The sequence below is a fragment of the Amblyraja radiata genome, chromosome 1, assembly GCF_010909765.2.
Source record: "Amblyraja radiata isolate CabotCenter1 chromosome 1, sAmbRad1.1.pri, whole genome shotgun sequence".
Taxonomy (NCBI): domain Eukaryota; kingdom Metazoa; phylum Chordata; class Chondrichthyes; order Rajiformes; family Rajidae; genus Amblyraja; species Amblyraja radiata.
The window spans coordinates 20,772,360-20,906,462 of record NC_045956.1 but is presented as its reverse complement, the minus strand read 5'-3'; the positions used below and the strand labels follow the sequence as shown (position 1 = coordinate 20,906,462).

Here is a 134,103-nt window from a genome sequence, read left to right as displayed (position 1 = left end):
GAGCTCCAAACCGGCGCGGCCTTGTCGGCTTTGGAAGCCGCGGTCTCCAGCTAGGAAGCGGCCGTTCCAGGTGGCCCAGCCGCTGAGAGGACTCTCCCGACGCCGGGGCAAGACCACCCGGTGAGAACGGCCAGGGACATCGGGCCTCCGTAGAGGCAATTGCGGTGGCCTCAATAGGCCTGACTTTGGGGTGAACATGGGGTGGGGACTGGACATTGTGCCTTCCCCCACAGTGCTATCCACTGTGGGGGGATGATTTTTTTTTGTCTAACTAGTCCTGTAGGTCTGTGTCCAAGATGGCTGCCGTGAAGAGAGAGTGGACGCTGGCGCGCTTTGGCTGCCGCTGCTCTCTCTTCACACTGTGTTTTTGATTTTCTGTTTTTGGATTGAATTCTGTTTTTAATTTGTGTCTCTGTGATGTCTTTATTATTTGTTATATTCCGATTATATGTTATTCCGATTAAATGTCTATTATTGTTATGTCTGTATTCTTTCTTTATGTGCTGCACGGAGTGGACGCTGGCGCTGTTTGTTCGCCGCTTCTCCGTTTGCTATTGTCTGTTACTATTGTAAAGCGACTTTGAGTCTTAGAAAAGCGCTATAAAAATAAAATTTATTATTATTATTATTATAAAAGAATATCATCAGCATATAATGACATTTTATTCTTTGAGTCCTTAGTATTATATCCGTGAATATTCGGATGATTTCTAATCTTTTCAGCCAGCAGTTCTATCATAAGGGCAAATAGCAATGGTGATGAGGCACAACCCTGCCTATTACCCCTTGTTAAATAAAATTTTGGAGATAACATATTATTAGTTAATATTCTTGCCGTAGGTTTATCATAAAGTGGTTTAACCCATCTAATAAAATTCTCTCCCATATTAAATTTTTGGAGTACCTTATATAAATACTGCCATTCTACCTGGTCAAATGCCTTCTCTGCATCAAGCGTAACGACTGAAATATCTTCAATGTCCTCTTTGTGAGAGTACATTATATTGAAAAGCCATCTCAAATTATTAAATTATTATCTTTTGGGTATAAATCCCATTTGATCCGGGTTTACCAATTTGTTAATATAATTATTCAGTCTTCTAGCTAGAATCTTTGCTAAGATTTTCTGATCCGTATTTAGAAGTGATATAGCTCTGTAAGAACCCGGTTCATCTAAATCTTTATCTTTTTTTGGTATAAGCGTTATTGTTGCTTCTGCTAAAGTTTCTGGTAGTTTATTTTTGGTATAAGCCTGCGTGTATAAGTTGAGTAATCTTGGTACAATTGACTCCTGAAATCGTTTATAAAATTCATTACTAAAACCATCTGGTCCTGGGGTCTTCCCATTTTTCAATGAGTTTATTATTTGTTTTATTTCTTCACTAGTAATCCGTGCTCCTAATTCCTCTTGTTCTAAACTATCCAATTTAGGAAGGTTGCAATTATCTAAAAAAATTGAAATTTTACTGTCATCTGTATTTATTTTAGTTGTGTATAAATTATGATAAAATTGGGCAAACCTTTTATTAATATCCTTTGGTAGTGTTAGAAGCTCACCCTTATCAGATTTAATTTTAGTGATAGTATTTTCCTTTTCTTGTTGCTTCAGTTGCCTCGCTAATAATTTATGTGGCTTATCCCCAAATTCGAAGTGTGCCTGTTTTGTAATTTGGAATAGTCTTATTACTCTTGCCGATAATATTCTATTGAGATTATATTTCAATAATGTTATTTTATTATATTTATCTATGATTGGGTCAGTTGCATTGCCCAGTTCTAGTGATTTTATTTCCTGTTCTATCCGCTGAAGTTCTCTTTTATTTTCTTTATTTTGAAAACTTTTGTGAGAGATTATAGCACCGCGAATGTATGCCTTAAAGGTTTCCCATAATAGCGATACATTAACGATAGAAATACCCAGCGTCACATTTATCTCGAAAAAATGTTTTGTTTGTTCTGTTATATACTCATAACCCTGTGGGTTATTTAATATTTGTGCGTTGAATCTCCAAAAAGGTTTTATACCCGGCATTCCCTCAATTTTAAGTATAAAAGTCAGTGGTGAATGATCGGAAATAATACTATTATGTTTAGTTGTGTACGGGATTAATTTTGTATCCAATAAGAAATAGCCAATTAGTGAATAAGTTTTATGAGCCGATGAGTAAAACGAATATTCCCTTCCACTTGGGTTTGCTATTCTCCAAACATCAGTTATGTTATTATTTTTTATATAAGTATTTAAAAATTCACAGGTCTTAGTTTTAACAAGACGCTTCCCTACCTTTATGGATTTATCTAAATATGGGTCTATAACACAATTAAAATCTCCCCCCATTATTATATTTTGATAATTATGCTCTGCAATTATATCTACTATTTTCTTAAAAAATTGTGGGTTATCAAAATTAGACGCATAAATATTTATCATAGTTAATGGTGTATTATAAATTTCTCCTGTGACTATAACGTATCTTCCCTCTTTATCAGATATGGACTTCTATAATTTAAAAGGTATACCTTTCCGAATTATAATGGCCGTGCCTCTTGCTTTAGAAGTAAATGCGGAGTAGTAGGTTTGACCTATCCAGTTTGCCCTTAATCTGATCTGAGTTTGTTGTTTCAAATGCGTTTCTTGTAGGAAAGCAATATCCGTGTTTAATGATTTTAATTGTGCCAGAATTTTTCCCCTCTTAATTGGCTCATTCGCACCTCTAATGTTCCAACTACAGAAAGTGAGACCTCCGGTGTTTATTCGACTATTATCTTGCATTGGCTATTATTACCAGAATGTATGATTCATGTGATGCAGCCAAGTACCTCGAAATCCCGAGTCCAGGGTTGTCCTTCATAATTTCTGCACTAGTTTTACATCTCCTGGCCGTAGTAAACATAATTAAGGGAAAGATAAAAACATAAAATGAAGTGTTCACAAAGATTGTTAAATCATACAACTCATAATAGTGAATAAACAAAGAAAGTGAGTGTAAGTTATCAAAAAAGTGATACCTTACAAAAAAGCCACCTATGGTGGCTAAGATTAATTTTAAATTGACCTCCGTCGATGGAATTATGCACTGGGCTTTGCCCCCCTAGTAAAGTATCATCCAACGTTAGTCGGTTTCCTCCAGTTAAAACCAAAATTATCATGTCAGGTCCATTAATAGCTAAAAAATTTAAAATAAAATAAAAGAAAAGCTCGAAGATTTAAAATAAAATAAGAGTTATTATGGGTTAAAGTACCTCGTCATTAATCACACTTTTCATTAGACTGTATGTTGGTTAATTCATAATTAGTATTTAGAGTATCTGTCTAACCTCCCCCATCCTTCCTACTATATAGTTAGTCATGTTAGTAATATCTAACAGTATAATACATCAAACCTTTAGCGTTAATTAAATTTATTGCGTATATCTAGTTAATTAGTTAGTTAGTTATATGCTGTATATGTAAATAATAGATCATATAGTACTGAGACAAAGGGAGACCATCACGACTGTTTTAAATTAAAAAAAGAACAGTCTAATAATTATCAGGGCTGAAAAATTTGGCGCCAAGCCTGCGACCTTGAACATTCCATCTGTTGAGCTTCAGTTTTTCAGTTCAAAATGAAGTTAGGACTCTGTTATTGAAAAACACATTCTTGCCAGATAAGTCTGTCTGAGAACCGTCTGAACAATTCTAGTGTCTTGTTTGAAACAGAAAAACAAGTTCAGCAGGCGTAATGTCTTATTCCGTTATTCCTTGAATTTTATTTAAAATCTCCTGGGCATATTTGCAAGCTGAATCCGGATCCGTGAATGAACGTTGCTTAGCATTATACATAATTAACATTTTGGCAGGATTGATAACGCCGTAACGAACTTCAGAATGTCCTTGTAAAATACTGCTTGCACTTTTAAACTGGCGTCTTTTTGCCAGAATTTCCCGCGGGTAGTCTCTGTAAAATCTAACAATATTATCAGCAAATGTAAGCTTTTCTCCCTTTCTTTTAACTCTTTTGTTTCAGCTCTTGCTGCCATTTCGACTGTTGGTTGTTGAGACTCCAGCTCCTCTTCCAAACTTTCAAAAGTGGATTCAGGAGTGGTTTCAAGCTCATCCAGAGCTTTTTGGAGCTGGAGACTGATTGTAGTCTTCTTGGGTCTTCTCTGACCTCTTCCCTTTTTCATCCGATTTTTACCGGTAAAATCGTTTTAAATCCTTCAGTTCCTCTGTCACCCCAGATCCTCTGGCTACTACTATATCAGGAAGACTGTTTGTGTCCTCCTTAGTGAAGACGGATCCAAAGTACCTGTTCAACTCATCTGCCATTTCCTTGTTCCCCATAATAAATTCACCCTTTTCAGTCTTCAAGGGTCCACCTTTGGTCGTAACTAATTTTCTCCTCTTCACATACCTAAAGAAACTTTTACTCTCCTCCTTTATATTCTTGGCTAGCTTACCTTCGTACCTCATGTCAGTAACTCAGTGAGTCAGGCAGCATTTCTGGCGAGAGGGAATGGGTGACGTTTTGGGTCGAGACCCTTCTTCAGATTGATGTCAGGGAGATGGAGTTACATAGATAAGAAAGTGTAAGGTGTGAAAACAGGACAAAGGGAATTAAGCTCAAGGAAAATGTAGAATAGATCATTGTCAGCTAGGAGAAGGTTCCTTCCAACAAAAAATGGAATAATTACATTCTTATTGATTAAAACGATTCTCTTTTTAACCTCTGTACTATGCAGAATGCACTAATTTTTATCTGCTCCGTTAATGGCACCTAAGATTATATTTCAACTATGGGCATTATGTCATGTTGGTGTCCTCAGTTTATCACCTTTATTTCCAGACCTTGCACTGAACAATTAGTATCAGCAAAATGCTTTGTTTTCTTTTTCTCACTCTTTCTCTGCCCTCCAAATTCATCTCTCTGCCATCAAAAAGCAAAGTGCTGGAGGAACTCAACAGGCCAGGTAGCAACTGTGGAGGGAAATGGACAGATGACGTTTTGGTTTGGGACCCTCTTTCATACTCACCGTCTCTTGCGCCTTCCTTTCTCTGTCTTACTGGTTTGTTTACTGCACCCTAGCTTTCCAAATCCAGATATGCCTCATATCCTTCTGACCAGGTTCCCAAACTAGTTTACAACAGCAATAGCAAGGACCTTTGCCAAGAAAAGCCACGAGCGCACAGATCGATTTGTTGATGTATGATATCTTGGCTTTCACAGAGATACATCATTTACAGATATTACTTCCAAGCCAAAATAGTTGTAATCCCTACATTGAATGCTTTGGTATTTTCAAACTTCTCCAAATAAAATTAATTACATACTAATTTTTCTATTTGCCTGCGACTAAAAAATATTTTTGAGATTGTTCTGTATAATTCAACCTCATAGCCCAGTTGTCATTCTTGCAGGCATATTATCCTTTCTCAAGGATTATCCTTTCTCATTGTATTTTTCCTCAACTGCAGGTCCATCTCTTCCTAATTGTTTGGTGCCTTCCTAGTCTGAACACTCGATAGTCAGTGTTCAGTAAGAGCCAAGATATCATATAGCATAGATATCTAGGATATTTATATCATAATCCCATACATTCACCTGTTCCCTCGTGACCTGTATTGTTAAGAGATCTAATATTTAAATTGCTCACAATTAAACGCAAAGTGAAAAGCAACAGATGCTGCAAATCTGAAATAAAACAAATGTACTATAAATGTTTAACAGATCAGGCAGCCTTTGTGAAAACTAATACGGGAGTAATTAACATTTCAGGTCAATGACCATTAATTGATCGGAAATGTCAACTCTGTTTTTCTCTCCACATATATGCCGCATGACTTGCTTCACAAGCATTTCCACGATTTTTTGTTTCATGGGACCGTTCTATTTCTTTTTTTCCCAAACCTTTATTTTCACTGCTTTCCACTCTACACTCCACTTCCAATGTTGCCTCTCTCTCCAGAATCTGCTATCGGTTTCCCAAGGTTGGTTAAACGTTCCACAGTTGCTTGACTAATCCAGGGCTGCCAACATTGGGTGAGAGTTGAGAGTGAGAAATTGCGAGGGAGCGTAGCGACCGAGGGGGGGAGGGTGTGGGAGGGGGTGTTCCCCCTCCCATAGTAGGCTCCGGAGGCGGCACCAACCTGGTCCGCTCCGGGCCGGGGTTAAAACTCCATGGGGTGTGGACAGAGCGTTCGACGGACATAGAGCCGCCGGAGGTGAGGGTGGGAGGTGTGTGCCCTGCCTCAGGGAGGAAGGAGGAGGGGGGTTGGTGCTGGTAGTTTGATAGCCCTGCTTTAAATTTGATAGCCCTGCTTGAATCACATATCCTGGGAAAAAGAGTATGCATTCACCTGATATTCCCCTCATGGTTTTTACTCACCTCTAAAACAATTTTTGCTTTATTTTGAACTTTCAGCACCCGCAGATATTTGAGCGTGAGAAATTTTGTGATCAGCGTGAGAGCATGAGAATTTAGTGAAATGCGTGAGTCTCACGCTCAATGCATGAGAGTTGGCAGTCCTGCTAATAATGCAAACATTTTATGCAAGTTCCAATTGTTTGGACAAAAAATACTTATTACTGCTTTATAACAGTTAAGTTACTTTAAGACCATTTCAGAAATGATGGCACTCAACAAACTCAACTAACAAATTAAAGCAAACTAAAAAGAAATAACATGTTCCCTTTCCTGACTCGACTTCATAAGTACTTTAACGCTGTTAACAGAGCAAAGGGATATTAATCTCAAGAATCAAAATGGGGAAAGTGGGGGCAATTTTGCTTAAATGGTCATTCTAAGCCCATTCAGATCTTCATAGAGTCAGAGTTATACAACATGTACGTGGCTGGCCCAATTTGTCCATAATGATCAAGTTGGCATTCTGCGTGCCCAGGGACTGGCTGCCATTCCCAGATCAGCTCGCGTCCCAGGAACTGGCTACAGTTCTCAGGTCGGCTCGCCTGCCCCGACCCTGCGAAAACGAATTGAAAAAAAAAGTGGTTTTTCGGGTTACGGGCCGGATTCAGCCCGTGTGCCGTAGGTTGTCGAACCCTGTCCTAGATGTTTGGCCTCATTGTGGTCCTCCCCATGTTTTACAACCGATTCACCTGTCCGTCGACCGCTCTGTCCACACACCATGGAGTTTTATCTCCGGCTGCTTCATGTTGTCGGCGGCTGCACATCCAACCAAGAAAGAAGAGAAGAGAAGAGATGTGACGTCACTCACAGCCGCCAACTGACGAGCTTCTCCAGACTGCACAGATCGTTGTGATATGGTGCAAAAAGACAAACTGTGCAGAACAGCGCGAGAATTCTGTCATCAGCGTGAGAATTGGCTGAATTGTGTGACTCGCGCTCAAAGCATGAGAGTTGGCAGCCCTGTCTAAGGCCAGGATGTGACAACAGACGCACAGGGAGACACGCACACACACACACACACACACACACAGGGAGACAGACAGACACACACAGGGAGACAGACAGACACACAGACACACACACACACACACACACACACACACACACACACACACACACACACACACACACACACACACACACACACACACACACACACACACACACACACACACACACACACAGGGAGGCAGAGACACACACACACAGGGAGACAGACAGACACACACACGGGGAGACACACACACAGGGATATACACACACACACACACACACAGGGATACACACACACACAGGCACACACACACACACACACACACACAGGGATACACACACACACATAGAAACATAGAAACATAGAAATTAGGTGCAGGAGTAGGCCATTCGGCCCTTCGAGCCTGCACCGCCATTCAATATGATCATGGCTGATCATCCAACTCAGTATCCCGTACCTGCCTTCTCTCCATACCCTCTGATCCCCTTAGCCACAAGGGCCACATCTAACTCCCTCTTAAATATAGCCAATGAACTGGCCTCGACTACCCTCTGTGGCAGGGAGTTCCAGAGATTCATCACTCTCTGTGTGAAAAAAGTTCTTCTCATCTCGGTTTTAAAGGATTTCCCCCTTATCCTTAAGCTGTGACCCCTTGTCCTGGACTTCCCCAACATCGGGAGCAATCTTCCTGCATCTAGCCTGTCCAACCCCTTAAGAATTTTGTAAGTTTCTATAAGATCCCCTCTCAATCTCCTAAATTCTAGAGAGTATAAACCAAGTCTATCCAGTCTTTCTTCATAAGACAGTCCTGACATCCCAGGAATCAGTCTGGTGAACCTTCTCTGCACTCCCTCTATGGCAATAATGTCCTTCCTCAGATTTGGAGACCAAAACTGTACGCAATACTCCAGGTGTGGTCTCACCAAGACCCTGTACAACTGCAGTAGAACCTCCCTGCTCCTATACTCAAATCCTTTTGCTATGAAAGCTAACATACCATTCGCTTTCTTCACTGCCTGCTGCACCTGCATGCCCACTTTCAATGACTGGTGTACCATGACACCCAGGCCTCGCTGCATCTCCCCTTTTCCTAGTCGGCCACCATTTAGATAATAGTCTGCTTTCCTGTTTTTGCCACCAAAATGGATAACCTCACATTTATCCACATTATACTGCATCTGCCAAACATTTGCCCACTCACCCAGCCTATCCAAGTCACCTTGCAGTCTCCTAGCATCCTCCTCACAGCTAACACTGCCCCCCAGCTTCGTGTCATCCGCAAACTTGGAGATATTGCCTTCAATTCCCTCATCCAGATCATTAATATATATTGTAAATAGCTGGGGTCCCAGCACTGAGCCTTGCGGTACCCCACTAGTCACTGCCTGCCATTGTGAAAAGGACCCGTTTACTCCTACTCTTTGCTTCCTGTTTGCCAGCCAGTTCTCTATCCACATCAATACTGAACCCCCAATGCCGTGTGCTTTAAGTTTGTAAACTAATCTCTTATGTGGGACCTTGTCGAAAGCCTTCTGGAAGTCCAGATACACCACATCCACTGGTTCTCCCCTATCCACGCTACTAGTTACATCCTCGAACAGGGAGACACAGACACACACAGGGAGACACACACACACGGGGAGCCACACACACACACACAGGGAGACACACACAGGGAAACAGACACACACACGCACAGGGAGACACACACAGGGAAACAGACACACACACACACACACACACCTTTCCTTCTCTCTCCCTCCCTCTTTCCTCCCCTTCCTCCCTTTCCTCCCCTTCCTCCCTCTTTCCTCCCCCAACCCTCCCTTTCCTCCCCCTCCCTCTCTTTCCTCCCCTCCCTCACTTTCCTCCCCTCCCTCTCTTTCCTCCCCTCCCTCACTTTCCTCACCCTCCCTCTTTTTCCTCACGCTTCCTCTTTCTCCCCTTTCTCCTTCCCTTCCTTCACCCCTTTACTACATTCCCTCCCCCTGTCTCTCTTTGCCTCCATCCCTTTTTTTCTTTCTCTCTCTCTCTCTTTCTCCCCTCCCTCTCTTTCCCGGGCCGCCCAATGGGGAGTCTGGCGGGCACGGTGTAGCGTGGATTGGCGGCGCTGGCGCTGCCGTGTGAGTTGAAGGGCAGGAGGGAGGAAGGGAGCGAGGTTGCCGCGGCAGCCGGAAGCGCAGCGCTCGCATACGGCGCACAATTGCGCTGACACCCGCTGCCCGGGACCGCCGCGCTTCCCCAATCCGTGCAGATCGCTGTCATGTGGCGCAAAGAGACAAACTGTGCAGCAAAGATCCTATAGCTCTGCTATAGGATCTTTGCTGTGCAGGGACTGAAGTCAGCGTGAGAATTCTGTCTTTAGCGTGAGGGCGTGAGAATTGGCTGAAATGCGTGAGTGTCATGCTCAAAGCGTGAGAGTTGGCAGCCCTGCTAATTCTTCTTATAAGGATATTGGTCCTCGCCCTGTGGAGATGTCCTTCTTGCCCCATTTCTTCAAAGACATGTTTAGGCTACAGCTTTGTGTGAAGCTTTTCAACAATCTTTGACAATTTGCACTTTTTGCTTACTCCTTGTTTAATTTCTGCCACAGGCATTTGCTCATATTTTCTAATCTTTCTCTTCACACTTTGATTTGATTTTCCCCAAGACCTTTCCCATCACACTCAGTCCCTTTTCACTCCCCTCCTATAAAGTAGAAGATACAAATGCTTGAAAGTGCACACCACCAGATTGAAGAACAGCTTCTGCCCTTCTGTTATCACACTCTTGAATGAACCTCTCATACTGTAAACTAAGAACATATTCCTATTCCATCAATCTACCTTGTTCTGGGCCTTGCACATTTTTTACCTGTACTTTATTTGTAGCTGTAACAATATATTCTGCACTCTGTTTCCTTTCTCTTTTTGCACTACCTGTTGCAAAATGCAAAACAAATATTTTCACCGTACTTTAGAACAAGTGGCATTGATAATAATAATAATAATAAATTAATACTAATACCAGTTTGCATTTTGCTCCTGATTACAGCATCTGCTTGTGTCACTATAAAAATATATCACTGGGTTTTGATTCATGGTAGTTGAAGATCTAACTTTCAAAAACTTGATTGTCAGATTTTGTTTGGATACCTCTTTGTAAAAGATTGTATTAGTTGAAAAAAACAGTGGTTTTCTCCAATGTTCTGGCCAATATTTATCCATTGGTTTATTTATTCACATGACACAGTGCCAACTATAATGTTTGTTGCCCATGTAGAATTGATTTGAGAACAAGATGATGAAATACATTCCCTAGCACACTGTGGTTTGCTATGCCCTTTCAGAGGGCAGTTAAGTAATGGGCCTGTCCCACTTAGACGATTTATTGGGCGACTACAGGCGATTGCCGCAAAATTTGCAACATTTTGGAAGATTTTTGTTGAAAGTGGCACGAATTTTCGCTGTCGTAGGTTGTCGCCAGGTGTCGTGGGTGAATTCCATTTAAAGTAGTCCCTGGCAGTCGCCTAAGTGGGACAGGCCCATAACCAGTGATAGATATAAAAAGCTGGAGTAACTCAGCAGGCCAGGCAGCATCTCTGGAGAGAAGGAATTATTTCGGGGCTTCCGCAACGGCGACTTCTCCCGCCCGAGTTGCGGGGTTGAAGAGCTCCTGGAGTGGGGCCTTACAGCACCGCCCCGCGCGGCTTGGAATGGCCGCGGGACTGCGAGCGCCCGCCGGGGGCTCTAACACCAAGACCCGGTGCGCGGCCTTGCATCACCCGGCGTGGCTTTAATGGCCGCGGGACAATTCATCATCGCCCGCCGGGGGCTTTGACTTTGACTTTGACTCTGACATCGGGGGGGAGAGTGCAGTGGAGAGATAAGTTTTTTTGGCCTTCCATCACAGCAATGTGATGGATGTTTATGTAAATTATGTTGTGTCTTGGGTTTATTTGTTTGTAATGTATGGCTGCAGAAACGACATTTCGTTTGGACCTCAAGGGGTCCAAATGACAATAAATTGAATTGAATTGAATTGAATTGAATTGAATTGAATTGAATTGAATTGAATTGAATGGGTGACGTTTCTGGTCCAGCCTTCTTCAGACTGGTTAGGGGTAAGGGAATTGAGAGATATACATAGAAGATGATGCGGAGAGATAAAGAACAATGAATAAAAGATATGCAAAAAAGTTATGATGATAGAGGAAACAAGCCATTGAAACCGAGAAGCTTGTGCGACTTGGGTGAGGGAGGGATAGAGTGAAAGGGAATGGCGGGGCTACCTGAAGTGAGAGAAATCAAAATTCATACCACTTGGTTGTAAGCTGCCTCAACAAAATATGAGATGCTGTTCCTCCAATTTGTGTTTAGCCTCACTCTGTCTTCTGTAAATCTATAGTCCAGTGTACTAATGTCAATAAACATTAAATATAAATGCTGGAAATTTGCAATAAAGCACAACATGCATGTTTTTTTTCACTAATGCTGCCTGGCATGCCGAGTATTTCCAAGATTTTCTGTTTTATTGCCTCTTTGGAAATGCATCAACCCTTCTCTGCCGTAGTGCTGTAATAGTATTTGGCTGAGTGCATAGGCTGTTCCCCACAAAACTACATTTCAAAAGTACTTTTGGACATGAAAAACACAAAATACACAAAATGTTTTTTTTAACTTGATGCTACTTGCAATGACTTAGTTTTGCGTTTTAGAGATACAGTGTGGAACCAGGTCCTTCTGCCCACCAAGCCTACGCTGACCAACAATCACCGATTCCAAAATATCTGAATAAATGTATTAATTGGTTTGGGCATATGCTTAATTTTTCAGTAGCAATAGATATGGTAAAAAATATTTGTGAAGTTATTATTAATCCACAAGTCTCTAGCAGAGTTCTATGTAAAGTTCCTTTTGCGCCCTCAAAGATGGTTGCGGGAGGCTCCCCTCGGGGAATAAGGGCTAAAGAGAGCCGTGCAGGGAGAGGAATGGTTCGTGGGATGACCGGGATGGAAGCAATGGCTGCAAAGGGCCTTCGTGGCCAGCTGCAAGGATGGGGTTGTAAAATGGCGCCAACATGGTGCCTCTTGCAGATAGACTCAGTCAGTCTCTAACTTCGAGCAACCCTTTGCTTTCCATCTCTCTCCATCCCTTCCCCTTCTTTGTTCTCCGACCAGTCTGGCTGTCCGCCTGATTACATTTCTATCTCTGTTTCCTTTGTTGTCACCTTCTCCTGGCTAACAATGATCTATTCTACATTTTCCTTTACCTTCATCACTTCATCTTGTTTTCACATGACATTTCCTTTCCTTATCTCTGTGTCTTCCTGTCCCCTGACACTCAGTCTGACGCAGGGTCTCAACCTGAAACGTCACCCATTCCTTCTCTCCAGAGGTTCTGCCGGTCCCGCTGAGTTACTCCAGCAATGTGTGTCTATCTTCAGTGTAAACCAGCATCTGCAGTTCCTTTCTGCATGACTCAGTGAGGTGTTCTGTATATTCTGGACTAGCTGGGCATTGTGCTCAGGTATGGCGATAGTCTTGCTGAGCTGTATACAATGAAAGTATTTCACTGTACCTGGGTACACGTGATAATACAGAAAACATTGAACCATTAAAATTCAGTTGAAGTCATTGCTCATTTTTAGAATAAAGGATAATTCTTGGACTGTTACAAGACAACCAGCTGGGGGCATTGTTCTACTTATTTGGGATTACTGTACGTGATTCCCTTTCATTTTATGTAATATTTATTTCTATTATTTTAGCCTGACATCAAATCATCTCATTCTCAATAAAGTACGGTGAACGTTATAATCATATAAGAAATTTTTGAAACAACAATTAAAAAAATACATCCACTGGTTATTTGACATTATGGCATGACCAGAGTCAGTAAAGAAAGGGTGTGTGCAAAAGGATCTGTCAATAATTAGACTTACGATCACTGCACGATGACTGAAGTTTGTTTAATTTATTTTTCTTAATATTTGCATAGTAAAATTGATCTCCCAACACAAATCAAAGTTCCACTCTTGATTGATCGGGACAGATAAGGGGACTCCCTTTAAAAGGAAAACAGGTGATTGTTTGCATCAAGTTCGTAGGAAAAACTCAACAAAACCTAAAGGAATCATCGTGTCCAGGGAGAAGGAGCAGGATCATGAGTGGCTGTCCCTTCCGAGAAAGGTAAATTCCTTCTAATTTAAGGGGAAAAAACACAATTGTAATCCAAGAATGTGAAGATCGGCTCGCTGGATTATAAAAATGTTATGTTTTTTGCGAGTTGTGCATCTTTGGACTCCAATAATGCTATTGTTGAAAATGAAAATAAAATGTAAAACTGGTCTGTTTGACTCGGTCGGTGCCCATGTTGTTTTCAAGTTAATGTGGAAGTTTCGGGCAGCTGTAATTGTCAGATAGAAATGTTCAGATTACGTGAATATTTATATAACAATCACTACAATCACTACAGTTCAAAAGTAACTCAAATGGAACAATTTGAGACCGTCGATGTGATAAGGACATGTATAATTATAAAGACTGATTATTTTATGATTCGGCGATGCCTTGGCTTAATTTTCATCAATACTTTTAAACGTTTAAACGATTAAAGATGTAATAACTAGCGTTACCCGAAGTGTTAAGATATAAAAGTTTACTGGAAATGCTTGTTCTTGGCCTTAATCGGAAACCGGATGAACTTTCAATTCATTCTTTGATATCAAGTTCAAATGGAAATACAAAAAAAGAAACATAATGAGCATGGAAAGCTGTTTTGACACTTTTGTCAAGGTTTATGCATTAGAACAAATGTGGAATATGCTACCTGAAAGTGTGATGGATGTAGATTCACTTGAGGGTTTCAAGATGATGAATGTGTGAAGGTTGCAATATGCACAACTGAGAGAAAGATCAGGGCAAAGGATTGAACTTACAAGTGCAGGCATAGACAAATATTAATTTTGTGTTCTAATGAACGTGATATGATTCTAAGTATAAGATGGGAATAGATAGCTCATTTCCTTGTGACGACTCCATCTTTCCATGAGATCACAACTTAATTGAACCCCAATTGCACTTTCCTGCCCTCGCACCATATTCCTTGGGCTGCTACCAAAGATGTTTATTACTTATACATATGTAATTATCAGTGAGACCGCAAGGATAATGGTGACATGAAACATGCCTCGACATGGCTTACCAGTAATAATTATCATTGTACCTGTACTTCACATTACTTGTGCATATGATAATAAACTCGACGACTTGAATTATACACACAAACTCCAATGGAGCATTAGAATTATGCATATTGTAATCTTCAAACATTTATCATCTTGAAAGCCTCAATGAGAATTAGAATCCCAGCAACCTGTTTGGTTTTCAACTCAACCAACTCTCTGAACTTCAGATTTATTGTGTCATAGAGTCATTGAGTGATACAGACCCTTCGGCCCAACTTGCCCACACCGGCCAACATGTCCCAGCTACACTAGTCCCACCTGCCCGCTTTTGGTCCATATCCATCCAAACCAGTCCTATCCATGTACCCCCACTCCAAAGACATACAGGTTTGTAGGTTAGTCGTCCTGAACCTACCTGAGCTCCCGTTTGCTAAACACTTTAATTCTCCTTCCCATTCCCACACTGCCTTAGTCTCCTCCATTGTTGGAGTGAGGCAAGACACAAATTGGAGGAACAACATCTCATATTTTGTTTGGGCAGCTTACAGCCCAGTGGTATGAATATTGATTTCACTAACTTCAAGTAACCCCAGCATTCGCTCTCTCTCTGTTCCTCTCATAGCCAAATCACACCAGCTTCTCCTTTTCACCCAACAGCTAACAATGGCCAGTTTCCTTTATCATTATTACTTTTTTGCATATCTTTCATTCATTGTTCTATATCTCTCTACAAGATTGTCTATCTTTCTCATTTCCTTTATCCCTGACTAGTCTGAAGAAGGGTCTCGACCTGAAACATCACCCATTCCTTCTCTCCAGCCTGGCCCACTGAGTTACTCCAGCTTTTTGTGTCTATCTTACGTTTGTATCTTAATAGGCTTGGTCTAGATATAAAGATTGTCCCTAGTGAGTGTAGCATAGTGTTAATGTGCAGGGATTGCTGGTCGGGGCAGACTTGGTGGGCCGAAGGGCCTGTTTCTGCTCTGTATCTCTAAAGTAAACTAAACTAAACTAAACTATCTGTCTAACTGTTTCTTAAATGTTGGGGTAGACCTGCCTCAAGTACCTCCTCTGGCAGCTTGTTCCTTACACCCACCACCCTTTATGCTTGAGTAAGAAAGTGTCAGTCATGTCAGAAAGTGTCAGTCACTTGGCCTCATAATATTATTGTCTCAACATTGTCACCTCCACCCCTGCCTGAGCCACCTTGGGGTCACTGGAGTCCCTGTACATCATCACCTCTCTGGCCCGAGTCACCTTAAACTCCTCCTCCAGGGACTTCAGGGGCAGCTGGAGCTTGGTGTTATTTCCGTAAAGGGCGATGCTGCTAAGACTCCTGGGCAGTCAACATAAGGAGCCTCATAACATTATTGTCTCCTGGGCATCAACACAATAAATACATGTGCGATAATCAATAATACAATAGATTATCAGTAATGCCAGGTAACCAGACCTGAATAGTGCAGACTGAAGTATATAGTGGAATCTGAATAAATTGTCCGAATATTTCCATCCAGACGTTTTGTATTTTTATACAGGATACAAAAGAATGAGTTAGGGTGGCTTCTTGAAAGTGACATTTATCACAATGAGAAATAAATTTAGAGCATGCAGGAAGATCTCAATGAAGTAGTCAGATGGACAGAAAAATGGCTAATGGATTTCACCCTGGAAAGGTATGAGGTAATATAGTGTGGAAGTTACATAATAGGTAGTAGCTTGTCAGAATGTGTTAGAAATACACAAGACTAATATTGCATAGCCATAGACACTAAAGATAGCACAGCCGGTAGCTAAGGCTTATTTTACATATTGCAAACTTTTTTTCCTTTATTGACTGATCGGGAAGATAATTGTGGAACTGTGGGAAAAAAAAACCTTAATTTGGCGAGAGAGATGGTTACATGTTTCAGAAAGGATGTGATATTACTGAAGTGGCTGCAGAAAATGGTTACAAGGATAATGCTCGGCCTGGAGAAGTTTGACGATTAATTGATTGGATGGGGCAGATTCATTTTGAAAACAAGAGGCTTTGAAAAAGTTTAATTAAAAGTGCATGAAATTATGTGATGCCTGAATAGGATAAATACGAAGAGCCTTTATTGATAGGTATTGGTTCATTATTGTCATGCATACCAAGAAACAGTGAAAAACTTTGTTTTGAGTACTATCTGGGCAAAACATACCACATGTGAGTATACCAGGTATTGCACAAGAGAAAATAGAGTGCAGAATAAAGTGTTACAGCTATGGAGAAAATGTAGATTAAAAAAAAAGCAAGGTCCTCAACAAGGTAAATTGGACAATTAAGAATTCATCTTTAGCATATGAGAGATCCTTTCAAGATTCTAATCATAGTCATATTTTATTAGCCACATACGAGGGACTTCATTTGCCATACACTCATACCAATATAAAACAACAAAACACACAAACGCATTTTAATATAAACATCCACCATAGTGACTCCTTCGCATTCCTCACTGTGATGTGTGATGGAAGGCGAAAAAAAATGTCAATCTCTTCCCTCCTTTGTCCTCCTGCGGTCGGGGGCCTCGAGCCTTCTGTTAACGGGACGATTTTGGCTCCGTAGCCGGCAGTCGAGCCCTCCACATTCGGGGCGATCAAGCTCCTGCATCGGGGGGGAATCTCAGCTCCCCCATGCCGGGTGATCGGACCCCGGGTCGGGGCTGGTCAAAACCTTCTGTGTCGTTTGGAGCTTCCCGACATTGTTCTCTACCCGAGACTGCGAGCTCCTCGATGGTGACATCCGCAGGCTGCGGTTGGAGCATCAATCCCAGGCAAGGGGTCGGCTCCGATGGTAAGTCCATGACCCCGCGGTGGGGCTCAAAGTCAGTCCCGAGCAAGGTCTCCAGCTCCATGATGTTAGGCCGCAGAGCGACCGGAGATACGATCCGGAAAACAATCGCATCTCCGGCAAGGTAAAAGATTGAAAAAAGTTTCCCACAACCCCTCCCCCCACTCCCCCACATAAAACATTAACACAAACTTTTAAAACACATTAAAAATAACAAAAACAATACGAGAAGACAGACAAACTGTTGGCGAGGCTGCCATCGTGCGGCGCCCCCTGGTAATAACACCAGAGTACACGTTGTTATTGAATCTGGCAGTACAGCTTTCAAGTTTTTGTATCATCTGCCTGATGGGAGAGGGGAGAAGAGAAAATGAATGGAGAGTGAGTGGTCCTTGATTATATTGGCGGATATTCAGCGGCAGCACACAGCATGATGCAATTGATGGGTAGGAGGCTAGTTTGTGTGATGGACTGGGCTAAATTTCTTACAATTATATCAAGCTGTAATGCATCGAGTGAAAATGCTTTCCATGGTGCATCTGTAGAAATTGAGCAAAACTGAGGATGTCAGTAGCATCAAAATTGTTGGTCCAGAACATATTGTGGATGATTAGAAGAAATTAACAATTTAGGAATATAGATTTAAGTTAACAAGTACAAATCAGAGGTGAGTTTTCATTTTCACTCACAAAGGTGGAATTCAATATTGGGTGGTCTAGGCGGAAACCTTCATCACATTTAAAAAGTACTTGGGGGACCACTTGTGGTTGACACCACAATGATACAGACTGATAGTTGGAAGAGGGGTTCAGCCTCATTATCAAACTGCCACCTTTTAGATTCAGATTCAGATTCAATTCAGATTCAATCTTTATTGTCATTGTGCAGTGTACAGTACAGAGACAACAAAATGCAGTTAGCATCTCACCCAGAAGAGCGAACATTGAATAATGAGCAATAAATATATATACGTACATACAGTCGTAGTAGTGCATTTTTTTCTGGGGGAAGGAGTGTCCGGGGGGGGTGACTGGCAATCACCAAGGTGCAGAGTTAAGTAATGTAACAGCTGCAGGGAAGAAGGTGTTCCTGGACCTGCTGGTCCAGCAACGGAGAGACCTGTAGTGCCACCCGGATGGGAGGAGGGTAAACAGACTGTGACTGGGGTGAGAGCAGTCCTTGACGATGCTTTTATTCTATAGGTTCCTGTATTTTTATAAAGTAGAATGCCATATTATGCAACAAATTATCCTATTTTACTTCGGAGTCACGTGAGTGACTACGTGAAGAACCCCGCCAGGACGCATGCGTGTCATATCGCTACACGCATTGCGAAAGAGTCATACAGGTGGAACGACGTTCCCCCTCAGCGGCAGAATTTAAAAGCCGGGAGCGGCAGAATTTAAAAGCCGGGAACTGCAGGTAAGGAGACTCTGCGTTCTTTTTCCACTCACTGTGTTACAGGTGGAGCCAATGGACAGAACAAAGAAGAATAAGAAGGCTGCGCAAAGCTGGCGGGGGAGAACCGCGGAGTTGCGGGCAGCCAGCAGCGGCCAACGGCACACGAATCGCCCGTAATGGGAACAGCTGTGCCCGACTTCGCCCCCGCACCGGCCAGATCTACACCGCGGCCGGGCGGTAAGGCAAAGCAAAAGTCTGACAGAGTCGTTGACTCCGATGAGTCCGACTTTGAGCAGCCGCGAGCGGCCAGTGCCCGAGAGCATTGGGGCCGGTTGGAGCGGCTTGAGGAGCAGCCACGAGCGGCCAGTGACCGAGAGCATTGGAGCCGGTTTGAGCGGCTGATGGAGCAAATGCTCCAACGTGACAGGCTCCGGGAGATGGAGGCTAGTCACTGTGGGCAATTTGTAAGTCCTACAGCAGTACCTCTTGTAGGGCTGCACAGTGCTTCTCCCTCGTCAGAGGGGAGTACTGGGGGTCACTTCTGGGCTGACCCTGAAGAGGGGTTTGCAGAACAATCACCAAGTGTGCGAGGGGTGCAAGAAAACGATAATTTACTGGACATGGTGTCCCAATTCATACGACCAGACCTAACTGGCCAAAACCTGGAACCAAAACTAGCTGCCAGTATTGACTATATGTCATTTAAGCAGCTACAAGGACAGGCATTAATGGACACCATGGCAAGACACTTACCACCAGGGAACTGTACATCACTGAATGTTCCCATTATAAACCAGTGCATATGGAAACACGTCGGAGTAGCAATTAGAGCCAGGGACTTGAAACTCCAAAAAGTACTGAAGGTCCTAACAGCGGGAATTACAGCTTTCGCCCGCACAATAGATGAAAAAGACATGTCACAGGATCAACAGGATGCACTTGCTTTATTCTGTAACACTCAATACGAAATAAACAGTATTAGGAAGAGTGCCATCCAACCCGCTTTAGACCCTACATTTGCAGGTCTGTGCAAACCTTGAACCCCTAAACCACCAATTCTACTATTTGGAGGTAATCTAGCCAAACAAGTGAAAGAACTCGATGAGGAGGCAAAAACCCTGGGGCTCATCAAAGCAACATCAGCTAAAACCTACTTCAGCCACAAACAGCACCTTTACGCACCCACCAGTCGAACAAAACAAACTGGTGAAAGCTCGAAGGCCAGGTACACTGAACATCGGTCTTTTTTAGGCCATGGCCCAGACCGGCCTTCCTGGAAATTGCGCAAACCCCCAACACCAACCCAACCACAGACCCAGACACCGGCGCCTCAACGTCCACGAAGGATACCGAGAAAGAAGTAAACCTACCACTGGTAACCATGGAGGTAGGTGGGTCTGGTTCCTTACGAATTAAAGGAAGCATGGAGGTTGGTGGGAGATTACACTTCTATCTGGACGCATGGAATAAGTTAACTTCCGACACTTATATTTTAAGCAGTATCCAGGGATATACCATAGAATTTATACATAAACATAACCCTCCAGTTCAGCATGTACCGAACCGAAAGTTCGTGCTTTCAGGCAAAGAAAAATCAAAAGCACACGCTGAACTGGAGCGGCTTTATGAAAAAGGGGTAATTGAAAAAACCCAACACGAATCAATAGAATTCGTGTCCAATATCTTTATCAAAAACAAAAAAGATGGTGGTTGTCGCATCATCATAGATTTGACTAATTTGAATACTTTCATACAACATATTCATTTCAAGATGGAAACCTTTGTTACTGCTAAGCAATTGATTTCCAAAGGTTACTACATGGCAAGCATCGATCTAAAAGATGCTTACTATTCAGTACCTATACGAGGTGACCACATATGTTATTTAAAATTCAACTGGATGGGTCAGCGCTGGCAGTACAGAGCACTACCTAATGGTCTAACATCAACCCCCAGGCTGTTCACAAAAATTTTGAAACCAGCCCTAGCGTTTCTGCGGAAACAAAAACACATGGTGATGGCATATCTAGACGACATACTTATTGTGGGCAAAACTTTGGAATTGGCTAAACAAATGGTAACAGCCACAAAACAATTATTTGAAAAACTGGGTTTTATCATCCATCCAGTAAAATCTAAATTAACGCCTTCTACCACAATGGATTATCTAGGGTTCACCATTAACTCAGTTCACATGTCAGTGACTTTGCCTAAGGAAAAGGTTACAGCCTTAACAGAGGCTTGCAGTAACCTCTTTGACATTAGTAAACCATCCATCAGATTGGTAACAAGAATAATTGGCAAAATAGTGGCTGCCTTTCCAGCCACACAATTCGGACCTTTACATTATCAAAATTTACAGAGGGCAAAAATACGAGCACTCAAAATTAATGGTGGTCATTTTGACAGACCAATGAAGCTACCAACCGAGGCCATAATGGAACTAAAATGGTGGAAAGATAACATTCGGCATTGTTCCAACCCAATCATTATCAGCAGCCCATCTATGGTACTACAAACTGATGCCAGTGCACTTGGTTGGGGTGCTACCAATTCCATCTCCAGCTGTGGAGGTAGATGGAATGCACAGGAGGCATCATTATTACAAACGCTGGGCATAAACTACCTGGAAATGTTGGGTGCATTCCATGGCCTTAAGTCATATTGTTCTGGGTTATATCACCAGCATGTTAGACTACAAATTGACAATACCACCGTGGTAGCATATATCAACCACATGGGTGGAAACAAATCGACATCATGTGACAATCTGGCCAACACAATTTGGCAATGGTGTATCCAGAAAAATATTTGGATATCAGCTACCTACCTACCAGGTAAACTAAATTTAGTGGCAGTCACCAGGTCACGCAAATTTAATGAAAACACCGAATGGATGTTGGGTAAAAAAGTATTTGCTGATATTGCAGCATGGTATGGAACACCAGATATCGATCTATTCGCATCCAGGCTTAATCACCAGTTATCAAACTATGTTTCATGGGAACCAGACCCTGGAGCAGCGGCGACAGATGCATTTTCGCTGCATTGGAGGAGATTGTTTATTTATGCATTCCCTCCTTTCTGCCTCATCAGTCGGGTATTAAGGAAAATACAGCAAGACTCTGCGTCTGGTATTTTGGTAGTACCCGATTGGCCTACTCAACCATGGTTCCCTGTGATACTCGATATGGTATTAGAACCATGCATCACCATCCGGCATAGACCAAATTTACTGGTTCATCCCGTAACAAGGGAAAGCCACCCATGTCATAACCATATGAACTTATTAATTTGTAGAGTTTAAAAGCCCCTCTACTGCATCTGGGACTGACGGACCGAACAGTGGACATGATTTCAGCGGCCCACAGACAGTCCACCAAAAAACAGTACCTGGTGTACATCAGGAAATGGGAAATGTACTGTCACAACAACAACATCAACCACAGATTAATGAACATCCCGTCTGTTCTGGAATTCCTGGCAGGCCTCCATTACGATGAGGGGCTCAGTTATAGTGCCATCAACTGCGCCAGAAGTGCTCTGTCAACATACCTATGGCAAGCAACAGAGCAGCATTCTGTTGGGACACACCCCCTGGTAACTAAACTCATGAGGGGAATTTTTAATGTCAATCCCCCGAGAACCAAGTACTCCCAAATATGGGATGTGAGCATTGTACTGACCATGCTAAGGAACTGGTCTCCAGCTACAGCTCTGTCCCTACAGAAACTGACACTGAAAACAGTCATGCTGATGGCCTTGGTCACGGCACAAAGGGTACAGTCGCTACATAAATTAAGACTGGACAACATGACTTCTTCATCTGGGAACCTAACTTTTCACATCAATGAATTAGTCAAGCAGAACAGACAGGGGTCAGCAGACCTAAAAATAGAATTTAGGGCCTACCCGACAGATGATCGTCTCTGTATAGTAAGACACTTACTATTATATATGGAGTATACAAAAATCATCAGATGCAAAGAAATGGCACTTTTAATCAGCCACAAACAACCACACAAAAAAGTGACAGTGCAGACCATCTCGAGATGGCTGAAACAGGTTCTAATAAAGGCTGGAGTGGATACTAACATTTTTAAATCTCACTCCACCAGGGCTGCAGCTACATCGGCAGCTATGCAGTTGGATGTTCCGATGGACCAAATCCTCAAGACAGCAGGATGGTCAACGGAGAAAACTTTCCAACGATTTTATCACAAACCAGTAATTAAACCTGGAACGTTTGCAGAAACAATTTTAAGTTCTGTAATATAATTTTACCCCATGAATAGGGGCTATAATTTGGTGTTAATAAATTTTTCGTTGATTTCAACGTCGAATTCATGTCTAATAATATTAACGCTATTCTTCCCATAATCATCAAGGCAGATGTGATGCATGGACTCGTTTCCACGGCATTGAATCACAGAGCTTTAAAATCTTCACGTAGTCACTCACGTGACTCCGAAGTAAAATAGTAAGATTAAACGAGAACTTACCAGTTCGAAGTTTGATCGTTATTTTATGAGGAGTAACGTTGAGGGAATACGTGCCCTCCGCTCCCACCCTTGATCATATACTCAACTGGTATCTTCTTCTCTAATCTTACTATGTTTAGTCATTACAGTTATCTGTGATTTCACACCGCTGCTTTGAAGAATGACACGCATGTGTCCTGGCGGGGTTCTTCACGTATTCCCTCAACGTTACTCCTCATAAAATAACGATCAAACTTCGAACTGGTAAGTTCTCGTTTAATCTTACTATTACCCTACAGAACTTCATATAATACAATAACATTACAGGCAGCACGGTGGTGCAGTGGTAAAACTGCTGCGTTAAAGCGCCAGAGACCAGGGTTCGGTTCTGACTACAGGTACTGTTAGTACGGAGTTTGTACGTTCTCCCCGTGACCTGTGTGGGGTTTCTCCAGGTGCTACAGTTTCCTCCCACTTTCTAAAGATGTACAGGTTTGTAGGCTAATTGGCTTGGTTAAAATTGTAAATTATCCCTCGTGTGCGTAGGGATCGCTAGTTGGTATGGACTCGGGGGCTAAAGGACCTGTGCCTCTAAACTGAACTAAACTAAACTAATTACTATTTCATATTAGAATACTCTAGCACATAACACAATGCACTGGAGAATATGCCACTATACTTTAGAAGTGCAACACCTCAGCTTTAGAATAGTGAAACACCCTAAGGTACATCAAATGAATAAACATATTGACATTGAATCTTCAGATATTATAGCTTGGGCACCAAAAAGTTACAATTTGAAAGTATCTTAAACCATTCAGTTTTTCCACATTATTTAAGGAAAGAATTTCCACAGCTTGGTGTTTCGACAGCTGAAGGTGTGACAGAGTGCTGGAACTCATGGGTATGCAAGACTCATAGGGTCATAGATTTGGATGAGGGTACATAAACAGGCAGAGGATGAACTACTGAACAGATATAAAAAACATGGTGATCATTTAAAATGAAGGCATCAGCACAGACCAGGAAGCACCCGAGTAATCTAAACGAGAATTTAGATTGCAGGAGTTTTTTGGATGTGTTCCTGTTTGTAAAATGTGCAGTGAGAGCATTGGAATAGATGACACCAGAAGTAACATAGCCATGAGAGTTAGCATCTTATGAGCTGAGGCAGAGGTGGCGATGGGCAATTTTGCACGTGATGAGGTCAGAAGATCCAGGATCTTTCTTATCAAAGGTTTAATGAATTACAATCCCTTATTTTAGCAGGATGTGAAATAGTGCAGGTAAAACACTACATTAATTAACTTGTGGTATAATTTTTCAGATATGCATTTCCTTCAGAAGCGCAGGAAAGCTATGACGCATCACAAGATGGAACAAACAAAGCAAGTAAAGGTGGATTGATATATGGGGACTACCTCCAGGTACATTTAAGGAGTCTACTATAGTGTTATTCCTTATAGAATTTTCTCTTTTTACTTTGTTTGAATATATCCTACTTATCTAACTTTGTGTATACATTTTTATGAAACCTATCCGATAAAAAAAAAATCTCAATGTTAGAAACGATTCCAGCTTTAATGCAAAAGTGGGTAACTCTTTTTTCTGTTCACACTTCATAAGCACACACACTAGCTTTGCCCAACATGTACTATTGCTAAAATAAATAGCACTTACTGTGTATCCTGCACACAATCCATAAACCTGCATAGAAGGTGGTTGTGGCATTTCATGAAATGTTTTTTCAATACATGCTCTTGACTTTATGAACTTGTTTAAACTATGGGCACGGCCTAAGCAGCAGGGAAAACCCACATCCTGTGCAGGAAAGTGAATGTGTGCATCTTGGATAAGAAATAGAAGCAGGAAATGCGGGTTTTACAATAAAGTATAACACACGACCTGGGTTAATTAGAATCATAGAACAGTTACATCTCTGAAGGAACCATTGGGCCCATCATGTATATTTTGCCTTTCTACCAAGAACTCACCCATGGTCGTCTTGCATGTTTTTCTTCACTATCTATTTATCCAAAGTCCCTCTTGCAGGCCACTATCTAACCTACAGTACCTTCACCACATCTGCAGGTGGTGCATTCCAGATCCCAATCATACAGTTGGGCCACCAAAAAAAAGCTTTCCTCTGCTCCCTTCCCCTTTATTTTATTCCAGTATTTTATAGCCTTCTTGGCAATTTTTTTCAGCAATTTCCGATGTCTTTGACTGACGTATCAGGGCCGCCAAAAGATTTTGAGCATTTCAAATTACAGCGGCGACAACAAAAATGTTGCAACATTTGAGGAGACACCGTGCATCAATATGTCATCACGCCGCATCACGCCGCCTGATACCAGTGATCTGATACGTCAGTCAATGATGCCGACAGTCGCTGAAAAAATTGCCAAGTGGGACAGGCCCTTAAAACACCACTATGGTATCTGCCTCTGCCACCATTCCTCACATTGTGTTCCTGGCACTGTCAGTATAAAAAAAGTATATAGTATACAGGTTCACAGTTGGGGAAATGGCTTCTACAGTAGGAGTGTGTGTGTGTATCTGGTGTGTGGGTGTGCTGCAGTACAGCAACTGTGTCTATTTCTGACATGGAGCCCAAGTGTCAGAAAGGTAATCTTGTCAAATCAAGTGAGTTCATCGAATTTCTCCCTGCACTGTTTCAGGTGATCAATTATTTCAATATTCACATTATTTCAAGTCACCTTTTCATGCCTGGTCTGGCATAACCACCAGATGGAAGAGGGAACGTCCTTTCTCTCAACCTTGTATATTTAAAACCAGGGGCACACTCTCTCCTCATTGCCTCTCTTGCTGCTATTTCTATTCAGTCAGCATAAAAACCCACTTCCAAAGAGACACTGTCCTGCACATGAATGGGTTGAAGGATGTAGGGTACTGAGCTACTAACTGGTGTGATCTTCTCATGTGGAAGCGAAGGAAAGCAGAGGGCACTCCAGATCTTTTTGACTGTGATTGAATGTCATTATTCATCAGCTTGAATAGAGATTGACTAACTGAGCTGAAGATAGGCACAAAATGCTGGAGTAACTCAACGGGACAGGCAGCGTCTGTGGAGAGAAAGAATGGGTAACATTTTGCGAGCAGAAACGTCACCCATTCCTTCTCTCCAGAGATGCTGCCTGTCCCGCTAAGTTACTCCAGCGTTTTGCGTCTATCTTCGGTGTAAACCAGCATCTGCAGTTCCTCCCCACTACTACGAACTAAGCTGCATTGTTTTAATCACTCACTTTAGTAGTGATCCAAGTTCCAGAATATCTGTTGTCAAGATAATACAAAATTAGATATTGTAAAGACTCTACAGTGTTTGTTTGAAAAATGATAGCGAAGTGAATATCCACAGCAATTGTCAAACTGGCACATGCAGAAGATCGATAGACATACTGAAGGGATTGGTATTTCTGTGTCCATCAGCTTTTCACAGTAGAATTTGTCTATTGTCTATTGTCTAATTTGAGAATTCTCTGACATTTTTGCTCTCTGACACTTTTACTGTACTTCGGTTTTTACTGCCTTTTTTGTTACCTTGTGACCGACTATATTTCTTTTTCTTCCTCAGTGTAATGTACTTTCTGGAGATTAGGGAGCAAAAACAAAAGCTACAGAATACAACAGTTGGAATTCTTAGCTATTTTTAAATCTCCAAAACACTTTCAAATTATACTTTTGTTTTTTTTATTAAAGTTGGATAAAATAATCAACGCACAAGAATTACAGAGCGAAAAGAAAGGAAACAAAATACATGATGAACATCTGTTTATTATAACCCACCAAGGTGAGGTCAATTTGTTATTAAAAATAAGTTGGTATCCGCAAATTGTTTAGTTTCGGGTTGCAGCATGGAAACAGGTCCCTTAGACCCACTGAGTCCACACTGACCTACCCATACGCTAGTTCTACCCTACACACCAAGGACAATTTACAGAAGCCAACCAACTTACAAACCTGCATGTCTTTGGAATGTGAGAGGAAAGTGGAGCGTCTGGGCAAAACTCACGTAATCATAGGGAGAATGTATAAACTCTGTACAGACAGCACCCTTAATCAGGATTGAACCTAGGTCTCTGGTGCTCTAAGTCTACCACTGTGCCACGATGCAGCCCCATGAATTCATTTGGCATTAATTCTGTAAATTAGTAGTAACTCTATTTGTCTTTTCCAATTGCAGCTTATGAATTGTGGTTCAAGCAGATTCTTTGGGAATTGGATTCAGTGCGTGAAATATTTCAGAATGGTCAGGTGAGTGATAGTACTATTTTAAGTACACTAGAACAGATGGAGGAAGCAGTTTCTTCCTTTCAATAGTTACGTGGATGTCTGGGCGGACAATAAATGGGTAACATTTACCAAAGGACTTATTGTCACATGCCAATCTGAAGAAGGGTCCTGATCTGAAATGTCTTCTTCCCGTTCCCTCTATTAATGCTGCCTGACCTGCTGAGTTCCTTCAGCACTTTGCATTTTGATCTTGATTCCAGCATCTGCAGTGACTTGATTCTGGACTAATTACCTTAAAGCTGGCATAGACAAATGTCGTGTCCTTCTGTGCTGATGTTTCCATGATATCCTAACCAATATTTTGAAGTGCATTTTTTACAGGCCATTCTACTTATAAAATTGTGCCTGTCACACAAACCTGGCATAGTAATTATCAATGCCAATGTCAATATGACAATATATAACTTACAAAAAGGAATTAAATAAGTTGAAGATCATTCTTCCTTCGAAAGGCAAAAGCAGATTGCAAATACCAAAAATATGAATAAAACATAACTATTCTGGAAATACTTAGCAAGCCAGGCTGCTGACTGACACTAGTGTTGCTAGCTGATACTGCCAGCCCTTTCCAGCTTACACCTCCATCAGTTATCTGTGGCATTCAATCATTCTCAGTCCCCCCCCCATTGCATACTGATTCCCTACCTCTCATTTTCTCTGCATCAAAATAAGTTTGGTGTCCAACTTTGTTTTTTTTTAGGAGATACAGCGAAGACACAGGCCCTTTGGTCCACCGGGTCCTTGCCGATCAGCAATCCCCGCACATTAACACTATCCTACACACACTAGGGACAGTTTTTAGATTTACCAAGCCAATTTACCTACATACCTGTACATTTTTTGAGTGTGGGAGGAAACCAAAGATCTCGGAGAAAACCCACACAAGTTACGGGGAGAACGTCCAAACTCCGTACAGACAGCACCCTTATTCAGGATCGAACCCGGGTCTCCGGTGCTGCAAGCGCTGTAAGGCAGCAACTCTACCGCTGCGCCACCGTGCCGCACAACTTTGTTGTTCTGATGAAAGGTCACTGAGCTAGAATATTAACTTTGTTTTCTCTCCAAAGATGCTGTTTAATCCATTAAATACTTCTGTTTTTATTTCACTCTTGCCTCTTGCCAGTCAAGTGATTTTACATCAAGGACACTAAATACGAATGTTAGGCATTCTTCAGTTTTTCAGTGAAATGCACAGGGGTGTTTGTTATCATTCACTAGCCTCTGTCTCCAAACTCTCCTTTTCCTTTTCCTCAGTGGGCTCCATCATCCTCCACCTCACCTGGTTCCACCTGGTACCTACCTGCCTCGGTCTTTATACTGACTATCTTCCTTCCACACTCTCTGTCCTGACCTGATACATTGACCATCCTTTTGCCTGCAAAGATGTTGTTCGGTCACTATTACTCCAGCAGTCTGCTTTTAGCTCCAGATTCCAGCATCTGTAATCTCTTGTGTCCCTGTAGCAAGATAGACTACTCATTATACCGTGTCATGAGAATGTTTACTTTTAGCTTAAAGCATTTTGTTCATGAAATAACAGATGGTTTGAAAATGTTCTAATCAGACTGGCATTCAAGAAATAAGTCCATAATTCCAGTCCTGTACAGTATGGGAGTGACTTCTAGTACTCTGACTAGATGATTTATTTAATAATAAGAGGATTTGAGTATAGGAGCAAGGAGGTCCTACTACAGTTGTACAGGGCCCTGGTGAGACCGCACCTGGAGTATTGTGTGCAGTTTTAGTCTCCTTGTTTGAGGAAGAACATTCTTGCTATTGAGGGAGTGCAGCGTAGGTTCACCAGATTAATTCCTGGGATGGCGGGACTGACATATGATGAAAGAATGGATCGACTGGGCTTGTATTCACTGGAATTTAGAAGGATGAGAGGGAATTTATAAAATTCTTAAAGGATTGGACAGGCTAGATGCAGGAAACATTTTCCCGATGTTGGGGGAGGCCAGAACCAGGGGTCACAGTTTAAGAATAAGGGGTAGGTGACTTTGGACTGAAAGATGAGAAAAACCCTTTTTCACATCGAGAGTTGTGAATCTGTGGAATTCTCTGCCACAGAAAGCAGTGGAGGCCAATTCACTGGATGTTTTCAAGAGAGAGTTTGATATAGCTATTAGGGCTAATGGAATCAAGGGATATGGGAAGAAAGCAGGAATGGGGTACTGATTTAGGATGATCAACCATGATCGTATTGAAGGGCAGTACTGGCTCGAAGGGCCAAATGGCCTACTCCTGCACCTATATTCCGGGTTTCCGTGTTTCTTTCTCTAAACAACAACAGATTCTTTGATAATTGGGCAGGATTTTGACCATAATCTAATACTTGACCTTAACCAGCATCTTTCGTCTGTGCAATCTGCGTATACTCACCATGTGTGACTTCTTCAATGACAATGTGCAGGCAAACAGATCCTCAAATGTTTCAATAACAAAGCCCCGTTTAGCTGCAAAGCCTTCAACAACATAAATAATATGGAGGGGCCAGAATAAGCATCACTCACACAAATTGCTGAAAAGGTTTGTAGGGTGGTGCCCAAACCACAGCTCATAGTTTATAGAGGGTCAAGGCTGTTTCTGATATTCAAAAACATTCCAAAGCTGTTAGAAAGATGTAGCGGTCAATAATTGACAAATAAAGTGTCTAAACACTTTAAAAAAAGGAAATGTTTATGTAATTAATTGAAAGAAAAACGGTACTAACTCCCTATTCCCTTGCTGTCATCATGTATTGAAGTCAATGGAGAATAACTTGCATTGAATAGGTATGTTACAATACTTACCTTCAGCGGCGCTGCAATTCTGCCACTGACCGTCTGCGCGATTTGGGCGCCTTTGAGGGGGGGGGGGGAGGGTTAAAACGCATTTTTTTTCCTACCTTGTCCTGGATTATATTTGGTTGGACTGCAAGCTTTTGCTGAAGAATCGTTCCGACGGGCGTTCTGTGTATTTTTTTACATCGCCCGACTCGTTCAGCGCTGGAGTCATTTTAAAATCAGCTTCTAAAGCCGTCAACGCCGACAACGGGGACGGATTTCATATAGGTGACAGGTAAAAGAAAGCTGTTTATTTTTTTGTATAAAAGTGGTCCTTAAGATACCTTTAGTTCACATTTTAAGTTGCGAAACGGTGATTTAGCCCCCATACCAACCGGCAGTATTTTTCATGCCGATATGGGGATCTATATCACTGCAAACCGCAACGTTCCAAATGGTCGCGTTCCAGAAAAACCCACAGACAAGTTGATTTAAATGGCCATTAATTTACAGGTATTAAACATTAAATTCCTTCCATTTGGCCTATAAATCCATGACAATGAGATTTTAAAATTATGTTATATTGTGAATTCTTGTATGAATGTTATTTGGACACTTAGGCTATTTAAAAATGTTAATCTATTCTTAAGAAATTGATAGATGTTTAGATCTAGTAATTTTTGTAATTAGCTACAATTAGGTAACTAAATAATTATATGCTTTAATTTCAAGTCATCTATGTAAGATTGTTTCATATTTGTTTCAGAATGCTTCAATCTATAATAACTGAAATTTTATTTTAGTTCTCTTAATTTTTAAGAAAGTTATGGCCATTTGACTGTCCTCGATCACAGCTTTTGTGTTAAGTCAATGGAAAAGCAATAGAGAATAAGATGCTAATTTCCGAGTATGAAAATGACCATAACTTTTTTAATACTGAAGATATGAAAGTGAATTAAGTGACAATTTAAACTTCTTTTTATGATTGGGATAAATTACTGACTTGATTTTTTAAATCTCAAAATTTTGTAACATTGCTACATTGAATCCTACCTCATGCCTATTGTTACAATGAAATCACCACTTTAAGTTGTGGAGAAATACCACAACAAGACGACAAAATGCCTCGCTGTATGCTATAAGCAGGCTTGGGATTTCTGTGTTAATGCGGATGTACAGATATCCCAAGCTTGCCAGAATTTGCTCAAGGAGAAGTGTTAGCCGCACGCAGAAATGCGAGTATTTCATTGCAAAGTTGGTGCTGTGAATGTCTTTGCGGAATTTCAGTCCTGAAATTTACACTCACAGCATCTGAATGTTAATCAGTGTCATAACTATCGCCACTTGTGAGAAAGTGCTCATCTTTGTTTATTCTTTCTCCAAAGCTGAAAACCGATCAGAACTCATAATCCAATAAGAACAACTCAGAAATAAAGCTAGAAAGTGTTTCTAACCATTTAGTAACTTTGAGACATTCCTGTATCTTTTTGTACTGGTTTTATTTGTTTTTGCTATGTAGGAGGAGTTTGGCATTTCAGTTTTATCATTCATATTGAATTATAATCCATGGGAAAAACTGTGTTTCAGGTAAGAGATGAGAGAAATATGTTGAAAGTGGTTTCAAGAATTCATCGAATTGCAACGATACTTAAACTCCTGGTGGACCAGTTTGCAGTTATGGAAACAATGACGGCTTTGGATTTCTTTGATTTCAGGTAGAAAACTTTTACAATTATTAGTTGGAACAGAACAAAGCAAATGTAATTCACAATACATCTGAACTTTGACACAAAACCCTTTATCATTTGCCATTTCACTGAATAGTTTTCAACAAGTATATTTGCGTACACGTTCGACATACTAGTATCTATTTAATTGAGGTATCCGTGTAAAGATTGAAGATAGAGCCATAGTGAAGTACACATAATGATGGGTTTTTCTGATTTTTTGCCACAAGATTATCCGAATACCATGGATGCAATGACCAAATCAATGGCCAGACCAATGACCATTGCTCACTGGGAGCTCTGGGACTATTCCAGGGACATTTTGGCCCATGTCTTCAGCAGCTGCCAATTGGACAAATTCATGTTAGTGCTATTGCACCCATTAATCACGCCCCAAGTTATTTAATGAAAGAGAACAGGTGGCACGGTGGTACAGCGGTAGAGTTGCTGCCTTACAGTGCTTGCAGCGTCGGAGACCCGGGTTCGATCCCGACTACCTATGCTGTACAGAGCTTGTACATTCTCCCCACGACTGCGTGGGTTTTCTCCGAGATCTTCAGTTTCCTCCCACACTCCAAAGGCAATCCAATCCAATACAATCAGTTTTATTCATCACTTGCACATAAAGTGCAAGTGAAATGAATTTGCCAGCAGCGGTACAATGAAAAAGAATACGTAAAAATACACTAAACATTTAACACAAACATCCACCACAGCATTCATCACTGTGGTGGAAGGCACAAAATTTGGCCAGTCCTCCTCCATTTTCCCCTGTGGAAGACGTACAGGTTTGTAGGTTAATTGGCTTGGTAAATGTAAAAATTGGCCCCAGTGTGTGTAGGATAGTGTTAATATTCAGGAATCACTGGTCGGCGTGGACCTGGTGGCCGAAGCGCCTGTTTCCACACTGTATCTCTAAAACTAAAAGTAAAAAAACAAAAGAAAGGAAGTCCCAATAATTCAGGGTCTGGTGTCCTTGTCTATCCTTGGGCATAGGTTTGAGGAGTTGTGCAAACTCCTCAAATTTTGGGGAAGTAACATTTTCAACCATGGGGTATGCTAAATGTTTTCATTCACCAGGTATCCAACATACAGCATTTCTTAACAGCAGTGGGCTGAAATTCTGCAGGGGGTTCCACCTGAAATCAGGAATCCATGTTGCAGTGCTGGTGGTGTTTCTTTAATCTCACCAGACCTATCCATGGCTCAGCCTTCAAATGAGACATACAATTAAAAGTAATGTACAAAGGAACCTTCGACGGCACAGGGCCTGTACTTATATGATGAGCGTATGACGGCACTGGGCCTGTACTCGCTGGAGTTTGGAAGGATGAGAGGGAGATCTCATTGCAACTTACCGAACAGTGAAAGGCTTGGATAGAATGGATGTAGAGAGGATGTTTCCACTAGTGGGAGAGCCTAGCCTAAGAATTAAACAACGTTCCTTTAAGAAGGAGATGAGGAGGAATTTCTTTAGTCAGAGGGTGGTGAATCTGTGGAATTCGTTGCCTCGGAAAGCAGTGGAGGCCAAGTCAATGGATATGTTTAAGACAGAGATAGATAGATTCTTGATTCTTGATTACAGGTGTCGGGAGCCATGGGGAGAAGACAGGAGAGTGGGGTTAGGAGGGAGAGATAGATCAGACATGATTGAATGGCGGACTTGATGGGTCAAATGTCCTAACTCTGCTCTCATCACCCATACCTTTTGAACTGCAGATGCTGGCTTAAACCGAAGATAGACACAAAGAGTAACTCAGTGAGTCAGGCAGCATCTCCAGAGAAAAAGGATGGATAACGTTTTGGGTCGGAACCCTTCTTCAGACTTCTTCAGAACCTTTCTTCGGAGTCTGAAGAAGGGTTCCGACACACAACGTCACCCATCCTTTTTGTCCAAAGGTGCTGCCTGACCCATTGAGTTACTCCAGCACTTTGTGTCTATCATCAATTGAAAGTTGAACCATGCTCAGACCTTAATAGGGTTTTGGGCCTCAAATGTAATACAAAAACGCTATATTTGATGAAATTATCTGACACTGAAAATGTGTGGAGATTCTGGTTCTGCTCAACCTGAGCACATATTAATGCAGATCAGCTGAGAAGCAAATTTAAAAAGATGACAATCTGAGAGGTAATTCAATAATTATGATAAGTTTACTGCTAAATTAATAATCCAAGAGTGCAGTTCTTGAGATTGTGTTAGTGCAGAGTGTATGCAATTGCATCTAAATGCAAATGTTGAAGTTAGGCAAATCTGGGAGTTAGATTTAGCTCTTAGGGCTAAGGGAATCAAGGGATATGGGGAAAAGCCAGAACGAGGTACTGATTTTGGATGATCAGTCATTATCATACTGAATGGCGGTGCTGGCTCGGAGGGTCGGATGGCCTACGCCAGCACCTATTTTCTATTTTTCAGTGTTTCTATGTTTCTAACTGTGCAAAGTGGTGGGAAGAAGTGCCAATTTGATTTTTTACAAACCAATTTGGGCTAAAGCACTAAAATATTGCAGAGACTGTGGCTGCTTTCCAACTAATGCTTCTACCTTAAAGTGAAAAAGTAAAGAATGTAAATAAAAAGAAAAAGATTGGGTATTTGCAGAGTAACAATTGAATAAGCGTTTGGAAACGTGAATAAAGATTCCATGGAAGGGCAGCTAAAACGTTTTACTTGCAATTCCTCTAAAAGTTGGGAATTTTAGGATTGAATTTTTCTCCTGTGGAACCACGTGTGGAAGAAGTGACACAAACTACAGAAAATCAATGTCAAGATTTCTAGCACAAGGGCAAATGGAGCACTTGAGGTTCGGGATAAGATGTTAGGATTGTAAAATCATGCAGCATAGATATGTGTAGGAGGGAACTGCAGATGCTGGTTTAAACTGACAATAGACACAAAAAGCTGGAATAACTCAACTGGACAGGCAGACTCTTAGTCTGAAGAAGGGTCTCGACCCGAAATGTAACCCATTCCTTCTCACCAGAGATGCGGCCTGTCCCGCTGAGTTACTCCAGCTTTTTGTGCTATCATACAGCATAGAAATTGATTCTTCAGTTCACCATTTCCATGCTGACTATTGAGCACCCAACTTCATTAATCTCATTTACCTCTCGTGCCTTGCCAGTTCAAATGCACGGTTCTTATTTCTTGGATGTTGTAGGCCTTTGTCTCCCATTATCCCCTCAGCAGTGTGTTCCACACCTCATGGTGCAAATCCAACCAACCTATGGGTAAAAACATATTTCCTAGGATCCCGATTAAACCTCCCATCACTCACCTGAAATCCGTGCCCCCTGATTTTAGACCATGGTGGTAAAGTTCCCCACTCTCACCATCGACGGCACCACTGTCTCCCCATCTCCCCAGGCCCGCAACCTTGGCGTGATCTTTGATTCTACCCTCTCCGTTGAGCCTCACATCCGCCATGTCATTAAAACCTCCTTCTTTCACCTCCGCAACATCGCCAAAATCAGACCCTCTCTCACATCCCCGGCTGCTGAAAGACTCATCCATGCCTTCATCTCCTCCCGACTGGACTACTGCAACTCACTTCTCCTTGGTATCAGCTCCACCTACATCAACCGACTCCAACTGGTCCAGAACGCAGCCGCCCGACTCATCACCCACACCAAATCCTGGCATCACATCACTCCAGTCCTCAAACAACTTCACTGGCTTCCCATCTCCCACCGGATCACCTACAAAATCCTGGTCCTCACCTACAAAGCCCTCCACCATCTGGCCCCCCCCCCTATCTCACTGACCTCCTCTCCCCCTACCAACCCTCACGGTCCCTCAGATCCACATCAGCCGGTCTCCTCTCCATCCACAAGTCCAACCTCCGCAGTTTTGGGGACAGAGCCTTCTCCAGGGCAGCTCCCAGACTCTGGAACTCCCTCCCCCAACTGATCCGCAATTCCGTGTCCCTCACCATCTTCCAGTCCCGCCTCAAGACCCATCTCTTCACCTCTGCCTATCCTTAGCCCCACGTCCCCCTCCCTTTTCATCTGTGCTTGAATTGCCTCATATTGTGTTTTGAATTGAATTCTGTCTTTAATTTGTGTACTAGTCATGTCTCTACTATTTATTTCATTCCGCTTACATGTTTTTCCTCTACTTGCTAAATTTTTGTAAGGTGTCCTTGAGACTCTTGAAAATAAAATTTATTATTATTATTATTATCTACCTTATCCATGCCCCTTCATAATTTTGCATATTTCAGTCAGGTGCCCAAGTCTCCTCTGTTCCAAGGAAAACAAATCCTGTTTATCCTTATTACTAAAACACTCCAAGCCAAGCAACAATCTGGTTAATCTCACCTACATTCTCTCCATTGCAATCATGTCCTTACCATGTTTAAGAAGGAACTGCAGATGCTGGAAAATTGAAGGTAGACAAAAATGTTGGAGAAACTCAGCAGGTGAGGCAGCATCTATGGAGCGAAGGAAATAGGCAACATTTCGGGTCGACCCGAAATGTTGCCTATTTCCTTCGCTCCATAGATGCTGCCTCACCCACTGAGTTTCTCCAGCATTTTTGTCCTTACTAAAGTGCGTTTACAAGCATTTCTCGTAATACTCCAGCCTATCTATTGCTTTTTATTTTTGTATCATAACGTTCTTGCTATTGTATTCTATACCACAGCCAGTGAAGGCAAATAGCCCGTTATTTTGCTCCTTCATTTGCTTACCTGTGGTACAACTATTAAGGGATCCTTGAACTACGCGAGAGTCCTCAATGCATCTTAAGGCCCTACTATTCATTGTGTGTGTGTCAAACTTTTTATTCATCAAAGTGCATCACCTCACACTTCATGTCTGGCTTTGGGGGGAATCAGGTGGGTCAAACTTTGGTGGAAGGAGACGTGAGAATCAGTGATGGTAAGATAAGAAAGGTTTTGGTTGAAATGGGGAGGGGTGAGGAGGAGGTACAACATATATTTTGAGAAAAATAGGAATTATTATATGGAAAAGAAGAATTTAGATTGAATGGAGCAATAAAGTGACCTTGGATGACAAATAGGCTAATGTGCACAAATGCCACAGATTAGCAAGGCCTTTAAAACAACAAAGCACAATCTGGGGTTTACCTCCAGACAACGGAATAGAAAGGCAATGGAAAGTTATGCTGCTACATTAAAAAAAAAAATGTTCAGTAGTGGAATGGTGGCAGCGAAGGTTTACAAGAATGATATTAAAAATATGATACCAAAAAAGTCAGGTGGAGACTCAATGGGAACACAAATGTTACATGGACTGTTGGGATAATGGTTTGTGTCTGGACTATATGTTCAATGTAATCACTGGGAAAATGAGGGATCTGGCCAGGATATACTAAACCAAATATTGGCAGGTAAACCTATAACTGATCAATGTGTGACTTTAAAGAGTAAATGTTTCTGATAAATCCTCAGTTTATGTTGCGGGTGGTAAAGGCGTTCTCTGGATGACAAGGAAAGAACAGTTATGCACGGTGCAGGTTAGGTGAATAACTCCAGTGAGAACCAGGCTGAACATAATGATCTCTCAGGTTAAGATGAGCATGGAGACATCATGAAAGAGAATGGAGGTGAACATAAAATGGAATGCTGAAGTCTTCCACAGGCTTCAAACAGTAAGCATCTGGTAATAATTGGCACCGACCTGTAGTGGGTATGGCTGCCTAGCCTGCAGCTGTCTGTTTTTCATTTAAAAAATTTTTTTTTAGTTAGTTTAGTGTTTTGTTTTTAAGGAGTTCTAGCTTTTTTATGTGTGGGGAGGGGGGGGGGAAGGGGGAAACTAATTTTCAGGGTCCCTACCTGGTCGGAGATGCAGCTTTTCTCCGGGCTGCACTTTCGACCCGTCCTCGCGGCCTACCAGCCGGCCTGGAGCGGTATTTCCTGAGGGGACCGCCCGGAGCCTCGGCGGCGGCGGCTGCGGAGCTGCGGGTCCGAGGAGCGAGGGGACCGCCCGGAGCCTCGGCATCGGCGGCATCGGCATCGGCGGCGGCGGCACCGGCATCGGCGGCGGCGGCGGAGCTGCGGGTGTGAGGACGGCGGTGCAGCGCTGGAGCGCCATTGCGGGGCGGGCGGTGCCTTGCCTGGGTCGCCGCGCTGGAACTCCGGTGAGCTGGGACCGGCGTTAAAAACATCGCGGAGCTGCGGGCGGCGGCGCTGAAACTCTACATCGGGAGCCTGGGATCTCGCGACGAGATCGCCAGTTGAGCTCCATTCGGCGCGGCCTTGTCGGCTCCGGAAGCCACGGTCTCGAGTAGGGAGGCAGCCGTTCCAGGGTTCCCATGCCGCTGAGAGGACTCTCCCGACGCCGGAACATCATCACCCGGCGAGGACGGCCTGGAACATTGGGCCTCCGTAGAGGCAACTGTGGAGGCCTCAATAGGCCCGACTATGGGTGGACATTGGGGATGGGACTGGACTTTGTGCCTTCCCCCATAATGGGAACCATTGTGGGGGGATGTTTTTATGTTAAAGCTATTTATTATTGGTATGTTTGTATTCTTTTTTATGTGCTGCATTGGCAAAAGGAATTTCACTACATCTAGGTGTATGTGACAATAAATCAACCTTTGAACCTTTGAACCTAATAAGAATTTAGCCAATTTGAAATAGAGAAGAGAGCAATGTAGAATTGAAAATAACAATTCTGAAGAAGGGTCTTGACCTGAAACATCACCTATTCCTTCGCTCCATAGATGCTGCCTCACCCGCTGAGTTACCCCAGCATTTTTGTCTACCATTGAAAATAACATGTATTTTGAGATGAGTACTTCATACCATTTTTCTGGGCAGAATGATTCTGAAGTCAGCATGTCAGTAGAAGGATAAAGAACAATGAATGAAAGATATGCAAAAAAGTAACTATAATAGAGGAATCAGGCCATTGTTAGCTGTTTGTTGAGTCAACCCAATGGCTTGTTTCCTCTATCATGGTCACTTTTTTTGCATATCTTTAATTTATTGTTCTTTATCTCTCCACATCACCATCTATATCTCTCGTTTCCCTTATCCCTAACCAGTCTGAAGCAGGGTCTTGACCCGAAATGTCACCCATTCCTTTTCTCCAGAGATGCTGCCTGTCCCGCTGAGCTACTCCAGCTTTTTGTGTCTATCTTCAGTTTAAACCAGCATCTGCAGTTCCTTCCTACACATGTCAGTAGAAGGGGCAGGAGAGAAAGTGGCTGAGTACATTAAGGATAAAGGATACTGGAAGGACTGGCTTTGCTTAAACCACAATGTCTGGATTGGATGAACCTCAGTGGCTGGTGGACTTGGGGATGGATATTGCAGAAAGGCGAGCGATAGCTTATTCAGTATCTTTAGATACAAGGGGGGCAATCGAAGAACTGAAAAATGCAGATGTAAACCACTTTATATCCCGATATCGGATTGTGGTTATTGGATTGTCTAAAATACATGTTTTACTGCTTGCGGTTATGTTATTCTTCACGAAGGTGACTGATAGATACACTTACCAGTTATCATACCAGTACATTTTCATATAATGCATTAAAAAAAGTAGATTGTAGTTTGCACTGAATTTTCATAATTTTTATCACGGTGCCTGTAACACACTAATTACTTGGTGTCATTTGTTTTTGAAGAAATTATTTAGTACCTGCATCAGGATTTCAGAGCCTGCAATTTCGCCTTCTGGAGAATAAGATTGGAGTTCCTGAGAATCTGCGAGTTCCGTACAACAGAAAACACTACAGGGACTACTTCAAAGGGAAGGAGAATGAGTTACTACTTCGATCTGAGCTGGAACCTACGCTCTTGCTGCTAGTTGAGGTATTTAGAATATTCAGATACTATTCAATTACTTTACAGGGCACATTTAATACCAATAATTGCTTTGTGCTGTTGATTGAGGGCAAATATTTGGCCACGAATCCTAACAAAAGTGCCATTGGAATGTACTTACCCCTTCGTGGAATCTAGGTATCACAAGATGTGGCTGCATTTATTTCCAGAAACTAACAATCCCTAAATGAATGGTAAATTCTTCTTCATTATTGCGGGTCTAGATTCATATATAAGCCAAATTGGATCTGATCTGACAAAGACTGATGAGCAGTTGACTTCTCTCACATCTTAAGCAGCAAAGATGAAATGCTGAACTGGAATAGCCTTCGAAATAGCTCTCGAAGAAAAATAGATGGGAGGAAATGAGAAAGGGTATTTATGGGAGAAGGCAATACTAAGTGGCTGGGAGGATTATTCTTGCCTTCCCCTGCCCGATCATAAGATCAACTGACAAGTAAATCTAGTGCCCCTTGGTGTTGTGCACCACACCAAGGATTTGGACAACTGTAAATATACACTGCAGTTTTTCATCCATACACATGTATCACCCGAGATTCAGACTAGGTTCTGGGAGCAAAAAGGATCAGATCAAGTCTTTTCTTAGATTGGGCCAAAGATCAGGATTTGGATTGGGATATAGAAGGGAGTGTGAGCAATGAGGGTGCAAGCTGTGCACGGGGTGGAAGATTGCAACCTTCACGTGGTCCGCCCTGTTTCGACGAATGCAATCAACCTGGCGTGCACAATCGAATAAGATCAAATAGAACAAGTTGTCCAACAACTTTAGGCTGTGCGTGCCATACGCAAGAAGAAGAAGAAGCTGTGCACGGGAGATGTAGATTGCGGGTTTCGACAGATGGTTAGATCTGGACCTGTGGGAGGGTCAGAGAATCAGGTCCCTCAACAATTCGAGGCCAGGTGTGATGGTGGAGAGAGGGAGGGTGCTGTTTGGGAACTGGCCAGTCAGAGATAAATGAGACTTCTTTCAGAAACTAGAGCTTGATGAGAACCACCAGGGGCTGCAACTCACTGGATGCAAATGTCATGGTGGACCAGGAGAAGAGATAATTTTTTGTGGTTAGGGGCATATGTATGTAGAGTCCACACGACTCTTTTATTCCAAAGCTGTTTGTATTTGCTGCCACACTTCATCCGATGCACTCTTCCAAGACTGTCAGCCCCAATCCAATGTTCTAGTATGTGAGCATTGGTGGTAGGGCCAAATGTTATTTTTCTCCTAAACTGCCTGTGCTCTTGGCGAGCTTCCTTCTTGAACTGCTGCATTATTTTAGTGATGGTACTATTGTGTAGCGACTTCAAGGATTTAGTGCCAATAATCATGAAGTTATGCTCATCTATTTCCGATTAAGATGGTGGTGTACCTATGTGCCTACTATATTTCTCCATGTTAGGGATGCCTAAGTGAATACCTGTAGTGTGTGTTATAGAGTGCACAGGGCAGCCATGATGTCATGAAGCAGTTGAGATTCTGTTTGATGGTGACCTGCCAGGTGTTGATGGTGGAGTGCTTGGTAATCATGCTATCACTGTGGGTGGCAAGATTGGGCACTGGCATAGCCAGTAGATCGACCTCCTCACAGCTTGAGCGAGTTCAAGTTCAAGTGAGTTTGTTGTCATGTGTCCCTGATAGGACAATGAAATTCTTGCTTTGCTTCAGCACAACAGAACATAGTAGGCATTGACTATAAAACAGATCAGTGTGTCCATATACCATTATATAAATATATACACACATGAATAAATAAACTGATGAACTGCAAATAACAGATAATGGGCTATTAATGTTCAGAGTTTTGTCCGAGCCAAGTTTCATAGCCTGATGGCTGTGGGGAAGTAGCTATTCCTGAACCTGGTCGTTGCAGTCTTCAGGCTCCTGTACCTTCTACCTGAAGGTAGCAGGGAGATGAGTGTGTGGCCAGGATGGTGTGGGTCCTTGATGATATTGCCAGCCTTTTTGAGGCAGCGACTGCGATAGATCCCCTCGATGGAAGGGAGGTCTGGGGATCTGGGTTCAATGCTGATCTCTGGTGTTATCTGCATGAAATTTGTGCATTCTTCTTGTATCTGTATGGGTTTCCTCTGGGTGAGTCCATTTCCTTCCACATCCCAAAGACAAGGAGGTACGTTAATGGGCTACTTGATTTCCTCCTAGTGGGTGGCAGGAGAATTGGGCAGAGTTGATTGGTATGTGAGAGAGAATCGGTTGCAACAAAATAAGTGTTGGAATGGGAATGATGGAATGCTCTGAGATGACATGGAAGGATAAGTTACATAAGATATGATTAATGTATAAGCCATTTAGGACTGAGATGAGTGAAAACTTTCTCACCCAGAGAGTTGTGAATCTGTGGAATTCTCTGCCACAGAAGTCAATGGAGGCCAATTCACTGGATGTTTTCAAGAGAGAGTTAGAAATATCTTAGAGCTAGCAGAAACAAGGGATATGGGGAGAAAGCAGGAATGGGGTACTGATTTTGGATGATCAGCCATGATCATATTGAATGGCAGTGCTGGCTCGAAGGGCTGAATGGCCTACACCTGCACCAATTTTCTATGTTTCTATGACCTCCTTCAATATCATGATGAAATATATTATTCTAAATGTGTTAATTGATCACACTCTTTCTGGGGGATGGCATGTAGTGACACAAAGGTTATCTGCCCAGGATCTGAATTGTTCAGGTTTTACTGGCCGTAGACTTGGAATCATAAAAAAAAAAGTACAATATATTCAGCCCATCATTTCTCTGCTGGTTGAAAATAACCAACCCAGTGTAATTCAACTGTCCATGACTAACTCTGTGGCCTCACAAGTTCTGTTTCAACATGACAGGGGATTTTGGCTTCATCATCTTTTCAGGCAGTGAGCTCCAGACCAGTGTGTAGAAGTATTTTTTAATCTCATCTCCCTTCTAACTCATCTGCTGATTATTTTCACCCTCAGCCTCCTAATGTTTGACCTGTCTGTTAATGGCAAGTTGATGAGTTGATGCTGATGATGTTCTCAGCCACCGAGTACTGCGCCCCGGTCTGGTGCTGTAGCCCTCACACCAAGAAGCTGGATGCTGCCCTCAACAGCGCCCTGCGGACTGTCTCCGGATGCCTACGAGCCACCCCAGTAAACCAACTGCCCGTCCTCACTGGCATTGCCCCAGCCAACATCAGACGAGAAGCAGCCACACTGGCCCTCTCTCGAAAGGCACAGACCAGTGAATCCCACCTCCTCCATCAGATTGTCACAGAGACACCATGACGAGTGTGCCTCAAGTCACGGCAACCATTTGCCGCGCAAGCTCAAGGGCTGCTCTGCACAACACCGGCTGATGCTTCTAAGGCTGCCTGGGTCAAGACGAGATGGAGAGACCAGTGGAGGTCAGCGGAACCATCTAGGCTACACCATTACATCGATGACCCCATGGACGTCCCTGGCCAGGACCTGCCCCAAAAGCAGTGGACAACCCTCAACTGCTTGATGACAGGCATCGGATGCTATGGAGTAGCGATGAAGAGGTGGGGCCTCGTGGACAGCGCCTCCTGCGAGTGTGGGGACCCAACACAGACAGTGGAGCACATCGTCACCAGTTGCCCCAAACACCGGCTACCGAATGGTGAACGAGGTCTGATTGACCTGGACGATGACACGTTGGCCTGGTTCGCCTCAACCGAGCTGCAGGTCTAAAAGGCATACGACAGAAGAAGGAGAAGAGTTGATGCTATTGAACTGTGGGGTGGAAATACACTAATCTGCCCTCAAAAACTTTCAGAAACAGCATGCGAATGACAATGTGATTGTTGTTCTTCAAAATATTATAATGCTCTATTCACTTGAAAGAAAATGGTCCTCAATGTAAGATTTTATCGGAAGGTGCAAGCTTTCCCAAATTCCTCTTGAGCCGTCAACCTAGATTGTACAAGTTGTTCACAATGTTGGTTATGCTGCACAGAATATTGTTTGCAGTTCTGGTCACCATATTACTGGGAAGATGTGACTAAGCTAGAGAGGGTGAGAAAAAAGATTAATAAGGATATTGCTTGTGTTATGAGGAGAGATTGGATAAAGTGGGTCTGTTTCCCATGGAACAAAGAAGGCTGAGAGGAGACGTGGTAGAGGGATACGGGAGGCAGAGGTAAGATAGAAAACTTGTGTAATTTCCCATAGAAGGAATGTGTAATAAGTTTGAGTTGTGGGGGAGAAGATTTAAAAGGGATCTGAAAGGCAAATCCTTGTAAATAATTGGTATCTGGAATGCGCTGCCAGAGGAGTTGGTGGAGACAGAAATAGTAACAACATTTGTGGTATCTGGGCAGGTGCTTGAATGAGCAAGGCAAGATTAAAATGTAATTGCAGGACAGTATGCCACAAGAGATCCTTGCAGGACAGAGCACCACAATAAATCCTTCTTCCCTGTGGCGTAGACTTAGACTGAGTGACTCCCCCAGCCCCCCCTCCCACCCCCACCTCCTCAATCTATGTACATCCCAAGCCTATCCACTCGTCACTTTAATTTAATGTTTCATGTATTTTATATTTTATGACTGTTGGCAGATCAATTTCCCTCCTGGGATAAATAAACTTCTATCGTATTGTATTGTATGGAATTAATGCAAGCAAGTGGGATTACTGTGGATATTCATGATGGTTGGTACAATGGGCCGAACCACCGGTTTCTTGCCTGTCCCACATGATGACTAGATTTTTGTATTCTGGAATGTGAATTAAATCTTCAACATAAATGTTTTATTTTTTTTAACCAATTTATTTTCTTCAGAAATGGCTAGAGAGAACTCCTGGACTTGAGCCAGATGGGTTTGATTTCTGGGGCAAATTGAAAATCAACATTGACAGAGGACTGAGAGACGAATTTACAGTTATTCAGGTAACTTTCAGCATCAGATTTAATGCAGGGCAGGGTTGCAGAACATGTTCATGGGCATGCTTTTAAAACAAAATGCATTTGGTTGACCTTCTCTCCAAAAACAAATGTACATTGTTGCATAATTTAAACTGAGAAAATAATTGAACATTCCAATTATACAAAAGATAATTTATGATGAGATAAATATTGAATAATGTGGAAACCATTTTAATGAACATAAAGATAAAAAATTAATGATATTTTACAGTGCTATGATTTTATAGAACATTTCCTACTTTGGAAACTTAGTTGTAAACTTATATTTCTTGGTAACTGAAGAAAAAAAACATTTTTAAAGCTGAAAGTAATTTTTGATCTTAATATGGTAAGCTATTGGAATGTTTTGCTGTTTTTCAAAAGTCAAAGCCGGCATTTGAGGAGAAGGAAGATATGCTATTGGAACTTAACAGACGCAAGGAAGTGCTTACATCAATGTTTGATGTAAGACGTCATGAACATTTGTTGAGTAAAGGTATGGGAAAAAATGTAACATAACCTTCCAACTTTTATGCTCAATATCCTGATGATAAGTGCCAATGTGCCAAAAGCCTTCTTGACCATCATATCTGTCTGTGACGCCAATTTCAAGGAACTATGTACCTGAACTTCCAAATCATTCTGCTCAAAACATTCACCGGAGCCCATCAACTTCACTGTGAAGGTCCTACCTTTGTTTAACTTTCCAAAATCCAAACCCTCATGCAGATATCTACATTAAACTCTATTAGCCATTCTTCAGCCCACTTACCCAGCTGATCAAGATCCTGCTGTAATTTTTGATAACCATCTTAACTATCTACGATACTACCCACATTAGTGTCATCTACAGTTACTAATTATGCCTTGCACATTCTCGTCCAAATCATTGAGCAAACAGCACCAATCCCTGAGGCACACCACTAGTCACAAGCCTCCAGTCCAAAAAGCAACCTTCCACCATCTCCCTTTGCTTCCTTCCATGAAGCAAATTTTCTATACATTCAGTAATCTCTCCTTGATCCCATGCGGTCTAACCTTCCAGAGCAGCCTATCATGTGGAACCTTGTCAAATGCTTTGCTGAAGTCTGTATAGACAACATCTATATTTGTTGTCATCGGCCAAAAGTTGTGTTGTCATCCATGTCCAAATGTTGTGTTGCTTGCTAAGTTAATTTGCTGCTGTAAACTGTCCCTAGTATGTAGGTGAGTGGTAAAATTTGTGAGGAGATATAGATTCATAGTTAACTGTATGGAAAGGAAACAGGCCTTTCGGTTCCTTGTCCATGCTGACCAATTGACCCACTGGCATTCCCATTTGCCTGTATATTCCCCGAACCCTGGCTCTAAACCCTTCATTTTTGTATACCTGTTTCTTAAAAGTTGCAGTGTAAAAGTCATAGTTGATGCGAATGGTGAGAAACTAAAAGAATAGGATTAATGCATGATTAGTGTAAGTGGATAATTGATGGTCCGATGGGCCGAAGGACCTGCTTCTGCACTGCATCTCTCTGTTACTCCATGAATCATGAAAGAAGGTGCAAACTGATCGGGTTTCTATGTGTTTGTGGCCAGAGCGGAACTGTGAGTTCCAACTAGACCGACGCGTGGCGCCACGGGCCGGCAGCCTCGCCTGCAGCTGTTCATCCTTTCCACTTTTTGTTGCTTTTAGTACATCTAAAAGTGTGTTTTAGTGTGGGGGTGGGGGCGGGAATTGGGGGAAACTGTGTTTTTAGTCACTTACCTCGGTGGAATGCGACTTTTCTCCTAGTTGCATTTCGCCCTCCCTCGCGGCCTAACAGCTTGGATTGGTGCGGCCTCTCCCGGAGTCGGGTCCAGAGCTTCAGCAGCGGGCGCAGCGTGGACTTTCCATCGCGGAGCGGGGGATCCCTTGCCGGGGGTTGCAAGAAGAAGTGTTCCGATTGCTGGCCCGTGGACTACGGCATCCTGAAGCTGCGGTCTGCGGAGATTCTAGCCGCGGGCGCGGCTTGGACTTTCCATCGCGGAGCGGGTGAGCCCTTGCTGAGGGTCGCCAGAAGAAGTGCTCCGATCGCCGGTCTGCGACCTATAACATACCAAAACCGCGGTCTGCGGAGCTTCTTGGGCGCGGTATGGACTTTAAGGGCTTTGATCGCCGGCTTGCGGCATATAACATCGTGAAGCCCCGGTCTCAGGTAGGAAGCGGCTGATTCGAGACCTCCAAGCCGCGGAGTGTCCGTCCACCCCGATGTCGGAGTTTCGAGCATCCCAGCGAGAGGGCCTGTATATCGGGCCATCCATAGTGCGACTGCGGAGGATTCATGGCCCCGACCACGGATGAACAAAGGAGGAGGATTGACAAAGTTATTGGCTTCCACCACAGTGAAGAAGTTGATTCCACTGTAGTGGATGTTCATGTTATTTTATAGTGTGTATTGTGCTCCTTTGTTTGTAGAGCTGCATGGTAAGTCAAATTCCACTGTACCTTAATTGATGCATGTGGCAATATATGTGAACATGAACTTGAACTAGAGCAAAAGTATAATTTTTCTCTTCAGGTGAACGGAGAATATCTTACAAGGCATTGCAGGGGGCTCTCATGATCTACTTCTACAGGTTAGTAGAATCTAAATAATAAGGGGGAATGCTGAGTAGTGCAGATGGATTAGCAGATCTCAACAACCCCTAATTTAATCAACTCTTGTTTATTGCACAATGTTTGATTCCTTGCTAATGTACCTCCAATAGAGAGTCAAGAATGCTTTATTGTCATGTGTCCTGAAACAGAACAATGTAATTCTTACTTGCAGCAGCACAACGATATGTAAACATAATACTCAGTAAACACCATCATAAACACCAAAAATAAGCTAATGGATCAAAAGTTCTCTGCACATTCTTCCTGTAAGCATGGAATTGGTTATTATAGCATCCTAAAGGAATACATGCTGCAACAAGATAGACCATAGTTTAACAATCTTGTTAATCACGATACACAAACATAGCGTGTCATAATATTTGCAGTATGAATGCTGATATGAAATTTAGAATAAATGAAAAAGCAATAAGGGTTAAACTTTCAGAAGGGTTCTGATAATTAACCATAACTTAAGTGAAAACTCTCTGAAATATTATTATTAGCGTTGTAACTCCAATTTCCAGTAAATTACAAAAGGAAATCTGGATAACCTCTGCATTATGATGAGATGATTCAGAAAAGATGACCACTGCATATGTTCCTATATCCCAACTTGAGAATGATTACGGTGGAGACTATGTTGTTTATAACTTCCAACCTGGCTAATGCTAAGAAAGTATATTATCAACTCTTGCCTATTATAAAGCCAAATTGATTTTTGAATGAGGTGTAGAATTTGAGCTGATGCATTCGTTTCTTAATCTTGCCAAAGGGGAAAATTGTGGGCCTGTCCCACTAAGGCGAGTTTTTAGGCGACTGCAGGAGACTATGCGGTCGCCACATGGTTGCCAAATGTTCGCGGGTGGTTTGCCGGGTAGTCGCCTTCATGGTCGTGAGGAGTTCCTGCATTCTGGGAACTAATTGCGGCCTCATTATGGTCGCCGAAAATTTCTCAACATGTTGAAAAATTAGCGGCAATTAGAATGAAGCCGCCATGGTGAGTAGCGAGAATTCTTGTGCCGTAGGTGGCTCACCAGGAGGTCCTAGTGGGTTGCCAGGAGGTCGAAGGTTCTCGTAGGCGACTTGACTGTCGCTGGCAGTCGCCTGAAAAATTGTCTAAGTGGGACAGGCCCATTAGTCCAGTGCGTACTAAAGAAAATGTTGGGTATTTAATGCAGGGAAGGGAGCCTGTCAATGAGGAAGGTGCTTTATGATTTGATTCTTTGGACTGTTCGACCAAAGAAACAAAGAACTGAACTACAAGTAGCCAGCTCAACTTGTCTGGCGTAATTCTCAATCATTATGCACAAGATTGTCATGCAGATTCCTGCAGGGAGATGCAGGCAGATCTCCTGCCCATTTTACATCTTTTATTATATGCTGGTGCATGGCTTCAGATGACTCAAGATTGAATTTTAAATGGAAATTAAATAGTGGAAATAACTCAATCATTTCCTTCTAAATCTCCAGAGAAGAACCACGTTTCCAGGTGCCATTCCAGTTACTGAATTCCCTCATGGACATTGATGAACTTATGACTAAATGGAGATGTAAGTTAGTTACCCTTCCAACTATATATGTAGTAGTATTTATTTTGTTTCAAACATGTCAAACAAAAAAAGTGAAAAACAAAGCAAAATAACAATAAAATGAAATGTACAATAAACCTATAAACAACTCATTGAATAACTTCTCATAAACACCACAGATGACATGTTCGAAAAGGAGTAGGAGGAAGTATACACTTATTTATTCTTACCCTTTCTCTGCTACTCATCAATTAATTCACAAACTTTATCTCATCTACATATATACTGTATATATATACAATTACACCAACATATACATACATACATACATACATACATGCATCCATACATAAGCCACATACATACACACATACATATAAACACGCATATGCACGTACGCAAACATGCATACATACAGTTTATAAACAATTAGCCAAATTCTATGTACAATGCAAATATCACATTTTGTCAATAAACTAATACTTAAGGGGCTGTCCCACTGTACGAGCTAATTCAAGAGTTCTCCCGAGTTTCCCGATTCGAACTCGGAGAATTACGGTAATAGCCGCTTGTAGGTACTCGGGGCTCTCGTGGACATTTTTCAACATGTTGAAAAATATTCACGAGCTTACCGCGTTTCCCGAGTACCTGCCGTCAGCGTTACGAGCCGCTAAGAGACGTCCGACGTACCCGCGACGTACATTCTACGTGCTTACCACGAGTTTTTTTTTTTTTTTAAACTCGGGAGAGCTCTTGAATTACCTCGTACAGTGGGACAGCCCCTTAAACCGTTATCATAGCCCTTCCTCATTCTTATACCTCTGGAAAATATTATTTTTTTGCACTTCTTCTTAAACTGAGTAATGTGTATATAATCACATAAGATGCATAACATTACAATGTAATTAAAAATGTATATTTTGTGCCTTTCCTATTGTAACCTCTTCTTGCTTTCTCTAAGATAACCATGTTTGTATGGTGCAAAGGATGATTGGTGGCAAAGCTGGCACAGGTGGATCATCTGGCTATCAATATCTACGTTCTACCATGAGGTAAGTTAGAGGACAACCATTTCCCTTGGCCTCCCAAAGCTGCAGTGGAAAACTGACAGATCTATGATGGAAAGACTATATATAAAAATAAATATTGATTCTAACATAACATCTCCCCCTCTTGATAAAACAATCCCTCATTTTCCAAGAAGAATTAAGTGTAGCCAATTTCTGAACTGTCTCTCAATTCTGGTTATCTCTACTGTGATATTACAGGATATCATCACTAATTGTATAATCCTTCTTTGACGCGAAATGGCACCCATTCCTTCTCTCCAGAGATGTTGCCTGTCCCACTGAGTTACTCCAGCATTTTGTGTCTATCTTTGGTGTAAGCCAGTGTCTGCAGTTCCTTCCCACACCCTCTGTTTATACTCTCTATTTCCATTTAGCTTTCCTTCCCACAGCTGAATAATGCACCATTCATTTCAGCTGATAACCACAAGGTTGCTCAAAATTCACCCATTCATTGCTAGCACTGTTACTGCTGGTTCCATCAATAATTGTAGATACCACCCATTTATTTTCAATGTATTTTATGAGTTGAAGTTGTGACATTATTTATGGGGATAATCAACCTAACCCCAACAAATTGCTTTGTCATATGATCAGTTTTGACATTGAAATATATTCTATTTATTGCCACACTCTAAACTCACCAACTTGTATTCATCTGCATGATGCCATCCTCAAACAGTTTTTGGATTATTTTTGCTGATTTGGCAACTTCTCAACATGTTGCCTTGTCCAAACTATAGAAGTTTTTTTAATGTCTGAACTTCAACTTCAAAATCAATAGTGCACACACGATCATCTGCAAATTTATGCCTGAATGTCTACGGTTCAGTGGCCATGACATCCACCATCATGAAATGTTTTAAGAGGCTAGTTATGCCCCTGTCCCACTTAGGAAACCTGAACAGAAACCTCTGGAGACTTTGCGCCCCACCCAAGGTTTCCGTGCGGTTCCCGGAGGTTGCCGGAGGTTCCCGGAGGTTTTTGTCAGTCTCCCTAATGGTCGAAAGTGGTTTCCGCTTCTTCTATGTTCTGGCGATTATTTCAAAAAATTCAAAACCGGCCGCGACTAAAAATAGGTTGCAGTTTTAAAAATCGGTAATTTTTTAGTCTGAGCCGGTTGCGATGCTAGTTGAAGGTGGTTGTCGGAGGTTGCAGGTAGTGGAAGGTCTTACATTACCTTGGATGGGGCGCAAAGTCTCCAGAGGTTTTCGTTCAGGTTTCCTAAGCGGGACAGCGGCATTATGGAACGCATTAAATCCAGTCTGCGGCCTTGACCCACTGCAGTTCGCCTACTGCCACAACAGGTCCATGGATGATGCTATCGCCCTGGCCCCACACTCATTCCTGGAACACCTGGATAAAAGAGTCACCAACTTCAGACTCCTATTCATAGACTATTCATAGCCTTTAACACCATTTAACACCATCCAAGCTTATCATCAAACTCGCGGGACTTAGAGTCAGCACACATCTCTGCAACTGGATCCTTGACTTCCTGACCAACAGACTACAATCAGTGAGGACAGGGGACAAATCATCCTCTGTGATAATCCTCAACACTGGTGCACCTTTAAAGGCCATTCTCACGTTGCGAGTTGACACAAGAGGTAACCCGAGTTATACCTCGTGGTAATAACGTACGATTAGCGTACGGCATTCGTGGACGCAACGTAGTGCATCGTGGCGCTAACGGCAGGTACTCGTGTAACTTGACTACTCTTGCCAAAAATCAAACATGTTTGAAATTTTCCACGAGCCAATTTTACTCTTGTGGTTAAGAATTGAAACATTTTAATAACGTGGTGGCCCGTGCGTTAACCTTAGTGACTCTTGAGTCTATCGTGGGAAGTCCTGGGCACGGTGAACCCGGCAGCAGGACAGAGGGAAAAAAAAGTGAGTAACAAAAGGCGGTTTCAATATCACCACGTGACCTGGGTCCATCGAGGGTGTTTCACCTCATTGTCAGTGTTTGTTTACCTCATTGTTCAATAAAAGAGAGTTCTTTGCTATCAAGATCAAATTGATGTCTGGAAGTCTTCATTTAAATATCACTACAAGATCTCATGACTCGAATGTCATAATCTCTTTCATCATGAAACACAAAATAGATGAATTAATATATTCACATCTTGATTCTCAGTCATTTTTGAGAGTTCAGGTCCCTCAATTGCTGAGCTATTTAAATGTTTGAAAGTGTCACCTCTCAATAGATATTTAAATAAGACAATCAGCACGGTGAATGTGAGACAAAGTCTTTATTCCTATTTCACAATATAAAAAACGTCTTCTTGCACATATTGAGAAAAGGAGCACCACAGCAAACAACATTTGTCTGAAAAAGGGCTTCTCAAACATGCAAATCAACAAATGAAGCACACAAAACTTTTTTTAACAGTATCTACTAATTAAGCTCAGAAATGTAGCACAGCCTAAACTCAGGCAATAAAAGAGACAATGCAATGTGCTAAATGGCAGGTTTTGCGAACGACCATCAGATAAGCATCTGCATGATAAGCACTTTTTAAAGGAAAGACAGATGCAATGAAATCACTGACACTGCAAAGCAAAAATAAAACCACACTTTAAAGTGAAACAAAGAAAAGTCAGCAGGATTATAACGGGACATTAAATTAGCTGGTTTTCTGTGCATGTCGGCTCTCATGCAGTAGTGTTCCTGTGGTCGGCTCCCCATCAAAATAAGCTGTCCTGCCACGGCACACTGCCCAATTCGGAATTATAGTAAGCGCAGAGATGGCCTCTTTGCTCTTTTGCACTGTTGGTCCCCGTGTTACCTCTAAAACACTGCAGTGGAACCATTGCCGCGTCGTTTGCACCACTTCTCCATCCACCTAGTGTTATTCCCCCAGTTTGACTGTCCACTAAGTCACCGTCCTGCATGGCTGTTGCTGATCCTGCAGCTGCACCTCTGATTCGGATCAGGTTGTGCAGAACACATGCTGCAAATACAATAGTCTCTACGTTCTTGGGCTTCTGTTCCATAGTCTTGAGCAAGCATCTAAATCTGTTTGCCAGGATGCCAAAAGCATTTTCTACAACCCTCCTAGCCCTTGACAGCCTGTAGTTAAAGATCCTCTGTTCCCTAGTTAAATTTCTGTGTGGATATGGCTTCATAATCCAGGTCCGTAGTGCAAAGGCATCGTCAGCAACCATTGAATATGGAATGTCCGGGCTGTCTTCTCCTGGCAGAGGTTCGGGATCAGGCATGCCTGCTGTTCCACTTTCCATTTTCTGTCCAAGCCAGGTTTCTCTCCAAATCCTGCCATCAGCAACACTTCCAGGTGTGCCCACATCCACATACAGGAAGTTGTAGTTATGACCAACCACAGCCAAGAGTACAATAGAATGGAATTTTTTGTAATTAAAATAATTTGAGCCACCTTTGGGTGGACAACGAATTGCCACATGCTTGCCATCCAGAGCCCCACATGTGTGTGTAAAGTTCCATCTGCTTTCAAACCCCAGCGCCACTCTCTTCCACGCATCTGGTGTACTGGGGCAGTCCATCACATCAGCTGCATAAAAATCGATAATCGCCTCACAGGTCTCTCGAACAATCCCGCAGATGGTGTTGTTGGCAACCAGAAAGTTGTACGAGAGACTTTTGTAAGAATCACCTGAAGCCAAGTAGCGGAGGGTGATTGCTAGGCGCAACCCTGGTTCCAGTGCCTTTCTCATAACCGTGTCACGCTTCATCAGCAGAGGTCCCAAGTTAGTCTTCAGCTCATTAAAGAGCTCAGGTGAAATTCTGACAAAATTTTTAAAAGCAGATTTATCCTCTTCGCTCAGCACATTAAGCAGCTTTTCATATTATCCAAATAGAGATCTCCTTTGAAAGATGGGCTTCACCCAGTGAGACTTCCTCTTAATTCTCCTTTTAATTAATCTCACCCTTCTGCCTTCACGCAAGCGTCCTCGCATCACTCAAATGGCTGCTGCATACAGCACTTGAATAAAAAACACCATCATCCTGGACTCGAAAAGCCTTATTGCAGACATGTCTCCAAATGAGCCAATTCAACCAAGGGAGGATTTTCTAGTGTGTGAAGAAAATACGTCACATCATTTGTACCACGTGATGATTTTACAACACGTCAGTAGACAATGTTCGCTCAAGATTAACGGGACAGGAACTGGTTAACTCGGGAGACGAAAATGTCAGATCGCAGAAATGACAAGTAAGCGGGAAACTGCCGTCTACCCGTGGGAACTCGGTTAACCTCTTGATCTTTCACTTGGTATATTGTACACAACCACGAGCCCTTAACTCGGGTTACCTCTTGTGTCAACTCGCAACGTGAGAATGGCCTATAAGGTTGCATCCTCAGCCCCCTTTCTTTACCCCTTATACTCCCAGGATTGTGCAGCCTTTTACAAATCTAATTCAATTTACAAATTTGCAAACAACATCAGCATTGTGGACCAGATATCAAATAATGATGAGATGGAGCACAGGAAGGAAATCGCGAACCTTGTGTCCTGGTGTCAAGACAACAACCTTTCTCTCAATGTCAGCAGGATCAAGGAGATAGTGATTGACCAGGAAGCGGAGCAGTACACATACCCCAGTTTGCATTGACGGTGCCAAAGTAGAGATGGTTGAAAACTTCAAGTTTCTAGCAGTAAATTATCACAGATGACTTCTCCTGGACCTCGCATATTGAAGCAACGACCAAGAAAGCACACCAATGCTTCTACTTCCTAAGAAGGCGTAGGAAGTTCAGCATGTCCCCAAAAATCCTCACCAACTTCTACAGATGCGTCGTAGAAAGCATTTTATCGGGTTGCATCACAGCTTGGTTTGGGAACAGTTCCATCCAAAGCCGCAAGGAATTGCAGCAAATTGTGGACCCAGCCCAGCTCATCACACAAACCAACCTCCCTTCTATTGACTCAATTTATACCTCACGCTGTCTCAGCAAGGCCAGCGGGATAATCAAGGATGAGTTTCACCCTGGCTACTCCATCTTCTCCCCTCTCCCATCGGGCAAAAAGTATAGAAGTGTGAAAATGCACACCACCAGGTTCAGCGCCAGTTTCTTCCCTGCTTTTATCAGTCATCTGAACCATCCTACCACAAGCAGAGAGTAGTCTAGCTCTCGGTCTTTGATCCGACTTTACAGGATTTATCTTGCACTAAACATTATTCCCTTATCATGTATCTGTACACTGTGAATGGCTCGATTGTAATCATGTGTTGTTTTTCTGCTGGCTGGTTAGCATGCAACAAAAGCTTTTCACTGTACCTTGGTACACATGACAATAAACTAAACTAAATTAAACTAAACTAAACTAAACTAGACATCAACCTATAATTTTGGTGTGAACATTGAGATCAAATGAGATCAATTCATAAGGTTTGCTACTTTTTGTCCATATAAAAATTCAGGTAGCCTGGTTCAAAATCAAGCTCTAGATCATAACATTTTGTTCAGTTTCACTGTAATACAGATTTATATTTTGAAGCACTGGCAGGCATTTTTTGTGTAATTTCTTTGAACCTTCTGTACAACCTTGCAGAAGACTGGCTGATACTTTGAAGGTTTAGTTTAGTTTAGAGATACAGCGCGGAAACTGACGCTTTGGCCCACAGAGTCCGCGTTGACCAGCGATTCCCGCACATTAACACTGTACCTGCACACACACATTAGGGACATTTTTTACACACACCAAGCCAATTAACCTACAAACCTGTACATCTTTGGAGTGTGGGAGGAAACCGAAGATCTCGGAGAAAACGGGGAGAAGTACAAACTCCGAACAGACAGCACCCGTAGTTGGGATTGAACCCAGATCTTTGGCACTGCAAGCGCTGTAGGGCAGCAACACTACTGCTACCCCACCATGCCGCCTGCATGGAAGAACTGCATGAGCGATATTTTGCTGGGCCTGCTCCAATGTTACCCATATATTTTGTGAAAATGTCATTATAAATCCTGGGCAAATCTTTTACCCATTACTTGCAGAGATCTTTCCTCACAGCAGCAGAAGTTCTTATTTTTTCTTCTTATTGGGGCACTGGGAGGCACAACCATAGATTCCCTTCTAAAATAGAAATTTACACGGACACCTTGTAAATCTGTGGAATTCTTAATCCAGAAATGTTGTGGACGATTTAGTAATTGAACATAGACACAAAATGGTGGAGTAAGTCAGCGGGACAGGTAGCATCTCTGGAGAGATTGAATGGGTGACATTTTGAGTCGAGACACTTTTTCAGAATTGAATATATTTACAGCTGAGATTGATACATTTTTTTGACAAAAATCAGGGAAAATGTGGATCATGTGGGAAGTGGACGAGGTGCATGATCAGCTATGGCCTTGTAGAACGGAAGCCGGCTGGAGTGGTCACCGTGTCTATCACAGCTTGTATATCAATGCTCTTAGATTCATTTTCCTCTCCCTCTATCACTGCTACCCAAACCAACTATTTTACCTAGACAGTAAAATCACCATTCACAAGTTGAATATTTCTGCTGTATTTAGTTTCTTTTTAGAAAGGCAATTTTTTCACCATACTGTGAAACCTACTGCTTTTCTCGTCCATTCTACCCTCATAATTTGATTCTTTGATTCTTTGAACAAATACAGGAGAATTTAATAGGAAAGAAAATTAGGTGGGGTAAAAATGGGGCTGATTTTCTAAAGTCAAAATCTAAAACTTGTGCCTGACCAAATCTACCCCCACTGTTTTAATAATTAATTCAATATTGTGTTCAGGGTCTTACTTCCACTGCTATCATGTTCTTTATTTATTTTAGATTGTTCTTGGTTTATGATAACACGATTACTGAAAACACATAGTGTCTTTTAAAGTTAAACAATATTGTGGATTTTGGCATTTTTGTAACATTGATAAGAATTCAGTCATTGGACAACTCACAATGAAAAAACACTTAATGTCATTTTTTTTATTATCGTGTGTGTTTGCAGTTGAGGAAACAAGATGGTGTTTTGGTGGAGAGGAGTAAAAAAAGGAAATAATGGATAGTGGGATAATGACAAAATCCAGGATGCATTTAAAAATTACATAGATGCTATGTTTTTACACTATATAAAAGGAACTTTGGGAAGTGATCAGATGATGATGAGTTTCTTGATAGAAACATAGAAACATAGAAAGTAGGTGCGAGAGTAGACCACCAGGTCCGTCGAGCCCGCACCGCCATTCGCTCATGGCTGAACACTAAACAGACACACTTACCCACAAACAGTAGACACAAGACACAGAACACAAGACACTACCCTCCCCTTCATACCGCTATCACCCCTCTCCACCCCAAGAACCGCGTGATCTCCTGGGGGAGGCAAAAAACCGGATAAAAACCCAGGTCCAATTCGGGAAAAAAAATCCGGGAAATTCCTCTCCGACCCCAATCCAGGCGATCGACACTTGTCCAGGAGATCACTCAGGTCTTACTATACTAACCATACCTAGGTCCATATCCCTGCCCTCTCCCCGTAGCCCCTTATCCCCTCGGCAGCTAAAAAACCATCTATTCTAGACTTAAATATATTTAACGTTTCTGCTTCCACTGCTCCCTGGGGCAGTGAATTCCATAAATTAACCACCCTCTTGGTGAAGAAGTTCTTCCTCATCTCAGTTTTAAAAGAGCCCCCCCTTATTCTGCAACTATGTCCCCTAGTTCTAGTTTCCCCGATCATTGGGAACATCCTCGGTGCATCCACCCGATCAAGGCCCCTCATGATCTTATATGTTTCAATGAGATCGCCTCTCATTCTCCTAAACTCCAAAGAGTAGAGCTCCAGCTTACTTAACCTTTCCTCATATGTCAATCCCCTCATTGCAGGAATTAATCTTGTAAACCTTCGCTGCACTGCCTCCAGGGCTAGTACATCCTTCCTTAAGTATGGACCCCAGAACTGTACACAGTATTCCAAATGTGGTCTCACTAATACTGTGTACAGCTGCAGCAAGACCTCCGTGTTTTTATACTCAATCCCCCTAGCAATAAAGGCCAAAACTCCATTGGTCTTCCTGATTGCTTGCTGCACCTGCATACTGACCTTTATTGATTCATGTACTAATACCCCTAGATCCCTTTGCGTTGCATTACAACGCAGCTCCTCCTCATTTAGAAAATAACTTGCCCTATCATTTTTTTTCCCAAAGTGAATGACTTCACATTTATTAGTATTAAATTTCATCTGCCAAGTTGTTGCCCACTCACCTAGCTTATCTATATCCATTTGCAGACTCTTCCTATCCTCCTCATCCCCAACTTTTCCTCCCATTTTTGTATCGTCCGCAAATTTTGATATATTACACTTGGTTCCCTCCTCCAAATCATTTATATAAATTGTGAACAACTGGGGTCCCAGCACCGACCCTTGCGGAACCCCGCTAGTTACCGGTTGCCATCCCGAGTATGAACCATTTATCCCCACTCTCTGCTTCCTATTTGTCAGCCAATCCTCTACCCATGCTAATATATTACCCCCAATCCCATAATTTTTTATTTTTAGCAATAGTCTCTTATGTGGCACCTTGTCAAAAGCCTTTTGGAAGTCCAAGTATACCACATCCACCGGTTCCCCTTTATCCACCCGGGTTGTTACTTCCTCAAAGAATTCGAGCAGATTCGTTAAACAGGATTTCCCCTTCACAAAACCATGCTGGTTCTGTCCGATGAAGTCATGTTTATCCAAGTGCCCCGTTAGTGTTTCTTTAATAATTGTCTCTAACATTTTACCCACCACCGATGTTAGACTAACCGGTCTATAGTTACCCGCCTTCTGTCTACTTCCTTTTTTAAATATAGGTGTTACATTGGCCATTTTCCAATCCACTGGGACCGTTCCTGCCTCCAGGGAGTTTTGGAAAATTATCACCAATGCATCCACAATCCCCACCGCTATCTCCCTCAAGACCCTTGGATGTAATCCATCAGGCCCAGGGGATTTATCCTCCTTCAGTCTCATTAATTTCCCTAATACCACCTCCTTGGTGATCTTAATAGTATTTAGCTCCTCCATTCCTACCGCCCCCTGTTTATCCAGCGTTGGAATATTTTTTGTGTCTTCTATGGTGAAGACTGATACAAAATACTCGTTTAATGCCTTTGCCATTTCCATGTTCCCCACCAACAACTCTCCAGTCTCACCCTCCAATGGACCAACGTTCACCTTAGCCACCCTTTTTCTTTTTATATAGCTATAAAAACTCTTACTATTAGTTTTTATGTTGTTCGCTAAATTCCTTTCATAGTCTATTTTCCCCGTCTTAATTAATCTCTTAGTTATTCTTTGCTGACCTTTAAATGCTTCCCAATCCTCTACCCTCCCACTATCTCTGGCTACCTTATATGCCCTTGCCTTCAGCCGAATACTATCCTTTATAGTTTTACTGAGCCATGGCTGACTGTTCTTACCCTTACCCCTTTTTTTCTTCATAGGAATAAATTTTTCTTGAAGGTTATACAGTAGATCCTTAAACGTACACCACTGCTCATGTACCGTCTTATTCTTGAGTCTGCTATCCCAGTCAACTTTGATCAGCTCAGTCCTCATACCTTCATAATCCTTAAACGTACACCACTGCTCATGTACCGTCTTATTCTTGAGTCTGCTATCATGATATCATGATAGTACAGACAATAGCTGAGAGATGCAAAATTAAAGTGCTATGGTGACAAGTTTATTTCAAGAAGCAGAGTTTACATAGTCAATGATTCAGAAGTTGGCTTGTAACAGGAGTTGATTCCTATTGTTCCATGTCATAGAGTCATAGAGTCATACAGTGTGGAAACGGCCCTTCAGCCCAACTTGCCCACACCGGCCAACGTGTTCCAGCTACATCCGTCGCACCTGCCCGCGTTTGGCCCATATCCCTCCAAACCTGTCCCATCCATGTTCTAGTCTAACTGGTTCTTAATTGTTGGGATAGTCTCTGCCTCAACTACCTCCTCTGGCAAGTCTCCTGGCATAGTAGCAGACTCAGGGTAAAACAATGAAACTTTCTCATGTGTAGGGACTGAATGTTTGTGTCTTACACATGAATAGCCCTTTGAAATTTCTGAAAGGAGGCTATGCTGATGACACAGTTTGATTCATAAGCTGTGAAAGATATATGGAACACAAAATCTGTTGAGAGATGATTCATAAATTTTGTATAAAGTTATAAAAATGATATACACATTCAGGTAATAAAATCACATTTCTGTTGTCTTTGTCAAGGATGCTTTAGTAAATGTAAAAGTATAATCTCTGCTGAGGAACAGGAATGGTGTCTGTTGTTTAAAGCTGCTACCAGCCTCACTGGTGCCTGGTTTTCCTTTTAAAGGCATTGATCCTCGGAGATATATAAATGTAAGCACTAAAGCATTCAACTTCCTTCAACATGTTGACATTACGCAAGAACTACCAAATGTACTTTCATATTATATCTAATAACTTCTATTCATTTAAAACATTTTAGCAGTGACTGCAATCCAAAAGTTATTTATTGGGAATGATGTTGCATTTGGAAATTGTTTTGTACATTCATTTTTGGGAGGTGAGACCAGCATTTATTGCTTAACCTTAATTGTGTTTTAAAAGTTGGTGATGTACCTTCTGCTTTAACACTGCAGTCCTTCTGGTGAAGGTACTTCCATGGGTGCTGTTACATAGAGATATTCAAGATGATGAAGGAAGCCGATACCTCTAAGCCAGGATGGAATACAACTTGGACTTTGTGCAAATCAGATCGCCCTCTCCTTCCTTGGTGGTTCAGATCACAGACGTGAGACGTCGACCAGACTAGTAACTACCACTTTGCTCATTGTTGGGATGGTAGATGCTGTAGCAGTCAAGCAAAACGTTTTGCTCAATCTCCTTGCATGTTGTTGAAGCTACATTCACATAGGCAAGGGTAGTTATTGATGTTCCAAGTGGAAAGGCTTTGCAATGCCAGGCGAGTCACTTTTGCAGATTACCTAGCGGCTGACGGCAATATTTTGATTTATTGATTGATTGATTGATTGATTGATTGAAAGATACAGCATGGGGACAAGCGCTTCAACCCACTGAGTTCACATGTTTCCTCATGTTCAAGTCTGGTCTCTTCAGTTTGTAGTTTAACTAGACTTACTGTTTCAATAAAATAATCTTGGAGGCTTTTTAGAGCTATCTCTGCTACTACGCTTGAGCCAGCCCCATTATCTCTACTGACGCTAACAGAGAGAATGTTTAGTCTCGTAGCTCCCTTAGTGATGAAAGTGTCTCTAGGAAATGACATTCCATAATGTGCTGTTACCATGCAAGGTCAAGTGTGGAATCTGCCTGTCTCTTTCCTTGTCAGACAGTAAAGGGCCTGTCGCACTTGGGCATCATTCGCGCATCACACAGGTGGCGCGCGAGGGTTTTGAGAATCCCAAAATCCTGGGGTTCCCGCGCACTACCGCGCGTCACTGCCTACGCCACCGCGCCTCACCAAGCGCCATGCGTGCATCGGACGCGTAAATCATCTCACGTAAATGACGCGCAAATGACGCCCAAGTGGGACAGGCCCTTAAGTCTGTGGCCTGGCTCGTTGTATGATCAATTCAACCATTAAATAAACCCACACACCTCCCTCGGCTTTTAGTAATGAAATAGAAACAGCTCCCAGTGATGGAATGGATACTGCTACCATTTCTTTGTGTGCACGGGTTAATTCTTTTGTTAATTCTTCTCTTGTCCTATTATCCAATAAAGTCCAAATTCTCACTTCAGCCTACAAGGTATGATTTTGAAAGTAGGAGTATTTCAGGTTTTTATTTCGCTGTGGAATATATCTTTGAATTTGGGCACCAGCTCCTGTTCTATGTATATAGATCTTTGCAGGGTTCTTTGAGCAGGGTACACATTTCCCAGGTCAGAATTCAAGGCTGAGATTAAGGCCAGGTGATCTGTCTGATTTTTATTTTTCCACCTTTAATGCTAGGATGCAAGATATGACTTGATTGGTAGTTTTAGATGGAAGTTTGGATATGTTCACATTGCTGAGGGTCTGGATTTACATATCAACCAAGACTGGGTAAGGAGAGATACATGGAAAGGTCATAAGGGATAAGCCAATCGGCCCATCAAGTCTACTCCACTATTCAATCATGGCTGATCTATCTCTCCCTCCTAACCCCATTCTCCTGCCTTCTCCCCCATAACCCCTGACACCTGTACGTTGATTTTCCTCACCGAGTAAGGAAAGTTTTAGGATATAGGCCAAATGTGGGCAAATGGAGCTCGTTTAGATAAAGCAACTTGGTTGCATTGGACGAGTTGGGCTGAAGGAGCTGTTTTCTGTGCGATATAAATCTATGAGTCGATGACAGTTTTTAAATGGAGCTTTATCATGAAAATTGAAAAGAAAATGCATATTTGGTGGACAGATAAGCCTACGATCTGCACAATGAATGGTGGAAGCCTTAGAGGTACTGAGGAACAGATGGACCTGGGAATATGTGTCCATGAGCAGACTGAAACAATGTGTCTGCTAGCAGAGTCCAATCTGTGGACTTTGGGTAGGAGATAGATATGGCAATACTGGGATGGGACACTGCCAGGCTGGAGGCTGTTGAGAGAAGATCTACTGATAAGACAACATCTACGACAGCCTGGGAGACTGGGGCATGATGCTGGTTGACAAACTCATGGTCCAGAGGGAGATATGATGTGTGCTTTCTTCAAGAGGACAAGGTCAGAAAGCTCACCTGTGAAGACTGACTGCTGTCCCCCCCAAACTCCCAATAGATACTCCCAAGAGATACTCCCAAGAGATACTCCCAATAGATACTCCCAATTGATACTCCCAATAGATACTTCCAATAGATACTCCCAATAGATACACAGTCACTTGCCCAGATTAGGTGAATCAAGGACCAGAGGACACAGGTTTAAGGTGAAGGGAAAAAGATTTACTAGGAATCTGAGGGCTAACTTTTTCACACAAAGGGTGGTGGGTGTATGGAACAAGCTGCCAGAGGATGTAGTTGATTTAACATTTAAGAAACAGTTAGACGGGTACATGGATAGGACAGGTTTGGAGGGATATAGACCAAATGCGGGCAGGTGGGACTGGTGAAGCTGGGACATGTTGGGCGGGGTGGGCAAGTTGGGCCGAAGGGCCTGTTTCCACGCTGTATCACTCTATGACGCTAACTACCATTTGGCCACCGGAAATGAATTTTTATTCACAATGGGACCTTTGAAGAGTGTTTGCCTTTATAATTTATGTTCATAAGGAAAACATGAAGTGCCACAAAAATACAGTCCATCAATCCTGAATCTCTGGGAAGTCTAAGCTCCTTGTAAATGCACACGCACATCTTGATGTCTGATTCTTTTCCATGAGTCACAACTCTCTGCGTGAAGAAAGTTTGTTCTCATCTCAGTCCTAACTGGCCCCCCCTTTATTCTTAAAATGTGACCCATGGTTCTGAACGCCCCCAACATCGGGAACATTTTTCCTGCAGTTACAGTAAGTGAAAATCTAGCAGGCAAGCAGGATGCTTTCACCAACCACCCCCATTTGAAGTCCACTTTCTTCCACCGTATCTACCCAGTGCTTGGTACTTACTTCCAGCAGCCACTGGTTGTCCTCCAGGATGCACCGAGCTGCAGCCTGATCCATGCCGGTCACCTGGGCAAATTCGTCACAGAGACTCTCACGGCAGCGGCGCAACGCTTCGACGCCTCCAACAGCCCGGGACTCTTGCACTGAGGCTGCTCCATGGCTGGAGCTGCAGTGTGCGACTCGCCAGCCTGGCAAACACTCTCCAGCCCTGCTCCCCGTCCGCATCTGTCCCCGCCGCTGCTTCTGCTTCCAACACCCGCGGCCCATGCAGTTGATATGAGTTTTGAAATTTTCATTGATCACAGAATTTCTCACAACAGAGCGAGAGAAAGTTGTGATCAGCGTGAGAATTTGGTGAAATGCGTGATTCTCACGCTCAATGCATGGGAGTTGGCAGCCCTGCCTCTCTATCCCCCTCTCCCTCTCCCCCCTCTCTCTCTCCCCTCTCTCTCCACCTCTCTTTCTCTCCCCTCTCTCTCTCCCTCCCACCTCACTCTCATCCCCCTCTCTCTCCCCTCTCTCTCTCCCCCTCTCCCCCTCTCCCCGGCTCTTCCGCTCTCTCTCCTCTCAACCCCCCTCTCTTTCCCCCTCTCTCTCCCCTCCCCCTCTCTCCCCAACACCCGCGTACCATGCAGTTTATCCGAGTTTTGACATTTTCGTTGATCACAAAATTTCTCACCATTGAACGTGAGAAATTTCTGATCAGCGTGAGGGCGTGAGAGTTTGCTTGAGGGCGTGAGTCTCACGCTCAAAGCGTGAGAGTTGGCAGCCCTGGTGTGTGTGTGTGTGTGTGTGTGTGTGTGTGTGTGTGTGTGTGTGTTTGGCGGAGTCTGAGGGGAGAAGCGCCGGAACCAAGAGCGAGCGAATGCGCGGACAGACGGATGAAAGAGAGCGGCATGGGTGGATATTTCGGGTTGAGACCCTTCCTCAGACTGACAGTCAAGGGAAAGGGAAATGGGAGATATAGGCATATCTTCCATTCATTTGGCCTTAGTACCGTGTATATCTCTTGCTCCTCTTTCCCCTGACTCAGTCTGAAGAAGGACCTCGACCCAAAATGTCACCTACAAAGATCTTTGGTCACCTATTCCGCTGATGGAAGCCGGTTACGCAAATGGCGCTGAAGATTTTCCATCACCTACTACGGCTTTTTAGCAGAGTGGGCCATCTTGCTCTAGGAGTGGGCCATCTAGGATCTTTGATTAACACTATCCTCCACATTAGGGACAATTTACAATCTTTATCAAAGCCAATTAACCTATAAATTGTAATCTTTGGAATGTGGGGGAAAACCAGAGCACTTGGGTAAAACCCACGCGGTCACGTGGAGAATGTACAAACCGTACGGACAGCACCCATAGTCAGGATCAAATCCGGGTCTCTGGCACTGTAAGGCTGCAATTATACCGCTGCACCACCATGCCACCCTCTTTATAGCTGTGAATCTGTGGAATTCTCTGCCACAGAAGGCAGTGCAGGCCAATTCACTGGATGTTTTCAAGAGAGAGTTACATTTAGTTCTTGGGGCTAACGACATCAAGGGTTTATGGGGAAAAAACAGGAAAGAGGTACTGATTTTAGATGAATAGCCATGATCATATTGAATGGCAGTGCTGGCTCGAAGGGCCGATGGCCTATTCCTGCACCTATTTTCTATGTTTCAATGCTTGAGTATATGGCAATAAAACTCGATCACTTAATTTTGAAGCATTCATGCATGGTGGAGGTATAATGTAGTCATAGAGTGATACAGTGTGAAAACAGGCCCTTCGGCCGAACTTGCCCACACCCGCCAACATGTCCCAGCTACGCTACCTGCTTTTGGTCCATACCTCCAAACCTGTCCTATCCATGTATCAGTCTAACTTTTTCTTAAATGTTGGGATGGTTCCTGCCTCAACTACCTCCTCTGGCAGCTTGTTCCATACACCCATCACCCTTTGTGTGGATAAAGTTACCCCTTAAAAAGTTACTTCTTAAAAATGCTTCATACAAAAAACATTGAAATCATACTTCTACAGTGCACTAAAACATGATTTTAATACATCAAATTTCAAAAAGTTCCTACCCTGGGAGGGGGGACACCCTTCTTCCACACCCTCTCCTCACTTGGTTGCTCCACTCCCTCACCGGGTACCCCCAAGGCAAGTGATCAGTGATCGCACAGCCTCCCCCCTTTCAAAAACGCTCCAATCCAATTTAAAGCATATATATTGCATTCAAGTGTAAGTTAAAAGACTCGCTACAGTATGCATCATATTACACAATTTCAAGCTGAAAAATGCAAATGTTCCGTACCAATGGGAGGGGGCACCCTCCTCCCCCCAACCCCCCCCCCCCCGGTCGCTATGCTCCCTCGGGCTGGGCGACATCACGTGCAGGGCGGTGCAGGGCGACATCACGAGCAGGGCGAAGGATGATATCAAACGGGTCAATGGCAGCTATCGAAAAAGTTGACCCGAAATATCACCTAGTCCTCTCCAGAGATGCTGCCTGATCCGCTGATTTACTCCTGCCTTTTGTGTCTGTCTTCGGTTTAAACCAGCATCTGCAATTTCTCCCTGTACAAGGAATGTGCCGTTTCAATAGAAAATAAAAAAAAAAAATTAAAAACACATAAACTGTTCCCCCGCAACGCTCATTACACTCAGCGTTGCGACGGGCCGGGGTTACTGAAATGATGGAAGTTACGCTCCGGTGCCTACTGTCCATTGTATTTCGCAGGAGTGGTCTACCTTGCTCCCTATAGGATCTTTGGTGTTAATGTGCGGGGAACGCTGGTCGGCTTGGACTCGGTGGACTGAAGGATCTGTTTCTGCCCTGTATCTCTAAACTAAACTAAATGTTTACTTTCTCTTATACATCACTTGACGTACTTGTGTATGGCATGATCTACCCGAACAGTAACCAGAACTAAGTATTTCACTGTATGTCAGCATACAGGACAAATATAAATCAAAACCTCTATCAATACCACACTATCTACTCAACTCCAATATTGCTCCTCCCACAGGTGTGAGTGTGATCTTGCTATTTCTGATTCATTGCCATATTCGTTTAGCAATACAGCCCGGAAATAGGCCCTTCGGCCCACTGAGTCTGTGCCGACCAGTGATCCATACACACTTACACTATCCTACACACACTAGGGACAATTTACAATTATACCAAGCTGTGGAAGAAATTAACAGAGGGAAATTAAAGGAAAAGTGGTGACTTTGAGGTTTGTTTCAAGAGACTTTATTGCATGATATCATTCAGATTTAGATTCAACTTTAATTGTCATTGTCAGTGTACAGTACAGAGACAACAACATGCAATATCATGGGGAGATGGCGGCTGTTAAACTGCTCACCAGTTCTCGGACTTCACAGCAGAATTAGCCGACAGTTTTACTGTGCAGTAAACAACTTTTATTTTCTGTTAGACACATCTATACGAAAATATACTTTGTCCTTGACTATATGTTTTCCTCTAACTACAATCTACCACATGGGTATTAATTATTTCATTAGTCATAACTTACTTTTTTGTTTATGTTAATCTTATTCAACAACAGATGGTTAATACAAGTCAAACATAATACAAGGGCATCGACATTATTCTCTCTCCTCTTTCAATCAGACCGCGCCTCTCGAAGCCAATCCTAACCCCCCATTTACTGCAACATTTCTATGCTACTTGTGGTGGGGGCTCCCAAACACCAAAGACTTACATGTTTTTAGGTTAATTGGCTTGGTATAAATGTAAATAGTCCTTAGTGTGTGTAGGATAATGGTGATGTTCGGGGATCGCTGGCCGGTGCGGACTCGGTGGGCCGAAGGGCATGTTTCCCTGCTGTATTTCTAAATTAAACTAAACTAAACTAAATGATGTCAGATAGATTTTCAGCACCCTCGCTGATTGCAGGTTCTGGATCATAACCATTATCTGACTAATATATTTTTCTCCTTACATGCCTTGTATTTTTTAACATCAATTTATTTCTATGATCCTTAGTCCTTTACCTATCCACTAAAAATGGGCAGCTTCTCTCTATTTATTTGACACAAACCTTGTTGTTAGTTTTATACAGAATGTTGTTATAGGTGTGTAATGTGCCTTCATACCATTCTTGCTTTGGGCAATACGTTCCCAGAACTTCCACCACATCCCTTGCTGCTGATGTTCATTCCACCCGTTTGATGACTGGTGTTTTTAATAATCATTCACAATACATTCCTGTGTAATTAAAAACAATGCTTATATTCCTTGGTTGAAGTTAGTCAAAATGATTGAATTAGCTGTTCATTTGGAATTTGCTCCATTTCTCTTAAGAAATGACAACAGGATTATGAGGGAACTGTTCATTTAAGTTCATTCATCCATGGAATAGTTCATTACTCATCTTGAAGCTCTTATGTTTCAAAATGATCTTCCAGAATAAATAACTTACTTTTACTGACATTATGCTTGAAGCTGATTAATGAATCAATATCATGTAATCAATCAATTAATATTAGTTTAGTTTGGTTTAGAGATACAGCGCGGAAACAGCACAACGTCGGCCAGCGATCCCCGCAAACTAACACTATTCTACACACAAGGGCCAATTTACAATTTTACTGAGCCAATAAGACTACCAACCTGTATGTCTTTTGAGTGTGGGTGGAAACCAGAGCAATAAGAGAAACCCACACAGGTCAAGGGTAGAACGTACAATGCAGTCAGCACCCGCAGTCAGGATCAAACCCAGGTCTCTTGTGCAGAATTGCAGAATTCCCTTTATAGCCACACCAGTTACTTTATCCTGGAGCAAAGATATCCTCTGCCATCCCCGCTGCCTTTGTGGGATGAACGGATGTAAATATTGGCTAGCAGGAGTTTCTGCTAAGAAGATGTTAGTCTTCTATGTGGTTTCAATTTAGATTCAGAATATGAAAGGGTCAGATTGAAACTGTACAGAACCTAAAAATATCACAAAACTTAAGAATAAGGGGTAGGCCTTTTAGAACGGAGATGAGGAAAGAAATTTCACCCAGACAGTTGTGCATCTGTGGAATTCTCTGCTGCAGAAGGCAGTGGAGGTCAATTCTCTGGATGCTTTCAACAGAGAGTTAGATAGAACTCTTAAAGATAGCGGAGTCAAGGGATATGGGGAGAAGGCAGGAACGGGGTACTGATTGTGGATGATCAGCCATGATCACTGTGAATGGCGGTGCTGGCTCAAAGGGCTGAATGGCCTCCACCTGCACCTATTGTCTATTGTCATAGATTTGAACTCAACTTTGCGAAGAGTTCGCTGTTCCCATCAATTCAGATACTTTGACCTGCAATGATTAAATGACTTTTCATGCTCCCCCTTTATGTGTTGTGGGGATGCAGGTAGGAATGTTGTTAAAAGTGTCAGTAAGTCCTTCTGTTACTGTAAATCAATCCCTTAGGTTCTCATGGCATTAGTGATGTATTTCCAAGCCAGGATGGTATGTGATGTATAGGGGAACCTGCATGAGAAGGTGATCCCATACAATGGTGTCCTTGGCTTCCTTGGAGATACAAATCATGAGTGTGGGAGGTGGTCAGAGTAATCCAGCTAGGTACCAGTAACTGGCGGTGGATGGAATGCATGTTTAGGATTATTGATGAACTACAGATGAATTGGGCTACTTTGTTGTGGATGAGATGAATAATTTTTAGAGCTGTTCTCCTGAATTATGCTTTGTAGACGATGGAAAGGATGTACGCTGCTTGAAGATGAATGCAGGACAGGCCCTTCAGCCCTTCAGCCCACACCAACCACCAACCCCCCAATTACTCCAGTGTATAATTGTGTTTTCCCCACGTTCCCTACGACTACCTCTATATTCCACCACCCACATACATTAGTGAAACTTAGAGTGGGCAATTAATCCTGCAAACGTAGAACTCATTTTGATTACTTAATGTCATTGTGCATAATGGTGTCAACCTTGCCCTCTACATTTACTGATTTATTGCTTGTTCTCCATTTGTCTACATCGAGAATTTTTACAAATTGACAACAAAAAAAATCCATATTCTGTGGTGATACACCCATGTCTGCAGTTAAATAGTGCTGCAGATAATGCAGCTGTCTTCAGTAATCGGGAATTCATTGCTAATTCCAGTGTTGCCTGTGTTGAGTTGGTCAAGTCAAGTCGTCAATTTTATTTCTATAGCACATTTAAAAACAACTCTCGATGACCAAAGTGCTTTACATCAGTGCAGGTACTAACATGCTACAAACAGTGCTACATAGATCAACAATACAAACATAGATACATACATACAACACTCCCTCAGAGGACCTCAAGAAAGGCTTGAGAGTAGAAATAGGTTTTAAGTCTAGACTTAAAAGAGTTGATGGAGGGGCCAGTTCTGATGGGAAGAGGGATGCTGTTCCATAGTCTAGGAGCTGCAACCACAAAAGTGCGGTCGCCCCTGAGCTCATGCCTAGACCGCGGGATGGTCAGTAACCCCAAAGTCGGCTGATCTGAGGGACCTGGAGGTGGTATGGTGGGTGAGCAGATTTTTGATGTAGGTGGGGGCAAGCCCGTTAAGGGCTTTGTAAACATAAAGAAGGAGCTTGAAATTGATTCGGAACCGCACAGGGAGCCAGTGGAGAGAGGCCAGGATCGGGGAGATGTGGTCCCTTTTTCGGGTACCCGTCAGGAGTCTCGCTGCGGCGTTTTGGTCCAATTGCAGGCGGGAAAGGGATGATTGGCTGATGCCAGTGTAAAGGGGGTTGCAATAATCAAGGCAGAGAGGAGATAAATGAGTGGATGATCTTTTCGAGTTAGTAAGTTCTACCTGTGATCGGATGGGTTATGTAGCAGAGAAAGGAGAACAACAGGAGAATTTCAACGGTCAAGCAGCATATGTGGAGGAAAATGGACCATTGACATCTCAGGTCGAGCCCCCTCGTCTAGTTGAGGGGCCTTGAAATGTCGTCTGTCCATTTCTCTCCAAGATGCCAAACTGAGTTGTTCCAGCTGTTATCCTTTTCTTTTGCTGCAGATTCCAACATCTGTAATCTCTTGTATCTCCATCACTGGGGTTATCCCTGCGTCAACATAGAACAGTACAGCCCAGGAACAGGAACTTCGGCTTAGAGTCTGTGCGTACATGATACCAAGATAGATTAATTTCATCTGCCTGCACATGATCCCTATCCCTCCATTTGCTGTTCCCATTTCTTCCCTCATTCCAAAAACATGTGGGTTGTTTGGTTTAAGAAGGAACTGCAGATGCTGGAAAATTGAAGGTAGACAAAGGTGCTGGAGAAACTCAGCGGGTGCAGCAGCATCTAAGGAGCGAAGGAAATAGGCAACGTTTCGGGCCGAAACCCTTCTTCAGATTGATATAGGGTGGGGGGGGGGGGGGGGAGTGTGTGGGGGGGGGGGGGGGGGGGGGGGGGAGAAGAAAGGAAAAAGCAAAAAGGAAGAGGAGGAGCCCGAGGGCTGAGGGAGAGCTGAGAAGGGGAGGAGACAGCAAGGGCTACCGGAAATTGGTGAATTCAATGTTTATGCCACTAGGGTGCAGACTGCTGTTCCTCCAATTTCCGGTGGTGCTCACTCTGGCCATGGAGGAGGCCCAGGACAGAGAGGTCGGATTCGGAATGGGAGGGGGAGTTGAAGTGCTGAGCCGCCGGGAGATCAGGTTGGTTATAGGCGGACCGAGCGGAGGTGTTCGGCAAAACAATCGCCAAGCCTACGCTTGGTCTCACTGATGTAGATCAGCTGACATCTAGAGCAGGGGATGCAATAGATGAGGTTGGAGGAGGTGCAGGTGAACCTCTGTCGCACCTGGAATGACTGCATGGGTCCTTGAATGGAGTCGAGGGGGGAGGTAAAGCGACAGGTGTAGCACCTCTTGCGGTTGCAAGGGAAAGTGCCCGGGAAGGGGCTGGTGCGGGAGGGAAGGGAAGAATTGTTGTTTGGTTAATTGGCCTCTGTAAATTGCTTCTAATGTATGTGGCTGTTGGAAGAAACAGTGTGTGTGTGTGTGTGTGTGTGTTTGGGGGTGGGGGAAGATTTCATGGGATACAAGGGAGAATACATTACAGGGAAATGAATGAGGTTCTCGTTGGTTGTAGCCAGTGCTGACAGGTGAATTTCATTGGCTTAATGGGAGAAAAAAAACCGTAAGCAGTAGTTTTCAGAACCAATAATAACCGACCGGTAATGTTAAATGTCCGCCGAGCTTCACAGCCGTGTATCTCTGGCTTCTTAAAAGTTGTCTCACTCCTTCTCCCTCCTTCTACCCCCTCTCCCTCCCTCTTTTAAAGGACTTACCGTACCCTGTGCTTTAGCCGTCTTAATTACAGCGCCAACCTTCCTGTTCATCGCTGTTTGTGTGTCTGTATCACCTTGGCTTTGCACCGTGTGAATTTCACTCAGACAGCGCTGCCCCCGCTTGCCCTGTCCCACTGCCTGCATAACGGGTTGGTGAAGGAAGCGATGTGTGTGTGTGTGTGTGTGTATTCTACTCTGGCAGTTGCCAGCAGTCGCCTGAAAAATCGCCTAAGTGCGACAGGCCAATAGGTTACCCTTCCCTGCTCTCTACCCCTCCTGCTATGAGCTGCACCCTATACATTATCATGACTGTCCCGAAACAATCCCCCAACCGACCAAATGGTTCGTGACTGCCTGCAAATGACCAAGTCACTCCTTTCCTGATGACAGCCCTGTCTCAATGCTGACACCTGCTGGTGTGGAACCAGTTTACTCTTCTTGGCTGGAATAACTTGGTAGCTGAGAAGTTTGTCATGGAAAGTTTTACTGCTCTAAACAATAAAAAAGTGCACCCTCTGCACTGACTCAACATCAAGTTTTGCATTCACCCCCCCCCCTCTAAACATTTGAACTATTTGAACAAATGTTATTTTCCTGTCTAATTATTGTGTCAGCTCTTTGATACAAATTTAATATAGTCATAATTTTTCAATTACTTTCCAATTCATTGAACATAGTTACATTGAATTAATTAAATGATGTTTCAGGAGTGAAGGTGGTTAGGCATTCACAGTGGGTTACATTTTGGTGGGGACTTAAAACCTTAAACTTCCCAGGCCCTGCTTTCTGTTGTTGCACCAAGCCATCACGATGTCATGTACAAACAGGTAATTAATGTATATTAGCTAACAGCTAAGAATTCAGCAAACATGGAAATAAAGGCATTTGGTCCTCTTAGCCAAATTGTTCATATAGATTGTGACTAGCTGTGACAAATGCTAAAGCCTCGATTACCCCATTGCCTTACCTGCAAATTATTCCTTTATTCCCACACTTTGCTTTCTATTCACTACCAATTCTGAGTCTATATCAGTATATCTACCAGGTGCTAGAACCTTGCTGATCAACCTTGATGACCAGAGGTCATAGCCTCAATTAAAGGGCGCTCTTTTAGAAAGGAGGTGAGTTGGAACTTCTTTAGTCAGAGGGTAGTTAATCTGTGGAACATTGCCACAGAGGGTTCTGGAGGCCAAGTCTGTGGATATTTTTACAGCAGAAATAAACAAATTCTTGATTAGAATGGATGCAAGGGTTGTGGGGAGAAGGCATGACATTGGGATTAGGAGGCAGACATCAGCCATGATTGAATGACAGAGTAGACTCGATGGGCCGAATGGCCTAATTCTACTCCTATAACGTGAACTTCCTGTGCAGTACCATGTTGAATGCCTTCTGAAAATCTAAATTAATTTTCATATTATTTATATATTGTATAGAATATATATATATATATATATATATATATCATCATTTAACTAATGTATACTATGTTTAGGGAAATCTTTATAGGCAAGGGTAATTATGCAAGGTTTGTTATAAACTATTTCAGTAACTTGATCTTGTTTTAAAAGTGATTTTAGCCAATAAAAGAGACATTTCAAACTGTACATTTCTTTTTCAATCTCTATTTCAGTGACCGGTACAAGGTATTTGTTGACCTGTTTAATCTCGCAACCTTCTTGGTCCCAAGACATTGGATTCCAAAGCTGACATCGTCCATCCACAAATTCCTGTACACCGCAGAGTGTTGTGATAGCTCCTACTTCAGCAGTGAAGAATCTGATTAAAGTCAAAATCAGCTCAATGTTTTACATGGAATATAATTCAGAAAGTAAAGTGCACAATGTTTAAAAGATTTAGAAGCTTTTATTGTCTCCTTGATCTAAAACCAAAATCGCAAACACTTGGCTATCATAACAGAGAAAGACTTTGGGGGTAGACACAAAGTGCTGGAGTAACTCAGCGGGACAGGCAGCATCCCTGGAGAGAAGGAATGGGTGACGTTTCGGGTCAAGATCCTTCAGACAAAGACTTCGGGGGTATATATTGGATCGCATGATAGTGAAATGCAAGTGATAACAAAGTGAGAGTCCATTTTATGTCTTCATTGATTATTATTTCTGTGTATTATAGGATGTGAGGGGGGTGAGAGGAGGGGGGGTAGAGGAGAGGGGGGAGAGGAGAGGGGGGGAAAGGAGAGGGGAGAGGAGAGAGGGGGAGAGAGGTGAGGGGAGGAGAGGAGAGGAGGGGGGGAGAGGAGGGGGGGAGGGAGAGGACGAGGGGGGGAGAGGAGAGGGGAGAGGAGTGGGGGAGATGAGAGGGGGAGGGGATGAGAGGGGGTTAGAGGAGAGGGGGAGAGAGGGGAGAGGAGAGAGGGGGAGAGAGGTGAGGGGGGAGAGAGGAGAGGGGGGCGAGGAGGGGGGGGGGAGAGGAGGGGGAAGAGGAGAGGGGAGAGGAGAGAGGGGGAGAGAGGTGAGGGGGGGAGAGGAGAGGGGGGGAGAGGAGGGGGGAGGGAGAGGAGAGAGGGAATGGGAGAGGAGAGGGGATGAGGGGAGAGGAGAGGGGAGGAGGAGAGGGGCAGAGGAAAGGGGGGGTAGAGGAGGGGGGTGAGAGGAGGGGGGGGGAGAGGAGAGGGGGGAGAGGAGAGGGGGGGAAAGGAGAGGAGAGAGGGGGAGAGAGGAGAGGGGGGAGAGGAGGGGGTGGGGGGAGAGGAGGGGGAAGAGGAGAGGGGAGAGGAGAGAGGGGGAGAGGGGGGAGAGGGGGGAGAGGGGGGAGAGGAGGGGGGAGGGGGAGGAGAGGGGGGAGGGAGAGGAGAGGAGAGGAGAGGGGGAGAGGAGAGGGGGAGAGGAAAGGGGGGGGTAGAGGAGAGGGGGGAGAGTAGAGGGGAGGAGAGAGGGGGGAGAGAGGTGAGTGGGGGAGAGGAGAGGGGGCGAGAGGAGGGGAGAGGGGGGGGGGGGTAGAGGAGAGGGGGTAGAGGAGAGGGGGGGGAAGGAGAGGGGAGAGGAGAGAGGAGGAGAGAGGTGAGGGGGGGAGAGGAAACGGGGGGAGAGGAGGGGGGGGGAGAGGAGGGGGAAGAGGAGAGGGGGAGGAGAGGGGGTGGGGAGAGAGGAGGGGGGGGGGAGAGAGGAGAGGGGGGGAGAGAGGAGGGGGGAGAGAGGAGGGGAGAGAGAGAGAGAAAGGGAGAGAGACAGGGGGGAGAGAGAAAGAGAAAGAAAGAGGGATAGGGAGAGAGAGAGAGAGAATGCCTTTTTACTCAACCCAAACAACCATTTGCAGGCAGTGCTTTTTTCCTTAAACTAACCATAACCATATTTTCATTTTCAAACCAAATTAAGGGTACCTACTCACAGCTGTGTAGACATTTGTTCAGTCATTCAGAGCTCAGACCTTGTTGTAGAGACTGATTGGGGCACACCACTTCCTGGTTTTATAGTCCCTCCCCCCTGCCGCCAGCGGGGGCAGCAGAGAGAATGGGGAATTTTGTAAAATCATTAATATCTCTGTCATTTTTCATCAACGGGAAAATTCCTCGGAACACATACGGCGGAGGGGGGCTCTGAGCAAGGTGGCCAAAAATGATGGTCGTAGGTGGCGGCGTTCTCTCGGAAATCGCAGCACAGAATGCCAAAAGCGGTCAAGAACAGACTTTTAGTAATATAGATTATAAATCAACTCAAACGTATAAATAAGTTATTTTAAATCAATTGGACTGTTTATTTGTGTTACCTTCAATAGCTTTTTTGCAGTAATAATTAATTCCATAAGTAGAATTTTTACTAATTTGGAGTATGATAGTTATTCTACAAACATGTCTACTTTTACAAACCAATCTTAGAGTCATAGTCATGGAGTGATACAGCGGGGAAACAGGCCCTTTGGCCCAACTTGGCCACACCAGCCAACATGTCACAGCTACACTAGTCCCACCTGCCTGTGTTTGGCCCATATCCCTCCAAACATGTCCTATCCATGTATCTGGCCAACTGTTTCTTAAATGTGAGATAGTCCCTGCCTCAACTTGCCCAGGTTTCTCATAATTCTGAAATATGCTTTATGCTGAAGGCATGTTGTGTTTTATAATGTTGTGATATGGTGCCAAGCTAATCTTTTCTGCCTGCTTTTGATTCATGCCGCTCCATTCCTTTATATCCATGCACCCCAATCCAAAACTCTTAAATGCCACTGTCATATCGGTCTTCACCACCACCCCGGCAGCACGTTCCAGGCACCCACCATTCGCTGTGTAAAAAAAACGTATCCTGCACAACTTTAACCATTGCCCCTCTCACCTTAAAGCTATGCCCTCTAGTCTTTGACATTTCCACACTGGGTAAAAGCTTCTGACAATCTATCCTATCTATGCCTCTCAAAATTTTATATACTTCAGTCAGGTTTTCCCTCAGCCTTCGATGCTCCAGAAAAAACAATTTAAGTTTGTCCAACCTAATATCTTCTCACCCAGAGAGCATTCTGATAAATCTTTGCTGAATCCTCTCCAGACGCCATATCATTCCTTTAATGGAATGATCAGAACTGCACACAATAGCGTCATGTCATCCAACAAATACTTGGAAAGCAATTTCAGATAATGAAAGGTCTTAAGAAAGTTCAATAATCTGAAACAATTATGTTTCTCTCTCCATGGATGCTACCTGACCTGCTGAGTATCTCAAGAATTTTCTCTCGCTATTTTGCATGATTGGCCAGATCACACTGATCCATAGATGTACTCAGTCACTGGAAATGTGAAGCTCTCCAATTATTGCCAGGTTCAGCAATGCAACCCTTCCAAAAGATACAGAAGTGAAGATAAGTCACAAAATTCTAGAGTAACTCAGCAGGACCGCAAGGCTCAGTGCTGGGACCCCAGCTATTTACAATATATATTAATGATCTGGATGAGGGCAATTGAAGGCAACATCTCCAAGTTTGCGGATGACACTAAGTTGGTGGGCAGTGTTAGCTGTGAGGAGGATGCTAGGAGACTGCAAGGTGACTTGGATAGGCTGGGTGAGTGGGCAAATGTTTGGCAGATGCAGTATAATGTGGATAAATGTGAGGTTATCCACTTTGGTGGCAAAAACAGGAAAGCAGATTATTATCTAAATGGTGGCCGACTAGGAAAAGGGGAGATGCAACGAGACCTGAGAGTCATGGTACACCAGTCATTGAAAGTGGGCATGCAGGTGCAGCAGGCAGTGAAGAAAGCGAATGGTATGTTAGCTTTCATAGCACAAGGATTTGAGTATAGGAGCAGGGAGGTTCTACTGCAGTTGTACAGGGTCTTAGTGAGACCACACCTGGAGTTTTGCGTACAGTTTTGATCTCCAAATCTGAGGAAGGACATTATTGCCATAGAGGGAGTGCAGAGAATGTTCACAAGACTGATTCCTGGGATGTCAGGACTTTCATATGAAGAAAGACTGGATAGACTCGGCTTATACTCGCTAGAATTTAGGAGATTGAGGGGGGATCTTATAGAAACTTACAAAATTCTTAAGGGGTTGGACAGGTTAGATGCAGGAAGATTGTTCCCGATGTTGGGGAAGTCCAGGACAAGGGGGTCACAGCTTAAGGATAAGGGGGCAATCCTTTAAGACCGAGATGAGAAAATCATTTTTCACACAGAGAGTGGTGAATCTCTGGAACTCTCTGCCACAGAGGGTAGTTGAGGCCAGTTCATTGGCTATATTTAAGAGGGAGCTAGATGTGGCCCTTGTGGCTAAAGGGATCAGGGGGTTTGGAGAGAAGGCAGGTACGGGATACTGAGTTGGATGATCAGCCATGATCATATTGAATGGCGGTTCAGGCTCGAAGGGCTGAATGGCCTACTCCTGCACCTATTTTCTATGTATCTATGTATCTATAGGACAGGCAGCATCTCTGGAGAGAAGGAACGGGTGATGTTTTGGGTCGAAACCCTTCTACAGACACGACCCGAAACGTCACTCATTCCTCTCGAGAGATGCCGCGTGTCCAGCTGAATTACTCCAGTATTTTGTGTCTATCTTCTATTTAAACCAGAATCTGCAGTTCCTTCCTACACTGGTACACCAGTGGCATGACTTTAGGCAGCTGAAATATTGCTCACCATACCTGAAAGCCACCTGAAAACTCCAAAGAAAGTAGTTATTTAAAAACACTTGCATAAAATTAATGAAACAATTAAAAGTTCAAACACAAGTTTATTTAAAAGAACATGAAATGTTATTAGGTAATAGAAACATGATACTTTGAAATAAAGAAAAATAAAATATTTTCTAAACTTGAACAAAAATCAGTGACCCGATTCATATAAGTATGCCATTTATGGTTGGCGTGAAGATGAGGGGCTAGATATGCAGGATGACTTCAACAATATGGTTGGACCCATTTTAAAATACTGAAAAAAGAACAATGTGGCAGACATGTTCAGTAGCCCCTGAAGAGATGAGGGAGCACTCTGCATGTTAACACCATGCTGGTTGCTTTCAATGTAAGCATGAAATTGATGCTTCTTGCCTTTTTACAAGCAATTCAATGGGACTTTATTATCATATGATCATAGAGTGATACAGTGTGGAAACAGACCCTTCGGCCGAACTTGCCCACACCGACCAACATGTCCATCCACACTAGTCCCACCTGCCTGCGTTTGGCCCACATCCCTCCAAACATGTCCTATCCCTGTACCTGTCTAATTGCTTCTTAAATGGTGTGATGGTCCCTGCCTCAACTATCTCCTCCGGCAGATCATTCCATATACCCAACACCCTTTGCGTTACCCCTCAGATTCCTATAAAATCTTTCCCCCTTCACCTTAAACGTATGGTCTCTGGTTCTAGATTTCACAACTCTGGGCAAGAGACTCTGTGTGTCCACCTGATCTATTCCTTTCATGATTTTATGCACCTCTATAAGATCACTGCTCATCCTTATGTGCTCCAGGAAATAGAGTCCCAGTCTACTCAACCTCTCCCTACAGCTCAGGCCCTTGACCTGGCAACACCCTGGGTGACATGGTGGCATAGCAGTAGCCTTACATTGCCTTACAGTGCCAGAGATCCGGGTTCGATACTGACTATGGGTGCTGCCTGCATGGAGTTTACACGTTCTCCCCGTGACCTGCGTGGGTTTTCTGAGATCGTCGGATTCCACCCATACTCCAAAGATGTACATGTGTGTCGGTTAATTGGCCTGATTGTCCCTAGTGTGTGCAGGATCGTGTTAATGTGCGGGAATCGTTGGTCAGTGCGGACTCAGTGATTTTTTCCACGCTGTATCTCTAAAATCTTCTCTGCACCCGTTCTAAATTAACAGCATGTACCCAAGCACAGTAAAATTATTTTCTTTATACAGGTTAGTGATAATCCTGCTATACGTTAGGCACAATCATACTGAGTACAGGCCCACCGCCGATTTTCCGGCACTGTTGGCTCCGGAGCTTTTGCGAATTATCTATTTTGCCGGGCTAACAGAGGTCACGACCTCCGAGAGGAGTCGAACGGTATTGGAACGATCCACCTCGGCCACTGGGGGGGGGGGGGGGGGAGGGCAAAGATACTGGCCTGCAAAGTTGGCCTCGGAAGTTGGCTATGGGAACGGATCTGCCGGCTCTGGCCGGGCCGGAGTTCCAGAACCCCGGTTTCAAGAGGCAAATTCGATCCGCTGATCGGCCGCAGATGTCCCGATGAGGTCGAGATCGGCTGTGTCACTCTGCCTAGGCGCCACATCCTCAGGGGGGGCATCCGGGGTGGGGGGATTCGAAATGTGCTCTCATATTTTTGTCCGGATTAAAGGAGATGTCAGACCACCAGTTGCCAGAAAATCGGCATCCCGGAAATCCCCCAGGGTGCCCGTGGACAGGGTGTATTCCCTCTCGAGTACCACGCGAGCGCGGGCATAAATTTCAACGAGGGCAGGCAGCCGGCTCAGGCAGAGCCCTCTTCCACTTAGCGCTATGACTTGTGGATGGCCAGCTTGGCCAGGTCCAGGAGCAACCCAACCAGGACATCTTCGGCCCTACCCTCTCCCCTACGCACAGGATGTCCAAAGATGGGGATGGTGGGTGTGAAGTGCAGCCAGAAGGCAAGGAGCAGCCCCTTTAGGTATTGGCACAGGGGGTGCAACCTCACACACTCCACATGTACGTGGAACACCGGCTCATCCAACCCGCAAAAGTGGCGAGTCTGTGAACCGGCACAGAAACAGGTTGCATGGGATTCCTCAGTGTAATACCATCCACCCCAGTTTCCCGTTGTAAAGGGGGATAAACCCAGTGTAGAGGGACCTCCACTGGGGGGCTCGCTCGTGACTGGGTGGCACCACTTTGTGTCCGGACTGTGGACCAGGGCAAGGATGTGTAGGGTGTGGAGGAGGAGTCCGTACAGGAGACGCCTCGCTGCGTCTCGGAGGGAGATGAAGGGTGTCGAGGAACCGGGTGTGGGATCGGCTCCCGAGAAGGATTCCGGGGCCTGGGTCCAACAAGTATTCCACACGTTCGAGCCTCTCTGACACCCGGCGGGGCGGGCCAAGGGCTGGCTGATCTTACGACCAGGCCATCGCCCTCCGCCAGTGGATGGGGCCCCCGGTCGATGGCAACCAATTTCGTCTCTCAGCAGGTCCCAGTAGAACCTGGGCATCCTCTGCAGGACAGCATGGCTGACGTCCATCACCGGTATCCGTGTGCCTCCTTGAAGGCAGCGGCCCCGTTGGAAAAAGTGCGTCGCCAGCACGTGCCAACTGGGGGCACGCTCGGCGTACAGGTATCTCTGCAGCGTCCTGAGGCGGAGAGCCACCACCTGGGTGCGAATGCACACCAGCGACTGACCGCCCTCCTTGATTGGGAGACTCAGGACCGCTGCAGAGACCCAGTGCTTTCCGTTGCCGCAGAAGAATTCCCCCAAATTCCTCTGGATGATCCCAGCAAAGGTAGCCAGTGGGACCAAACTGATCAACCAAAGCATGGAGGCCACCAGTTGGTTAATGACCAACACCCTGCCCTAGTAGGAAAGCACCCTGAGGAGACCCGACCAGCACCCCAGCCGTGAAACAACTTTCGTTTCTAGCTCCTGCCAGTTTGCCAGCCAGGTCTCCACAGTGAGACTCAGGTAGACTCCCACATAGAGGAGGTGTGTGGTGCAAAAGGCCTCATCTCCTCTGGGAGGGAGTCCACCTGCCAAGGACCCAGCAAGAGTCTGAAACATTTCACCCAGTTGATCCTGGCAGAGGAGGTAGCAGAGAAGACCCATTGGCACTTGCACATCCTCAGCAGGTTGACGGGGTCGATGAACATTAGGAGCACGTCGTCGGCGTAGGCCGAGAGGACCACCTCCATGTCCGGCTAACGTAGAACCGCCAACCTCCCTCCGAAATAGCCTCAGGAAAGGCTCGACACAGATGGTGTACAGTTGGGCAGACATGGGGCAGCCTTGATGTACTCCTCTCTGGAAAGGAATGGGAGCCATCAAGGACCCATTTACTTTGATGAGACATTCCGTGGCAGCGTATAAAAGCTGGATCCGGGCCACAAAGTGCGTTTTGCCCGTTATCGTCTTTTCATCTTTACACTGCCAAATCATGCACCAAGTTACCAATTGTCCCTTAGCAACAGCATTGCTCCGAACAAAAATGTCCAACCAGCCAATTAAAATATTCTCTAGTCAGAACCATGGCAACAGTGACATTGATAATGAAAGGTAAACACAGTCCCAGCAACCTCCATGAGGAAACAGCAGCACATTATATAAACATCATTATTATAGCACCATTTGGGTATGTCATGGTCATGCAACAAATGTGATACCACTGGTGGATTATTTTCTAAGAAATCAACAGACAGTATTGTATGAAGACAGGAGAATGGGGAGAAAGCAGGAGAATGGGGTTAGGGGGGAGAGATAGATCAGCCATGATTGAATGGAGGGGTAGACTTGATGGGCCAAATGACCTAATTCTACTCCTATTCCTTATGACCTTATGAAGGCTGCACAACAAAGAGTTTATCGGTGGCTGTGCTGAATTATAAACTAGCAAATAACGTCAGAGATGCAACAAAGTTCGCCAAGGAAGGAGCTGCAGAGAAACATCTGCCAATTGTCCACTGATTGCCGGTTGAACTCATTCCATGTCTGATTCCAAATGTGACTCGGGTCTTTTGCCAGCAAAACATGACATATGGAGGTCACTGTGTGTGTGTGGAGTTCGCACGTTCTCCCTGTGATTATCTTGGTTTCCTCCCGGTGCTCCGGTTTCCTTCCACATCCCAAAGTTGTGTGGGTTTGTAGTTTAGTTGGCCTTTGTAAATCACCCCTAGTGTGTAGGGAGTAGATGAGAAAGTGGGAGAACATAGAACTAGTATAAACAGGTGATCGATCGATGGTGGGCCAAAAGGACGGTTTCTATGCTGTATTTCTAAACTAACCTAAACTAATTGGGGACGGTCATTAAACGATAGCTTTTCTCCTGAAGACAAAGACCCGCATATAAAGCGGAAATGTTAATAGCTGACTAATTCAATACAAAGGCCATCTCCCCAACAGTTTTTTGCTGTGGCCTGTTGGGGAGATGGCGCCCGCATAGCGGACAAAAACAGACTGGACAAGCTAATCAGGAAGGCCGGCTCAGTGGTCGGGGCTGAGCAACGAACGGTCCAGCAGGTGGCAGAGGCCAGAACTCTGAACAAACTGGGTTCAATAATGACCAACCCCACTCACCCACTCCATGCCCTGAAGGTGATCAAGAGCAGCATCTTCAGAGGCTGATTGCACCAATGTGCAAAACTGAGAGACATAGGAAGTCCTGTTTACCAGCTGCTATAAGGTTATATAATGCGCATAAATAACTGCACTTTTTTTTAATTAATTGTATTTTAACTTGTATTTTAACTTGTATTTTAACTTGTTAAGTATGGAAGCCATTTGAGGAAATGTGTGGTGTTATGTCTGTCTTGAAGCTGTCGTGGCACTGTAATTTCCTGTAAAGGATTATTAAAGGTATAATCAATCAATCAAAGACACCTTGATGTCAATTTTCTGGGACTATTGTGAGGTACCTTGCCCAATTGCAGTATCGAACAAAAACTAGTGCCAAGAGCTGATGTGTTTTTGGTGTAGCAGGAAAAACTCTGACGGAGAGTTCCAAAAATTTGAGGTGAAACTCTCTTGGGACAAAGGCATGCAACGGCCTCAGTGGCTACTGGGAATTCTGCCCACAGCAGCTCCATGGAACGGCCTCAGTGGCTACTGGGAATTCTGCCCGAGGCAACTCCGCCTGAACCTTCTCCACAAAATCTCCTCCACTCAAAGAAAGTAGGACGGGTTCCTTTGGAGGAATGTACTTTGACCAGCGTGATTCTCCACTGTTAAACCCAGACTCATTGTCATCAATATCCTTCGTCTTTGATGGAGGTAAGAGGCCATCAGAGAGATAAACATCAAAGGAGCTTCTTCTCACACAAATCCCACTGCAATTGAATCAGCAACACCTAGAAAAGCAAAGAGTAAGACAGAAAAACAGTTTCCTTTCATAATAATTTCCAATATTTATTTTTGTTATTTCTCTACTTTGATGGTGTGCCCCCACTGAAATAAAATGATGAAGGGCCTGCTTGGATGACTTTCTGAACACCCCTCACCCCAACCAGCGAAAGGAAACAATGACAATTCACGCTCACAACAGCAAGAATGGTCTACAGCGCTACGTATGAGGAAACCTTTATGGACAGGAATTTACCAAGGAGGAATGAAGGGTGAGGGTTGGAACTGAATGATGAAGTACATTGAACGCTGGTGCACCACCTCAGATACTGGGTTACTATATTACTAATGTGAATGGAACGAAAGTATCTTCCCTGTGCAGGGAGCAATTGTAGATGCTGGTTTATACCGAAGAAAGACACAAAGTGCTGGAGTAACTCAGCGGGTCATCCCCGGAGACAAAGGATAGGTAATGTTTCGGATCGGAAGTACCGAAAAGTACTTTCCTAACAGCTATCAGGATGCCAAAAGAATTAAATTAGGGCCAGCCGCTCACAGAACGAGCTCCAAGAACATACATATACTTAATGTTTGCATTAACTGTCTAATTCAGAGGTCACAAGTGCAAGGATATTTGAAATAGCTAACCGGGAATTGCTCCTGTATGGAAACTGGAGCTTTAATCCACGAAAGCCCCGATTCTGTAATGTTCAGATTTTAGACCTGGTATGGTATGGACACCCCTGTCTCTCAGTCAAGGTTGTGTGGGTTTATGACTACTGGATAGGAAAGAACTGCAGATGCTGGTTTAAATCAAAGATAGACACAAAAAGTTGGGAGTAACTCAGCGGGACAGGCAGCACCTCTGGAGAGAAGGAATGGGTGACGTTTCGGGTCGAGACCCTTCTTCAGTTACTAAATAACTGGAATCTCCTTTGCTAGATCAAAGATCTACATTAAATGAAAGAGATTTTAATTCATGACGACATAAAGAAGCACCAGCCTCAGTAATGAAAGGGAAGATTAGGTTTTGTCTCTTTCTCTCTCTCTAATGTCACAGTCAGTCCCCCACATTGTCTGGATTGCTTCATTTTGAAAAGCAATCCAGACGAGGGAGTCAACACCAATTAAATGTTATTATGTATGTTTAATGTCGTGGAAGGGGGGAAATTGGTCTTGTTCTCAGCAGGTGCTCAACTGAACAAGCAGGAATACCCAACACTGAATATCGGAACTAGGAAGATATTGTGTAACAGCATAACCATTCTCGAGCATAAAAATTCATCAATGCATATTCCCAGAATGAATGATAACATTTAAAATGAACGGTATTGAGAACTTACCACAAACATTTCTTCCCATTTTGATGTTTACATAACCATTAATTCCCCATTCGACTCCCCATGAGTTTCGCACTATCCAGTATGGGATATCACCTGAATTCAAAAAAGGAAATATATGAATTTTATATCATATTAGCCCATTTTAATAATAATAATAATGGATGGGATTTATATAGCGCCTTTCTAATACTCAAGGCGCTTTACATCGCATTATTCATTCACTCCTCAGTCACACTCGGTGGTGGTAAGCTACTTCTGTAGCCACAGCTGCCCTGGGGCAGACTGACGGAAGCGTGGCTGCCAATCTGCGCCTACGGCCCCTCCGACCACCACCAATCACTCACACACATTTACACACAGGCAAAGGTGGGTGAAGTGTCTTGCCCAAGGACACAACGTCAGTATGCACTCCAAGCGGGATTCGAACCGGCTACCTTCCGGTCGCCAGCCGAACACTTAGCCCATTGTGCCATCTGTCGTCCAAATTTTGTTTCACAGAACATTAATACGTTGGTATCAATCTTTCCATGACTGATCAAACACAGAACCATCAGACTTAGCTTGTGTATGAATTTAATGCTTATCCTGTCTTTAACTTCAGAATGGAACTATTCAAGTTGTCAAAGATAGAAAATTAATTTGATTTATATCTTTATGCTCCTGGTTTGTGCTCAGTTAATATTAGGCCCTTTTGAGTCCTTTCCCTGAAAATTTGATACTAATAGGATATCAAATTGTAATGTAGGTTAGAAGGAAATAATGTTATTTTTTGTAACAACATTGCACAAATAAATATACTGGTTGAAAATAGTGTAGCTAAATGCATATTCATTTGTAGGAATATGTATTTGGGACACAATGCAGTGTAAAATGGAAATTAAAGAAATGATGGACAATAAGTTATCATAGAAACATAGAAAATAGGTGCAGGAGTAGACCATTCGGCCCTTCGAGCCTGCACCGCCATTCAATATGATCATGGCTGATCATCCAACTCAGTATCCTGTACCTGCCTTCTCTCCATACCCTCTGATCCCCTTAGCCACAAGGGCCACATCTAACTCCCTCTTAAATATAGCCAATGAACTGGCCTCAACTACCTTCTGTGGCAGAGAATTCCACAGATTCACCACTCTCTGTGTGAAAAAAGTTCTTCTCATCTCGGTTTTAAAGGATTTTCCCCTTATCCTTAAGCTGTGACCCCTTGTCCTGGACTTCCCCAACATCGGGAGCAATCTTCCTGCATCTAGCCTGTCCAACCCCTTAAGAATTTTGTAAGTTTCTATAAGATCCCCTCTCAATCTCCTAAATTCTAGCGAGTACAAGCCGAGTCTATCCAGTCTTTCTTCATATGAAAGTCCTGACATCCCAGGAATCAGTCTGGTGAACATTTTCTGCACTCCCTCTATGGCAAGAATGTCTTTCCTCAGATTAGGAGACCAAAACTGTACGCAATACTCCAGGTGTAGTCTCACCAAGACCCTGTACAACTGCAGTAGAAACTCCCTGCTCCTATACTCAAATCCCCTTGCTTTGAATGCCAACATACCATTCGCTTTCTTCACTGCCTGCTGCACCTGCATGCCCACTTTCAATGACTGGTGTACCATGACACCCAGGTCTCGTTGCATCTCCCCTTTTCCTAATCTGCCACCATTCAGATAATAGTCTACTTTCCTGTTTTTGCCACCAAAGTGGATAACCTCACATTTATCCACATTATACTGCATCTGCCATGCATTTGCCCACTCACCCAACCTATCCAAGTCACCTTGCAACCTCCTAGCATCCTCCTCACAGCTAACACTGCCCCCCTGCTTCGTGTCATCCGCAGACTTGGAGATGATGCATTCAATTCCCTCGTCCAGATCATTAATATATATTGTAAATAGCTGGGGTCCCAGCACTGAGCCTTGCGGTGCCCTACTAGTCACTGCCTGCCATTCTGAAAAGGACCCGTTTACTCCTATTCTTTGCTTCCTGTCTGCCAGCCAGTCCTCTATCCACATCAATACTGAACCCCCAATACCGTGTGCTTTGAGTTTGCATACTAATCTCTTATGTGGGACCTTGTCGAAAGCCTTCTGAAAGTCCAGATATAGCACATCCACTGGTTCTCCCTTGTCCACTCTACTAGTTACATCCTCGAAAAATTCTATAAGATTTGTCAGACATGATTTACCTTTCATAAATCCATGCTGACTTTGTCCAATGATTTCACCACTTTCCAAATGTGCTGCTATCCCATCTTTAATAACTGACTCTAGCATTTTCCCCACTACCGATGTTAGACTAACTGGTCTGTAATTCCCCGTTTTCTCTCTCCCTCCCTTTTTTAAAAGTGGGGTTACATTAGCTACCCTCCAATCCTCAGGAACTACTCCAGAATCTAAAGAGTTTTGAAAAACTATCACTAATGCACCCACTATTTCTGGGGCTACTTCCTTAAGTACTCTGGGATGCAACTTATCTGGCCCTGGGGATTTATCGGCCTTTAATCCATTCAATTTACCTAACACCACTTCCCGGCTAACCTGGGTTTCACTCAGTTCCTCCATCTCATTTGACCCCCAGTCCCCTGCTATTTCCGGCAGATTATTTATGTCTTCCTTAGTGAAGACAGAACCAAAGTAGTTATTCAATTGGTCTGCCTTGTCCTTGTTCCCCATGATCAATTCACCTGTTTCTGACTGCAAGGGACCTACATTTGTTTTAACTAATCTTTTTCTCCTCACATATCTATAAAAAAAATTGCAGTCAGTTTTTATGTTCCCTGCCAGTTTTCTTTCATAATCTATTTTCCCTTTCCTAATTAATCCCTTTGTCCTCCTCTGCTGGACTCTGAATTTCTCCCAGTCCTCTGGTAGGCTGCATATTCTGGCTAATTTGTATGCTTCTTCTTTTGTTTTGATACTATCCCTGATTTCCCTTGTTATCCATGGATGCACTACCTTCCCTGATTTATTCTTTTGCCAAACTGGGATGAACAATTGTTGTAGTTCATCCATGCAGTCTTTAATTTTTTAAAATACAGATGTGGAAATTCAGATATTTAAGTTATTAACAAGTGATCTATAAACATTTGGAATGTCTTTGAAGACTGAGAAAGGTTGCTGTTGCTCAGAATAGACCTAAATCCCTTGATTTCTGCAAATACAAATGTGCAATATTATTATTATTATGCATTATTAATATTATTCTGCATATAAAAATATATAGCAGAAAGAGGAAATATATCCATCAGAAACCAAATAATAAAGAATTTGTAAGAGACAGGAACTTGATCCAAATATGGAACATGGTACCTCAATAGAAATCCTAAAGGATCATAAATGGAGTCTGGAAGAAACTTAAGAACGATATGGAGACTGCAGATACTGGGATCTTGAACAAAACCCAAAGTGCAGGGTAAGTCAGCGTGTCAGGCAGCATCTGCAGAGGGAATGGATAACCAATATTTCAGGTCAGGACCCTTCATTCTTTAGACACTGCTAAGAGAGCTCTTAGAAAACATCCATGGCCCATTAAGAACGGCAATTTTGTAAAATGGAGGTGCTATAGAGTTAAATTAAGAAGAAAATAACCAGACTAACTTAACCAGCCATGACTATTTATAGTTTAGGAATAGTTCTTACAGGACAGCAAATTAATAATAATCGTAGCTATAAATGGGAGAGAAGTTTTCTTGGATTGTGGATGAGCAGCTGAGACTTGGAACTTTTGCACCATGGAGAAACTACATAATGCTCAGTCCACATAACGCTTCCTCCGTCTGAAGCAGAGTTCTGACCTGAAACATCATCTATTCTTTTTTTCCAGAGATGTTGCCTGCCCCCCTGAGATCCATAGCATTTTGTGTCTATCTTTGATATAAACAAGCATCTACAGTTCCTTTCTTTACATGATGCTCCTAGGCTACTAAATTTGTACAGATCAAGTTGGTTTTACTTTAAAATATCTGGGGCCAATATCCTCACCAGCAACTTATCTAATACTGAGGGGAAGCTAGACTATTTTGGCAAGGACACAGGCACTGGGATATTACACTGAAATAGAATAAATTTGGTGCCTCAAGAATTGGATGGATAGCACGAAAGTAAGAAAAAGTAGTTTTAGGCAGGATGAGACAAAATAGTCTTACAAGAGTTATATGGTAGGTTTACTAAGCATGAAGATAATCGCATTGTGTTTTTGACAAGCTGGGAGTCATGTACAGTTATGCCAATAACATTGGCTAAGAAAGGGCAGGATTGGATATTACATACTCCTGGATGCTAATCGACCAGAATCCAGAAAGTGCTGGAGATACATAGCAATTGATGCACGTGTACCGAAACAAAAAAAACGTGGAACAATTAGCTTTCCTGCGAAGTTTTCTAAGAGTTACATGGTTAGCACATTGTTAGAGATGGTCACTCTACAGCTTAAGAAAATGCAGAGAAGGAATTGGTGGAGAAGGTAGGTGTGGGGCAGAGACATAATCAGGGAAGCCTCTAGAACTGTTTTCCAGGTTGGAGAATAGTGGTGGTGAATATTCCTCCAGGGAGTGCAGTCAAAGGAAAGATTATTATCCTGTGGATGGATGAGCTGGACGAGGAATTCTCCCCATAACCTTTTACACCCTTAAGGGCCTGTCCCACGTAGGTGACTATTTAGGCGAGGGCAGGAGACTCTGCGCTAGCCTCATGATCACCACATGGTCGCCACATGTTCGCTGGTGGTCTCTGGCGAGTCTCCTTCATGGTCGTGAGGAGTTCCCGCATTCTGGGAACTATTCGCGGCCTCAGTATGGTGGCAGCAAATTTTTCAACATGAGATGGAGGTTGTTGGCAAGATGGGAAGGATCTGTGGCACAACTAGGGTAGTAATGAGGAAGGCAACTGGGAGGCAGTGAACCCACTGATATAGCTTTGATTAAATAACCAAAATTCATTTCAATTTTGTAAAGCTATATGTACTATTAATGTTAAAGTCATGATAAAATCTAACTTTTAACTAACACTAAACATTGCGACTAAAAACATCCATTAATACGGTTTGGCATAGTGAAAATAACATGTGCATGACCCCTGGAATGATCGTGGATGGTCAGATGTGCACCACTATTCTAAGTTATTTATTTGATTCTCTGCATTTAGAATACAGTTTGCATTCCAAGTAGCAGAAACTTGTGAAGGGAACAAGTCGGGTGTTTCAATCGGTGACATATTAAATTGATGACAGGGCAGCACAGTGGGGCAGCGGTTGAGTTGCTACCTTACAACACCAGAGACCCGGGCTCGATCCTGGCTACAGGGTGCTTTCTGCATGGAGTTTGTACATCCCTATCTGTCTGCAAGGGTTTAATCCGAGATCTTCGGTTTCCTCTCTCACACCAAAGACGCACAGGTTAGTAGATTAATTAGCTTGGTATAAGTTTAAATTTTCCATAGTGTCTGTAGGGCAGTGTTAATGTGCGGGGAATATATTCAATATTCAGGAGGGATAGAGAGAAAGGAAAAGGAGGTGGGGTAGCGTTGCTGATTAGAGAGGAGATTAACGCAATGGAAAGGAAGGACATTAGTTTGCAGGATGTGGAATCGGTATGGGTAGAGCTGCGAAACACTAAGGGGCAGAAAACGCTGGTGGGTGTTGTGTACAGGCCACCTAACAGTAGTAGTGAAGTTGGAGATGGTATCAAACAGGAAATTAGAAATGCGTGCGACAAAGGCAAAACCGTTATAATGGGTGACTTCAATCTACATATAGATTGGGTGAATCAAATTGGCAGGGGTGCTGAGGAAGAGGATTTTTTGGAATGTATGCGGGATAGTTATCTAAATCAACATGTAGAGGAACCAACGAGAGAGCAGGCTATTTTAGACTGGGTATTGAGTAATGAGGAAGGGTTAGTTAGCAGTCTTGTTGTACGTGCCCCCTTGGGCAAGAGTGACCATAATATGGTTGAGTTCTTCATTAGGATGGAGAGTGACATTGTTAATTCAGAAACAATGGTTCTGAACTTAAAGAAAGGTAACTTTGAGGGTATGAGACGTGAATTGGCCAAGATTGACTGGCAATTAATTCTAAAAGGGTTGACGGTGGATATGCAATGGAAGACATTTAAAGACTGCATGGATGAACTACAAAAATTGTTCATCCCAGTTTGGCAAAAGAATAAATCAGGGAAGGTAGTGAATCCGTGGATAACAAGGGAAATCAGGGATAGTATCAAAGCGAAGGATGATGCGTACAAATTAGCCAGAAAAAGCAGCATACCGGAGGACTGGGAGAAATTCAGAGACCAGCAGAGGAGGACAAAGGGCTTAATTAGGAAAGGAAAAATAGATTATGAAAGAAAACTGGCAGGGAACATAAAAACTGACTGCAAAAGTTTTTATAGATATGTGAAAAGAAAGAGATTAGTTAAAACAAATGTAGGTCCCTTGCAGTCAGAAACGGGTGAGTTGATCATGGGGAACAAGGATATGGCGGACCAATTGAATAACTACTTTGGTTCCGTCTTCACTAAGGAAGACATAAATAATCTGCCGGAAATAGCAGGGGACCGCGGGTCAAAGGAGTTGGAGGAATTGAGTGAAATCCAGGTTAGCCGGGAAGTGGTGTTGGGTAAATTGAATGGATTAAAGGCCGATAAATCCCCAGGGCCAGATAGGCTGCATCCCAGAGTACTTAAGGAAGTAGCTCCAGAAATAGTGGATGCATTAGTAATAATCTTTCAAAACTCTTTAGATTCTGGAGTAGTTCCTGAGGATTGGCGGGTAGCAAACGTAACCCCACTTTTTAAGAAGGGAGGGAGAGAGAAAACGGGGAATTACAGACCAGTTAGTCTAACATCGGTAGTGGGGAAACTGCTAGAGTCAGTTATTAAAGATGGGATAGCAGCACATTTGGAAAGTGGTGAAATCATTGGACAAAGTCAGCATGGATTTACAAAAGGTAAATCATGTCTGACGAATCTTATAGAATTTTTCGAGGATGTAACTAGTAGCGTGGATAGGGGAGAACCAGTGGATGTGGTGTATCTGGACTTCCAGAAGGCTTTCGACAAGGTCCCACATAAGAGATTAGTTTACAAACTTAAAGCACACGGCATTGGGGGTTCAGTATTGATGTGGATAGAGAACTGGCTGGCAAACAGGAAGCAAAGAGTAGGAGTAAACGGGTCCTTTTCACAATGGCAGGCAGTGACTAGTGGGGTACCGCAAGGCTCAGTGCTGGGACCCCAGCTATTTACAATATATATTAATGATCTGGATGAGGGAATTGAAGGCAATATCTCCAAGTTTGCGGATGACACTAAGCTGGGGGGCAGTGTTAGCTGTGAGGAGGATGCTAGGAGACTGCAAGGTGACTTGGATAGGCTGGGTGAGTGGGCAAATGTTTGGCAGATGCAGTATAATGTGGATAAATGTGAGGTTATCCATTTTGGTGGCAAAAACAGGAAAGCAGACTATTATCTAAATGGTGGCCGACTAGGAAAAGGGGAGATGCAGCGAGACCTGGGTGTCATGGTACACCAGTCATTGAAAGTGGGCATGCAGGTGCAGCAGGCAGTGAAGAAAGCGAATGGTATGTTAGCTTTCATAGCAAAAGGATTTGAGTATAGGAGCAGGGAGGTTCTACTGCAGTTGTACAGGGTCTTGGTGAGACCACACCTGGAGTATTGCGTACAGTTTTGGTCTCCAAATCTGAGGAAGGACATTATTGCCATAGAGGGAGTGCAGAGGAGGTTCACCAGACTGATTCCTGGGATGTCAGGACTGTCTTATGAAGAAAGACTGGATAGACTTGGTTTATACTCTCTAGAATTTAGGAGATTGAGAGGGGATCTTATAGAAACTTACAAAATTCTTAAGGGGTTGGACAGGCTAGATGCAGGAAGATTGCTCCCGATGTTGGGGAAGTCCAGGACAAGGGGTCACAGCTTAAGGATAAGGGGAAAATCCTTTAAAACCAAGATGAGAAGAACTTTTTTCACACAGAGAGTGGTGAATCTCTGGAACTCCCTGCCACAGAGGGTAGTTGAGGCCAGTTCATTGGCTATATTTAAGAGGGAGTTAGATGTGGCCCTTGTGGCTAAGGGGATCAGAGGGTATGGAGAGAAGGCAGGTACGGGATACTGAGTTGGATGATCAGCCATGATCATATTGAATGGCGGTGCAGGGTCGAAGGTCCGAATGGCCTACTCCTGCACCTAATTTCTATGTTTCTATGTTTCTATCCCTGGTCGATGTGGACCCGGTGGCCTGAAGGGTCCGTATCCGCGCTGTATCTCTAAACTAAACTAAACTGAATGAAGTTTGGTTATGTAATTGCATCCCACGTACCTGTTTTGTCATAACCAGTGATGACGACTGCATGATTGGGTTCTTCATGAGAGCAATGGTGCTGTATAATGCCACCCAGGTAGTCCTGCCAACTGATGGCATCAACCAAGGCCACCAAGGGTCCCCATTCCAGTAGTTTCTGCATCAATGCTTCTTCGTTGTATCTGCGTGGCAGTAATTTTCACAATAATGGCTCTCGTCAAAGAACTATTCTTTGGAGTTTTGATTAATGAAAGTTTTCAGGATGAACATTAGTCTGGTCTTCTGTGCATAGAGGCTTCTCAATGAGCAACACTGATTTTAATTTCATCCAAAAGACGGCTCAACCAACTGCACCCCACTTGGATGCCAGCCTTAATTTTGTGCTAGAATGTTTTAGTGAGACGGCAGAGGGTCATGATCTATATTTTTATGTTTGGAAGCCAATGACTAACAGTGGACCACAGGAATTGCTACTGGGGTACTTACTGCTTGTTAAATACATTCATGTAAATGTGGGTGGTCTAGTTAATAACTCCTGAAATGGAGCAGTTAAGTTAAGCTGTGAGGAGAGGTTGAATAGACTGGGTTTGTTTCCTTTCAAGCGGAAATGGCTGAATTTGCTAGAATTTGACAAGCAGATGGTGAAAAGGGTTGACGAGGATGAACAGCCAACATCAATTTGTCTGTTTGTGGCCTGTCTGACCTGTTGAGCATCAGCAGTTTTTTCTTAAAATTCTATGTTCTACATACAAAGCATATTTTCTTGAAAAAATATTCAATGTTTTTCTCAAATCAAAATAATAAAATGATAAAGTCTCCAATACTAAGCAAACAATTTAAGTGTAAGAAAACATAACAATGAGAAAGCACACAAGGGGAAATAACCATGGACTAAAATAATCGAAATACAGCATGAAATGTTGCACTTGATCAGACAGCACATGGATCTGCAAAGGTTGGGAAAACCTGATGAACGTGGCTGATTTTCTTGAAATAAAAGTAGCAGAGAGGGGAATGCCTGTGGATATTATTCATATAGAGTTTGAGAAGGCATATGCTAAAGTTTGTCCTGAGAGCTAAAGATGAAACTAAAGGAATTGAAGTCAAATGATTTGTCAGGTTAGCAGAAATAGGATAATGCCCAGGTACTTCAAGTGGCAGAATGCCATCAGTGAGCTGGGTTGTCCCGTAGGGCTCCTCACTGGAGTACTAAATGTCCTAAAATATTTGGGCAACTGCCATGAATGCCTCATTTCTAACAAATGCTGTTGAAATTGGAGAGGTATCAGCATAAACAGTGTAGTTAGAAACATAATAAAATAGATATTAATAGAGGCATAGAGTCATACATTGTGAAACAATACTTGTCTTGGTATGTGCGGGGTCCGGTTTACAGTAGCAACACATCTCTCTCTCTATCTCTGCCTCCATCTGTGGCGCTGATCGCCACTCAGTTCGTCAGTGAACCCCTCAGGTACATGAACTAACTTATGGCTTACCTTTATACAGGTAAGAAATCAGCTGTTGAAATAACCGCCGGTAAGTCCTGGCCAATAGTGCTGCTCCCAAATTCAAACTATAACCAATGGCAGGGGACTGCTACCGAGCGTGCCCCCCCCCCCCCTTGGGAACAGAGTGCAATCAGCGGCAGACTGGCGCTTAAAGCAATACGCCCAGCGCTGCCGGTTTGGCGCGCAAAGGTTTAAACAGAGCGCTGTCGTCTTAGTGCGTGGGAATTTAAACAAAGAGCTGCCAGCTGCAGCGCTATGGGTTCTAAATATAGTGCTACAGGCCGCAGCACATTGAGGTTTAAATTTAGCGCTGCCGGTTACAGTGCTATTGGCTTTAAACGTAGCGCTATTGCCACAGCGATTTGGGTCACAGACTGTTTGTGCAAAGAATTCTCGTATAACATTCCACCCCTCGAACAGTCAGGTTACCGTTACATCTGGCCCACAGGCGTCACCTCGTTACAACTGGCCCACAGGCGTTACCTCATTACATCTGACCCACAGGCGTCACCTCATTACAACCGGCCCACAGGCGTTACCTCGTTACAACCGGCCCGCAAGTGTTACCTCGTTACATCTGGCCTACAGGTGTTACCTCGTTACATCCGGCCCACAGGCTGTAATAAAGTCCACACGGTCGTGATGCCAATCAGCATATACAATGTCATAATATTATGAATGAATGAATGTTTATTGGCCAAGTATTCACATACAAGGAATTTGCCTTGGTGCTCCGCCCGCAAGTGACAACGACAAAGTGACAGTTAGGAATGACACATAAAACATTAATAATAAAACATTATGGATGTGAACAACATGTGAATTAAATAAAATACCAGAGCAAAAGCTATGGCCAACAAGGTTGGCCCAATGGTCAGTCCTCAGTGCACCACTGTTGTCCACCAGCCTCCAAACATCCCGAAAGGCCACCATCCTCCCGAGGGATTATAGTCATGGTACTGTTCTCCGACCCTTCGAATCTTCTCTACGGTTTCCTGGATGTTGTCAGCGATGTTGGTGATGTACTCTTTTACCCCACTCAGGGTCAAACCAGTCATCGAGTCTGTGTGACCACGCATGATACAAATGAATGGGCCTGTCCCACTTAGGCGACTTTTTAGGCGCGTGCAGGAGACTCGCCTAATGATCGCCACATGTTCGCTGGTGGTCTCTGGTGAGACTCCTTCATGGTCGCGAGGAATTCCCGCATTCTGGGAACTAGTCGCGGCGTCAGTCTGGTTGCGGCAAAAAATCGATAATCCTGTAGTCGTAGGTGCAGTTGTAGTGGTGTCGCCATGTAGTTATAGGTAGTCGAGGTAGTTTTAATTAATCGCCTTTGCTGATCGGTCATTTTCATTGGCTCATTGGGGAAAAAAAAAATATAAGCAGGAGTTTTCAGAACCAAGAATAACCGACTGGTAATGTTAAATGCCCGCCGAACTTCACAGCCGTGTATCTCTGACTTATTAAAAGTTGTCTGGCTTCTTAAAAGTGTCTCCACTCCTTTTCCCCCCTTCTCCCCCCCCCCCCCCCCATCCCTTTTTAAAAGACTTATCGTACACTGTGCTAGCCGTCTTAACCTTCCTGTTCATCGCGGTGTGTGTCTGTATCACCTTGGCTTTGCACCGTGTGAATTTCAGGCAGCACTCCCCCCGCTTGCCCTGGCCCCCGCCTTTGCGATGTGTTTGTGTGTGTGTGTGTGTTCCATTCTGACAGTTGCCGTTCCAGTTCCCGGTTTTTCAGGCAGTCCGCTGAAAAATCGCCTAAATGGGACAGGCCCACAACTTGTTTTGTCGGAGGTCCCAGACTTTAATGCTGTCATCAATGCCACCAGAGATAATCTGATCGTTTGTGTCATTAAATTTTGCTGCCAGTACTTGGCACGTGTTTCGAAATGTATGGATTGCAGTCATCTTCCGAATATCCCATAGCTTCACTGTTTTGTCTTCGCTTCCTGTACAGACCAACTGTGGTCCCCGTCGGGCTGGATAGCATGAATTTGCAAAGGATGTGTAACCTTTGTCTCTTGATTCTTTCACCCGTTCACTGTTCCACACTGCTAGTTTTGTCTGATGCGGCTGGAAAAAGTCACTTGCTGCCATCTGTGTTATAATGCAATTCCATCACTGATCCACTGTGACCTTTCAATGTAGCATAATTATCGCAGTCGCCATATATATTCCAAAACAAGATCAAATCCTGCAGATGCCAGTGTTGATTCATTCGAGTGAAATTTACCACGATAAATTTCTCCCTCATGACCCGTTAAAAGCATTAGAGGAGCTTAAAGACCCGAGGTTCTTGGTCCTACCTGCAGCACGGTGTGCTGCGGGCTCCCCTGCACTGAGGGCAGAAGCTCGTTGCGGTGGTGCTTGACCTGCACCAGCGCCATCTTGTTTGCCATTTCTTTTAACCAAACATTTTCTATTCTAGTCATCAGATCCTGCCGACTACACCAAATGTTATATGAGAACAGGTTCAAGGATCTGAATAGTAGAACAGATAAAGGCTCACTCATCTGGTTAGTTACAAATCAGTTTTATTGGCAAGAGAGAACAAAACACCTCTTTCTCTCTCTGCCTCCACTCAGCCCGTCGGTGAACCCCTCTTGTCTGTTTGGGCGAGGCAAGTTGACAGGGATGGTGGGAAATAGTAGAAGAGTGGTCCACATGACTGGATGGTGGCAGTGAAAGAGAGTGGAGGTGCGAGTTTATCTTCAAACTTGAGAATTGTCAAAAAAATTGTCAATCATAGGAGAAAGTTGACCAAATCCTTGTTGACCTTATTGATGGCATTGTTCAAGCTGCATGCAAAAGCAATGGATCTGTTTGGTGATATCAAACTCATTACTTTCATGGCAAAATTTGCAATATTGGGTTGACAACAAATTGGTTATGGTATTTCATTCCAGTCATTTCAACCTGCAAGACCTAATGAACTATAGGAACTAAGATTACCTGAAGCTGTATGCCTTATAGCTTCTGATTGAAACACCAAATGTGGACTTTGGAAAATAATGGCACATTCCAGTTTTTGCATTGAAGGGATAAGATGACTCTTCCACCAACTTTGCTTTACTCTGTAAAAGAAAATGTGCATATAAAAGCAATGAATCGAAACAGCAGGCTCAAGACCACAAAATTGTTGGAACTAAAGTTACTTTGACTAGGGCAACATTATGCATGCTCAGCAGATAAATGTTATCTCAGACCTGATCCTGTGTGCACATCAAATGTTTGAACTTGGTCGTCTGAAGAACAAGAAGGAAAAGGTCTAAGGTGAAAGAGGAAAGATTTAATAAGAAGCTAAGGTGTCTTTTTTTTTTACACAGAGGGTACATGGGAGGAGCTGTCATAGGAAATAGTTGAGGCAAGTGCAATAACAACCGTGAAAAGACCATTTCACAGGTACGTGGATGGTAAAAGTTGAAAGGGATTTGGGTCAAAAGTGGTCAAATGGGACTATCATAGATGGGGCATCATGGTTGGCATGGATGGGTTGGGCCAAACATATTCCATGCTATATGACTCTATAAATTCCTCTAAGTATTTTCTCAATGTTTATCTTTGGGGCTCCAATTCATGAATCCAACAGATTATCTATCTCCAGTGGAGGATCAGAACCCAATTTTGCATTTGGTCGCATCAATGACTGCTTCCACTGCACATATACCCGACCAAATCTCCCACCTCGCCTCTGGCTCGTCAGCAACGCAACCGCAGGTCCGGTGGACTGGGACATCGGGAGCTCGCGGGTCCGGGGGGAGAGAGAGACCGCTTCCCGGAGCTCCCGCAACGCGACTTCTCCAGCCCGTGTCGCGGGGTTGGAACGACCCGGAGCGGGGTCATACATCGCCCGGCACGGCTTCATGGCCGTGGGACATTCCAGCGCCCGCCGGGGGCTCCAACTTCGAGACTTTTAGACCGGGAGCGGGGCCGTAAATCGCCCGGCACGGCCTAAAATGGCCGTGGGACTTATCATCACCCGCCTGGGGCTTGGACATCGGGAGAGAAATTGAGAGCAGGGGAGAGAAAAGACTTTGCCTTCCAACACAGTGGGTTCACTGTGATGGATGTTTGTGTGAACTTAATTGTGTGTATGTCTGTAGGACATTGTTTTTGTTTGTATGGCTGTGGAAACAAAATTTCGTTTGAGTCTCACTGGGGCTCAAATGACAATAAATTTGTATTGTATTGTATTGTATTGTATTGTATCTGATGGAATTCACAATCTCCACTGCACTTTTGCTGCTTTTACATCCAATATCCATACCCCTGATATTACTCTAAGTCCAGGTCCATACATCCTGCTTACATTCCCTGACCGTTCTCTGAAAGCAAGTTCTCCTTTAAATACTTCAAAATTCTCACTGTAAGAATGCCCCATGACAGTGCATATGGCCCTTGTGGGGTTCTGCCAGGGACACCATTCATCAGGTATTGTGCAAAATGGAACAAACTCACAACAGAGAAATGCTGAGATACCAAGGACCATTAGCAGCTGTACAAATGTACACCTCATAACCATATTTCCTTCACTCATCCGTGATAATTTGGCGAGAGAATCAATCTTCTTCAGTCAATGCAGAGAAATTGGATGGGATAAACATATTAAAAAAGAGGAAGTATTATTGAATTGGATAAACTAACAGATCCAGATTAAATGTATCTCAAAACTGCCAAAACAATCAAGGAAGGGCAGCATGGCAGCACTATGGTTTGTGCTGCTATCTCAAACAGCTCAATAGATCAGAGTTTGATCCTGACATTGGGTGCCCCCTGTGCGGAGTTTGCATATTTTCACTGACTGGGTGGGTTTGCTCTAGTTATATTCCACCTCACAAAGGATAATTGATAGCTTTCCTGTAAATAACTATACAGAATGTTATCAGAGTGCATATTCAGCACATTTCATTTTAACTTCTTATAGTTTAGCTTAGTTTAGCGATACAGCAAGGAAACAGGCCCTTCGGCCCACAACAACCATGGATCCCCGCACATTAACACTGTCCGACACTCACTAGGGACAATTTACGCTTATACCAAGCCAATTTACCTATCTATCTACCTGTAAGTCTTTGGAGTGTGGGAGGAAACCAAAGATCTCGGAGCAAACTCATGCGGTCAAGGGGAGAATGTACAAACTGCATACGGACAGCACCCGTAGTCGGGATTGAACCCGGGTCTCCAGTGCTGCAAGCGCTGTAAAGAGCCTGTCCCAATTGGGCGTCATTTGCGCGTAATTTACACTACGTCATTTAGGCACAGAGACGGTGGAGAAAAAGCAGTGGAAATAGATTTGGATATATCTGGCTATGATTCTGTAGCCAGTAAGATTGTTACAACATGCTCCCATGACTTTCAGTCTGAAGGGTCTCAACCCGAAACGTCACCCATTCCTTCTCTCCAGAGACGCTGCCTGTCCCACTGAGTTACTCCAGCATTTTGTGTCTGCCTTATGCTTAATAGATTAGCTGACTTCTGCCTTTGTGGGTCATTTTCATCAATTTATTACAAGCAGTCGCTTCAAAAATGTATTTACCAACCTGATTTAGCCACCTCAGGGCACTGATTGGTGAGCCACCACGACAACCAGCATCCCCGTAAGAACAATCGATAACTTCTTGAGCACTCAGCATTTCCAGTTGTCCACTTTTAATTGCGTGAGAAGATTCAATACTCTCCACCACACTGAAGGCCCAGCATCCTCCACACTATAGCACAAAACAATCAGAAATGAGTCCAAATTTCTCCAACATCAAAGTCCATACAAAGCAGAATTTTCTGACACCTGGAATATTCATTTTAAAAATAAGTTATCCTGGAAATGTCTTCACAGTTCTCAATAATGATCAGTCTAACAGAACAAAACCATCAGATGATCATTAATCCCCTTTATGGACGAACATCTATCACCTCAGTCTAGATTCAGAGGCTAGAGACACAGGAGCCATGTTCAGTTCTTCTCAATCTGAATATAGGCCCAAGTCTATAGTGTGGATTTAAACCACATTGCATTATATTACTACTTGGTGGGTACTGTATGTATATTCTAGGTATGTTACAAAACCTAGAGCTCTCACTGCATTAAACTGTGGTGCAGCAATGACAGGCATAGATTAGTCATGATCAACATTAAAATAGCTTTATGAACTGAAAGATAATGCATTGGGATTTCGCTAGATTTATTTCTGGTTTCTCCAAAAAGCGTCCCAATGCATCTAAGAGCGATATTATTGAAATGGTTCTTCATTAATGAAAATAATAGTATTCATCTAATGATGGCATCAGCAACATTAAAGGTAAAAGAGCTCCCGCAGGGTACCGCAGTCTATGGAGAGGCAGGTATGGTGCGGGGTCGTATCCCGGTGGTCGGGGGTCAGAGTCCAAGCGACGGAGCTGGGCCAAGGTGGGAGAGTCAGAGCCTCGAGATCGGACATTCGGGCCAAGGTGGGAGAGTCGGACAAGGTTGGAGCCTTGAGGTCGGAGCGAGTCAGGCCGAGGTGGATGGGCCGCTCCACCGAGAGCAAAGGGGAACCTGGCGTGAGGGGGGCCATCGAGAACAAGATTAGATTAGATTTGTTTATTGTCATTCAGACCTTTCGGTCTGAACGAAATTTTGTTTCCCTGCAGTCATACATATAATTTAAAAAATGACAAAAACACACAATCAACACAAATTTAACATCCACCACAGTGAGTTCACCAAACACCTCCTCACTGTGGTGGAAGGCAAAATCTTAAAGTCTCTGTCTCTTCCCTCTTTGTTCTCCCTCTGCGCCGAGGCGACGGTTCAAACTCCGCGGGTCGTCGCTGCCTCCGCCACAGCTCCGAGGCCGAGTCGGGTCTCCACTGCCGCTACCTCCGCCACAGCTTCGGGGCCGAGTCGGGTCTCCGCTACCGCTGCTGCTGCCGCTGCTGCAGCCGCTGCCGCCGCCACAGCTCCAGGGCCGAGTCGGGTCTCCGCTGCTGCCGCCGCCGCCACAGCTTCGGGGCCGAGTCAGGTCTCCGCCGCCTCCGCCACAGCTTCGGGGCAGAGTCGGGTCTCCGCTACCGCTGCTGCTGCTGCTGCCGCCGCCACAGCTCCAGGGCCGAGTCGGGTCTCCGCTGCTGCTGCCGCCACCGCCACAGCTTCGGGGCCGAGTCGGGTCTCCGCTGCCGCTGCTGCCGCCGCCGCCACAGCTTTGGTGCCGAGTCGGGTCTCCGCCGCTGCTGCCGCTGCTACAGCTCCGATGCCGCCAGCTCCGCCATTAGGCCTCGGCACAGACGGGGACGGGGAATACGACCGAAGAAAAAGTCGCATCCCCCGAAGGAAGAGACCAAAACATGTTTGTCCCACCCATACACATACACATACGCAACTTAATAAAGCAAAATTAACTAAAACATGACAAGGAACAAAACGAAAGAAAAAAAACAGACGGACTGCAGGTGGGCCGCAGCTGTTAAGCCAGCGCCGCCATCTTGAAAGGGGGACCTGGCGTGGGGGGGGAAAGAAGGTTAAGTACTTTTTGTGACTTTGTTGGCGCTTTTGTAGCAATTCTTTTGTCTCCTTTGTATGCAAAAAGAAAGAATTTCTCTGCACACAGATGCAAGTGAGTACCACCACCATCATCATCATCATCATCATCATCATCATCATCATCATCATCATCATCATCATCAAAAATAAACTTTTTCTTATGTTTACCGTTTTCTGATTCCGTACAGGTGTAACGACCCCCTTGACCCTCCAGTCAAATTTTGCTGGCAATGCTGGTGTCTCGTTGTCCTCCGGAAATGACATGAAGTTCTGAAGGTGCGCAGGCCTTGAACCCAAATATGTCGCTGCAGATTTAATTGTCAAAAAATATGTTTCCTTCCCACTTCATATTAGTTTTTATTGATGTGTAATTTAAAAACCACACATTAGTCCACATTTCTTTCTAAAGAAATTCTCACCCAGAGAGTTGTGAATCTGTAGAGTTCTCTGTCACAGAAGGCAGTGGAGGCCAATTCACTGGAATTTTTCAAGAGAGAGTTAGATATAGCTTTTAAGGCAAACGGAATTAGGTGATATGGGGAGAAAGCAAAAACGTGGTACTGATTTTGGATGATCAGCCATCATATTGAACGGAGATGCTGGCTCAAAGGGCCGAATGGCCTACTCCTGCACCTAATTTCTATGTTTCTAAACCAAGTTTATGTTTCCAGTAACCAAACTTGCACAGATAATCATTATAGATACGTGGTTATGCATTCCTGTATTTTTATACGCATACTGACATATTTAAATATCAAACACCTCAACATCTGTTATCAAACACAGAATAAGCATATTCACCATTTTTGTGAACATCACTTTGTAACTGCCCTACCCATATGTTGTGTACAGGTAGTCTATATTTTAATCGCAATGCATTACTGACTAATAGACTGAATGCACACAACAAATGATAGAATGGACTTTTGTTTTTCTCTGTGAAACAAAGTAGAAACTAAAAATGGATGTGTTCTCAGTGGTCCAATGACAGAACAAATCAGTGCCATGATGTGTTCACCATTAAGGTGATGTGCTGTTTTTTAACATCAAGTTTCAGTCAGGGATGGGAAAGGGGCTGTCCCACTGTACGAACTAATTCAAGAGCTCTCCCGAGTTTTAAAAAAAATCAAGCTCGTGGTAAGCATGTAGAATGTGCGTAACGGGTGCGTCTGCGCTCGGGACGTCTCTTGGCTGCTCGTAATAGCCGCTCGTAGGTACTCGGGGCTCTCGTGGACATTTTTCAACATGTTGAAAAAACTTCACGAGCTTACCGCGTTTCCCGAGTACCTGCTGTTAGCGTTACGAGCCGCTAAGAGACGTCCCGAGCTCCGACGTACCCACTACATACTTACCACGAGTTTGATTTTTTTTTTAAACTCGGGAGAGCTCTTGGGTAAACTCGTATAGTGGGACAGGCCCTTCAGGGTGAACATTCGTTATGGTCTTTAGACTATTTACCCAGCAAGCTACTGGAACAATGAAACTTTAATACTATAATTTAGGCTCATTTGGATTATTTTGACCATGCTAATCCATATACAACACAAGTCCTGCCAATTTTCTATTTTTTTAAACTTAACATGTCAATGTCGATTTAACTTCAATTATTTTAAACATAGCAAGAGTGGTACAAGCCTTATTAATAAGCATAATCATATTAAACAATTATTGAATATTAAAAAGCACTTTCACCTCTGAATACTGCAGGAGATACATCTGAAAACTGGTTAATTCCATAAACATCGAAGTCACTTTCATTTGACAAGTTTGAAGAAATAAGATTCATGGTGTAATGTCTCTGTATGCTTTCCTGAAAAAGATTATTAAAGTGTCATCAATTAAACAATTTTAACATACAATTACTGCATATTAAAAATAGTTACATCTGCATTTATAAACAAATTATATTTGATATTTCATGTAATTGGACCTGTACAAGTGGCTGAACAAGAGCCATTTACAATGTGTACTTTAGTCTTTAACTGATCAAAGCATTATGTGGCAACATCAAGGAAGCTATAACGTTGTAATGCAGAACCTTTTTACAGGTCAGCTCTCTGTCAGACTTACCTCCCCCTCCATTTCTCCACAGAATCCCTCAGTCAGTGCAGTCCCATAGCATGATATTCTGCAAATTTCCAAGCTCTAAGGCTTGGAAATCTCCCGTAAGTGACCCCATTGAAAACGACTAAAAATTTGCTATTACAAGAATAATAAGTAGGGCCTTCTATTACATTCACTACACATAGTTTAAATACATTTAGAACAAGGATAGGCACAAAGTGCTAGAGTAACTCAGCGGGACAGGCAGCATCTCTGGAGAGAAGGAATGGGTGACGTTTCGGATCGAGGCCCTTCTTAATACATTTGTTTGTTTTCAAGGCTGTGCCAGTATCTTTGGTCTGAAGAAGGGTCTCAACCCGTGTCTATCTTCAGTGTAAACCAGCATCTGCAGTTCCTTCCTACACCAGTATCTTTGTTTTTTAATAACTCATTTTAAACAAAGATTGTTTTAATAGTCATTTTATTTTTAAAAGATCTCAGGAGTTTCTGAATATTTGTGGATTAGAAAGGAGGAACAGATCTTCAACAGCCTTCAGGCCTGGAGTTGAGCACAGGCAGCCCCTTACAATGGGAGAGATGCTGTGCTTCATCGCACTCCATAAAGATCTAGACAAGGCGCTGAGGGTTGGTCTCCAGCTAAAGACCACATTGGAAGGAACGGCACGGCTCAAGTTGGGCAAGTAATGACCTCAGAGTAGCGGAAGATCTGTCCCAAAATAAATCGCCTTTATGTTTTAGAAAGGATATGGATTAAAATATTTTGTGTCGGAAGGATCTGCAGATACTGGTTTTACACTGAAGATAGATACAAAATGCTAGAGTAACTCAGGGGGTCAAGCAGCATCTCTGGAGAGAAGGAATGGGTCACATTTCAGGTCGAGACCCTTCTTCATCCTTCATTGACGATGGTAGGAAGCAGTGATGATGGAAGGTCATCATGGACTAGAGGCCTGTGACATGTGGTGTGCCACAGGGGTCCACTGCTGTTTGTCATAGAGTCATTGATACAGTGTGGAAACAGGCCCTTCGGCCCAACTTGCCCACACCGGCCAACATGTCCCAGCTACACTAGTCCCTCCTGCCTGTGTTTGGACCATATCCCTCAAAACTTGCCCTATCCATGTACCTGTCTAACTGTTTCTTAAACGTTGGGATAGTCCCAGCCTCCACTCCTCCTCTGGCAGCCTGTTCCATACACCCACCACCCTTTGTATGAAAAAGTTACCTCTCAGATTCCTATTAAATCTTTTCCCCTTCACCTTGAACAAATGTCATCTGGACCTCGACTCCCCTACTCTGGGCCAGAGATTCTGTGCATCTACCTGATCTATTCCTCTCATGATTTTATACACCTGCAACAATGATCAATAAACAATGAACAATAAAGATGATTATGATCCTCCACAACAATGACTTGGATGAGAATGTACAAGACAGCATGGGGAGAAGGAATGGCTTCAATACCAGCATGATTATGTTTTAATTCTAATGGGTAAGTCTTTTTAACTCATTTATAGAATTAATCACTTACACGTAATATATTTTATAAAATTTGCGAATTCCAAAGATATGCCCTTTTCCTGTTTGCACTCTCTATATACAGTATGACTAAGCACAGCTACAATGCCATCTGTACATGCACTGATTATACCACTGTTGGCTGAATCATGAGTGGTGATGAGATCATACAGATGAGAGATTGAGTGGTGCCGCAACAACAACCTCTCGCTCAGCGCTAACAAGGCCAAGGAACTGATCATAAACTTCAGATAGGGGAAGTTGGGAAACTAATTGGGGTGGCACGGTGGCGCAGCGGTGAAGCTGCTGTCTAACAGCACCAAAGACCCAGGTTCGATCCTGACTACGGGTGCTTGTCTGTTCGAAGTTTGTTCGTTCCCCCGTGACTTGCGTGGTTTTTCTCCGAGATCTTCGGTTTCCTCCCACACTCCAAAGACTTACAGGTTTGTTGGTAAATTGGCATGGTACAAATGTATAAAATGTAAAATAATCCCTAGTGTTAATGTGCGGAGTCAGTGGGCCGAAGGACCCGTTTCCGCGCCTTATCTCTAAACTAAACTACATGGATCGGTGGTGGAGAGTTAACAGCTTTAAATTCCTGGTCATGAACATCTCAGACTTAAACTAGAATGTTTTATTCTTAATGTTTTAATGTTTTATGTTTTATTCTTAATGGTTTACTGTATGTCGTGTTGTTACTTGCGAGCAGAGCACCAAGGCAAATTCCTTGTATGTGAACATACTTCCGCCAATAAACTTATTCATTCATTCATGATCTGTCTGGGGCCCAGCATATAAATACAGACACAAAGCCAGTGTCTCTACTTTCTTAGAAGTTTAAAGAGATTCAGTTTATAGAGATTTCTAAATACTCTACAAGCTTTTACAGATGTACTGCAGAAAGTATCCTGCCTGGTTGCATCATTGCCTGAAATGACAATTTCAACACACAGGAATACATGAGGCTGCAGAGAGTGATAGACCCAGCGCAGTCATCATGGACATCACCTTGCTATCCATCTAAAGCATGTACATGAGGTGCTGCCTTCAGGTGGCGGCATCTATCATCAAAGATCCCCACATTGCCCTTTTCTCACTTCTATCATCGGGCTGGACGGACAAACCACCAGGTTCACGAACAGCAACTTTGCTATGAATATCAGAATCTTGAACACAGAATCAAATACACAGGACAAGATGTTAAGAAGTCCCTTGTGCCAATAGGTGGGGAGCATTTCACGACATTCGTTGATTGTTGAGAGTGGTAGACGCTCAACATCTGTGGGGGGGGGGGGGGCGGGGGGGGGGGGGTGGGGGAGTGGATACGTATATCTTGGCCTGGGTAACCTTTAGGACAGTTGGGCACAGGACACATCATCAGTAGTGTACCCTTGCATCACTGGGTGTTTCGGCCTTTTAACACTATACACCCTCCACAAGGGCGGCCCGCTGCAGGATGATCAGCCCTCAGCGCGTGTCCCGTGTCAAACCGTCCCAAAGATTCACCCTGAAATACTTGGGGCCCAGCATGGGTCTTTCCGCTTGAGCCAAATCCACCGGCTGCTTCTTTCAGCCGCCTCTGAGAGTGATCTTATGGTCTTCCGCAGAGCCTGACCGTGGATTCCAAGCTCCTTCAGCAGTCTGATGGTAGATGACGCAACAAATCCTCTGCATCCCACTTCAACTGGATAGACTTTGGTGTTCCAGCCACGCTGCGTTGCCTCTGCTGCAAGCTCTGCGTAACGCAGCTTCTTACGCTCATAGGCCTCCTCAACAGAGTTCTCCCATGGAACTGTGAGCTCTATGATGTAAGCAGTCTTCTGTGAAGGGGACCAGAACACCAAGTCTGGCCTGAGGTTGGTGGAAGCAATTTCAGGTGGAAAAACTAATTGTCGGCCGATGTCCGCCAGCATCCTCCAGTCGCGGGCCCTGCATAGGTTTCCTTCTTCGAAGTTTGTTCGTTCCCCCGTGACTTGCGTGGTTTTTCTCCGAGATCTTCGGTTTCCTCCCACACTCCAAAGACTTACAGGTTTGTTGGTAAATTGGCATGGTACAAATGTATAAAATGTAAAATAATCCCTAGTGTTAATGTGCGGAGTCAGTGGGCCGAAGGACCCGTTTCCGCGCCTTATCTCTAAACTAAACTACATGGATCGGTGGTGGAGAGTTAACAGCTTTAAATTCCTGGTCATGAACATCTCAGACTTAAACTAGAATGTTTTATTCTTAATGTTTTAATGTTTTATGTTTTATTCTTAATGGTTTACTGTATGTCGTGTTGTTACTTGCGAGCAGAGCACCAAGGCAAATTCCTTGTATGTGAACATACTTCCGCCAATAAACTTATTCATTCATTCATGATCTGTCTGGGGCCCAGCATATAAATACAGACACAAAGCCAGTGTCTCTACTTTCTTAGAAGTTTAAAGAGATTCAGTTTATAGAGATTTCTAAATACTCTACAAGCTTTTACAGATGTACTGCAGAAAGTATCCTGCCTGGTTGCATCATTGCCTGAAATGACAATTTCAACACACAGGAATACATGAGGCTGCAGAGAGTGATGGACCCAGCGCAGTCATCATGGACATCACCTTGCTATCCATCTAAAGCATGTACATGAGGTGCTGCCTTCAGGTGGCGGCATCTATCATCAAAGATCCCCACATTGCCCTTTTCTCACTTCTATCATCGGGCTGGACGGACAAACCACCAGGTTCACGAACAGCAACTTTGCTATGAATATCAGAATCTTGAACACAATCCTAACCCTACCTCCACAATGGAACACCGCAGCCCATCTCTGGCACTACATTGGAATGTTTGTTTTTAATTATGTGTTTGCACTGTAAGGCAGCAACTTTACTGCCATGCCAACTTGCCCTCTAGTTTATGTGTCATTACAAATGATGTGTAATTTGTTTTTGTAAAATCCAAGTAATACCATACATCGTTTCAAAGAAGACAATGAGAAAAAGCTAAAACATATACTCAAGGTTATTTGCACTGAAAGGGATCTAAGAGACCGTACTATTGAAAATATCCAATGCCCTGTACCAGCCAACCTTCAATTTCTGTTTTAATTCTGATCATGGTAACGGCCATGTGCTTATAGTACTTGTACAACTGGTGTTGTCTGAGTCTATGCACGTGTGATGCTGTTGCAAGCAAGATTCCTCATTGTACCAGTACTTCACCGCACTCAAGCATATGACAACAAACTTGAACATGTCAGACTTGATATGCTGCAGTTTACCTGCACTCATTTTAAACTCACATACAAGGAACAGAATGAACTCAAAATTCCATTTAAAACATTAGATATTAAAATATTGTTGAAAATGTTACATGTTTTGTTATGAACGAGTTACAGGCATTAAGCAGCAAATTATCCAGTTGGTTAAATTTGATTAGGTACATTTGTGAGCTTTCAGCTAGCTGAAAATAGGTTTCATCATAAGCTTCACTACGCAATACACCTTCGGATCTGATATTGAAATTCCCGAAATGTGCAGAAAAGGAGGCACAGATAAAAGGTAAAGTAGGTTATTTTAAAGCAAAATTGATACAGATAAGAGCTTACCTAGTAGGTAATAGGAAAGGAAAAACATGAAAAGGTATCAAGTTTTAATAGTGTTTTATTGAAAATTGAAATTTCAGTCAATGATTTCAGAATGATACAGAAAATAGACAATAGGTGCAGGAGTAGGCCATTCAGCCCATCGAGCCAGCACCGCCATTCAATGTGATCATGGCTGATCATAAGAGTCGTGACATTTCTTACAGTCTACAAAGAAAGTCTGCAATTCCCCAGAATATTTCACTGAATACAGCAGTAACTTAAAAAATTACACCAGACATTGGTTTCAAAAGTAAGTACCAACTAAAAATTGTAAATACATTCCATATTTCAAAATAATACTCAACAGATCCTATTTGCAATAAACTTCTGTTATAAGTGCTACATAAATTCATGTTATCTGTAAAGATGAGGCCATTGTAATCTTAATACATTTATCCAAGCACTATGACAACTTAGCCGTCATCAGAATGACTTAGAAAGACCATGCAATTGACAGAAATTAAACAGTTTGAACAGGACTATTCAATTTTTAGGCTTGGACTGATATGTTTGCACAGAATGTTTGCACGGCAAATCTCATTATGAGAATTTGATGGCACCAAAGTAGAGATGGTCAAAAGCTTCAAGTACCTACTAATAAATATCACCAGCAATTTATCACGAACCTGGACCAATCACATCAAAACTATGGCCAAGAAAGCACACCAATACCTCCACTTCCTTAGAAGGCTTAGGAGGCTTGGCATGTCCCCAACAACCCTCACCATATTCCACAGATACACCCTAGAAAGCATCTTATCGGGATGAATCTCAGCCTAGTTTGATAACAGCTCCATCCAAGACTGCAAGAAATTGCAGAGTTGTGGACGCAGCCCAGACCATCACAAACTAATCTCTCTTCCACTGACTCCACCTATACGACACTGACTCAGTACGGCCACCAGCATAATCAAGGACCAGTCTCACTCCTTCTTCTCCTTTCTCCCATTAGGCAGGAGATACAGATGTTTGAAAACACATAATTCCAGATTCAGAACGTGTCTTCCCAGCTGTTATCAGACAACTAAACAGTCCTCTCCTCAGTTAGAGTGCCATCCTGACCTCGTTGGAGATCTTTGAACTATCTTTATATGGACTTTATCGGACTTCAGTGTTACATCTTATGGGCCTGTCCCACTTCACCGATTTTTTCGGCGACAGTCATAGTCGTAGCAGGTCGCCGTCAAATTCCTGGGCATATTTCCGAAGATCTTTCCTGGACCCAAAACACTGATGCAATTATAAAGAAGGCACATCAGTGCCTCTACATCCTGAGAAGACTACGGAGATTCAGTATGTCAAAGAGGATTCTCCTGAACTTCTACAGGTGCACAGTAGAGAACATACTGACTGGTTTCTTCGTGGCCTGGTTCAGCAACCTGAACGTCCAGGAGCGGAAAATAATGCAAAAAGTTGTGAACACTGCCCAGTCCATCACCGGCTCTGATCTCCCCACTATCGAAGGGATATATCGAAATCGCTGCCTCAAAAAAGGCAGCCAACATCATCAAAGACCCACATCATCCTGGCCACGCACTCATTTCACCATTGCCATTGGGAAGAAGGTACAGGAGCCTGAAAACAGTAATGTCCAGATTCAAGAACAGCTTCTTCCCTACAGCCATCAGGTTATTGAACACAACAGCAAATAAGCTCTGAACTACAACATACTATTATTATTATTGCACTATATTTGTTTATTTATTGAGTATGTGTGTATGTGTGTATATATTCACACTAAACCTTTTTTTCTCCCGTTATGTACTATGTTTAGATATTCTGTTGTTCTGCAGCAAGCAAGAATTTCATTGTCCTATCTGGGACATATGACAATAAAACACTCTTGACTCTTATACAAAACCTTTTCACTGTACCTTAGTACAATGTGACTATAATAATAAACTAAACTAAGTAAACTAAATTTAATCAACTACCCTCAACATTCAATGGGTGTACTGTCACGTCAACACCTTAGGGTGTAACCACCTACCAATGTGGATGTAGGTGTAGGAAGGAACTGCAGATGCTGGTTTAAACCGAAGATAGACACAAAATGTGGAGTAACTCAAAGGGATAGGCAACATCTCTGGAGAGAAGGAATGGATGACATTTCGGGTCGAGACCCTCCTTCAGACTGCCCAGTCTGAAGAAGGGTCTTGACCCGAAACGTCACCCATTCCTTCTCTCCAGAGATGCCGCCTGTCCCACTGAGTTACTCCAGCATTTTGTGTCCATCTGTAGTGTGGATGTAAGAGCAGATTACGTGCTCTGACTATCCTGTATCATGTGACTCAATTTCTGCCACCTTAAAGTCTTTGCACCATCTGCCAAGAATGAGTCAGGACTGTGGCGGAATAATTTACACTTGCCGAGATGGGTGCAGCTTTAAAAACAGTTAAGAGCTAAGAATTATCCTGGGCAAAGCAGGCACTCGACCCATCAAATCCGCACCGAACATTGATCACCCATTCACACTAGTTCTATGTTATCCCACTTTCGCATCCACTCCCTCCTACACACTAGAGGCAATTTACAGAAGCCAACTAACCTACATGTCTCTGGGATGTGGAAGGAAACTGGAGCACTGGAGCAAATCCGTGTGGCCACAGGGAGAATGTGCAAACTCTACACAAACAGCACCCAAAGTCAGGATCGAACCTGGGTTTCTGGCACTGTGAGGCAGCAGCTCCACCATTGTGCCCCCATTTATTTTCTTCACAACAGGCACCAATGTTGCCACCTGTAAATAGCACTGCAGTTTCTAGTCTATGCAACACTGTGGAATGAATCTGTGGAATTCATTGCCACAGACGACTGTGGAGGCCAAGTTAATGGATATTTTTTAAGTTGGAGATTGACAGGTTCTTGATTAGTACAGATGTCAGGGGTTATGGGAGAAGGCAGGAGAATGGGGCTGAGAGGGAAAGATAGATCAGTCATGATTGAATGGCGGTGTTGACTTAGAGGGCCAAATGGCCTAATTCTGCTCCAAAGCCTATGGACATAAACTTCTGTAGGGCCACCAGAATCTAAAACCTCTACCACCAAAAGGAACAGGACAATAGGAAACAAGAGGCATGAAAAGGTCCCAAACAAAGTTGAGATGGTCAAAGAACCCACAATGGTTCATTGTGGAGTTGCGAATTGTGAAGCCAGAGAAAGGAATATAGGCGGAAGGGGAAGGGAGAAATAGATGCAAATCCAGGTGGGGGAGGAGGAGTGGGTAGTTTAGAGATACAGCAGTGAAACAGGCCCTTCGGCCCACCAAGTCCATGCCAACCATCGATCACCCATTCGCACTAGTTATGTTATCCCACTTATATTCAACAAATGTTGTCAGATCCGTAATATCTCAATCAGACTTGTTCATTTGCTGCCAGAGGCGGCTTCTTGCAACCTCCTCCCCTCCAGTGTAACAACTTCCCAATTTGCATTGTAATATTCCTGGAATGAAAAGCAAATATAACAGACTGAAGAATAAGCAGCACATTCCTATTTCCTGGCAATGATCTTGGGCGACGGACACTTGTGTGCTCCCAGAAAGATGCAAGAACCCGATTGTACCTGGAACACTCGGTACTTCTCGACGAACTGGGGACTGTCTGCCGTGTAGCCCCGGTTGTATTTTGCAACGAACTGTTGGAAGAGCTTTTCGTGAGCGGAGACGGCTTTTTGGTGCTCGTTTCCCAGCTGTTGGGGCTGCCCCCGGGCACCGCAGCGTCCGTGGTGAAGGAGTTGGTCAGCGGAGAGGCACAGGAGCAGGAACACCCTGAACATGAACACCCTGGACATTTCTGCTGGACCCAGGGAGGCCTCTTGTGTGGACCGCGCCGGCACCCTGTTGGCGATTGCTTCCGCCCCGAACACTAGCTGCAAACCAAAGATCCTATGCAAACCTCCCCAACATCCGCTCCTTTCACTTTCATTTCACCAGACTTCCCCTTGAGGAGCCCAATGTACTCACCCAGTGTTTAAAACTGATCTAACATTTCTCCCAACTTGCATTGCTTTTGGGCAATGCCTGAACTTTCAGACAGAAATTTAGTACCAATCTTGAAACAACGACCAATAAAAGACTGTGTACTAAGTGACACAGTTTCGGCTGCTGTGCAGAATAGAATCATGTATGTTCATAACTAGATTACATCTTGAGATGTAAGATCCTGGGGTTCAAGGTCCATGATGATGAAAAAGTAACATAGGAGACTGCTAATGCTGGAATCTGCATAAACACTTGCATCAGGAACAAGGTGCTGATGCAGCAGACATCAGACACAAAGTGGGTCAGCGGGTCAGGCAGCAGCTCTGGAGAAGAGGTGACATTTCTGGTCAGAACCCTTCTTCAGACTGAAAGATAGATAAGGCCAGAACAAAAACAGGACCAGCGACAGATGACCCCAGGAAGGGTGGAATCCATAATGGCCCATTGTTACCTCAGGAAAGGTGGAAAGAAACATAGACCATGCCTTTGCGCGTTGAATTGCAACGTGACATGCTGAGTTCTCACAGCAGTTTATTTTTGCACGGTGATTACAAAAGTATGAATATTATGCTGGACTTGTTTAGGCCATATATGGAGTAACATCTAATTCTGCACTGCACTTCCCCAGTCGAGTATATGAATATAAAAATCTGAAAATGACGCAGAAAAGGTAGATTTTTAGGGTTGCTGTCAGGTAAGGGTTTCGGCCCGAAACGTCGCCTATTTCCTTCGCTCCATAGATGCTGCTGCACCCGCTGAGTTTCTCCAGCATTTTTGTGTACCTTCGATCTTCCAGCATCTGCAGTTCCTTCTTGAACACTATGGGATTTAAAACCCTGGTTTAAACTGTTGAATCAAAGGTTGCACTGCTTTGAGTAATGCAGGTTAGAAGGAGATTTGCTGGAGGTGAATAAATCAGGACTGGTTTAAATACATAGAGGTCAACTTTCCATTAACAGGTGGTTCACATGCCCACAGACACAATGTTTTGGAGAAAGGATACAAAGAGAGTTATGCCCCTGTCCCACTTAGGAAACCTGAACGGAAACCTCTGGAGACTTTGCGCCCCATCCAAGGTTTCCTTGCGGTTCCCGGAGGTTCCCGGAGATTTTTGTCAGTCTCCCTAATGGTCGAAAGGGGTTTCCGCTTCTTCCACTACCTGCAACCTCCAGCAACCACCTTCAACTAGCATCGCAACCGGCTTCGACTAAAAAATTACCGATTTTCAAAACGGCAACCTATTTTTAGTCGCGGCCAGTTTTGAATTTTTTGAAATAATCGCCGGAACATAGAAGAAGCGGAAACCACTTTCGACCATTAAGGAGGCTGACGTCAACCTCCGGGAACCGCACGGAAACCTTGGGTGGGGCGCAAAGTCTCCAGAGGTTTCCGTTCAGGTTTCCTTAGTGGGACAGGGGCATAAGGATGGAAGAATATTTTTACATGGAGTGTAATTGTGGTCTGCCAATTAAATGTTTATGCATGATTGCTATTTGTGAGTGTCAGGACTAGCAGGTACATGATGACTTTGATTTAAGTTATGTCTGCATCTTGTAAAGGTGTTTCCACTAGAAGTCCTTCGAAAGACGAGAATCCATGTTGGGGCAGGGCAGAAAGCAGACATGGTCTGCAGATACATCTCTGGATGCCATAACAGAGCAGGTAGGAGGAGACGGGTCACCAATCACCAGCATGCCACCCAGAACCATCACGAAGCACAATACACACAGATAATATATAATAATAAAAAATTCCACAAATTAATAACCTCATGCAAGCAAAGACTTGTCGATAGAAGTTCATAGTTGAGGTTAGTGTTGTGTAGTCACAAAATGCTGGAGTAACTCAGCGGGGCAGGCAGCATCTCTGGAGAGAAGGAATGGGTAACGATTTGGGTCGAGACCCTTCTTCAGACTGATAGTGTAGTGTAGTGTTCAAGAGCCTGATGGTTGTTGGGAAGAAGCTACTGTCTGAAGAAGGCCATTAACCTGAAACGTTAACTTTTGTTTTCTTGTTTACAGATGCTGCCTGACCTATTGAGTATTTCCAGCAATTTTTGTTTTTGATTCAGAAGCCACATGATATGCTGCATTGAAATCTCAGATCTCTGCGGTGCCAATATAGACAGCTGCTGTCTCAAGGGAGCTATGACAGTGTGAGGGTAGATACTGGAATGAGTGAGGAACAGTACTAGGCAGTAGTACATTGTGCTATTGTATTGTATTGTGTGTATTGTATTAATTGAAACATACAGAATAGTGAAAGGCTTGGGTGGAGTGGATGTGGAGAGGATGTTTCCACTAGTGGGAGAGTCTAGGACTAGAGGTCATAGCCTCATAATTAAAGGACGTTCTTTTAGGAAGGAGATGAGCAGACATTTCTTTAGTCAGAGTGGTGAATCTGTGGAATTTTTTGCCACAGAAGGCTGCGGAGGCCAACTCAGTGGATAGTCTTAAGGCATAGATAAAAAGATTCTTGATTAGTACAGGTGTCAGAGGTTAAGGGGAGAAGGTAGGAGAATTGGGGTTAGGATGGAGAGATAGATCAGCAATTATTGAAAGGCGGAGTAGACTTGATGGGCCGAATGGCCTAATTCTACTCCTATTGCTTATGACCTTATGACCTATAGTAATTGGAGCACAAATAATCCCACCACTGTGACTGTTGGTGAGACTATACAGTTAAAAGCTGGGCCAACTAGGACCAGTGTTGCTTGAGGTCTTCCTTTAGGGATATTTTGAGTCATTTCCATTAGCTTGGGTGCTATTCTTTGTTGAAACAAATAAAGGAAGATGTAATTCAAGTGAATAACTTACACAATATCGAGCACCTCATATTTTGCTTGGGCAGCTTACAACCTACAAATATTGATTTCTCTCATTTCAAGTAACCCTTGCATTCCCTCTCTCTCTGTTCCTCCCCCACCCTAGTCCTGCAGGTTTCACTGTCCCTTCATTAAAACCTACTTCACAGCCAACAATGGACCATTGTGGGTTCCTTGGCCATCGGTGCCAGCTCTGATTTGTTCTGTACCTTTTCTATCTATCTATCTTCTATCTATATTTAAAACTGTGTGTATGTGTGTTTCTGCCTGTCTTGTGGGTGCCAGCCTTTGATTCGTTGCTACGCCAACACCAGACGCAGAAACGCTGAGATTTTTCCCATTTCGGTAGAGATTTCACTTTTCATTCCAAGTATCCACTCCTGATTAAATTTTGTCGTGTTTATGTACACATTTTTAATAAAATCCTTCTCCCCCCCCCCCCCCCCACTCACTAATTTTGTCGCCTCCTGTGGCCAGCGACCATAACGGCTGCTGGCGCCCGCCTCTCGCCTCAAAGACACCATTTAAAAACAGCCGCACTGTTTAGTGCTGGAATCTTATGTTCTGGAACGGCTTGAGCTGGAGGACCACGTCTCCCGTGGGGGCTACGGGTAGGGAACGTGTGCCTTGCGGGAGCAGACCCAACGGGTCTGCACTTGGTCTAGTACCTCTTATTTCCCTCTCCCCTGACTCTTAGTCAATATGGGCCTTGACCCAAAATGCCACCTATTCCTTTTCTCTAGAGACGCTGCCTAACCCGCTGATTAAATCCAGTAATTTGTATCTTTCCGAGTCTAATGGAGATTCCAGATGAAATTTAGTGCACTATGCACATGAGGCATTGTGTCAAAAGGTGGCCAGCTCTGAATCACCAGCCACATTCTGAATGGAAACAAAGGCAAGCCCAGTGTGAATGACCTAATCCAATGAAGGAAAGCCAGCAAAAGTATGAAGGTAAATAGTGTTGATTAATCTGATTGAATTTCTATGATTTGACAATAATCTGTCCTTTTCACCAGGCAGAGTGATGGTCAATGGGACTTTTAGTTTTAGGAATATAGCATGGAAACAGGCCCTTCGGCACAATGAGTCCTCGCTGACCATTCGTTTTGGGAGGTGGGAGGAAACCGGAGTGCTCGGAAGAAACCTGCGCATTCACAGAGAGAACGTGCAAACACCACGCAGACAGCACCCGAGGCCAAGTTTGAACACAGGTCCTAGGTGCTGAGAGGCAGCAGCTCCACCAACAGTACCACTGCTTAGCCTGCACTTCTGAGCTTCCAGATCATTCCACACGGGATGGCAGATCTATCTTCATTTGCTCCCAGTGCATCATTTATTTCTCTCCTAATGCAGACGCTATCATTCCAAACCAGCTTGTGAATTGTGGCAGGAATGAATGGGAGTTCGCACTTAGAACCTAATAGCGAAGACAGGCACAAAATGCTGGAGTAACTCAGTGGGACAGGTCGCATCTCTGGAGAGAGGAATGGGTGATGTTTTGGGTCGAGACACTTCTTCAGATTTCTTTAATAGCACTGTTTCACGTTCAAAATCAGCATAATTACTTTCACGCTGATTGTAAACAGATACTATATTATGAGTAGGCATAGATCAACCCCACAGTGCAAGTTTCACACCCTTGTTGAGGGATGGTTCAATGTTTAGATAACTCTCTTTTCTTAAACTCTTTTTAAAGAATGAAGACTTCCATATCCAATTGCAAATAGATTAAAGGTTATGATTGGGGCATTTTTATAGTTGAACATCAGAAAATTGTCCATTGGAGACTGAAATAACTGAAGAGTCCCATTTAAATAATGAACACCGAACATTTTACAGGAAAATGCCAGATTAATTTTTGTAGCCAGCAGTGGGTAAAGAAAAAACAATTCAGTCAAGTCAAATAGATATAACCATTAATAAACGTCCTGTCATTTCAAACGTGCATTTCAATTCAATCCCATTACTTTTTCGCAAAGACCTAGAGCCAATCCCTGTGTAATATGACCACCCGCAGCTCCTGAAATGGACTCTTAAATTTGACAAGCAAGAATAGAAAAAGAAAATAAAAACCTTGGAAGTAAGTACAATTTCTTTAATAGCATCATTTTCCAAAACAGTGCAGTAAAGTTTAAAGTTCCTGCACCAATCTATGTTTCTGCTAAGAATCACTGTTTTCTATTGAGCATTTAGTGGGACATTGTTCGTCATCAACCTTACAGATTTAATTTGATTTGATTCTGGTTCAGTTTCTCTTTTAGGTAGAATTATCTTTAAATTTCCGTGCTTAAATGAGATTAAAAAAATCATTGAATTGTCTCCCTATAGATTGTTTTCCAATAGATTGGCATGGTTAGACTTTGCATTTGTCATAAGGTATGGTAATATCTAAATGATGGATGGAAAGTGAAAAATGTATGAATGAATGACATTTTGAAATAATTTATTTAAATTTAGACCAATTGTGAATACCTGAAGAAGGGTTTCGGCCCGAAACGTCGCCTATTTCCTTCGCTCCATAGATGCTGCTGCACCCGCTGAGTTTCTCCAGCATTTTTGTGTACCTGTGAATATATGTATGTGCGTTAACCTATCAGTGAATCATTTGAATTGATTCAGACATATGTGCATGTGAAATTAGTTTGCAAGTCATTGAACATGTGCAGGATTGTTAAGGAATGATTTATGAAGCACATGTAATTCAGGCCATTATCAACGGAGCCATTGAGTATAAAAGCAGGGAAGTCATGCTAAACATTTATGAAAGGCTAGTTTGGCGTCAACTGAAGTGTTACGTTCAATTCTGGTTGCCTCATTATAGGAAAGATATGAAGGCAGTTGAGAGGGTCTGGAAAAGATTTAGTAGAATGCTTCGTGGCATGGGAGAGTACATATGCAAGAATAGATTAGTGAGACTTGGATAAGAGTACAGGTGTCAGACGTTATGGGGAGATATTATGGCATCGGGGCGGCGGAAACTCTCCCCGCGGCATGGAGCTCCCGAGTCGGCCTTTTCTTACCAGAGACTACGGGCTTCATGATGTTGAAGTCCACAGGCCCCGCTTCGATCCCTGGCTTCCAACTAGTCTGACCCGAACATAGTCTCGACCCGAAATGCCACCCACGCCTTCTCTCCAGAAATGCTGCCTGTCTTGCTGAGATACTCCAGCTTTTTGTGTCTCAACTCTGTATCTTAGTTAGAATCATAGAATGATTACAGCATAAAATGCGGCCATTCAATCCCTCAGGTTCATGCCAATTCTTGACCAAGGCTATCCAAAGAATTTCCAACCCTAGCTCTATCTCGGGTGGCGCCACCAACAGTGGCTGCCTCGCCAACATTCTGTCCATCCTTTCTTCTTTTTGTTATTTTTAGTATGTGTTAAAAGGTATGTTTTAGTGTTTAAGAAGGAACTGCAGATGCTGGAAAATCGAAGGTAGCCAAAAGTGCTGGATAAACTCAGCGGGTGCAGCAGCATCTATGGAGCGAAGGAAATAGGCAACGTTTCGGGCCGAAACCCTTCTTCAGTTTTAGAGTTCCTTGGTTTGTTTTATGTGTGGGGTTGATGGGGGTTGGAGGAAACTTTTATTTAATCTCTTACCTCGACAGAGATGCGATTTTTTTCCGTATCGTATCTACCACTGCGGTCTAACATCATAGAGTTGACGGCCTTTCCTGGAGACTGACAGGCGCTCCACGCCGTAGGAGTCTGCGGGACTTTAACATCGCGGAGCTTGCAATCTCTTTGCTGGGGATCGAAGCTCCAACCTTCTTCAGTCTGAAGAAGGGTCTCGACCAAAAATGTCACCCATTCCTTCTCTCCAGAAATGCTGCCTGTCTCGCTGAGTTACTCCAGTTTTTTTTGTCTAGCTTCGGTTTAAGCCAGCATCTGCAGTTCCTTCCTACACATACAGAGCTGAGAACTGATCTTTACAGCTACAAATAACTTACCTGCTATTTATAAAAGGTTACTCAGAGGATACAGGATGGCTGGTATAAACTACCTGTCACAAATTATTCTTGAACTAAATGGCTTGCTAGATTATTTTAGACAACAATTGAGGATCAATCCCATTGTCTTAGTCTGGAGTTAGATATAGTTAGGACAGCATACTTTGGTCCTTAAAAGATGCTAGTGAACCAGATAGATTTTTACATTATGAGACACTTTTCCTGGATTTTTTTCTAAAAAAAATTAAAGTGGATTTAGTTAATTAATTGAATTTTGTTTCCAATTTGCCATGGTAACAATTGAATCATCTCTGAATCATTAGTCCAAGACGTTTGATGAACCTTACAATAATTTAAGCACAAAACAGCCAACCTCAAAATTAATAAGGATTATGACCTATAGCATAATTTCTTATTTCATTCCACCAAACAGAATAATATATTTATTTGAATGTTGTTCCCAATTGATAAATTTGTCTTCTCCTTCATTTTGTAAGAGCAACCTCTAGTCTTTGCCTCCACCACAGGAACAGCCTTCCACTTTGTACACAGCCCTCATTGGGAAATTATTGTCCAGGAGCCAGCAGCACTCCAACGTCTGCATCAGAAGAAAGATTTAGCCCCACAACCTATTCTGAAATTCAGTCGGATTATTAATGATCAGTGACACAACGCACTATATCCACTTTTGCCCTATTCCTCTAAAACCATCACATAACAAAATCTATAAATGTCCAATTTTAAATTAACCATTGACATAGCTTCAAACTGGTTTCTGAGGAATTGCGTTCCAAAGTTATGCACAGACGTGTTTACTAATCTCACTCCCACATGGCCTGACTAATTTTTATGAAAAGATTTCTTATTCTTGGCATAATTCCCAGCAGAAAATAGTTTCCCATGAATTGCTTTATCATTTGTCTTAAAATGTATTTGAGTGCTTCAAATCATTTATCTTTTTGCCTTCTAAACACCAGAGAATGTAACATAAATTTGTGATATCTTGCAATTTCACTCTTGGGATCCACGCATGATTCTAGTAAGTTCACACTGCACTTCCTCCAAGGAAAATGGTGAAGTCTGCAGAGGTTCATGCTGCTTTGTGGACTCCATGGCATCTTCTGGCATAGCACAAGCAGCTCATTGTAAGTCCATTGCTGAGTGAAAGGATGTGCTATGACTTATGCTCAGGAGTTGCCTAATTAAGGAGTTATCTTCCATCAGATCTCAACGGAAGAACTGTACTGTTGCTGATAAACATGCGTTTGTCCTGATTTATGCCTAAACATGTACATTTCCCAACATAATTCATTAAGTGATGATCATTTGGACTGGTGCATGGATAGGAAACGTTTAGAGGGATATTGGCCAATTATGGGCAGGTGGGACAAGTGTAGATGGGGCATCTTGGTCAGCATGGACAAGTTGGGGGTACATCCTGTTTCCATGCTGGATGAATCTGTGACTCTATTAGGAAGGGCTAAGAGCTCTGGGTTATTACTGAGACAACCTGTCAGCAGAAACCCCCCAGATAAGTGCTTATATTAACTATTTTAGTCTCAGATGTAGATTAGATATGTAACGGCCAGTTAAAGAAAAGTGGAAACTGGTCAAAGATCAGATAATCTGATGTGCTACCGATGGCAAAATGTGCTTATTAGAAAGCTTCACATTAATTGCACCATCCATCTGAGGAACCTTGCTTCTATTCCTTTAAAGTACCAATTAGTTTCAAAAGAGCACAGTTTCCATAAAATTAATGGAGTTACATTTCTCAATTACAGAACACATAAAAGAATAGTTAAAGGGAGCTCAAAATATCCAGTGTCATGTTTGCCTGACAAATCAATTTATAAATAAAACAAATGGAAAAATATGAGTCTTTGACAACCCATATTGCTACCAGGAATGATAAGATTTATAAATGAGCACAGCAGATCAAAGATGCAAGTAAGTCCAATGTAGTTATTGTTTGATTTGTAAGCTCAATCTCTTGAGGACAGACAAAAAGCAATATTTTTTCTCCTGTGGTGATAGGTAGCTTAAAGAACTGTATTCTTGGCTGACTAATGCTTCATTATTCTGACATCTGTTTGGAGTTTATCAACTGCTGGGTTACATCCATAAAAATAAGGCAAAGTCATTGAATGTAGGTTTTGAAAGTGATGTTCAACAATTATACTGGATAAACAACACACACTGTTCCTGATATTTTACACCACAGAAATATTGCATCAAACCATAATGGATTTATCTCTTTTGAGTTGAAGCCACGACAATGGTGTTACGATCGATCTCCTTCTCAGACATGGCTGGGGATCGAGGATGATTTACTTCCACTGTGGTGATGCCCATGTGAGAACTGTGGACTCTACCACAACAGTGCAGCGATTCATGCTGCTGCCTCTCGGCTCCAGTTGACCTGCGTTTGAGCTTGACCTTGTACATTCTCCCCACGACTGTGTGTTTTCTCCCTAGTTGCACTGATTCCCACCCCACATGTACAAAATGTGCTGGTGGGAAGTTCATTGGCAACTGGAAATTACTGCTGGTGTGATGGAAGGCAGAAAGATCAAGTGGGAAATTGATGGGAATCTGAGAGGAAACGGGATTAGAGATGGTGATGTCTTGATGGTCGTTACAAACACAATGGGCTGAAGGGCTTACTTCCATGCTGTGTGGCTCCATGAGAGGGCAAGTGGCCTGTAGCATTTTTAGGGCCTCTGTGGTTCTCAATACCACCCCACAAGTTCAATCCCCACTTTGAGCCATTTAGGACCAGAGGTTCCCAGGAATCATTGGAGGCATTGCATTGGTGTTGAAATGCCTGGATAGAGTGGATGTGGAGAGGATGTTTCCACTAATGGGGGAGTCTAGAACTAGAGGTCATAGCCTCGGAATAAAACAACGTTCCTTTAAAAGGAGATTAGGAGGAAGTTCTTAAGTCACGGGGTGGTAAATCTGTGGAATTCATTGCCACAGAAGGCTGTGGATGCCAGGTCAATTGATATATTTAAGGCAGAGATAGATAGATTCTTGATTAGTACTGGTGTCAGGAGTTATGGGCAGAAGGCAGGAGAATGGTGTTGAGGGGGAGAGTTAGATCAACCATGTTTGAATGGCGGAGTAGACTTGATGGGTCGAATGGTCTAATTCTGCTCCAATCACTTATGATCTTATGAACTTATGAATGTCTTTAAAGGGACTTTGAGTGCATCCTTGAATCTTTACCTCTATCTGCTAATCTGTTCCGGGGCCACATTTCCTGATTACATAACTTACCTCATTGCAGACAGTCTTTGCTCTACCTGTTAGTCTTGTGTTTGGCTTGTTTATATTCAAGAGACCCGAGTCAAGAGTGTTTTATAGTCATATGTCCCAGATAGAACAATGAAATTCTTACTTGCTGCAGCACAACAGAATATGTAACCATAGTACACTGTAAATAATATAATACACGAGAGAGAGAAAAAAAAAGGTTCAGTGTGTATATATGCACATACTCATATATATATATATATATATGTATATATATATACATACATACATACTCAAAAAAAATAATATGACCTGATTTGATGGGATAGTGTTCAAACAAAAGCTTTTCACTCTACCTTGGTAATCGTGATAATAAAAGGTCTCACCTCGGTCACTCCCTGTGCTCCCCTCTCCCATCAGGCAAGAGGTACACAAGTTTGAAAATGCATACCTCCAGATTCAGGAACAGCTTCTTTCCAGCTGTTGTCAGGCAACTGATCTATCCTCTCATCAGCTAGGGTGCAGTCCTGACCTCCCATCTATCTCATTGGAGACCTTTGAACTACCTTTAATCGGACTTTATCAGACCTTATTGTTATATCTTGCGCTAAATGTTGTCCTCTAATCCTTTATCTGTTGACGGCTTGATTAGATACATATATAGTCTTTTCTGTGACTGGAAAGCATGCAAACAAAAAGCTTTTCATTGTACCTTGGTATACTTGACAATAATAAACTAAACTAAACCAAACCAAATTAAATAATAATCCTGAATCTAAACGTAAATCATTTGTCAGATGGCCGTGTGATGCAGCATCGACAGGCTGGTAGAGGACTTTTGGCTTAAAACAGGCCCTTCAGCCCCGATTCCACATTGGCCGTCGATCACCCATTCACACAAGTTCTATGTTATCCCATTTTTTCAATACCTCTGTACACATCAGTGACAATTTTTCAGAGGCCAATTATCCTACAAACCCGTACAACTTTGGGATGTGGGAGGAAACCAGAATACCCTGCGGTCACAGGGAAAATGTGAAAACTCCACTCAGACAGCATCCCAGGTCAGCATTATACCCTGGTCTCTGGCAAGGAGAGGCAGTTACTCTACAGCCCCATTTATATCAACGGGTCAATGGTTGAAAGGGTCAAGAGCTTCAAATTCCTGGGCGTGCACATCTCTGAAGATCTTTCCTGGTCCGAGAACACTAATGCAATTATCAAGAAAGCTCATCAGCGCCTCTACTTCCTGAGAAGATTACGGAGAGTCGGTTTGTCAAGGAAGACTCTCTCTAACTTCTACAGGTGCACAGTAGAGAGCATGCTGACTGGTTGGATCGTGGCTTGGTTCGGCAATTTGAGCGCCCTGGAGAGGAAAAGACTACAAAAAGTAGTAAACACTGCCCAGTCCATCATCGGCTCTGACCTTCCTTCCATCGAGGGGATTTATCGCAGTCACTGCCTCATAAAGGCTGGCAGTATCATCAAAGACCCACACCATCCTGGCCACACACTCATCTCCCTGCTACCTTCTGGTAGAAGGTACAGGAGCCTGAAGACTGCAGCAACCAGGTTCAGGAATAGCTACTTCCCCACAGCCATCAGGCTATTAAACCTGGCTTGGACAAAACTCTGAGTATTAATAACCCATTTTCTGTTATTTGCACTTTATCAGTTTATTTATTCATGTGTGTATATATTTATATTATGGTATATGGACACACTTATCTGTTTTGTAGTGAATGCCTACTATGTTCTGTGTGCTGAAGCAAAGCAAGAATTTCATTGTCCTATACAGGGACACATGACAATAAATTCACTTGAACTTGAACTACCAGCTGCGACACTGTGCGACACTCTCTGAAGGTCTGGGAAATGGAGACACTACGCAAATTGATTTAATTATTAAAACAGACATATTAAGCATCAAAAAATAAATTATTGATTACAATTAAACATCACCGATGCTGGAAATCAGGAATAAGAACAGGAAAATCCGGAAATATTCAGTGAACAGGCAATATACGGAGAGAAAGAATCAGTTAACATTTCAGCTCATTGACCATTCATGGGAATAATCGTCTGACAGGTCCAGGAATCTGTGACGAAGCTTTAAATATTCACAGTATTGATTAACAACTTAGATAAAGGGATGGAAAGTCACACTTCCATGTTTTTCCCTTGTTGCAAAGTTAGACAAGCATTGTAAGTGCCATCTTGTATGTAGAAACATTAAATTCAAAATAGCAATAAATTAAGTGATTGGTCAAACTCTGCAAAGAGTTGTAAATGTAGAGAAAATGAACTAATCAACCAAGCATCCAAGGAGGATTGCTCAGAATAGTTTGAAAGATTTAATACCAGAAATCGTGGAAGTATGGATTCATATGCAAAGATCATTGTTGCTAATTAATTATTGATTTTAATATCTAAGATCTGGACTACAAAGAGGCTGAGGTTAGGTTAAACAAAATAAAAAGTCCTGCTTATTACATGTAATGATGTGTCTCAGTTCTCTGTCATATATTTTAGTCTTGGTGATATTGGGAAATAGATTTACCAGAATGTTATTATAATTCTGAGCATTAACTTGTAAGGAAAAAATATAGCATTGCCTGGAATTTAGAAATGATAGGATAATTTGTAATGTTCAAGGATAACAAATAGAGTAGGCTGATAGCAAGGGCTTTCATTTCTTAGAAAGAATGTTATCAGGCAACAGAACAATCATAACGCACCAGAGAACAATGCTGAACTATCTACTTCTTTGGTGACACTCGGACTATCCTTGATCAGACTTTGCTGTCTTTACCTTGCACTAAACACTATTCCCTTATCATGTATCTATACACTGTAAATGGCTCGATTGTAATCATGTATTGTCTTTCTGCTGACTGGTTAGCACGCAACAAAACTGTACCTTGGTACACGTGACAATAAACTAAACTAAAAGTAACTTGCTTTTGAATTTCACATCATGCATCTAGCACTGGTGCTCCAAAGGCTTCAGGTTAATATTGCTATTCCAGCAAAATCCCATGTCCATGAATTGAATAGATATTGGTGCATATCTAGAACTGTTAACAGTAACAACAATCTTCTTGCAGTATTGCATACTCTTTTAAAAGTATAATTGATACAGCTGCAGAGGTTTCAGCAAGAAAAAAACAACACATGTAAATCAGGCAACCAAATTTCCAAGGGCTATTGCTGGTACATTCCAAGTAAAATGTAATTATATAATTCGCAATAATCTGTCCAATAGCGACTTTCTCTTCAAATTGCCTCCTTGATGACTTAAGTTGATGACGAAAGTTATTCTCCAGCATTTTTGTCTACCTTCGATTTTTCCAGCATCTGCAGTTCTTTCTTAAACTTAAGTTATCATGGTTGATTATGCCTCACCAAGTCTCGATGCAAAATAATTATGACATCAAACTATTCAGCATTAAAGGTATCTCATTCAGATCAGATGCTCGGTCAACAAATAAAATTAATTAAAGATAGACACAAAATGCTGGAGTAACTCAGCGGGACAGGCAGCATCTCTGGATAGAAGGAATGGGTGACATTTTGGGTCAAGACCCGACGACCTTTTCTCCAGAGATGCTGCCTGACCCATTTAGTTACACCGGCACTTTGTGTCTTTCTTTGGTGTAAACCAGCATCTGCAGATGCTTCCTACACATCCTGACTTGTTTTGCCTGTATGAGTGCAACTAACTCAGGAAAGACTACCACACCTTCTGGTTTACAAGCTTGATTTTTATTTACCGGTACATATACAACAGAACAAAGGGCAAGTAATATTTAGAAACTAGCAAATAACAAGAAAAATAGCATGTTTAGAGTGAAAAAGATAGGGTAAGATAATAAAAGAGCAAATAATATCTATATAATTAAAAGTGTCATCATGACCACTTCCTGTCTGCACTCTATATTGATTTTAGAAAAAACGCTACCCTGTATCGCTGTGAATTTTGGCCATCTTTCTCACAGTCCTCCTCCACTGAGCAGGTCCCGAGGATTTTTCTCATCGATGGAAAATAAAAAAAGTTATGAGTGTTTAAAAAACCTTGAGATTCTCTCGCCTGTCAATCACCGCAATGAAGGTAATGCCCCTTCCGGAGGGGGGGGGGGGGGGCAGAACTATAAAACCCCGGATTCCTGGACATGACTCAGTCTCTCTGCAAGATCGCAAGGAAGAGGCCACAACTCTCATTCTGCTATGAGTCTACAGAACACTGTGAGTCTACTGAACTGTGAGTGCCCTTAATGTGCTTTAGGTGGTTATGTGCTTTATGTGGTTAACCCTTTATGTGCTTGCAATAAATGATTTGTTATCCAGTAATGTGTTTACAATGAATGATGATTTGTTAACCCTTAATGTGCTTGCAATAAATAATTTGTTAGCCAACAATATGCTTGCAATGAATGATGATTTCTTAACCCTTAATGTGCTTGCAATAAATGATTTGTTAGCCAGTAATGTGCTTGCAATGAATGATGATTTGTTAACCCCTAATATGTTTGCAATAAATTATTTGTTAGCCAGTAACGTGCTTGCAATTAATGATGCTTTGTTAACCCTTTATGTACTTGCAATAAATGATTTGCTAGCCCTTCATGACAATGCCATAAGTTGTTTGACCTACTGCCCTGCCTGTGCTTGAAAGTGCAATTTTTAATTTGGTCCGACTGTGTTTGGAAGGAATAAATGGTTTATTAGGTCCGACTGTATTTGGAAGGAATAAATGCTTTATTAGGTCGGAGTGTGTTTTGAAGGAATAAATGCTTTCTTAGGTCTGACTGTGTTTAGTCCAAAAGTTCCGCTCATTCCGTGACTTCCGCTTAGTGGACAGGTCGCGCTGATTGCGTAATTTCCGGTAAGTGCAGAAGTCACGCTGATTGCGGAAGTGCCGCTGACTGCGGAAGCCCAACAGTGGAGAGGTCGCTCTCAGCCGTGTGAGTAGATTTAAGAAAGTTTACTGTCATATATATTATGGTATGTGTCAGTGTGTGAGAGTGTGAGTCAGTGTGTGTGAGTGTGTGTATGTGTTTGTGATGGTGTGTATGTGCATGTGTGAGTGTATGTGTGTGTGTGAGTTTGTGTGTGATGTGAGATTATGTGTATGTGTGTGAGTGTGTGTGTGTGTGTGTGTGTGTGTGTGTGTGTGTGTGTGTGTGTGTGTGTGTGTGTGTGTGTGTGTGTGTGTGTGTGTGAGCCTGTGAGTGTGTGTGTGAGGGTGTGTGTGTGTGTGTGTGTGTGTGTGTGTGTGTGAGTGTGTGAGTGTGTGAGTGTGTGTGTGAGGGTGTATGTGTGTGAGTGTATGTGTGTGTGAGGTGGCGGGTGTGTGAGTGTATGTATGTGTGTGAGTGAATTTGCTGGCCTGCACTCTGCTTGAAATGCTGTGAAATTGGATTTGCTGGCCTGCACTCTGCTTTAAGTGTTGTGAGTGGATTTGCTGGCTGGCCTGCACTCTGCTTGAAGTACTGTGAGATTGTATTTGCTGCCTGCATTCTGCTTGCAGTGCTGTGAGATTGTATTTGCTGCCTGCATTCTGCTTGCAGTGCTGTGAGATGGGATTTGCTGCCTGCACTCTGCGTGAATTGCTGTGAGATTGGATTTGCTTCCTGCACTCCGCGTGAAGTGCTGTGAGATTGGATTTGCTGCCTGCATCCTGCGTGAAGTGCTATGAGATTGGATTTGCTACCTGCACCCTGCGTGAAGTGCTGTGAGATTGGATTTGCTGGCCTGCACTCTGCATGAAGTGCTGTGAGATTGGATTTGCTGGCCTGCACTCTGCGTGAAGTGCTGTGAGAATGGATTTGCTGGCCTGCACTGAATGATGACTTTTGAGGTTGAGGGGAGATGGACTGAATGCGTGGGGAGGGGGTGGGGGGGGGGGGGGGGGGGAGGGGATTGGCAAGGAGCAGAGTGGGTAACTGAAGAGAGGAGGGGTGACTGAGTGAACTGCCACCACACCAGCCATGAGTGACTAGACTGCCATCCCACCAGCCATGAGTAAGTGAACTGCCAGCCCACCAGCCATGATTCACGGAACCGCAAGTCTAGGCCTCAGTGACTGAGCTGCCAACCCAAGAATCCATTTGGCCAACAATGTCCATACCAGCCCTCTGGAAACCAGGTATATAGAATGGAAGTGAAATGTCAAAGTAAGAGATGAGAGTGGGAAATTAATAATGGGAAGTAGAGAAATAACAAAGATTATTTGCGCTCAGTTTTTATGGTGGAAGACAAAAAAAATCCAAATAATGATAGATTATATTGAGGGAGAAACCTAAAACAATCACTGCCATGCAACTTCACATGACATCGTAGAGAATCGACTTTGTCATCATAGTTACTTGCATTGGAAGTAGTAGAGGGAAGATTCACTCTGTTGAATGGGATTCAGACTTTTCCTCACTTTAGACTTCAGAGATACAGCGCAGAAACAGGCCTTTTGGCCCACCGAGTCCGCGTCAACCAGTGATCACCAGTGCGCTTGCAGTATCCTGCGCACCAGGGACAATGTACAATTTTACTGAAGCCAATTAACCTGTAAACCTGTATGACTTTGGAGTGTGGGAGGCAACCCAGAGAAAGCCCACATGAGAAAACATCCAAACTCCGTACAGACAGCACCCGTAGTCAGGATCGAGCCTGGGTCTCTGGTGCTGTAAGATCTTATGAAGTGAGATTGGATTTAGAATTTAGCAGATTGAGAGGTGATCTTTCTATTACCTTTTTGACGTAAAATTCTGAGAGGGATTGACATGTAGCTGTCGAGAATGAGGGTATCTAGGACCAGGCTCGGATTAAAGCTTTGCCCACAAGGCGAAGTTGAGGAAATATTTCTGTCAGAGGGTTATAATTTTTTGGGTTATTTGGGAAGACTGTTGGGGAGGAGCCACTGAATACACTTATAGCAGTAATGAATGGATAATCATAATCATAATTGTAATTCATAATCTTAATCGTAATTTATTAGTATGTTTTGCAACATATAAGGAATTTGGTTAGCAACAAGACACACAACTACATAAAAATTGACATAAACATCCACCACAGCAGCTCCTCCACATTCCCCACTGTGAATTAAGGCAATAAAGTCTAATCTTCTTTCCTCAGGGGTCAAACCATCCGCAGCCGGCGATCAAGCTCCCACATCGGGGCGGCCTAAGCTTCTGAATTGGGGCAGTCGAAACTCATGTGGCTTGGAGTTCACGAAGTTGATCCCTAACCAGGGACAGCAAACTTCACGATTTTAAAGTCCGCAGCTCTCGTAGGTTGGAGCATCAAAGGCCGACCCCTGGGAAAGCGATCGCCCGCTCCAAAATGTTAAAGTCCGCAGGCTCCGCGGTTTTAGAGCTCTAGAAGTCCCAGCAAGGGGCCGCCAACTCCACGATGTTAGGCCGCAGTGCGGACGGAGATGCGACGTGGAAAAAGTCGCATTTCCGTCGAGGAAAGAGTAAAAAAGTTTCCCCCGCCCTGCCCACACATAATGCAAAACTAAAGATAAACTAAAACATATATTTTACAACAAACAAAAAGCACAAAGAAGGAAAAGACGAAGACAGGCCGTTATCGAGGCAATGTGTCGCCCCCTGGTGGTAGATATTTGAACTACAAAGGGTAAGAGGAGAGAGAAAAGAATTGAATTAGAGGTCATGATTGGATTGGATTAGCCATGATTTAATGGATTGCCAGAACTGGCTCAAGAGGTGTCACAAAATATATGCAGGATTCAAGGATTTGGATCAATGAATGGAAAAAGCACACGCTGAAGAGCACAAATAACTATTTATTCAAGCAAACTACAAATAAAACACAGAAAAACTGTCAACAAAAAATAAAGTAACAATACAAAATAACAGGTCTCACACCCCTCTGTGTATTCGAGTCTCCTGTCTGGCTGTCATCAAGCTCTCTCACTCTCTCTCTCTCTCTCTCTCTCTCTCTCTCTCTCTCTCTCTCTCTCTCTCTCTCTCTCTCTCTCTCTCTCTCTCTCTCTCTCTCTCTCTCTGCTCTTTTCTCTCCCTAAAGATGAACCTCATGCTATCATGGTAGAAGCATGTATTTATATAATATTTTTTATCTCTAAGACCAACAGGTGCCAAACTAGTTATCCTTCTTGGTACCATAATGGTGTGAGTTATGTGTCCTATCAGACACCGAGCTAGTCTCGGATGTCTCTGGGAAAGCAAAGCTTATCTCAGTGACCTCGCAGGTGTCCTCATGATATACTGGTCCCTTTGAATTAGCCCAAGCATTCTTCAAAAACATCTACAGTACTTGTTTTCCTAAGCAGGGTTCGAAATGCTGTGCTGCTAACTTAGCTGACAACTCCATTTTAGATGACAGAGTCTGTTTAACCCCTACATTACAAGAGGCGACTTGACCTTATCCTTCTCTTTTATATTATTTATTCATTTTCTACTATCTATTTCATTTTCCATTCATTCTTTTGTCCGTTTTCACTGGTGTATATGAGTAAATAAAACCATGGAGTGTGCATTGTTAAGAATTAATCATAATGCAGCATAATAATTATACTTTTCAGTGTGAGATGATATGACTTGGGATTATTAATGCGACTTACCATGCAGTGATGCCCATGTTTTTGGAAATATCAAAACCTGCACAATGTGGGCAGTTTCCATAGAAACACGAGTTAAAATCTACATTGTAATATTGCAGAATGTTCCACTGAGATTACCTGAGTTATTTGATTTATTTATAGATACATATTTTTAGAATCTAAATGTCATTACTATTCTTTTTAAGTCAAATAAACTGCCGATTTGTCTTAAATAATCCAAAATATTTTTGATTTTGCCCTTGAAATTAGACACACCACTGTCATATTGCCACCAACACAAAATCAGTGCAGTCTTTTCTAATTTGCAATTTAAAGGCCAGACATAAAACAACGCATGATCTAAACATTACTAATTAGAATTGATGGCCTGAAACCAGGCAATAACAGCTTATCTAAATCAAAGTATTCTATCTTAAAAAAATCTAGAAACCACCAGATCCATGCCAACAAATATAGGATGAAAGTCAGTATTATCTGCTTATGTAGGTCATAGAGTTGTACAAAACAGAAACGGGCCCTTCGGTCCACTATTCCTATGTGGACCATTGTGCCTGTCTACACAAATCCTACTTGTCACATTAATTTCATATTCCATATTACTGTAATGCAAGGGTCCCCAACCTGGGATAAATATACCCCCAGGGGGTAAATTTTGCCTACTCAGGGGGTAAATTTGATAATTCTGGATTTGTACATATTTTTTCTCATTAACTGACTGTGTCTGGTTCTGGTATACTGGTATCTGTTCATCATTAGTTGTCCATAAATAAGTGAAATAACATTATTATTTGCTATTAAAGTTGCCTGGGGTAAACAGGATGAAAAAGGTTGGGAACCCCCTGCTGTAATGGAAGTCTTCAATTTTTCATCTTTGTCAGGAAAGTGCGGTCTCATTCTTCTAAACTCCAGCTCCAGTTCCAGTTCCCTGCAGGCCCAGTGCCAACAAACGCACATCATAGGTTAACCTACTCATTCCTGGGATCATTCCTTTTAAACCTCCTCTGGACCCTCTGGAGAGGAAGAGACAGCCAGCACAGGGAAAACAAGTAGGGAAGAGACAAAGACTTTAAGACTTTTGCCTTCCATCACAGTGAGGAGATGCCTGGTGAACTCACTGTGGTGGATGTTAAATTTGTGTTTATTGTGTGTTTTTGTTATTTTATTATATGTATGACTGCAAGGCACGACATTTCGTTCAGACCGAAAGGTCTGAAAGACAATAAAGGATACTTTACTTACTTTTTAACTTTACATCCTTCCTTAGATATCGTTCCCAAAATTGCTCACTATATTCCAAATGCAGCCTTACCAGCACCTTTTAGAGCCTCAAGCAGGCCTGGTGAGTCACTCCCTACCTATGGGGGCAAGCTGAGAATCCCCGAAGACCCGAGGTCGAGGAGGTGGCCGTTGACTGTAATGGATGCGGGGAGTGGACTGGTAGCAGAGGGACTGGGGTATTGTCACCGGCGCCTTCAAGGTCGGCCCCCGGGACACAGAGTCTGTCGGGCGAGGACGGGGGCGTTGCGTCTCTGGCCTGCAGCAGCTTGTGGCTTACCTGGGCTTACCTGGAACGGGGGCCCTCCAGCACTTCCAACATGTGGACAGGACTTGGACTTTGGACTTTTGCTTTGTAAATGTTGCCAAAATATGGCGACTGTGCATTTGTGGGTTGTGCAAAAATAATTTCACTGTGCTACTCATAGGTGACAATAAAGAACCATTGAAACATTGAACCTGTCCCTAGACCTTCTTACTCATCACCATCCAGGGACTGGAACAACACCTCCTCCAACCTCCTCCATTGTATTTGGCGCTCTCAATGTGACATTGGTGAGACTAAGTGCAGAGAAGGCAATCACTTTGCTCTGTTCAATATGGCCACTTGGTGGTCTGGGTTGCAAGTCATTTCAATTTCTCTTCCCATTCCCACACCAATCTGTCTGTTCTTGTCCTCTTCCACTGCCAGTGGAGGAATAACACCTCAAATTCTGCCTTTGTAGTGTCCTACTCAAACATTGAATTCTCCAATTTCTGGCAACCCGCTCCCCCTCTGTTCCTTTCTCTCTCCATCTGATCTACCTAGGTCCTTTCACACACACACCCTTCCTTTCAACCCACCTTAATCCACCTGTCACATGGTCTCTTTCCCCTTCCCCACCCAGTCGATCTGTACATCACCAACACATGGCCCACTGCCTGATTCCCTCTCCCTGCTTCCATCCGCCCACTCTGTCAGCAGTTGTACAGAGCCCTAGTGAGACCA

At 43.2% G+C, this 134,103-nt stretch overlaps 2 protein-coding genes and 1 pseudogene across 2 annotated transcripts; 1 reads left to right on the top strand and 2 right to left on the bottom strand.

Moving 5' to 3' along the window:
* The first annotated feature begins 13,412 nt into the window (after nucleotides 1–13,412).
* Nucleotides 13,413–73,786, top strand: tdo2 (tryptophan 2,3-dioxygenase). The gene is made up of 12 exons (XM_033018608.1): nucleotides 13,413–13,568; nucleotides 24,594–24,693; nucleotides 26,987–27,077; nucleotides 27,471–27,541; nucleotides 31,936–32,063; nucleotides 39,673–39,859; nucleotides 44,665–44,772; nucleotides 45,172–45,283; nucleotides 47,325–47,382; nucleotides 48,875–48,954; nucleotides 49,895–49,985; nucleotides 73,503–73,786. Exons 1-12 carry the CDS (start codon nucleotides 13,543–13,545, stop codon nucleotides 73,654–73,656), a joined length of 1,206 nt encoding a protein of 401 aa, XP_032874499.1. The 5' UTR covers nucleotides 13,413–13,542; the 3' UTR covers nucleotides 73,657–73,786.
* Nucleotides 73,787–82,159: 8,373 nt separating this feature from the next.
* On the bottom strand, nucleotides 82,160–113,203 carry ctso (cathepsin O). The gene is made up of 9 exons (XM_033018586.1): nucleotides 112,781–113,203; nucleotides 103,705–103,822; nucleotides 102,181–102,317; nucleotides 100,037–100,204; nucleotides 97,449–97,570; nucleotides 92,999–93,162; nucleotides 84,669–84,761; nucleotides 82,865–83,333; nucleotides 82,160–82,378 (listed from the first exon to the last, which is right to left on the bottom strand). Exons 1-8 carry the CDS (start codon nucleotides 113,006–113,008, stop codon nucleotides 83,299–83,301), a joined length of 1,065 nt encoding a protein of 354 aa, XP_032874477.1. The 5' UTR covers nucleotides 113,009–113,203; the 3' UTR covers nucleotides 82,160–82,378; nucleotides 82,865–83,298.
* On the bottom strand, nucleotides 96,216–97,028 carry LOC116971427 (annotated as a pseudogene).
* Nucleotides 113,204–134,103: the final 20,900 nt, after the last annotated feature.

What these genes read in the sequence shown, in the direction of transcription:
- tdo2 (XM_033018608.1), top strand. Translation starts at nt 13,543, where the DNA reads ATGAGTGGCTGTCCCTTCCGAGAAAG. An exon ending in TATATGGGGACTACCTCCAG is followed by an intron (nt 24,694 to 26,986) that starts GTACATTTAAGG and finishes TTTTTATTAAAG; the next exon opens with TTGGATAAAATAATCAACGC. An exon ending in TATCTACGTTCTACCATGAG is followed by an intron (nt 49,986 to 73,502) that starts GTAAGTTAGAGG and finishes TCTCTATTTCAG; the next exon opens with TGACCGGTACAAGGTATTTG.
- ctso (XM_033018586.1), bottom strand. Translation starts at nt 113,008, where the DNA reads ATGTCCAGGGTGTTCATGTTCAGGGTGTTCCTGCTCCTGTGCCTCTCC. An exon ending in CCCTGAGGTGGCTAAATCAG is followed by an intron (nt 97,571 to 100,036) that starts GTTGGTAAATAC and finishes TTTCTTTTACAG; the next exon opens with AGTAAAGCAAAGTTGGTGGA. An exon ending in AATGGGAAGAAATGTTTGTG is followed by an intron (nt 83,334 to 84,668) that starts GTAAGTTCTCAA and finishes TTGCTTTTCTAG; the next exon opens with GTGTTGCTGATTCAATTGCA.